Source organism: Anguilla rostrata, chromosome 15 (assembly GCF_018555375.3).
Source record: "Anguilla rostrata isolate EN2019 chromosome 15, ASM1855537v3, whole genome shotgun sequence".
NCBI classification, from domain to species: domain Eukaryota; kingdom Metazoa; phylum Chordata; class Actinopteri; order Anguilliformes; family Anguillidae; genus Anguilla; species Anguilla rostrata.
Window position 1 is genome coordinate 11,349,148 of NC_057947.1, and position 125,035 is coordinate 11,474,182.

General features: G+C 48.9%; 1 long non-coding RNA gene across 1 annotated transcript; it reads right to left on the reverse strand.

Annotated features, from left to right (window-relative positions):
* Positions 1-20,447: 20,447 nt before the first annotated feature.
* Positions 20,448-95,211, reverse strand: LOC135240393 (uncharacterized). Its single transcript, XR_010325671.1, has 3 exons — positions 95,066-95,211; positions 81,484-81,797; positions 20,448-21,033 (listed from the first exon to the last, which is right to left on the reverse strand). It is a non-coding gene; the product is annotated as an uncharacterized LOC135240393 (long non-coding RNA).
* Positions 95,212-125,035: the final 29,824 nt, after the last annotated feature.

Sequence of the window (125,035 nt, forward strand, 5' to 3'; positions counted from 1 at the left end):
GCCCTCTATCTGAGACTGCTATACCTGAACAGCCCACTATCTGAGACTGCTATACCTGTACAGCCCTCTATCTGAGACTGCTATACCTGTACAGCCCTCTATCTGAGACTGCTATACCTGCACAGCCCAATATCTGAGACTGCTATACCTGCACAGCCCTCTATCTGAGACTGCTATACCTGTACAGCCCTCTATCTGAGACTGCTATACCTGAACAGCCCTCTATCTGAGACTGCTATACCTGTACAGCCCACTATCTAAGACTGCTATACCTGTACAGCCCTCTATCTGAGACTGCTATACCTGCACAGCCCTCTATCTGAGACTGCTACACCTGCACAGCCCTCTATCTGAGACTGCTATACCTGCACAGCCCTCTATCTGAGACTGCTATACCTGTACAGCCCACTATCTGAGACTGCTATACCTGTACAGCCCACTATCTGAGACTGCTATACCTGTACAGCCCACTATCTGAGACTGCTATACCTGTACAGCCCTCTATCTGAGACTGCTATACCTGTACAGCCCTCTATCTGAGACTGCTATACCTGCACAGCCCTCTATCTGAGACTGCTATACCTGTACAGCCCTCTATCTGAGACTGCTATACCTGTACAGCCCACTATCTGAGACTGCTATACCTGTACAGCCCTCTATCTGAGACTGCTATACCTGCACAGCCCTTTATCTGAGACTGCTATACCTGTACAGCCCTCTATCTGAGACTGCTATACCTGCACAGCCCTCTATCTGAGACTGCTATACCTGTACAGCCCACTATCTGAGACTGCTATACCTGTACAGCCCTCTATCTGAGACTGCTATACCTGCACAGCCCTCTATCTGAAACAGCTATATCACCAGCACACCTGCAACCACAGTTCCGTAACACCACACACATCAGAACAGCTAGCGAAGTTCAGCTTTCTCCACCAAAAGCAGCAGTCAGAAAGAGACGTATGAAAAAGTAAAGCAAAAATTGAGGCTATTTCAGTCCCAATACTGCTGTCAGGGTATTAATGCTCTTTTCATCACATCCACAATGAAAAGGTAGTTAACGCTGAGGGAAAATAAAATAGGCGCTAATCTAGCGTGATGTCAGTCAGGAAGCAGCCGGAGCCTGCTGTCCAGGATGGGGGGGGGGGGGGGGCGGGACAGGGTGCCAGTATCCCACCCCCCCAGCGTCTGAGCACAGAACCCTTCCCTTAAACACGCACACACAAGCACATCAACCAAAACACGCACGCACGCACGCACACACACACAATCACATCATCACACACAAACACAGACACACGCACGCACACACACAATCACATCAACACAGACCCACGCATACACATGCACACACACAAAATCACATCAACTCAAACACGCACACACACACCCACGCACACACACACAATCGCATCAACACAGACACGCATACACATGCACACACACAAAATCACATCAACCCAAACACGCAAGCACACACACACACACACAAACAAAATCACATCAACACAGACACACACATATACACACACACACACACACACATATACACAATCACATCAATGCACACACACGCAAAGACCAAGCAGTGTCACACCAAAACAGTACACACATAAATACACACACACAGTAAAACAAACACATTCAACAGTTTTCTTGCTCTTGTTACTACAAGTTTTGTCATGAAAAGCATTAATCAGGGGGCTGGTCATAACTGGTCTGTATCTCTCTCTCTCTCTCTCTCTCTCTCTCTCCTTTTCTCTCTCTCTCTCTCTCCCTCCCTCCCTCTTTCTCTCTCTCTCTCTCTCTCTCTCACACACACACACACACCCATCCCTGAACAGAGACACAGCAGAGCGAAACGTCTTTGCTCAGGCGCACACACTTTAACTCCTGAATGATAAAGCTGAGCTACTGCTCACACACACACACACACACACACATCATGCACACACACACAAGAGAACAAGCACAGCCACACACACTCTCTCTCACACACACACAAGAGAACAAGCACAGTCACACACACTCTCACACACACACATGCACGCACATAAACACGCGCACACACACATGCTCTGCGGTAGTGTCTGACACAGCCCCTGCTATCAGTACAGCCCTCTCAATCACACCCACAGCATGGGCTGCAGTGCATCTCCAATACCCCACAACACGCAGAGGCTACGGCCAGCGCTAAGGCTAGCATCCCTAATACACCGCAACACCCAAGAGGCTACGGCTAGCGCTACAGCTAACCCCAAGGCTAGCATCCCCAATGCCCCCGAAATGCAGAGGCTACAGCTAGCGCGGCGGCTAGCATCCCCAACGCTCCCAACATGCCCAGGCTACCGCCGGGCGCTACGCGTCCTTCCCACCCGCAATCCCAGCGCCTCTCAGACAGGGGAAACGACGGCGAGCCCTACCCATCAGCCCCGGCTCCTGTGTGAGGAAACCGGCCGGCGTGGCGAGCTCCCGCTTCTCTCCGCTCCGCTCAGGGGGAAACGCTAATCCAGCGGCTGGCTGTGGCGTCCGCGTCGCGCTTCTCTCTCTCTCTCTCTTCCGCGCTCCCGCTCTCTGCCTCTCTCGGCTTTCTTCTCCCCGGCTCTGCCTCTAACTCTCCGGCTCCCTCGGCCCCCTCCCCGCCCCTCCCCTCCCCGGCCCGCCCCTCCCCCCTCCTCCCTTTCGGCTGGTGACATCAGAGCGCAGTCTCAGGCATGCAGAATGTTTATACACGCTGCTGCTCCGTTTCCTGGAACGCTGGTCACATTCACAGAAGGCCCGCTCTCCCTCCCTCTCTCTCTCTCTCTCTCCCTTCCTGTTTTATCACTCTCCCTCACTTTCCCTCTCTCCCTCCTTCTCTTCCAGCTGCTCTCTCACTCCTTCATTCTGTCTCTCTCACAGCTGCTCTCTCCCTCGTTTTCCCTCTCTCTGCTTCTCTCCCTCTCTTTTTATCGCTATCCCATGCCTTCTCTTTCTCTCTCATCTCATTAACACTACACTGCTGCCGTAACACAGCCCGTAACAGAGGGCCCCGGACCGTGGAGGCGGGATTTTAAAATAGCACAGCGCTTTATAAAAGATTTAAGGGATTATCAAGCCGGCCGAGCGGGAGCGTCGCTCCTAGCCGCCGCAATCGACTCAGCCCCGCCGTCGCCGAAGTCACCGCGGCGAAATAGAAAGAAATGTAAAAAAGAAAAAAAAAGAAACAGCGGCCGTTCACGCGGAGCACGGGCTCCGCTTCTCGTAAGACGCAGATCACGGAGCGGCTGATCGCTTTCTCCCGCCCTCCCTCGGTGTCCCCGAACCGCCGCGCGGGCGACGTAACCCCCCCGAGCGCTCAAATAAACGGGTGGATGAGTGTGCGTCGCCACCTCCCAATCCCGGCTCCACCGAATGTAGCCCCCATTGTGACGCGCGTTAGAGAAGGGCTCGTTTCTATGGGCAAAAATAGCGGCTTATTCACGGCCAAGGCGGAAGAATGAGTTCTGAGGCCCTTTTGTGCCTTTATAGTGAGAACCGCGGTGCCACACCGCAGTTCCCAGAATCCTCTCCGCCGAACTGGGTGACCGACCCGACGGGGGAGCCGTGACTCGACAAGCTGACGTCACGCTCGCTTCCTGTCCGCCAAGGCCTGGCGACCACGCGCGGACCCTCTGCTCCGGCTCCACGGCTGAACCATCGACCGATCGATTAATCGATCAGCCGGCTCGGCGGGCGCGTTCACGGAGACAGAGTCGGCGATTAGAGCTCGGGCGCTTGCTCGAGAGGCGCCGCCAATCAAACGAGCGTGAGGACGGGACGCCCCTCCCGGGGCATCACGGGCGGAAACGTAACCGCGGAGACGAACGGGATCCAATTCCAGTTACAATGCCCTGAGGTGGTGCCCCGGGCAGGGGTCTACCCGAACGTAGCCCAAAGGCAGTGAGATCAGCTCCGGGGCGAGCGCAGGAGCGCGGACTCCGTGCGAGAGCGTCCTCCTTCCCCCTGCAGCTGCCTGCACCGCGCACATCACCCGGGGAACCCACCAGCAGACGGGACCGGAGGGGGAACGGGGCGGTCGTGTTCCCCGCCGTGGAGAGGTGATTTATGGGCAGCGGGGACGACGCCGCCGGGCCCGGGAGAGAACGCGGCCGCTTATCTTCCCGCTAGCGCTGCATCACGGCGGGAGGACCAGCTGGCCCAGAAGGAAAAGCCGCTAATTCTTCTTCTTCACTTTCTGTTACATGTTGTGGTTATCGCCAATTAGTTACTGTCATGAAAAGATCTACAGCTCAGCGACGTGGGGCTGCGCAGCGATGGAGGGCTCTCCTAAAGCAGACGGATTTTGTCAGCGTTCAGCAGACGTATGTGTCTATAATTACATTATCGCACTACATCAACTGCATTAGCCGCAGTAATGGCTTCCTCGTGTTTCTAAAACATTGTTTGCTCGGCAGACACCTTTATCTGGGATGAATTAAATGCAGGAGCTGAGAAGTTTTAACGCTGCTCATTCAGGCAGCAGGGCATTGAGGGCAGAGACTGCAGATAATTCATTTGTCTAAGGAAACATAGGCAGTGCTCCACTGCGGATTCAAACTTGCGGCCACTGTGTTACAAGCACAGTCCTTAACCACGACCCCTGAACACCTCTTTATAAATCTCGAGTTCTGATCATACGAATCTGCAAATGTTTTCATACACTTCCAGTTTTAACATGTTGAGAAAATTGAAATTTCTCAGAAAAGAAAAGGTCTTCTCTCTGCTACCGTTTAGAGGCTACTCTGAGCAGCACGCTGCCCAGATAAACTTGCTTATCTCAGATCTCTGCTGACGAGCTTTGACGTCAGTGCTTACCTCCTTTGCAGTGATGCAACAGATAAGGAAAAAATACATCTCACTTGTCAAAGAAGCGAAACTAAATCGAATTGCTGAGTTTCGCACGTAGAACAAACAAACACTGGCGATGCCATTCTCATCCTCCTTCATCTTACTCATCTTGCATGTAAACGGTTGACGTGCAGCGAATACTACCTGTACCTTTTCTTAACTGCTTCCACTGCAGAATAGGTAAGTGCCTATGCAAGTGTGACCCTTTGTATGTTAGCATAGCTGAAAGTGCCTATGCAGGTGTGAAACCTAGCACGTTAGCATAGGTAAGTGCCTATGCAGGTGTGAAACCTAGCACGTTAGCATAGATGAGTGCCAATGCAGGTGTGACAATTAGCACGTTAGCTCACCTAAGTGCCAATGCAGGTGCGACAATTAGCATGTCATCATAGTTAAGTACCTGCAGAGGTGTGGCACACAGCATGTTAGCATGGGTAATTGCTTAAGTAGGTGTGACAATTAGCATGCTAGCATAGTACCTATGCGATACTCCCCACATGAAACAAACAGGAAATCATGTCCCCCTCAAACCAAAACCGATGATTCCACAACAAAATGGTTCCAGAAAAAGGAAAACAATAAACAAGTTTATTCTCTCCCTGGCAAGAGCAGTAGAAAACAACTTCCCCCCTCTTCTTTAAAGCTGAGAAGGACGAGGTGGGGAAGAAAAAAAAGGAAGAAGTTTGCTCCATTCACGGCGAGAGAACTCGCGGGCGTGAGGCACGCGCAGCAGACTCACAAAAGAGCCGTCAGAACTTTCAGAGCGCTGACAGGATGGGGGGGGGCGTGACACACGCAGAAAAATCTGAGCTACTCTACACTCTGGAGGGGTGGGATGGGTTTGGGGGGGGGGGCGGGGGGTTTGCAACAAACATCTGTCACGGTAGCCTCCTCCGCTACTGTAAATAATGCATTTCTTTAACGATCAGGTTTGGGTGGGTAAATGAGTCAGCCACGGACACAGAAGGAAGGATGAATTAATAATGGAGCGCTACGGGTGTAAACAAAGAGCCGGGGAAAATGACAACTCCACTACGGCGTACAGCGTGCTGATGGAGGGAGGGAGGGAGGGAGGGAGAGAGGGAGGAGGTGAGGGAGAGAGGGAGGGAGGGAGAGGGAGAGAGAGGAGGGAGGGAGAGGGAGAGAGAGAGAGAGAGAGGGAGGGAGAGAGGGGAAGAGAGAGAGAGAGGAGAGAGAGAGAGAAAGAGAGGGGGAGAGAGGGGAGGGATAGAAGGAGGGATAGAGAGTGAGAGGAGGGAGAGGGGGAGAGAGAGAGAGAGAGAGAGAGACTTTCCCATATTCCTGGCAGATCTTTATTTTTTATATAACATCCATCCCCCCAGGATATGGGGTGGGGTGGGGTGGGGTGGGGTAGACTCCAAACATGTAAATGATGCATTATTTATTATTGATTTATGTTATTTATGGAACCGCGGCACGACTCGCCCCACAATCCCCTCCGCCGCGGCTCCCAGCTCCGCGCTGCCATTTTAATAACGGTAAACCGCGGCGCGTTCGGGGAGGGAGAGGGGCCGAGGCGCGGGGGCTCGGGTCTGATTAACGCCACGCCCGGCCGGTTAAGAACATCGGCGTAACGAGGCCGCTCGCCGCCGAAGTTCATCACGCCACCTTTTCTGATTACCCCTGTGAATGATGACCTTCTCTTTCAGTGTTTTCTTTTTTTTTCTTTAACGATGGCTCTGTGGAGGAGCTCCGTGAAAGTGGCGGGGCTGGAAAGCGGCAGGCGTGCGAGGACAGGGCCCGGTTCACGAGGGGCAGATTAATTAGGCGGTCGCGGGCGCGGGGCGACAGCGGAACTCGGGGGTTCTCTTTTGTTTGTTTGTTTGTTTGTTTGGGGCTAATTGGAGCCGGGGCCCATTTCTCGAGCCGGGGACGGACGGACGGAGGCTCGCGTTTGAAAGCCGGCGACACAAACAAACGGCCCTTCCCTTCAAAGAACCGCAAAGAAGACAATCAAAAAAGAGAAAGAAAAAAAAGAGCCAAAACGTCGTCCCACAGCAAACGCTTCCGCCAGAGCGAGTGCGTCATCTCATCTCGCCCTCGCGAACGGCCCGACAGTGAAGGAAGAGGTGGCCTACATTCGGCGCGGAAACCAGGGGCGGGGAACGGCCCAAATTGAGCCCCGCCGCCTCGGGTTCCCCCTCACCGGACCACGGCCGGCACTCGCCGAGGAAGACGAGGGCGTCTCCGAGCCTCGGACCCTTTCCAGAACTGGAACTCTTTCATCTCTACTAATGCACGCGTGATCTGGACAGGCCTGGTCCACCAAGGCCACAGTAATGGCCCATTAGCCATTTAGCCCAGTGCATTGTGGGGGCTGTGGTTGGGGTCGGGGCCGGGGCCGCGGGAACGCTGACGCGGGGCTTTTTTTCGGGCTGCAGCGGGTTCCGGCTAGACGAGTCCTCCGTAATGGACGCCGGCCTTGCCCTTCACCGCCCCGCCTCTGGACCGGACAGGGCGCCCCGCCCCGCCCCGCACGTGGAGCATTCCCCACACAGACCCCATGAATAATGCACACACGGCAGGCACATAACTGCTCCTAGGGAGGGGGGAGTCTAAAATAGACTGGCCCAGCCGAAGAGGCGGAAGCGGTAAGTGTCGAGGGACGGCCCTGGAGGGCGGGAGCCCGGCCCGGTGAGCGGCGTCCCGCTCCGGAGCGCCGCTCGGTAAACCCGGCTTCGGGACGCTTTTCCCCGGGGCTGTGCCGCGGTTCGGTACAGGGACCCGTCCTTCCGCACGCGAACGCAGAGCTGCACACAGACCTTGGTCGTGACCCTGATTTGCTATTTCTTATTCTTTCTCTTTTTTTAACCCTTTGAAGAGCTGGTTTTTTGGAATGTTTCTGGAATGTTTTCAGTGTTCCGGAACTTTCACCTGCCAGCAGTGATTGTTACGTCAGCATTAGAATGTTCACTTAAGAACATTCCAATCTCGTGTTTGTGACATCACACCTTAAAGGGTTAAGGGGGTTAAAACCTCTCTGTGTAACTGCGTGCCTGCTGACTGAAGAATGCGGACGGTGTCCTCGTACTCCCGTTGGGAGGTAACCCCGCCTCTCTAAAACGCTCCGGGACGGATGGGGCGGGGCCAGACGCCGGCCGATCGCCCGGGCCCCGTGTGGCCCTGCTGGATGCCGGAGAGTCCCGCTTCCCCGGGACCTCGCCCATGCAAAATTGATAGCGCGAGAAAGCCCCCGCTTAGCAACAAACACGCCTTCGCTCTCAAAACAGCTCCCGCCCGAGCCAAACTAAGTAGGCTACAGCATTGCCCAGTGTGGCGGAAGACAAAAACAAGCCTTTTAAACCTCACAGACAGACAGAGCAGAAAATGCGACCGGGGCAGGTGTGGTTTTGCATACGCTGAGGTGCTCCTGCGCGTGTGATGGGTAGAGTTCTTTACACAGTGGGTATAACCCAGGAGTCTGGAACAAGCCTGAGACAAGCCTGGGGCGAGCCTGGGGCTAGTCTGCAACGAGCCTGAGATGAGTCTGGGATGAGTCTGGGATGAGTCTGGGATGAGTCTGGGATGAGTCTGGGACGAGTCTGGGACGAGTCTGGGATGAGCCTGGGATGAGTTTGGGATGAGTCTGGGATGAGTCTGGGATGAGTCTGGGATGAGTCTGGGACGAGCCTGAGGCGAGGTCGCGACAATCCTGAGACAAGCCAGTTAGCGCAGCCCGCTAGTTCATTATTCCCCGTCCCCTCAGCCTCCCTCTCCCCCCACAAATCAGGCCCTGTTTACGAGCCCTGGCGCACGCTCCGCCGTCGCTTCCTATTACGGGGCTATTCATAGGGCGCGGCGACGGGGGCGCGTGATTTAGGGCCCCTCATCCCTTCTGATTGGCCCGTTTCTGCTCGTTATTGCTCACAGAGGCGGCGTGGGAGCTGGAATCGAAGCCGCGTGCGTTCGTCAGGTCGCTCAGCGCGCCGCGGCGGGAGCACGCGCCGGGAGCATGCGGCGTTTTGGGAGGGGCCCGGAACTCGAAGATTCTCTCAGCGGGCGGCCCCCACTGCAGTTATAATAATAATAATAATAATAATAGCTTTGTTTGTATAGAACTTTTCAATACAGGTAACAAAGTGCTTCACAATAGTTACTCCCCGTATCCATGGAGCGAAATGCACAGGTACAATAACGCAACACAAGGTAACATCGTGAAATACGTCTGGAAATCTTGAAGGAACGCGAGGCAAGAACCACTGCAGAAACTCCTTTCTGAGCTGAAACCAGCCAGGGAAGGGGCATCAGGTCAGTTCTGAGGGAATAATTCATATATAAAGCAAAGAACCTGTCAATCGATCAATCAATCAGTCAAGGATGGGCTGTACGGATGAATGGCACATGATGATTGATCAGACTGAAATCTATCGGAGCTGGACCAGGCCCAGGGGAGAGGTGAGAGCCATAGAGATGTTCGAACCCGTGCTCTCTCCGACTCCCCCCCCCCCTCTCCACCCACCACGGCTGTGCCACAGATGGCGGGCGGCTGCCCCCACCGCGGAACACGCTGGCTTCCGGCATCAGCGAGGGGGGGGGGGGGGGGGCTGGCACCAGTGTGCCCCCCTGGGAAATCGGGGTTGCCCCTGGTAACCGGGCGATCCGTCCGGCCGATCGGGTCGCCACGGCAACCGGCGTCGCTAGCGAACGTCAGCCTCGCCCAAAGGTGTTTTTTTTTTTTATAAAGGCGAATCAAAACGCGCGCGAGTACAAATCCCACCGCCGTGTACGGCGAGCGGCGGTATGATATTACTCATCTCTTGATCCGCACGACTGTACGCTGGGATTAGTCGAGTCAAACAGATTAAATTACCTTTTCAGGCAGAGGGAGGGAGGAAGGGAGAGCGGGCGGGAGAGGTCTGGGGGGGGGGAGGGGCGGGGGATCTGACTCCCAGGAAGCCGAGCGCTGCCGGAGAGCGGCCCTGACGCGCGGCGAAGGCGTACGCAGCCGCGGAATCTCCAGACCGCCGTGGCTAGCGGGGGACCGGCGCTCACGCGGAGGAACTCGACCGTCGCGTTCTCGACCGGCGCCGTGGCCGTGTGCCGAACCTGCCGTACGTCCTGTTCCCCGCCCCCCCCGGGAGGGGCTGAGATCGCCTGATCTCCCCGGCGAGGGGAGGGGCCGGCGGGCGTACCTGCCCTTCAAACGCACCCGAAAAACAGATGGGCGCAGCGGCCCCACAGAACGCTCGGAGAGGGCTGGTGGTGCGGCGGCCAATCGCGCGGCGCGGTGTCGGCGGCCCTCGAAGAGCAGGGACGAGGCGGTGGGCGGGGTCATCGCAAGGTCGAGGCGGTGCCTGTGAGAGCCCGGCTCGGCGCCGTTAGCCTGCCTGCCTGACCGGGGCCCGGTCCAGGCCTCCCCGCCGCGCCCACCAGAGCCCGAGCAGCCGCCCGACGCCTCGCCCCTGTGCCACCTGGCACCCGGTCCTGGCACCGGCGCCAGTGCGAGGGCGCGGGCCAGCGCTCGTCCCGCACGGGTGAGGGGGCCCCGGCAGCCATCTGCGAGGCTGGCGGGCGGGAGGTTCGGAGACGGGGGCCGCTTCCAAAAAACGGCGCTCGGCTTGCGTCCCGCCAGTGTGAAAGCGCCGGACCGGCGGACCGGCTCCTCAATGGCTTCGGGGCGGCCCCCGCGGGACGGGACGCCGCGCGCGACCAGCGCTGACGCCCCGGCTGTTCCTCCCAGGAAAGTCCGGCGGGAAGGAACAGCCACAGGAACCAAAATAACACACACACAAAATATCAAGCCGTTCTTCCAGTAGGACTAAGCCCAGTCATGCCTCTCGTGATCAGCGCAGATGAAGAAACCCTGAGGGGACCTTCTGGGGACCTTCACTGTGTGGCCCCTCCAGCTCCCAGCAAAACGGTACAGACCCACACTTCCACCGTACACACACAACCTCCTTTTTCCATTTTGTTCCCAGGCGACCATGGCAACGTCTCCGAACGTGGCGGTCCAGCGGACGCGGACGCACCGCACCACGCCGCTGGGTCGCGGACGTAGATACCGCTCTCTCGCAGGGAGGAAAGGAGGGAGGGGGGAGAGAGCGAGAGACAGACAGAGAAACAGAGAGAGAGAGCGAGAGAGAGAGAGTGTTCTGACCTCCCTCTTGCGGGTAATTACACCTGAGAAGGTTGTCCTGACATAGCACAGAACTCACGCACAAATTAAGCACCAGGAGGGGCAAGGGGACCTTCACTGGACTTCTGCGCACAAGGGGGGGCGCAGACAGGGGAGCAAGTAGCAAGGCGGGGGGGGGGACTGGGGCAGCCTGACCCAAAAAACAAACCTTTGAATATTAATCAATATTTGGCTCCAATTTGTTATGACCATGTGACATGGGAAAGAGGCACCTTTCTTTCATTCAGTACACACACACACAAACACAAACATAGGCACGCACATACACACACACGCACACACACACACACACATACCTGTTTTCACCAGGCAGCCCAGGTAGGTTCTGGAATATTCCTGCTAAGCCCCACGTGAGCCTCAGCGGCCCAGGCCACAGTAACAGCCGCACGCAGCGCCGGCTGTGCGAATGACCACACCGCCCGCCCGCCCATTACCGAACGGGGTCGGGCCGGATCCCGTTTAACTGTGCTGCTGTGTCCTACAGTACATCATTTAACTGTGCTGCTGTGTCCTACAGCAAGCCTTTAACTGTGCTGCTGTGTCCTACAGCAAGCCTTTAACTGTGCTGCTGTGTCCTACAGTACAGCCTTTAACTGTGCTGCTGTGTCCTACAGCAAGCCTTTAACTGTGCTGCTGTGTCCTACAGCAAGCCTTTAACTGTGCTGCTGTGTCCTACAGTACATCATTTAACTGTGCTGCTGTGTCCTACAGTACATCATTTAACTGTGCTGCTGTGTCCTACAGCAAGCCTTTAACTGTGCTGCTGTGTCCTACAGTACATCATTTAACTGTGCTGCTGTGTCCTACAGCAAGCCTTTAACTGTGCTGCTGTGTCCTACAGTACATCATTTAACTGTGCTGCTGTGTCCTACAGCAAGCCTTTAACTGTGCTGCTGTGTCCTACAGTACAGCCTTTAACTGTGCTGCTGTGTCCTACAGTACATCATTTAACTGTGCTGCAGTGTCCTATAGTACAGCCTTTAACTGTCCTGCTGTGTCCCGTAGCACAGTCTTTAACTGTGCTGCTGTGTCCCCTACAGCAGCGCCTTTAACTGTGCTGCTGTGTCCTACAGCAAGCCTTTAACTGTGCTGCTGTGTCCTACAGCAAGCCTTTAACTGTGCTGCTGTGTCCTACAGTACAGCCTTTAACTGTGCTGCAGTGTCCTACAGTACATCATTTAACTGTGCTGCAGTGTCCTATGGTACAGCCTTTAACTGTGCTGCAGTGTCCTACAGTACATCATTTAACTGTGCTGTAGTGTCCTATAGTACAGCCTTTAACTGTCCTGCTGTGTCCCGTAGCACAGTCTTTAACTGTGCTGCTGTGTCCCCTACAGCAGAGCCTTTAACTGTGCTGCTGTGGCCCCTACAACAGTCAGCAGATTTTTCAGTTTTCATATCCATTTTTTGGAAAATATGATAAATAGATTTCAGTGCACTGTATTAAAATACATATTGCAGAATGTGAAAGAAACAACAACATATATATCTTTATATTGCAAAGTGCCTGAATATTTTTTTACACTTTCATGATATTAAATATGAAATATTATCTATTTTATGTGAATATACTCTGTGAGATGTGTTTTCCTGTAGACAGAGCTGAAATGGAGCTTGCAGTGGTGGGGGGGGGGGGGGCAGTTTGGCCCTCTTAGCGATGAGTATGAAAAGGAGTGGCTTGTAAACTGAAACCATGGCGACCCAGCCCTACCCCATGCCCCCCCACCCCCCCAGCCCCAGGGGGGGCACTCTGCTGGCGATCGATAGATCAGGAACACTGAGAACCGTTAGGCAACACACCACCGGCCTACCGCGACCCGGACTCTGGCCACACACCACCGGCCTACCCCGACCCGGACTCTGGCCACACACCACCGGGCCTACCCCTGGTGGAACTCCAGTCCTCACAAAGGGGGGTAAAATGGGGTCAAGGTGGAGGTGAGATGAGGTCTGGAGGGTGCGTACTGACCAATGCCTCCATCTCGCTCCATCTTATGCCAATGCTCAGCAAGGGACCAAGTCAAAGTAAAAGGGGGTCTTCAGTTAGACAGTGAATGAGGTAGAGAATTGTGATTAATTCCACCCAAATTAAGTGAAAGCACACAAAAAAGACTTAGATATTATGCTGCATCGAAAGTGCTCTAAATACGTGTCATTTCCTGCAGAAAACCCACTGGATAATAACTACGTATCTTGCATTTGTTTGCATTACGTTCATTTGTGTTTATTTACGGTCTGTGGGGTCATAGCAATTCAAGTACGCACCACAAGTAAACCATGATGACCCCAAGAATTACAGGAGGAAGATTTATGACATTTACAATTTAGTCATTTGGTAGATGCTTTTAGCCAAAGTGACTTAAAAAGTAGAATTTCATTTGGTAAGCAACACCAATAGGGACAGGCAAAGTTACAGTAATACACGTTTCACTGTAAAGGTGCAGTCTTCAAGACCTTTTAGATAAACGGAGAGATTTTTGTATGTTCCCACACATGCATTACATGTGTATCTCACATACATTAGAATAGTAAATGTCTCCAACAATCATTTTGATTTTTATATTCACATTTCCACTAATTGGGGCTTTTATTAAGATGAAAACCTTTCAGAGCACTTTCTAAATACTTTCTGAAGACTTTTGGCGTATGGTACAAGCTAATGAACTAAAGAACAACATGGATAACAAGAAGTGCATCTGCATTTCACTGCTTATAAACAAAAGCAACAACGAACAGAATCTTTTTCACATTTTCTGTGGCCTTTTAAGGTAAGTGAGATTTGAATATTAGAATTAGCACTACTTTTCGCAAATTTCTAGAATTAATTATTTAGAGGTTCTGAAAAATGTACGGGTTCCCCAGTGCTTGTATGCATACATATTCCGGTAGCGCACACATGAACTGTTTTAACACTCGTTAAGCTCGTTAAGCTGGTACTCCCTCGGGGATGCCTCAACTAAAAATAAAGTTGAGGCTTGAAAAATGAGGAGAGAGATAAGGTCTGTTAATTTTGGAGGTTTACATGAAGATTCAGGAGTGTAATTTTCAGACGCCCCCTTGGCCCCAACCACAACCTGCTCAACAAGCCGTCCCTAAATACCATCCCTTCACTTTCAGGTATACCGCCGATCATCTTGTGTCAGCTGTTTCTGACACCCCTCCTTTTTCACCCTCTCCATCTTTACCTTTCACATTCACCTTTGTTTTCTTCTTTCCATTCATCGCTCCTTTCCAAAGGTGGGTGGGGCCACAGACTGTCATCAGGTGCAAATCCAAGCCAAAGTTCAAACGCACATAAAATATCTCGAATGCATGTATGATAAGGTTCAATAAGTTACAATACATACAGGCATTCCACAGATGCAACTTAGACATATTTTGCAACTTTTCACATAGTGTCCTCTCATACACCAGGATACAAACTGAAGCAATTCAGGTGTAGCAGCCTACTGTCCTCAAGGATACAATGGCAGTGTCCTACCAGGGAATCAAACCTGCAACCTTTACAAGTCCAGTTTCCTAACCATTACATTATACTGCCAGAGCAATATAAGGCTTTACATCGTATGTTCTGTACGGGGGAAGTTTTCCACTAGATCACTTTTTAAGTGTAAAACCTTGTCAGCTTGTCATGACTGGACTGAGGTTGATCCTACAGGAAGTGGAAGTGTGGATTTGCTCAGACCAACTCCAGCTTTCTCCCTTTCCCTTTAATTTCCTCTATCCACTTCCTGTGGGTCAACGCTAAAGAGCGTCAGAGCGAGCTTGTCCAATCCCATCCGAAAAAGGCCAGTGTGGGTGCAGGTTTTTGTTTTAGCCCAGCACTAAGAGACCTGATTCCACTCATCAAGTTCTTGACTGACTATAATTTGTTAATCAGTTGAATCAGGTGTCATAGGGTTGGGGTAAAACAAAAATCTGGAACTAAGAACCTAAGATTGGACACCCTTGCTCTAGAGGAGAGGGTAATTTGGCCTCTGTGTCCCAATTCAGTATTCCTAAGAGCGACACTACTGACACTACTCGTTGGATAAGAACCAAAAGCATGTGATGTAATGTAATGTAATGTAATGTAATGTAAGGTAATGGCAAACGGCACTACATCAGCCTGACTCCAACTCAACTCATGGCCAGCAGGGACGCACGAAGGGTCACGCCCTCCCTAAAAATCAACTTCAACAGCACACGCCATCCTGCTGGTCACTAGACAGAGCAAGAGCAACAAAAGCGATCCACAGGTGACTGACAGGGAGGCTCCGTCCCCCCCCCCCCCGCCACCGGGTGGGCGCGAGGCGGAACCGAACCCTCCCACAGTCTCACCGCTCTGCAGGAAAGGGGCTACACGAGCCTTTCATCCCACCACAGAAATGCATTTTATCCAGGTGATGTGAAGGGAACTGTATGGCGGTGTGTATCTGTGGCAGGAGGGGGAGCTGGATAGAGAGAGACGGAGAGAGGGAGACAGGGAGAGAGAGACAGAGCGAGAGAGGGAGAGAGGGAGAGAGACCAGTAAGGCTCTCTGGTTGAAAGGCAGGCCTGGTGTGTAAAGTGATTTTCACACTTGGGTTTTGAAATGCTAATGTATGACTTACATTAGCATGGCACTCCCACTTCAGACACCCCCAGATCTTCCTTCACTTCTGCTCTCTCTCTCTCCCTCCCTCTCTCTCTCTCTCTCTCTCTCTCTCCCTCCCTCTCTCTCACTCTCCCCTCTCTCTCTCTCTCTCTAGCACTTAAGAGCTCATGCATTATTCAGCGCGTGGATAGAGAGAGCGAGGAGTGATGGAACGAGTTTGGCCGCAGAGTGTAGACACAGGGCCCTGCCCGTCTCTCAGCCCCGTCCCCCTGGCCGCGTGCACCGCCGCGCGAGAGCCAGAGGCCGCGTACGCGTTCCTCATCCCGCCCCCCCCCCCCCGAAAAGCGCTCCACGCGGCCAGCCACGCTCCTACCCTAGCGCGCCCGCTAACCGCCATCCGCTACACGTCGCTCAAAACTGCAACCGGCCTCAATCTGCTGCTGCTTAACATGCACACAAGCCAGAGAAACGGGCTCAGTCTGAGCGCCAGCAGCCACCAACATTCACTTCATGAAATGGCTGGGGCCAAGAACATGCAGAGAAAAGAAAACCTCTCTTCGGCAGAATGGAGAGGTGGTGTTCTGAACCTCAGTGCGGAAACAGATGGAAGCGCGCGCGGCTTTATGCCGGTCCAGGGTACGCCAGCGCGACGTGGGCGTTTTAAGAAGCAGCGGCCGCGAGTTTGTTTCAGCGCTCGATTCGTTTCCCGCCCTCGGACAAACCCTGGAAGGCGCCGGAGGAAACGAGGAGGAAGAGCGGCAGCAAGAGCTTAGCGTTAGCGTCTCACTGCGAGAGCTTAGCGCTAGCATCTCACTGAGAGAGCTTAGCGTTAGCGTCTCACTGAGAGAGCTTAGCACTAGCGTTAGCGTCTCACTGAGAGAGCTTAGCGTTAGCGTCTCACTGAGAGAGCTTAGCGCTAGCATCTCACTGCGAGAGCTTAGCACTAGCGTCTCACTGAGAGAGCTTAGCGTTAGCGTCTCACTGCGAGAGCTTAGCACTAGCGTCTCACTGCGAGAGCTTAGCGCTAGCATCTCACTGAGAGAGCTTAGCACTAGCGTCTCACTGAGAGAGCTTAGCGAACTCATGCGAACAATACCGCGAGAGCTTAGCCTAGGCTCACTGCAGAGAGCTTAGCGTTAGCGTCTCACTGCGAGAGCTTAGCACTAGCGTCTCACTGCGAGAGCTTAGCGCTAGCATCTCACTGAGAGAGCTTAGCACTAGCGTCTCACTGCAAGAGCTTAGCGTTAGCGTCTCACTGCAAGAGCTTAGCACTAGCATTAGCGTCTCACTGCGAGAGCTTAGCGTTAGCGTCTCACTGTGAGAGCTTAGCACTAGCTTTAGCGTCACACTGCGAGAGCTTAGCACTAGCATAGCGTCTCACTGAAAGAGCTTAGCACTAGCGTCTCACTGAAAGAGCTTAGCGCTAGCGTCTCACTGCGAGAGCTTAGCGTTAGCATCTCACTGTAAGAGCTTAGCACTAGCATCTCACTGTAAGAGCTTAGCACTAGCATCTCACTGTAAGAGCTTAGCACTAGCATCTCACTGTAAGAGCTTAGTGCTAGCATCTCACTGTGAGAGCTTAGCACTAGCTTTAGCGTCTCCAGCACGCCAGAGTTAGAGAGACCGGCGATGCGCACAGGAAAAAAAAAGAAAAACAAATGTTATCAGTGGTTCACCTCCGCCCGGGCGTGTGTGAGGGTCCTCGGGACGGTCCTGATTTATTTCGGCCAGGGGTAATGTGAGCACTCGCGTCGGTGCGCTGAAAGGACTGCAGAGAACAGTTAAGTGCTGAATATTACCGGTCGACATTAGAAACTCACGCACGCACCTGCACTTCCTGTACCGGCCAAGAGCGGCAGCGCTTGTAGTGAAGTATGTTTCGCTGACCCCCGCTCTTCACTAAAGTGTCTCTCTCTTCCTCCTGTTCCACGTGAGCACGTGTTTTCACGGGGGGGTTTGAGGAGGGGGGGGGGGGGCATGTGTTCATGTGTTCTGTGTTCCTGTGAAGGATGATCGAGCGCGTGCGTACGAGGAGGGAGCCCACGTCCCGCGTCTGCGCTATAGCGCCCTTCCAAAGTCTCCCACGGTCTCGGATCGGCCGCGAGCAGAGCTGGGGGGGGGGAACAGATGCGTCCAATCAGAGCGCGGATGCGCCGCCGCCACCCGCCCATCATAAATATCACATAAACTAGGCCAAGTATAGCTCATAACACAGGGTGACATCACCTTTAACAAGCACTCCGATGCGCTAAATTATGCACACGCCCAAATAATTCACGACCGGCAGGGCAGAGAGGCGAAGTTTGTTATTGACGGAAATCGCTGCGCAGATCTGACCGAAGCTTAGATTCAGAGCTTAGACCAGCTTGATATCCTTTTTTTGTACAAAAGTGAGCTATCAATGCATGTCCACACATGTATTCTCTTCAATGGACAGAGAGAGCTCTACTACTGCCCACTTTTAAGAGACAAATGAACAAATACAAATGTACACACACACACATACACACACACACACACACACACACACACCACACGCAGTAGTAGCAGTAACAGCACTCAAAGAACAACAGCCTATGTGAAAGGCAGACAGAGCTAGGCAGAGGTTAACAGGTGGGAGTCCCCACAAGGCTGGTCACTTGTTTTAGTCCCTACCAGGCTGGCCACTGTTCTAGTCCCCATAAGACTGGCCACCTCTAGTCCCTACGAGGCTGGCCACTGTTCTAGTACCCATAAGACTGGCCACTTCTAGTCCCTACGAGGCTGGCCACTGTTCTAGTCCCCATAAGACTGGCCACCTCTAGTCCCTACCAGGCTGGCCACTGTTCTAGTCCCCATAAGACTGGCCACTTCTAGTCCCTACCAGGCTGGCCACTGTTCTAGTCCCCATAAGACTGGCCACTTCTAGTCCCTACCAGGCTGGCCACTGTTCTAGTACCCAGAAGGCTGCATACTGTTCTCCATTCCTACTGAGAACCTGGAGGTGCCATGCTTCTGCCCGTGCCCATAACGTGCTTACGGCTCCAGCTGGCTGGCTGGCTTCCCATGTCACGGGCCATAACTAGGCACGCTCAAACCCTTCCCATCATGCACGGCTCGCGGGCTGAGCAGCTGAGGCTGATATCTTCTAATTGCACACTTAATACAGAATAATAAGCTGGGAGAGACTTCACATTGATTGCTGTTGTCTTCACAGCGGACAGTTCAGCCGCGAGGACGGGAACCGTAGCAGCGGGATCGCGACCGGCGGCAGACGCCGCGACCCAAGCGGGGCCCAGTGCATGCTGGGAGCACTCAAGTTTGTTTGCACTGTGCCATTGCACAGCAAAGGCAGGCTTGTTCCGGCACAGAGAAATCTTTGGCGGGTTCCAAGGCTAAATTTGTCAGCGCCAAAGCGGGAAAAAAGGGAAGACAACACTTAAAACTGCAGCTAGAAAAAAAGAGAGTAAAGCAGAGAGAGAGAGAGACAAACATGGCAGCACTCATGGGCTCTGTGGGCGAGACTATCGTATGTAAGGACGTTTGGCTTGTTGGTGTCGACGCCCACTAAGCAGAGCTGTGAAGGTGCATACCAGGAGAACACAAAATCAGAGCCAGACAAAAGCAGACAAAATCAGAGCCAGACAAAAGCAGACAAAATCCGGTCATGTTCGTTAATCAATGATGCCAGCACATGCAACATTAATCCATATCATTATGAAAGGTGTTATATCATTTTGAAATGTCATTTTCGTCAAACTAAACACGGACAGTTGAGTCTTTTTTTCTCAAAAACAGTTCGGTGACAGTTATGATTTAAAAGAGCATATCTGGCAGAAAATTTTAAGTAGAAAATAATATCGTGAAAAAAGCTGAGATTCTCCTCTTCGCAGTCATATAAAAACTATAAAAACTAAAATGTGTTTCTGGGTCAAAAACAACTCAAAATGAGCAAGTCATGCCATACTTCATCAAAAATTTTACCTGGGTGCCATTTTTAATCGGTGGGATGACAGACTAGTGCTGGGCGATATGGCCTAAAATTGATATCGCAAAACTTTTTTTTATTGAATGATGATTTCTCAATATTTGGTTATGCTAAAAAATGATCTCGGACCAGGTGAAGGGGGGGGTGGATATCTAAGTTAATTAACCCAGCGAGTACCCAAAGAGTCTTTCCATGCCATTAAAAAGCCAGAGTAAAGGTCATCCTCAAGCAGACCGCTCTAATTAAGCCCCCGGCGTGGCTACGCGTGGCGAATACTCCAGATCCGGGCCGAAGAGCGCGTTTCAGATCGATACTGACTCGCCACAAAGGAGGAAAACCAAAAAGCCTTTTGGCAGCGGGCTGAGCCCCCCGACGCGGAGCCAACCAGGCCGAAAGCAGCCGGCCGGGCCATCTGGCCCCGCGGTCGGGGAGCCTGTTCTCCGCGAGGGGGCGGCCCCTCCTCGATCGGGACGGCGGCGGCGCGCGGGACGGGCGGACACGGTCCCAGACACGCCAGGTGCTGCCGGCTGCGATCCGGTTCCTTTCAGCGAACGAGGCATGAAGGTCTGCTAGTTAAGCGGCCCGTTTCTAATTTTACGCGAGGCGAGGCGCGCCTGCCTGTCCTTGCGCGTCCCGGGCGAGCGGCGGGACCAGGGTGGGGGGGGTGGGGGGGGCGGTCACCCTGGCGGATTCGGCCGCAAGGTCGCCGAGCGGTCGGACCGTTTGGGGTCCCGTGCGCGAACAGCGCTCCTTTCCCTCCGAGCAGGAACAAAATGTGCCGGTACAACTCCAAGAGAAAGGCTCAGCTTGAGCTTCTAAACAGGCTCTCTAAACACACTTACAAACACACACACGCACACACACACGCACGCACACACACACGCACACACATGCACACACGCACGCACACACACCAGCTGTGACAGTACACCTGAACACACGGAAGGCTGGGCAGCTAGCAGGTTCCAGACGCAGGCGTACTCTAGGCAGCCCGTCCGAGCGGCTGCGCACTGTCACACAGAGCGATAATGGCGGTTAATTGTGACCTGATTAAGTGCTTCCACACTGTACACAATCATTATCCCCCTACAGACTCCCAAAGCAGACCGCTGCATCGCCGCTGATCCATCACTGTGGCTGCGGCTTCCCACAGCACCAGCGCAGCCCGGAGACGGAGACAGACCACAGACAGACAGACAGACTGACAGACAGGCACAAACACGGACAGAGACAAGAGAGACACACTGACGGACAGATGAAGGGGGGGGAGAAAGATAAGAGTTTGAGAGACCAGACCAGAGCAAGTGTTTGCGAGAGAGGGGAAGGGAGAAACAGAGAGGGAGAGAGAGAGAGGGAGTGAGGGAGAGAGAGAGGAGGAGGAAACTGGGCTCCTACCAGACGGAATGTGGTTGAGTCCAGATGGCTTCAGAAGCTCCAAGGGCTGGTCTGTACTGGGGAGTCCATCTGCGGGAGACACAGAGCACATGGGTTCAGATATGGTGCACAGCCTCGCTGTACCACACATCACTGTACCAAGCACACAGGAGCAGCATCACTGTACCACACATCACTGTACCAAGCACACAGGAGCAGCATCACTGTACCACACATCACTGTACCAAGCAGCAGCAACACTGTACCACACAGGAGTAGCCTCGCTGTACCACACAGGAGCAGCATCGCTGTACCACACAGGAGCAGCATCCAGGAGCAGCATCACTGTACCACATAGGAGCAGCATCACTGTACCACATAGGAGCAGCATCGCTGTACCACACAGGAGCAGCATCACTGTACAATACAGGAGCAGCATCGCTGTACCACACAGGAGCAGCATCACTGTACCACACAGGAGCAGCATCGCTGTACCAAACAGGAGCAGCATCACTGTACCACACAGGAGCAGCATCACTGTACCACACAGGAGCAGCATCACTGTACCACACAGGAGCAGCATCCAGGAGCAGCATCACTGTACCACATAGGAGCAGCATCACTGTACCACATAGGAGCAGCATCGCTGTACCACACAGGAGCAGCATCACTGTACAATACAGGAGCAGCATCACTGTACCACACAGGAGCAGCATCACTGTACCACAGGAGCAGCATCATTGTACCACACATCACTGTACCACACAGGAGCAGCATCACTGTACCACACAGGAGCAGCATCACTACCACACAGGAGCAGCATCACTGTACCACACAGGAGCAGCATCACTGTACCACACAGGAGCAGCATCGCTGTACCACACAGGAGCAGCATCCAGGAGCAGCATCACTGTACCACATAGGAGCAGCATCGCTGTACCACACAGGAGCAGCATCACTGTACAACACAGGAGCAGCATCACTGTACCACACAGGAGCAGCATCACTGTACCACACAGGAGCAGCATCATTGTACCACACATCACTGTACCACACAGGAGCAGCATCACTACCACACAGGAGCAGCATCACTGTACCACACAGGAGCAGCATCACTGTACCACACAGGAGCAGCATCACGTACCACACAGGAGCAGCATCATTGTACCACACATCACTGTACCACACAGGAGCAGCATCGCTGTACCACACAGGAGCAGCATCACTACAATACAGGAGCAGCATCACTGTACCAAGGAGCAGCATCACTGTACCACACAGGAGCAGCATCATTGTACCACACATCACTGTACCACACAGGAGCAGCATCACTGTACCACACAGGAGCAGCATCACTACCACACAGGAGCAGCATCACTGTACCACACAGGAGCAGCATCACTGTACCACACAGGAGCAGCATCACTGTACCACACAGGAGCAGCATCACTGTACCACACAGGAGCAGCATCACTGTACCACACAGGAGCAGCATCACTACCACACAGGAGCAGCATCACTGTACCACACAGGAGCAGCATCACTACCACACAGGAGCAGCATCACTGTACCACACAGGAGCAGCATCACTACCACACAGCAGCAGCATCGAGGTGCAGCATCACTGCCGAACGCAGAACATGGACATGGCGGAACGCTGTCCAGTAAAGCAGGAAGTGAAAAGGCTGATTTGAGCCGCACGGCTCAGAGCGCTATGCATTAGACTGGCGTGAAATTGAAATTGGGATGAGAGAGGAAGAGCGAGAGGAGAGAGAGAAACATCAGAGCATGAGGTAGAACAGTGCACACACAATACTAAAGCTAATGTTCCCTCTCTGTCCTTACAGCAGCAGTAAAGATGAGGTGCCTGGCAAAGGGCCTTTTGTAGCAGCTGAGCCCAGAGAGAAGATAAAAATACCCCACAGTGAGAGCAGGAGGGGGGGCATCACTCACATCAACACACACACACACAAACACACCTATATGCACACATGCACTCACACATACACACAAGCACAAACATGCACGCATGCACACACGTATATGCACACAAACGCGCGCCCACACACACATACACATGTACACACACACACACATGCATGCACACACACACATACACACCTACATGCACTCACACACACACACACACACACAAGCACAAACATGCACGCATGCACACACGTATATGCACACAAACGCGCGCACACACGCACACACACGCACACACACACACAAACGCGCACACACACGCACACACACACACACATGCACATGCACACGCACAAACACGAGCACTCAAATTGAAAAGAGATGCCCTCCCTACCAGTCTGCAGAATGTAAAGCTGAAGCGATCAGAAAAATAGCTCAGCGATTCTGTGCCACTGACAAAGGCACAGACAGTATTTATAGCCTGCTTTAGCAGAGACATTATTATTGCCAAGCGTGTCTTCAGCTTGTTCTTCTTCACACACTTCTCCCTATAAATAGAACAGCAAGGAGAAATGAGGAGAACAAGCTGTGAGCCAACCTGACCCAGCACTGAGGTGACAATCCATAAAACACCTGCCCCTACACAACAACCCAAACACCTATCCAACCTGCCCCTACAAAAGAACTCAATCACCTACCCAACCTGACCCTACAAAAGAACCCAAACACCTACCCAACCTGCCCCTACACAAGAACCTAAACACCTACCCAACCTGCCTCTACAAAAGAACCCAAACACCTATCCAACCTGCCTCTACATAAAAGCCAAACACCTAACCAACCTGACCATACAAAAGAACCCAAACACCTATCCAACCTGCCCCTACAAAAGAACTCAATCACCTATCCAACCTGACCCTACAAAAGAACCAAAACACCTACCCAACCTGACCCAACAAAAGAACCCAAACACCTAGCCAACCTGACCCAACAAAAGAACCCAAACACCTACCCAACCTGACCCAACAAAAGAACCAAAACACCTACCCAACCTGACCCAACAAAAGAACCCAAACACCTATCCAACCTGCCCCTACAAAAGAACCCAAACACCTATCCAACCTGCCTCTACATAAAAGCCAAACACCTACCCAACCTGCCTCTACAAAAGAACCCAAACACCTATCCAACCTGCCTCTACATAAAAGCCAAACACCTACCCAACCTGCCTCTACAAAAGAACCCAAACACCTATCCAACCTGACCTACAGAAAATCCCAAAAACAAGTGAATCTGAAGTGAGCGAACAGTAAATACGGAGCTTGCGTGTCTGAGGAAGTGATGCTTAGTGAACAGCTGCAACAGGCCCTTTCCGAAATCACGATGAAGCGCGTATCCAGACTTTCCATTTACTTATTTATCCAGGCGAACCTGTTTCCCGTTTCATTATTTTGTGCTCAATGTCGCTTCGCCTGGCTGGAAGATCTGAAAGAAGAAGAAAATAAAAAAGGATGCTGGCCACAGTCTCCCAAGAGAAAGGTGAAGGGAACAGATACGCATTGCAAAAAAAAACAAAAGGTTTCTGAAACCAATACTATAGCACCTGCAACCGCCAAAAAAATAAAAAATAAAAAATGGTGGGCAGGACCAGGCTCTCTGAACGTTTAAGTGCTAAATCAAATCCCGTTGTCACGATGTTCGTAGCGACCGCTCTCTCTCCAAAACAAAGTACGACTCCGCGCCTCCCGGCGGCTCGCCCCTAAAATGACGCCCGTGTTTTCGGCAGCCCGATGCGTTTTTGTGAATCGTCTGGCAGATTTCGGTGAGATCGCCCAAACGGTTCACTGTGAGCGCTGTGCCCTGGCAGCGAGGTCTTCCATTTTAATTTTAATCATAAAACCGCCGGAAGAACAGAAGCCGAGTGTCCGTCACCGCAAAGCCGCCGGTTCTCCTGGCTGCGAAGTTCCAGGACCCGTTTGGCACGCTACGGGGCGACCCGAAAAACAGCCGCATCGTACGCTTTTCACAGACAGGCAACACCGGTCAGGCAAACGGTACGGTTCACTTCCTGGAGATTTTTAAAAATATTATTTCCGCTTTAGCGCACTGGCTCGGACAGTTTTTGTGTACGGCGAAAGATATTTATATACCGTAACTAGAGAAGATATCAGTCGACCACGATCTATTACCTGACTACCTGTAGGCCTTGCGGTGGCCATTCGGGGGTTTGTGGTCTAAAGCTAGAAAATACTTTTTAAATAACTTCGCAGCAGCTTTTACAAAGCCAGTATGCCTCTCGAGGCTGCACGTATGTGCATTAACTGATTATTCTTCAAAAATGCAATACCACAATACTGTTTAATATTATTTTGCTACTATTTCCCATGGCAACCGGCAACCGCAGCGCTCAAAGAAAGAAAAAGCAGCGCAATATAAAAACTGATATTTATGTTCATAATTGCGCATAAAGGCTGTAAAATTAATGCGGTCATATGCGCAGTCTCTGGAAACATAACATCACTGTTCAAGCTGCTTCTGAGTTACTTGAAGACTTTAGACTACAAATCCCAGAATGCACCTATACCAGCCACAGCAAAGCCGGTAGGCTGTCAGAAACCTGTCTAAATATCTAAAGTGTCCTTCATCGCACACAAAAACCGTCCGGGCCAATCAATATTAATAGCTTCAATATAAAAGCCCCACAAAGTGAGCTTTTCGGCGCTAACACTGCGCTCGTTAAACGAACAGCTCCAGGTAGAACCTGCATGTAATTGTTTTCACACAGAGAGACATTTCACTGCTGTATGTGTGTTATGTGTCAGCTTTCATTTCCGTAAGGGGCCAGAGAGAACGTATTCGCTCCTAAATCAGCGGGCTGTCGGCCGGGACCTCGCCGACGCCCGGGAGCCGAGGGAACCCGGACGACCTCTCCACCCCACTCCAGACCTGACGCAGGGGTCAAAGGTTAAAGGTCAAAGCCCTGGTAGACGATAGCCGGCCCCTGTTCTGTTGGCCGACCCGACTCACCACAGACAGCCTGCCGGGAGTCCGCAGAGCACGACGGCCATTATTTAAAGATGGAGGGCGGGAAACAGCTAGCGCACGCTGACACGCGGGATGGCGCTCGAAAATGGAACCGGTTCTCTGGGCCGAGCCTGGCCTGGGGTACGGGGGGGGGGGGGTGCACTGGCTTTTTAAAGAGACAGTGGAGCGGACATAAGACGCACTCAAGATGCACCTCTTCTCTGTGTACCTCTCTCCTCTTCCCTAAACCCCCTCCCATAACTATTAAAAAAAAAAAAAAAAAAAAAAAAAATTTTTGGTTCAGACTATCTTGTTTCTCCTTAATGTATGCTATCATAGTAAAGGCTTTTTATCTGCATTTTGTTCAATGGACTTAAGTGGACTTGATCCTGAGTTTGGTTACACTGTTGTAAGTCGCTCTGGATAAGAGCGTCAGCTAAATGCCTATAATGTAATGTAATGTAATGTAACATAGCTCAAGAGGTAAGACCGATTGTCTGGCAGTCGGAGGGTTGCCGGTTCAAACCTGGGCATGTCGAAGTGTCCTTGAGCAAGACACCTAACCCCTAACCCCTAACTGCTCTGGCGAATGAGAGGCATCAATTGTAAAGCGCTTTGGATAAAAGCGCTATATAAATGCAGTCCATTTACCATTTACCATTTACGTACGAACGTGTGCATGCGTGTGTGCATGTGTGCAGAAAACACGGGGCTGTCTCCTCAGGGTCTGGAGGAGCTATTTTCAGAGCGGGCCGGCGCAGGGACCCAGACAGCCGGCGTGACTAACGCACGAGCGCGCGGGATCAAAGATTCACACGAACCCCCGCACGCTAACCCCCTCCGCCCAAAACCAAACAAGAAAAGAGAGACAGGAGGAAAGAACCCGAGAAAGAGAAACAGAAAGAGAAAGAGACAGAGCGAAAGAAAAGGGATCCGGCGCGTCTTCAGAAACGCTCGAGCAGCCGGGACGCGTTCGGCGATCTATTTTTGGAATCCTCCCCGGAGCAGACGGCCCTGACGGCTGCACCGTAATGGCATTTTAATTAGCCCGGAGAGCCAGAGGACGCTCCGCGCATCGCCAAGCAGCCCCGCACCGGCAGGGAAAACTAATAAGGACAAACACCGGAGAGGAGAGGAGAGAGAGAGAGGGAGAGAGAGAGAGACGGGAGAGAGAGAGAGAGGGAGAGGAGAGAGAGGAGAGAGAGAGAGAGAGGAGAGAGAGAGAGAGAGAGAGAGAGACGGGAGAGGAGAGAGGAGGAGAGAGAGAGAGAGAGAGAGAGACAGGAGAGGAACGAGAGAGAGACGGGAGAGGAGTAAGAGAGAGGGAGGGAGAGAGAGAGAGAGAGACGGGAGAGGAGTAAGAGAGAGGGAGAGAGAGAGGAGAGACGGGAGAGGAACGAGAGGGAGAGAGAGAGAGAGAGAGATGGGAGAGGAGCAAGAGAGAGGGAGAGAGAGAGAAGAGAAGGAGAGAGAGAGGGAGGGAGCGAGAGAGAGGAGAGAGAGAGGAGGAGGAGGAGAGAAGAGCAGAGGAGAGAGAGGAAAGAAAACATGAGGAGAGAAAAGACAGAATCTCTCTCAGGTTCCAGGAGCAGAGGTCTACATCAGACCGGGCCCCTCAAATCATTCATGAGCGTATGAAAAAACGCAGGAAGGAATAAACGGAGGATAGAAAGACGGCTGGGTGCCAGCCGCACGCCCCCCCGCTCCGGCAGGCGGAGGGACGGGAGCGGGCGCGGAGAGTGAAGGAGCACCGCCAAACTGCCACTTCCAGCGCATATGTCTCAGTTTCCCTCGGCAACGCACCCAGGAGGCCCCTGGGTGTGATTTATAGGAAGAGCGGATCAGCTCAGTGCGAGCGGCCTGCTGCCCGACTAACTGCAGCACAAACACCGACACATCTCACAGCAGCAGGCTAGCAGCTCACCGACGCTCTGCCCTGTCTGTGAGCTCTGCAGCACGTTAGCAGCACGCGAGCAACTCACCGACACGCTGCCCTGTCTGAGCTCTGCAGCACGTTAGCAGCACGCTAGCAACTCACCGACGCTCTGCCCTGTCTGTGAGCTCTGCAGCACGTTAGCAGCACGCTAGCAGCTCACCGACGCTCTGCCCTGTCTGTGAGCTCTGCAGCACGTTAGCAGCACGCTAGCAGCTCACCGACGCTCTGCCCTGTCTGAGCTCTGCAGCCCGTTAGCAGCACGCTAGCAGCTCACCGACGCTCTGCCCTGTCTGAGCTCTGCAGCCCGTTAGCAGCACGCGAGCAACTCACCGACGCTCTGCTCTGTCTGTGAGCTCTGCAGCACGTTAGCAGCACGCTAGCAACTCACCGACGCTCTGCCCTGTCTGTGAGCTCTGCAGCACGTTAGCAGCACGCGAGCAACTCACCGACGCTCTGCTCTGTCTGTGAGCTCTGCAGCACACTAGCAGCACGTTATCAACTGATCGACACTCTGTTCTGCCTGTGAGCTCAGCAGCATGCTAGCAGCTCACCGATGCACTGCAGCACGTTAGCAGCTCAGCAGCACGTTAACAGCACGCTAGCAGCTCAGCAGCACGTTAGCAGCACGCTAGCTGCTCACTGATGCTCTGCTCTGTCTGAGCTCTGCAGCACGTTAGCTGCACGCTAGCAGCTCATCAATGCTATGCCCTGTCTGAGCTCTGCAGTACATTAGCAGCCCACTGTGCTACAGCAATACCACTGCACTACACAATCATATATATACATAAATATATATAGATTGGGTGAGAGTTAAGAGAGTGAATGAGAGAGTACAGCCATTCACTTAGACAGCAGGCTGTACGGTACTCTGCTACTTAATCACAATAAAATGCGCGAGCAGCTTTTCTGAGTAAAGGAAACTCAGTGAGTTATACTGAGGTGAAAGTACATTTCCAAGCAAACCCCCCGCTGTTCGGGTTGTCAAAAGGTGACAACTTCACCACAAGTCTACAGTTTAAGTGTCCCATAAATTTACTAAAATCATTCTTTTCTGTAATATAAAAGGACTGCTAAAATACTTTAAAATATTTTTGTGGGCTTTCCTATAGTACTCCAGAATATCTTAACCTACCACAAATCACAGAATGCACTGCTCCTTCTGCCCTTCTCCCAGGGGATTTCACAGCCTTTAGAAATGATCCTTAAACAATGGAAGTAAAAATCTAGTCCATGCACTTAGTTAAGTCACAGATACATATCTAAGCCTAATTCTTCTCTTTGTAGTTTAAGCGGCTTGGAATTTACATTTATACCCATTTCAGAAGTGGACTATACTTGTAATGACAGACAGGAATGGTTTTGACCAGCCTGCAAGTGCATTCTGGGGATTGGAGGCTAAAGATAATGAAGTAAACAAACTACACCATTACGCTCAATCGATATTTCATTCACAAATTAATAACGTCAATGGTCAGTCACTTGTAGACACTTTGAAAGCTCAGGTGGTAGAAACTGGCTTGATAGTAACTCAGATAGCTACAGGTTAGCATTTGGGTCATCACAGTCCACACTGGAACATACCTGGCCTATTCCCCACATGTAGGACAGGTTTAACATGACCAGCAGAGTGCCCCATGTATAGGACAGGTTTAACATGACTGCTTGCAGTCCTATAAATGTGAACGAAGACTCGACAGATGAACAGATGAGGGAAGGATAGAGAAGAGAAGGCAGAATAAGGGGACGTGTGGTGCTAAAACATTACTGTCTGTCTTTCCTGACAGCGGTGCCACAGGGTTGCATGTTCCGCTTGGAGCTCTTTTGGAACTTGCCGGAAACTTATCCGCTATCGTTCAGTTTGTTGTTTTTTTTCCCCCTTACAGCAGCAGTTTAGGTTGTTCCCACCTTTTAGGGAGTCCCAGACTCACACAGCGACTGTTCCCTTGAATTCTGATGGGCCAAGAATCCACAGCGGTGCACGAACAGAAGCACTGAACGCAATCACGACCATTCCAGACCCTGGGCCTTCATAAAGCCTCACACCTTAAATGAGCTCCACAAGCGTCTCCCCAGACGTGCAGCCTCACCAGATTCAGGATGAGCATCGCTAATAAACCAATGGACAGTTGGTATGCCTGAGGAATCACAAGTTTGTGTAGGCCGGACCTCCAACTGCAGGCTGTGCCTGAAGACCGGAACGTTCTCTGGTGGTTCCTTGGTAAATGCTGCACAGACTCGTCACAGCTGTTGGGCTGTCAAGCTCCCTCACCAATGTTTTGCCCAGAAAGACGGTTGGTTCAAATTTGGGAGGTGAAGCGTCAAGGATCAAAGACAAGAGCTGAATTAACTCCGCCAGACTTTATGTATGGAGCTCACACCGAATGTAAGTTAAAGTATCCGTGTGAAATGTGCTCTATCAGAGACCGCTTCTCAGTGAAACGCAGGCTTCTGTTCTCAGAAGGCTAAAAATAGCCGCAGCCGAACCGCTCAATGGAGGCGAAGCAAAGCCCTGAAGAACGAGTTCGCTTTGAAGCGCGCGGTCTTATCAGCTCCTGGTCCACCGAGATACCGCACCTCCACTGTCCCCCTCCCCCTCCGCTTCCACAATCTACATACCCATATCTCTCTGCTACTCCCTCCCACTCCCCCCACCCCCCCACCCCCCGACTTCCTTGAGAAATGGACCTGAGAAGCTGCCTGGATTCAATCAGCATCTCTCAATCTTTACTTTGAGCGACGAACGTAAGCGAAGTGATTGATCCGCCAAATGATTTCACCAAACCGAGCTTGGAGGAGATGAAAAGTAACCGTAGCATTTAGAAAACTGCAATCTGATTGAAGGTCGACGTTCAGGCCGCAGGTTGGCAGGACCCACGCTCGAGCCGCACGGGATTGTGGGAGTTTGGCGGGCTCCCGCCCCGAGGGGAGGGGCACCGGTCGGCCGCGAGCGGACTCTGCGAGATTCGCGAAGAGATTTGCGATAGCGGGCGACCCGCCGTGCGTTCCACTCTGAAGCAGGACGGCCGATCGCACCTGCCGCCCCAAACCGCTCCGGCTCCTCACAGCCTGCGTTAATAAACGCGCGCTAAGCCAATCTCCCGTAAGCGAACGCGCGCGGCGTCGATGGGACACCGTGGCTCGGAGGACCGTTTAAAAACAAGCTGGCGTTAGCGTGACCTCAGACAGCAAGGGGGGAGATATAAAAGCACAAATTAAGGTCAGTATTTGGGAAACAGCTTACATGAGACAGTGGGCTAAAAATAGCGGACGGAGGCTGCTTAGCGGCAGCGCGGGTGGGTTCGAGGTCACCTTGGTGGGCTCTGGGAGGAGGTCGTCTTTTCGCACGAGCCGAGCCAGAACGCCCCACGCCTCCCCGGCCCCTCGCCGAGGCATCGGGACACAAGGACAGAGCGCCATTTCCGCTCACAGTCAGAGAAACACATTAGCGCTGGGCGGGACCGCGGTCCAGCCAAACCCGAACCGCCAGACGCTGCCCGGCGGTATCGAGCGTCCACTCGCGCGCGGCGGGATTTTAAAAAGGGATCACCGCGTTCCGCAATGAGAACAAACCCTCGAGGACCGGCGGACAGAGCGTAACGTTCAGTTTTGGGCTCGGCAGGTGCGGCGACGTGGAGGTTTGGGTGGAGCGTTAGCGAGCGCGGCGCCGAAAACTCGAGGCTCAAACAGACGTGCTCTCTGGATGGCCGCCCTCGCCACGGACGTGCCACGTGCCACACTGAGCCTGGCACTGGTGCCCGGTCTGCCGTTTGGCAGGAAGCAAGGGGGGGGCCACCTGCTAGCAGCCCCCGCGCCTGGCGACTCCAACTGAGCGCACACCCGGCACACAAGAGACCCCTCCCCCCGCCACCATCCCCCAACCCTAAAGCCACACCTAACCCTAACACCTCCCAAACTCCAGCCCCACCCCTTACAACACCTCCCTCCAACACCTGCTAATACAGAGGGTTCAACTGCATCTTACACCGGCTCAGTGTGTACAACACACACACACACACACACACACAGTCAGACCGTATCGCAGACACCTGAGCACCTGCAGTCTCACATTTTGTCCAATTTAGAGACTGTTCACCCTCTGCCCCTCGCACGCAAACAAACAGCCTGGAAACAGCTCCAGGAACAAACTGGAGAGCGCGGCGACGCCACTCAGCTCCCGAGCGCTCCGGGACTAAAGCACCCACTCTCAGCGCTCGCCAAGGGGCACGCGACCAATCAGCGGCCGGGGGCGGGGTGAAGGGCCAGGCTCCATTCTTCTGAAGCCATTTCAGCACCACTGTACTAAGGCCTCTCGCTTGTGTTCACACCACATTAGCAAACCACTCGACAGGCACTTAAGAGATACTGAGCTGAGGCGAGACCCCCCAGTGTAGAGCCACATGCTCCTTCACCCCCAGGCCAGCGCAAGTCACTCTGATAACCCATGTCGTCTGGAGGCACAGAAGGGATACGGGAAGCAGCAGGGGCTCACCACAGAAGGGTGAATAAGAGGAGGCTTGGGACAAGGAGGCAAGGGCACGCTGGCGGGGGCACCAAACAGAGCGGGGGCGGCCCCCAAAAAAACCATCACGACAGGGGCCTTCTTTCTCCAGGACCGGGCGGCCGTTTCAGCACAGTGATGTGTCTGCAATTTCCCAACATCGCCGACGAGGCCGCGTTCGCTATGTCACCCATCAAATCTGCGCTCTTACTGCGGAAAAAAGGCCCGGGCGGGGAGTCGGTGAACATCAGGACACAGGCGGAGAGTCACTGCTTGAGGGTGTGTATGAGAGAGAGAGAGAGAGAGGGAGAGAGAGAGAGAGAGAGAGAGAGAGGGAGAGGGAGAGGGAGGGGGGAGGGTTATTATTCCCGGTGGTCTGCGTTGTTATTTTTATATATTTTCACATTTATCATTATTATTACTACTATTTGAATATTATCATTATTTGACATCATTCACATGTATGCTTTGGCAATAATTACGTCTGTATTTCATGCCAATAAAGCAAGTTGAATTAGAATTAGAATCTGAGAGGGATAGAGGGAGAGGGAGAATGAAAGAGAGGGAGGGGGAGAGGGAGAGAAGGAGAGAGAGAGGGAAATGGTATGCTGATAGAGGTTTCAGGAGAGAGCCATTCCCAGCGTGGCAGAACGTTATGGCCCTTTCCCCTCTCTCTCTGAGAGACGGCCCTCTTGGGCGGGCGTCGCCGCTGTGTGACGGACGCGCTCAGACGCGGCGGCTCAGTCAGACTCCGCTGTCCTCCCGCGCCGTTACCGCCATCCCGCCAATTACCGCCGCGGCTAAGCCCAGGCGCCGGTACCTGAGAGAGGGCGGCCGGCGGAGGACGCTAGGACGGGTCGCCCGCCCGCGAGAGGCGCGCTCGGGGGCGGAGCTTCGGACGCGCGGGCGGCGGGTGAGCCCCAGCGAGCGGCGGGACGAGAGACGCGGCGGCGGCGGTTCACCGCGCGACAGGTCAGGTGCGCAACCTGCGCATGCTGTGACTGGAAGGAGCCTCCGGCCCACGGCTCTAATGCACCGCTGTGTGTGTGCGTGTGCGTGTGCGTGTGTGTGTGCGTGAGTGTGTGTGTGTGCGTGTGTGTATGTGTGTGTGTGCGTGTGTGTGTATGTGTGTGTGTGCAAGCGTGCGTGTGAGTGAGTGTGTGTGTGTGAGGGAGTGAGTGAGTGAGTGAGTGAGTGTGTGAGTGAGAGAGAGTGTGCATGTGTATGTCTGTGTGTGTGTGCACGTGAGGGTGTGTCTGTGTGTGTGTGTGTCTCTAATGTTCTGCGGTGTAGAGGAATGTGCTGAGTGTGTCAGAATGGACGGCCCCTACAGAGGGCAGAGAGAGAGAGAGAGAGAGAGAGACAGAAGGGACTATTGTGGTACCAACGGATTACATAACTGCTAGTTATCTGTTTTACTTACCTGAACATCTGTTACTGTTTTTTGGTATAGGATAAGATCATTAATAATTAATCACCTATGAATATGCCAAACTGCATGCTTTGCATACAGCACAACAACAAAGGCTGGCTGACCAATGAAACACCACTGCACTGAGAGAGAGGGGCAAGAGGGGGCAAGGCGGCACCTCCCAGCATGCACTGCTCCTCTGCCGAGGCCAGCCACACATAGAGGGCAGTAGATGGCAGTAACGGAGGGTACTGCAGAGACATTTCGCCTGGTTCTGTCTCGGACCCCCCAAAGCAGTCTTGTGCCGAAAGTGCGCCCCCCCCCATCTCAGTGCCACACCAGCACGAGACCGCCCTCACAAAGTCTCACAGTACATTCATCACAAGCAGGCGGCGCCGTAACTGTTTCAGCCAACCGCGAGCGCCCTGGGGGTCACGTGACACATAACATACATGGAAAGTTAGCCTCATAATGACACGCAAGTGCTTTAGCACTGCTACCGCTAACACTACAGCCAGCACTCTCAATGACAGCGCACTGAGGTCTGACAGAAAAACGTTAGCACTGCTACCGCTAACACTACAGCCAGCACTCTCAATGACAGCGCACTGAGGTCTGACAGAAAAACTTTAGCACTGCTACCGCTAACACTACAGCCAGCACTCTCAATGACAGCGCACTGAGGTCTGACAGAAAAACTTTAGCACTGCTACCGCTAACACTACAGCCAGCACTCTCAATGACAGCGCACTGAGGTCTGACAGAAAGACTTTAGCACTGCTACCGCTAACACTACAGCCAGCACTCTGAATGACAGCGCACTGAGGTCTGACAGAAAAACTTTAGCACCAATAGCGCTAACACTACAGCCAGCACTCTAATGACAGCCACTGAGGTCTGACAGAAAGACTTAGCCCCATAGCGCTAACACTACAGCCAGCACTCTCAATGACAGCACACTGAGGTCTGACAGAAAGACTTTAGCCCCAATAGCGCTAACACTACAGCCAGCACTCTCAATGACAGCGCACTGAGGTCTGACAGAAAAACTTTAGCACTGCTACCGCTAACACTACAGCAGGCACCGTGAACTGAAACACAGGGCAGTCTGACAGCAACACATCAGAGGTGGACGGCAAGGGAACGACTTTCCGTCACGAAAAAACACAGGAGGGAAAGGCTCCTGCGGGAGGAGTCTGGGCTGACAGTCCGCTGCCGATACATCTCCTTAAAGAGCAGCTCCATTAGGCTCAGAGGGGAGGAGTGGGGTGTGATGGAACAGGAACTCTGACACCACCTCAGTGCGTTTGGGTGATACCAGCTGGACCTGCTAATGCGATAGGCTATGGCTCGGAGGAGGGATACACGTTCATTTTGAAGGGGTGATAGTGAATCAGTTTGGAGGAGGGATACGTGCTCATTCTGAAGGGGTGATAAGTCATCAGGTTGGAGGAGGGATATATGCTAATTCTGAAGGGGTGATACGTACTCAGTTTGGAGGAGGGATACATGTTCATTCTGAAGGAGTGATAATTGATCAGTTTGGAGGAGGGATACATGTTCATTCTGAAGGGGTGATAAGTCATCAGGTTGGAGGAGGGATACGTGCTCATTCTGAAGGGGTGATACGTCATCAGGTTGGAGGAGGGATACGTGCTCATTCTGAAGGAGTGATCATTGATCAGATTGGAGGAGGGATACACGTTCATTTTGAAGGGGTGATAAGTACTCAGTTTGGAGGAGGGATACGTGCTCATTCTGAAGGAGTGATAAGTACTCAGTTTGGAGGAGGGATACATGTTCATTCTGAAGGAGTGATAAGTACTCAGTTTGGCGGAGGGATACATGCTCATTCTGAAGGAGTGATAATTGATCAGTTTGGAGGAGGGATACGTGCTCATTCTGAAGGAGTGATCATTGATCAGTTTGGCGGAGGGATACGTGCTCATTCTGAAGGGGTGATACGTACTCAGTTTGGAGGAGGGATACATGTTCATTCTGAAGGAGTGATAATTGATCAGTTTGGAGGAGGGATACGTGCTCATTCTGAAGGAGTGATAATTGATCAGTTTGGAGGAGGGATACATGTTCATTCTGAAGGAGTGATAATTGATCAGTTTGGAGGAGGGATACGTGCTCATTCTGAAGGAGTGATAAGTACTCAGTTAGGAGGAGGGATACGTGCTCATTCTGAAGGAGAGATAAGATGTGTGTTTGTAACGGTGATGCGTGTTGGCGGACGCAGCTCAGAGCACACGGTCTGTGTTCTCCTCACGTGTATTTACAGCGATGGCGATGCTTTTTTTGTCAGCTCCTCAGTTAAATTACCCTAAAGTGATTCATTTACGGTCTTCCGCAGCGCAAGCCGCGGCCTTGCCTTGACATTTCCCATAATCCCCTGATCCCAGCTGAGACGCAGAGCGGCGAGGCGGCGGCGTGTGGGCGGTGCGAGCGGACGGAGACGGCCCGGAGAGCGGACCCGGGCGCTTCGCGTGTGCCGAGGTGCGCGTTTCCGCGGCAGCGGCCCAGCTTTCGGCCCACCTGAACCGCGCACCTCGGCAACCGTCTGCCAATCACAGCCCACCTGAACCGCACACCTCGGCAACCGTCTGCCAATCACAGCCCACCTGAACCGCGCACCTCGGCAACCGTCTGCCAATCACAGCCCACCTGAACCACGCACCTCGGCAACCGTCCGCCAATCACAGCCCACCTGAACCACGCACCTCGGCAACCGTCTGCCAATCACAGCCCACCTGAACCGCGCACCTCGGCAACCGTCTGCCAATCACAGCCCACCTGAACCGCGCACCTCGGCAACCGTCCGCCAATCACAGCCCACCTGAACCACGCACCTCGGCAACCGTCCGCCAATCACAGCCCACCTGAACCACGCACCTCGGCAACCGTCTGCCATCACAGCCCTGAACGCGCACTGGCACGTGCATCATAGCACTACAGCCACCTCAACCGTTCCAATACAGCACCTGAACCTGCACACTTGCAACGTCTGCCAATCACAGCCACTGAACCGCGACCTCGCCGTTGCAACACAGCCCATGAACGCGCACTGCACCGCTGCATACGCCCATGAACGCGACCGGCAACGCTGCATCAGGCCACTGAACGCACGACCTCGGCAACGCTGCACAGCCACCTGAACCACGACCTCGGCAACCGTCTGCAATCCAGCCACCTGAACCGCACCTGGCAACCGTCTGCCAATCACAGCCCACCTGAACCACACACCGGCAACCGTCTGCCAATCACAGCCCACCTGAACCGCGCACCTCGGCAACCGTCTGCCAATCACAGCCCACCTGAACCGCACACCTCGGCAACCGTCTGCCAATCACAGCCCACCTGAACCGCACACCTCGGCAACCGTCTGCCAATCACAGCCCACCTGAACCACGCACCTCGGCAACCGTCTGCCAATCACAGCCCACTGAACCGCGCACCTCGGCAACCGTCTGCCAATCACAGCCAACCTGAACGCAACCTCGGCAAACGTCTGCCAATCACAGCCCACGACGCGCACCGGCAACGTCTGCCAATCACAGCCCACTGAACACGACACTTGGCAACCGTCTGCCAATCACAGCCCACCTGAACCACGCACTTCGGCAACCGTCTGCCAATCACAGCACAGTGGGCACACAAACCGACAAACCCCCTATTTCCAGCGGGAGAGAAAGAGAGAGAGAGAGAGGGAGGGGGAGAGGGGGAGAGAGAGAGAGAGAGAGAGAGAGAGAGAGCGAGAGCCGAGCTTGAGACAGTAGCATTAGCTTGTTAGCTTGTCAGCAGATAGTGGTGGAGATGTACCTTTTTAGCCCCAGTGTGCTACCTTCACATTATAATCAGCCTGTCAGTGTTGACACACTGATGTGAGATAAGTCTTCCAGGCGTGTGTTTTCATTTGCATTCAGTTTATCGATTGTTCAGTTACGTTCAGGCATTTAGCGGACACGCTTATCCAGAGCGACTCACGCAGACTCTTACTGGTCAGACAGTTCTGAGGAAAATTCCAGCTTGCCCATAACTGGGAGATCGAAGACTGACAAATTCATAGCAAACTTAGCAACGAACAGTGAGCACAAGCACAAACAGAAAGCGGAACAGAAACCATACGAAAAACCTTGTCAGGCGAAAACACCCTTTTATTAACCACTATTTACTTATATAAAATATAATTATTATGACTCATCATTATGGTCACAATAAGAAACAAGCCTTTATCTGACTCAACACGGTTTGATCAGCTCAATTCAGTGTACTTTAAAGGAAGATGTTTTCCCTTCTTTTACAGCAAGGCGACGTTGCTTGAAAAAGGTTCGCTTTGCCTCGTTTAAAAAAAATAAAATCCCACAGAAGAAGAACAATTATAAGCACAAAAATAACGATCGCAAAAATAAACAAGCAGCACGTTTCACAGCTGCTCTTTGTGAGAAAAGTGGTAAATTCTTGTAGAGGATGCCGTGCTCTTAAAAAGTCCTCGAGGTGCCATTGTTTGATGTCAGGTCGAACACACCCCACTCCCCCCTCCCCCCCCCTCTCCATTTCAAGTTTCCAATGGTGCCTGCAGCCACGCACTCTTTGAAACTTTGAAGCAATTTGTCAATTTCAAACCGAAAGTTATTTCTTCACAGCTCTGGAACGCATTTTTCAATCAACATGACAAGCCGAACACAGGAAAAGCCTCCCGGTCACGCTATTAGGTATTTATAATATTGTAATTATGATGAGCAGCTCAAATTGATCAGCTTCTAAGACGGGTGCAATTCCCTTCGTGGAGGGCCAGGCCAGTGGGAATGCAGGTTCTGGTTCCAAAAAATCATTCTGGTTTTAAATAGCTTCCGTACTCTGGTAATGTTTTACTCTGTTTCAGTCCACAGGAAAAGGTTCTGACCGTGGATACAAGTGTAGACTTTGGCAAGCTTTAGCGAGCGACGTCAACAAAGATTTCACCCCAAAAAACTATTGAGCTAATTAACATAATTAAGAGCTGACGTTAGTGTGAAACCATGAAAGACACCAGACTTACCAGACAGTGCCGATCTAAGATCTAAAAGCAACTTCCTGCAGACAGGACCACAGTTAGAAACTTTATTAACAATCGTAAAAGGCAATAGTTATGTTTGGCGGTATTGGCTCCGTTCTGGAAGCCCACTCCCCCCCCCGCCCATTCACACAAGCATGCATGGACAACGCAGCAGGAGGACACAGCCAAATGAGAAGAGGCCATTTAAACAGATCGTGCTGTTATGTGATTGGACAGTGACAGGCGAACTACACAGGCTGAGCCATCAGCTGGTCCACCTGGAGCTGGGCTTGACTCGTGTGGCCTGTGAGAACTAACGTGATGCTCAAATATATGTAATGTAAACAAAAATAACTATAAATAACTGTGTAACTTCTGGTCACTGCTTTATTTTTGTCATTTGTGTACATTGTTTGTAGTTCAAGCTCAGTTTAAAAAATCTGTTACCTTTATATCACATTACAGGCATTTAGCAGATGCTCTTCTCCACAGCAACATACACAACTTTTACACAGCTTTTACACTGCATCCATTTGTACAGCTGGATATATACTGAAGCAATGCAGGTTAAGCACCTTGCTCAAGGGTACAACAGCAGTGTCCTACCTGGGAATCGAACCTGCGACCTTTAGGTCACAAGACCAGCTCCTTACCCGTTACACTACGCTGCCGCCCCTTTAAAAATCAGGACAGAACTGCAGGTAGGAGAACTGCTCTGAGAGGAGCTGGCGGCCAAACGAGTCATTCACAGATCCGACTCACGGCTGTGGGAAGACACGCCTCCAGCTGTGACAAACAGGATGGATGAGTCACCGCGTGCTCTCACCCAATTCCCCTTAATGAGTACTCACACCCCCTCCCCGTTTCCTCACAAAGCGTACCCCCACCCCCCCCACTCCAAATCCACAATGACCAAATCACCGGGCCCCCGCAAACGCGTTCGCGCCGCGTGTTCGACCGCAGATCGTCGTCGGGGAAATCAAAGGCTCTTTTTTCTCCTCCGGCCGAAAATTACAGCCGTTTTTCCGAACGGGGTCGTCGCGTCCCAAATTGAAATTCAGCCACGCGTAAAATACCTCGACCGATCGATGCTGAGAATGCCAAGTCAATCACCTGCGTCAACGTAACGCACGGCGAGCACAGGCTGAATCGCGGCTCCGCTGCTTGTCTCCCTGTAATTGCTACACGGTTTAATTTCGCTGCACCTGGGAAATGGAAACGCCGGTCAAGAACCGCGTGGCACGTTCTACGGTGGGTCTTACCGGCTGCACCTCAGGACAATCGCTGGTGGCTAGCAGGCTATCGCTGGTGGCTAGCAGACTATCGCTGGTGGCTAGCCGACAATCGCTGGTGGCTAGCTGCCTGCTTCTAATGGAACCCGGGACGGCAAACGGCGCTAGTCAGTGGGAGCGGCAGTTCCACCGGTGCCCGGTGCGGGTACTGGAGGCATCCGATGGCAGGCCAAAGCCCATTTATTGGCATCCGACCCGCAGACTCCCCTCCTCTTAATCCTGCTCTCTCTGGCTGAGATAAGCCAGAGTCTTGCTGGTGCTCCACGGTCTCATCATCGCTCCAAAGAGCTTTTAGGCCCTCGGCTGGGTGACCGGCTCCCCCTCTGATCTTACAGGCATTTCAGAGAGACCCGACCCTCCATCTGCTCCCTAATCAAACCGCCCATTAAGAGCCGTGGAGCGCTTACCGGCGTCCTCCGGGTGATCAGCGTCCGAGCAGCCAACCGGACGGCCGCGCCCTCGCAGGCGCTAAACGGACGCGACCGCGGCCCGAGCCCGACCTCGCGGCCCCGCCCCAGTGTGAGCTCGCCGCACGTGCCGGCCCTCCGGTGGAAATCAGAGGAACTTTCGCACCGGGGCGCGGACGAAACGTCTGGGTTTAACCGCCATTAACGGTCTCGCGCGCTCCTCGATCGACCCGTGTTTTAAGGCACGGGTCCAGCGGGCGACCGGCAGGGTTCGAGACGGAAGAGTCCGGAAGCCTCTCTGGAGCGGCCGCGTGGCCAGCCGGGCGAGAGTGAGCGGGCGGCGGCTCGGCGTCTGGGGGCCTGCGAACCGTCTTTAACGCGCACGGCCGCCCCCGGGGTTCTTCGCGAGTGAGTAGTTCGCGCCCCGGACCGTCTAAGAATAGCCGCCGCGGTCAGCCGAGCGGGAGGAGGGAAATGTGGCGGAAGGGATGCGCCAGAACAGGTCGTTCTAGCGTGAAGCCCCGCCCCCCTCACCCACAACCCCTATCTGACAGGGGGCGGGGCCCAGGGAGGGCACAGCTCCTGGCACATTGGGTTCCTAAGGCGCTGGGCGGGGGGGGGGGCACGTGCCGTACCCTGCCGTGTTCAGTAAGACAGACGTACCCTGCTGTGTTCAGTACCTCCGGGCTGCTGTGGAGCTGCCTGCAGTAAAACTTCAAAGGAGTTCATTACAGAAGCGGCGAATCCCAGCGCTCTCCCCGTTTCCATTTTTAACACCGTACTCCCCGTACGCCCCCCCGCAGAGAGGCCCCCCAAGCGCCACGGTTAAAAATAACCCCCCCCATCCCATTTCTGCGCGCACCGGTGCACTCTGGGAAATGAGGCAGGGAGCCCGCGAAAGATTGCAGGTTCGCTCCAACGCGGGGTGCAAAATCTCCATGACGCAGCCGTCGGCTTAAAAAAGACAGAACACAGCAGCCCATCACCTGCTGTGAACTGCCCGCTGAGACGCTGTAATCTAGTGCAGGAAAAACCTGAAGGGAGGGTCCCTCCACACAAACTCCGCCTTAAGATCAATACTCAATTCTGATTGGGCTAAAGCAAACGTATGCAAATCAAGCAGCACTCCTTTTCACTTCAATACCATCATTCCACATAAATACTCAAAAACTCATCGGCTGCATAAACGAGAAGGGGAGTGAAGAAGGGGGCGTATATCAAAAGATGGTTCGTACCTATACACCAATTCAGTTTATTTACTGTTTTTAATAAAATACAATATATGAATATATAGGTCAATTTCAGATTTGCATAAGTGACTGAACACCAGAAGAAGGAACCACTGATGCTTTCATAAGAAAAGTTCAATGCAAAAGAGAGAACAGCACAGAAAGCCAACGGCGAGGAGGGCCTGTGTTTGTTACTGAAGGGAGAGAATGGGCCCCGGTGCATTATTAATGAAGACAACTCTCTCTCCGTTCGCTCTCAGCTCAGGACTACCTGGAATCGCGCGCGGGGGGGGGGGGTCTCCTCCGGCCGGCCGAGCGGGTAGGGCCGCGGCGTCGAGCCGTCCGCTAAATGAATAGCTGTTTTAAAACACGGCGGGGGGGGCGGGGGGGGGGGCGCCGTCAATGCCAGCGGCGGAGAGAAGAACCGAAGAGGACAAAGCAAAGAAGCGTGCCAGTTCAAATCCATCCGGCTGCTTGGGGGTACCGGACGGGTAACGGTGGGGGGGGGGGGGGGGCGTGACGCAGTGTGCTCGGAGCTCGGCCGAGGGGGGGGACTTGGAAGCATATTCACCCAGTTTCCTGGGAGGGAAAAAAAAAGCTTTCAAAAACCGTCCAAGTTGAAGCGTGTCACAATAAGCTGGCACATTCGAGTAATTAGCCAAGAATTCCTTACATGTGGGTCTCTCTGACGTCAACAATGTACCTTCCAGATTTCCCTCTTTTATGTACTTTTTTTTTTGCGTAACTGTCATGCAGTCATGCAAAACATTTTGGCAGTCTTCTGGCCGTGGTATTAACAACAGGGGCAGGGAGAGGGGGAGGGGGGAGGGGCCGGTTAGGTTAGGTCAGCACACTGACCTAAATTTGCCACCAATTATTAAGCGCATTTTACGCGTTCTGTTCCATTTAGCCAACAAGAGAAGCCCTGTTACGTGGCGGTAAGTGAGCGTGTAAGTGAGCGTGTCGGTGTTTCGGAGTTGGAGAAACTCCATGGCGGTCCGTGCCCCTTCTCTGTGACGTGTGTAGGCACGTCCTGACAGCAAGACAAGAAAACAAGCAGTGATTCCTCAATCTCTAAGGCCAGAATCTAGAGCCAACAGACAGAAACACAGCCTGAATCCCTAAGGCCAGAATCTAGAGCCTACACACAGAAACAGCCTGAATCTCTAAGGCCAGAATCTAGAGCATCTCATACAGAAACTCAGCCTGAATCCCTACGGCCAGAATCTAGAGCATCTCATACAGAAACTCAGCCTGAATCCCTAAGGCCAGAATCTGGAGCCTTTATACTGAAACAGCCTGAATCCCTACGGCCAGAATCTGGAGCCTTTATACTGAAACAGCCTGAATCCCTACGGCCAGAATCTAGAGCATTTCATACAGAAACACAGCCTGAATCTCTAAGGCCAGAATCTAGAGCCTTACAGAAACTTCTGGAGCCTTTATACAGAAACACAGCCTGAATCTCTAAGGCCAGAATCTAGAGCCTACACACAGAAACAGCCTGAATCTCTAAGGCCAGAATCTAGAGCCTACACACAGAAACAGCCTGAATCTCTAAGACCAGAATCTGGAGCCTTTATACAGAAACTCAGCCTGAATCCCTACGGCCAGATTCTGGAGCCTTTATACAGAAACTCAGCCTGAATCCCTACGGCCAGATTCTGGAGCCTTTATACAGAAACAGCCTGAATCCCTACGGCCAGATTCTGGAGCCTTTATACAGAAACTCAGCCTGAATCCCTACGGCCAGATTCTGGAGAAACACAGAAACACAGGCCTCAGAAGAGAGCATTCGTGTGCGATCCACGAGCTCTGTGATGTCTTCATTTCCACGCTCTTCGTTTAAGAAAGCAAAACGAGTACAAGCGCTGTACTGAAGTGAATTCACACAGCCAGTGAAGGAGTCCCCCATTCATCTCAGACCTCTGCGAACTCTCAGCTCATAGAAGAGTAAAATACAAGCGTCACCACAGACTCCTAATTAATCTCAGGGGTTTGGGCTTCTCTTTATAACGCTGCTCTTTTAAAAATATCTGTTTCTAATGTTGAAAGGTTTGTTTTATAATTATTATTATTATTATTATTGTTATCACAAGTATTAGCAGTATTAACAGCAGTAGTAATAAAGCAGCAGTAGCATAAAAGCCTTATAAAAGTAACAGTAGCAGTAGTTTAAGTGGACTGTATAATTACCCCTTTTATAGGATGCAAAGTTGAACATTTAAATGTTTATAAACTTAGAATAAGACTAAGGAATATCCCACAGTCATATCTATAATTCATATAGCTTTTTCTCAGATTCCCCACAGAACCTTCTGGAAGAGAGGAAAACTAGATGAATGAGGAATCAGCTGTACTTACTGTTCACCTGGGAAAGCAGACATCAAACAGGGGAGAGGTGAAGAGAAATAAAGAAAAGAGGTTATGTCTCCTGGTTTGGGGTATGTGGGTGTGCGTATGTGTGTGAGTGAGTGTGTGTCTGTGTGCGTGAGGGTGTGAGTTTGCATGTGGGTGCCACTGCGTGTGTGCGTGTGTGTGGGTGCGCGCGTGTGTGTGTGCGTGCGTGAGCGTGCACATGTGGGTATGTGTGCGTGCGGGTGTGTGTGTGAGTATGTGTGTGTGTGTGGGTGTGCGCATGCACACGTGAGAGTGTGTTCACGCACAAGAGTATGTGCAAGAGTGAGTGTGTGTGCTCCACCACAGCCTGTCTAACAGCAACTGGCATGATACTCCTTATCTTAGAGGAAGACAGAGGAAGAGAAGAAAGGAGGAGAGAGGAAGAGAAGAGAGGAGGAGAGGAAAAGAAGAGAGGAATTCCCCATGCAGCCGAACCTGCGTTTTCAGCACTCGCATTCACACCAGAGCCAGGCCGAGAGGAGCAGAGTCTGAGGATCTGAGGGTCTGCCTGAGGAGCAGAGTCTGAGGATCTGAGGGTCTGCCTGAGGAGCAGAGTCTGAGGGTCTGAGGTTCTGCCTGAGGAGCAGAGTCTGAGGATCTGAGGGTCTGCATGAGGAGCAGAGTCTGATGATCTGAGGTTCTGCCTGAGGAGCAGAGTCTGAGGATCTGAGGTTCTGCCTGAGGAGCAGAGTCTGAGGATCTGAGGTTCTGTCTGAGGATCTGAGGTTCTGCCTGAGGAGCAGAGTCTGAGGATCTGAGGTTCTGCCTGAGGAGCAGAGTCTGAGGATCTGAGGTTCTGCCTGAGGAGCAGAGTCTGAGGATCTGAGGTTCTGCCTGAGGAGCAGAGTCTGAGGATCTGAGGTTCTGCCTGAGGAGCAGAGTCTGAGGATCTGAGGTTCTGCCTGAGGAGCAGAGTCTGAGGATCTGAGGTTCTGTCTGAGGATCTGAGGTTCTGCCTGAGGAGCAGAGTCTGAGGATCTGAGGTTCTGCCTGAGGAGCAGAGTCTGAGGATCTGAGGTTCTGCCTGAGGAGCAGAGTCTGAGGATCTGAGGTTCTGCCTGAGGAGCAGAGTCTGAGGATCTGAGGTTCTGCCTGAGGAGCAGAGTCTGAGGATCTGAGGTTCTGCCTGAGGAGCAGAGTCTGAGGATCTGAGGTTCTGCCTGAGGAGCAGAGTCTGAGGATCTGAGGTTCTGCCTGAGGAGCAGAGTCTGAGGATCTGAGGTTCTGCCTGAGGAGCAGAGTCTGAGGATCTGAGGTTCTGCCTGAGGAGCAGAGTCTGAGGATCTGAGGTTCTGCCTGAGGAGCAGAGTCTGAGGATCTGAGGTTCTGCCTGAGGAGCAGAGTCTGAGGATCTGAGGTTCTGCCTGAGGAGCAGAGTCTGAGGATCTGAGGTTCTGCCTGAGGAGCAGAGCTGAGGATCTGAGTTCTGTCTGAGGATCTGAGGTTCTGCCTGAGGAGCAGAGTCTGAGGATCTGAGGTTCTGCCTGAGGAGCAGAGTCTGAGGATCTGAGGTTCTGCCTGAGGAGCAGAGTCTGAGGATCTGAGGTTCTGCCTGAGGAGCAGAGTCTGAGGATCTGAGGTTCTGCCTGAGGAGCAGAGTCTGAGGATCTGAGGGTTCTGCCTGAGGAGCAGAGTCTGAGGATCTGAGGTTCTGCCTGAGGAGCAGAGTCTGAGGATCTGAGGTTCTGCCTGAGGAGCAGAGTCTGAGGATCTGAGGTTCTGCCTGAGGGGCAGAGTCTGAGGATCTGAGGTTCTGCCTGAGGAGCAGAGTCTGAGGATCTGAGGTTCTGCCTGAGGAGCAGAGTCTGAGGATCTGAGGTTCTGCCTGAGGAGCAGAGTCTGAGGATCTGAGGTTCTGCCTGAGGAGCAGAGTCTGAGGATCTGAGGTTCTGCCTGAGGAGCAGAGTCTGAGGATCTGAGGTGTCTGGGATCTGAGGTTCTGCCTGAGGAGCAGAGTCTGAGGATCTGAGGTTCTGCCTGAGGAGCAGAGTCTGAGGATCAGGTTCTGCCGAGGAGCAGAGTCTGAGGATCTGAGGTTCTGCCTGAGGAGCAGAGTCTGAGGATCTGAGGTTCTGCCTGAGGAGCAGAGTCTGAGCATCTGAGGTTCTGCCTGAGGAGCAGAATTGGCGAGCCCGGGCTCCTGTCCCGCGCGGGTTTCCCGCCATCAGGGACGGGCGCTCCCGACTCGTCGCGGCGAGCCACCCCCCCCCGTTTCCTCCGCTCACTGCCAGCCGCTCGGGGGAAATCAACGTGGGTCACGACGGGGACGGCGAAAGCGATCAGCCGGATCGCTATGTGGCTTTCCCTTTGCCGCGCCACGCGGAGCGCTCCCCAAACGTGCGGCCCGCCCTCAGAACGACGCGCAGAGAGGCCGCCGCGTACCGCCGCGAGAGGCCCCGCCCATCCTGTCATAAAACACGGCCCGTTTCCTGCCCCGATCGCCCCGCGAAAAAAAAACAGCAAGGTTCATCTCATTTTCCGCTCGGAAACCTGCAAATGGCCGACCGTGCCCGAATTCCGCTGGCGAGGGTTTAGCTCGTTTTCTCACGCCGTGCGATTTTACCTTCGTGTCCCTGGCCCCCCCCCCCCCCCCAAAAAAAGCCCCTCCTTCCCCAACAAATTCCTCTCCCCGCTGCATTCAAATTGCAGTTAGCTGGCCTGTATTTACACATTTTTCTACATTGTTGCTTTCAGTTTTATTTTTGGCTGGACCACAACAGCGGGGCCAGCCCTACAAACGTGAATGTCTGTGAGTGACTGACTGACTGACTAACTGAGTGATGAAGTTACACCATTGGTCGGCCGGATCACGTGTGTCAGGTCCAGCCATATACTAGGTTTTAACCTGGTCTTGTTTCTAAATGAAAGCAGGACAAACACGCACGATGGAGATGCAAGGTGCCTTTTGGAGAACTGGCAGAACCCAGCACGGTGTTTGATGGCAGAAATGAGATGCAGGATAGAACACAGACCACTGGGACTGATGCTCTTCTCGTGGCTTCACATAGCAGCGGCCCTTCTGACACCGCCCAAAATTGTGCGTCACATCACATTCTGGGGGAGGGAGGGGGGGTGGTAGGAAGACCTGGAGAAACTTCCAGAAGCTCTTCTCACTGCATCATCTCAGTTGTTTTTTTTAAAATGGTTTTCCATTATTTCCCTGATAATAAAACAACAGTAGAAACACAGTAACCGACCTGCTAGCCTAAATAAGTCTCACTGTCCGAATCACTGAGAAAACACAAACAGAGGAAATACTTTTCTGGAACTTTCTAGAATATCACATTATCAGACATTCTGGCTCTGCAGTGCAACACAACCGACAACAAAGGCTTGGAACCTACAGTACGAGGTACAAGACTGCAAAGAAAAAAAAACGGTCTCAGCGTCGTAAAATAACAGGGTGATAACGTAGAAAATATCCCTTTATTAAACATCTGCTCTGCCTTGCATTGGAGAACGGCGAACGCGTACAGCTGGTCTGTGGGGAGAAGGCAGAATACAGTAATTGCAGTTCTGTCGTGGCTGCTTAAATGACACATGGGAAACGTATGCAATATTTCCTTCTTTGCAGAGATGTTTTAATTATACGTCAGATCTCTGAGGTGGAACTCTTCCGCGCCGGTTAAGAACTCCAACTAGCAATTAGGCTACGACTGCCTGACAAGTGCTATCGCTACAAGACCCGGCAAAGCGACCGACACAAAGGGGTCCCTGTGTGTTATTACGGGGGCAGGATCGTAACGTTAACCAAGTCTCAGTGTTTCCACTGAATTTCCTTACGCGGTTATTTATACTGTTGGAGCTAGGCAGCCTTACCATCCTATACGCATTTCATCGCTAACTACTAAAAAGAAATAGCCATACCACCCTGTACCCTTCTCATGGCTAACTGCTGAAGCTAAGCAGCCACACCACCCTGTACCCTTCTCATGGCTAACTGCTGAAGCTAAGCAGCCACACCACCCTGTACCCTTCTCATGGCTAACTGCTGAAGCTAAGCAGCCATACCACCCTGTACCCTTCTCATGGCTAACTGCTGAAGCTAGGCTGCCATACCACCAGATTCCTTCTCATGGCTACTCGTCACTGTAAAAGAGAACCAAGTCCACAGTTGACTTGTTTAAATAAGCCAGCTACATTTAAAAATTTTTTTTAATTCATTTCAATAAACAAAAAAAACATCCTTTACAAATGTTTTTGCATCACCCTTTTACAGATACTAAAATGAAGTTTAATGCCAGAAAGTAACAGCGGTGGTTAGGAGACGGTTTGGCAAAGGCCGAGTTTCAAATGCCAAGTTGGCCACTGCACTGTGCCCTCAAACAAGAGGCACTTAGCCTAAATTGCTTATGTAAATATCCAGTTGCATAAACAGATTTTTACATAAAACGCATAAGCTGTTATAAGTCTGTATAAAAGGAATGTGCTTAACTCACATTTATCAAGAAGGTACTGGAAGCTAGTAAGAGTGACAGTCAAAATTTAAAGGACGGAAATACACGCGCTTAAAATCGAACGCTTCCAGATTCATTCAATCTTATCAATCAATCTTTATTTATATTTTATCTAAAATCGAACGCTTCCAGATTCATCAGAACGCTTTGAGATTCATTCAGCGTTGACATAAGTCGCAGTTTGGGGAAACGCTGCATTCTTAAAGAAGCGCTTTGCAGTCGCACGAGCATTAATGCGAAGGAATCTGAAACGGCCAGGGGCACGGCGAAGCATCGGAAAGCAGTTGAGCATCTCTGCGCTCAGCTCTGTGAAAACAGCCTCGCCTGTGGCAGAGCAGAAGAGATCTAATCGCCGTCTTTCCACACGTCAGCCTGCAGAACAAAAGACTCACGATCGCTCCAGCCTGCCTCCTGCACGAGCTTCCTCCACCTAATTACGGTTAAAAACAGAGCGCTTCTCTGACTGAGCGCTTCTCTGACTGAGCGCTTCTCTGACTGAGCTCTTCACTGACTGAGCGCTTCTCTGACTGAGCTCACTGACTGAGCGCTTCTCTGACTGAGCGCTTCTCTGACTGAGCTCTTCTCTGACTGAGCGCTTCTCTGACTGAGCTCTTCTCTGACTGAGCTCTTCTCTGACTGAGCTCTTCTCTGACTGAGCGCTTCTCTGACTGAGCGCTTCTCTGACTGAGCGCTTCTCTGACTGAGCTCTTCTCTGACTGAGCGCTTCTCTGACTGAGCGCTTCTCTGACTGAGCTCACTGAAGCCACGCTAGGCTGGATCCACTCACCCAGGCTGACTGAGCTCACTGACTGAGCTCGCTGACTGAGCTCACTGACTGAGCTCACTGACTGAGCTTATTGACTGAGCTCACTGACTGAGCTCACTGACTGAGCTCACTGACTGAGCTCACTGACTGAGCTCACTGACTGAGCTAACTGACTGAGCTCACTGACTGAGCTCACTGACTGAGCTAACTGACTGAGCTTACTGACTGAGCTCACTGACTGAGCTAACTGACTGAGCTCACTGACTGAGCTAACTGACTGAGCTAACTGACTGAGCTCACTGACTGAGCTTACTGACTGAGCTCACTGACTGAGCTTATTGACTGAGCTTACGGACTGAGCTCAATGACTGAGCTTAGTGACTGAGCTCACTGACTGAGCTTACTGACTGAGCTCACTGACTGAGCTTATTGACTGAGCTCACTGACTGAGCTAACTGACTGAGCTCACTGACTGAGCTAACTGACTGAGCTTACTGACTGAGCTCACTGACTGAGCTTACTGACTGAGCTAACTGACTGAGCTAACTGACTGAGCTCACTGACTGAGCTAACTGACTGAGCTAACTGACTGAGCTTACTGACTGAGCTAACTGACTGAGCTCACTGACTGAGCTCACTGACTGAGCTCACTGACTGAGCTAACTGACTGAGCTCACTGACTGAGCTCACTGACTGAGCTTACTGACTGAGCTCACTGACTGAGCTTATTGACTGAGCTTACGGACTGAGCTCAATGACTGAGCTTAGTGACTGAGCTCACTGACTGAGCTCACTGACTGAGCTTACTGACTGAGCTCACTGACTGAGCTTATTGACTGAGCTCACTGACTGAGCTAACTGACTGAGCTCACTGACTGAGCTAACTGACTGAGCTTACTGACTGAGCTCACTGACTGAGCTTACTGACTGAGCTAACTGACTGAGCTCACTGACTGAGCTAACTGACTGAGCTTACTGACTGAGCTCACTGACTGAGCTAACTGACTGAGCTCACTGACTGAGCTCACTGACTGAGCTTATTGACTGAGCTAACTGACTGAGTTCACTGAAGCCACGCTGGGCTGGATCCACTTTCCCACGGCTGACCAGCCAGGCTGTGACCAGCTTACGGTCCAAGAGCCTAAATACCAAATCAGCTCACACTTCTGGGTCCTTTCAAGTCAGCCGGTCCTTGCGGTGCCAACACACACGCACGCACGTACGCACACACACACAGACATACTCACACATACACCTGCATGCACGCATGAACCCATACACTCACTCACTCACTCACTCACGCACACACAAACGCACACCCCCTGCAATGTTTCCACGGTGACCGGCTCTCAGAATGTGTAATGAAGTGTTCACCAGGAATGACGCCAGAATGCGATGAAATGACCAGCGGTTTCCCTGGGAAACGATCATCTGGGATGATGCGTCAGGCTGACCTCACTTTAATTATCACAGGATTATGACATCAGATTAACACATCGGCATCAGCCACTACGAGACGCAACATCACTCAAAAACGTCACAGCACTACAATACTCTTAACTTTTAACGTGCTCAAACCCCAACAACTTCCCTGTTAGCCTGGTTCCATGTGAGGGAGAGAGGGACTATACTGGGGTGTGTTGGGGGGGGGGCCTTGAATAAAAGAGCCAATCACGGCGTGTGTTTTCCATCCCCCAGCGAATGGCCGGCAGCACCGGGCTGACAGCTGCCGGGCAGCGTTGGCGGTTGTTTATCGCGCGGGTTCGAGTGGTGGGTGCATCTATAGCGACGGGGACACATGGAAGAGCAGCTGACAAATGGCGCGGTCCGGTTGCCGATCAACGAGGCTGGGGGGGGGGGTCTGGGGAGGCGGGGGCAAACAATCGGCGCACTTGTTCCCGCCGCACACGCATGCGTGAGGCTCGGCGCTCTATAAATAACCCCCCAGCAGAAATCTGGCTCCGCGCCCCCCTACCTCCCCCAATCCAACCGCCCCCATCCCGACCCCCCCCAGGACAGATCTTAACCTTTTCATCCCCCCCCCCCACCCTCCCACGGACACAAAAGGCCGCGCTTGAATGACAGGAGTGTTTTTTTCCGATGACGTGCGTTTCGGTCGGGAGGACCTCCGGGACGGGTCTAATTGGTGCGGAGGAGCGGGGGGGGGGGCTCGTGAGGTCCGGAACGGTCCGGGCCGGGACCGGGGGGGACACGCGAGGCGACGCTCCGGCGCGTTTGATGCCCGGTTCACACGGCGGGGTTTCGGGGGGGGCATGTGTGCGGGCCCCCGGCGTGCCAGGGGTGTTGGGAAGAGCGCGGAGGGTCGTTAAGGCCGACACTTCCCCTCTTTGTGGGGACCCGTCCCGGACGGGGAGGGGGGCACTAATTAAAACCGCTCCTCAGCCCCCCCCCGTCGACACGTTTGGGCTTCAAAGAGCTCCTCTCACAGCGGAAAAAAATGTTTGGCCAATCAGTGTGTGTGCGGCTGATTAGCTTTTTTGTGCGTGTGTGCGTTTTTCATTATGTTCAAACGTTAAATTAGAAAATTAGAACATTTGAATTGTGTGTGAGAGAAAGATTGTTCTTGTCAGTGCGTGTGTGTGCATGTGAGGAACGCAGCACACACCCCTGAGGACACGGGCCTCACGGTCAGAACCACCGACAGCTGTGATTGGACCACAGACCCACAACCATCCTCTGTGCCTGTCTCCACAGCGTCACACACACACACACAGACACAGACACACACACAAACACACACACACACAAACACACAGGGAGGAACGAGAGGAGAGCAGTCCTGCAGGAAACACGAGCCGGTCTGAGGAGGACTGCTCCTCAGCTCACAGGGAAGTCCTTACAGATCACACACAGCATTACATCTCAGCTCCCAGCATGCTTCACTCCACCTCCCAAATAATAATACAGCAAGAATTCTACTTCCTTACAGCTCACTGACATAACCCAAAAAGACTGGAACAGCACAGAAATATCCAGACACCCTGCTCCCTCACCCACTGAAATACCTATCTCCACATGAGTGCCCTGGCACCATTATATAGCTGTGAACCATGAAAACAGACAAATACGCCTTGTCTCTGACCTAAACCCCCAACATAACCGTAGATCAACCGGACGGTCGACTGCAACATAAACGACTATTCTTAACATCGAAAGAACTGTTTCCGTTCCGTTTGAAACATCCCAAAATTCCACGCCTTGTTAACGAGCAAATCAGCCTCCCGTCGCTAGCAAAAAGAGAAGAGGGGGGGAAAAACATGCGAGTGGACCATCTGGCCGCTCCATCGTAAGATCTTTGCTTCAGTTCCGGTTAGTTGCCATGGCGGTGGGCTCCCAATCGCAGTCAGCCAATGGCGTAGCCCATATGCCTTCGCTGACCGCGCCGGACTGAGTCATCCGTTTAACGTTCGAGCGCTGTTATTTATTTTTAAATAGCGGACAATGTGTTTAGCCGCACCGAACGATCCCTCACAGACGGGCAGAGGAGCAACAGAAGCACATCCACTGACTAACCAAATACAGAAACCAGGCCTGGCGTTTCCATCGCTCTCCTCTCTTTCTCTCTCTCTCTCCTCTTCTCTTACCCCTCTCCTCTTCCTCCCTCTCTCTCTCCCTGCTCCTCTTACCCTTCTGTCTCTGTCTCACTCCATCTCTCTCTCTCTCTCACCCCTCTCCTCGCCCTCCCTCTCTCCCTCCCTGCTCCTCTTACCCTTCTGTCTCTGTCTCACTCCATCTCTCTCTCTCGCTCTCCTCTTCTCTTACCCCTCTCCTCTTCCTCCCTCTCTCTCTCCCTGCTCTTCTTACCCTTCTGTCTCTGTCTCACTCGATCTCTCTCTCTCTCTCTCTCTCCTCTTCTCTTACCCCTCTCCTCTCCCCCCCTCTCTTTCTCTCCCCACTCCTCTTACCCTTTGCTATCTCTCTCTCTCTCTTTCTTTGTTTCTTTCTCTCTTGCCGTCTGTCCTCCCTCTCTCAACAGCAGGCACTGCTTAACGACATGACTTCAGCGGTCAAGAGGCAGACACGGGGCACAGACAGCTGTGACCTCAGAGACGCTTGACGAAGAGGACGGTCGCAGGCGAAGGCGACGCACGACGCCTCAGAACTACGACGCCGGCGCTCGGAGAACATTACATTACATTACAGGCATTTAGCAGACGCTCTTATCCAGAGCGACTTACACAACTTTTACATAGCACTTTATATTGTATCCATTTATACAGCTGAAGCATATATATACTGAAGCAATGCAGGTTAAGTACCTTGCTCAAGGGTACAACGGCAGTGTCCTTACCCGGGATTCGAACCTACGACCTTTCGGTTACAAGCGCAGTTCCTTACCCAATGTGCCACACTCCGTCCTTCCCGCGGCAGCTTCGGTGCGGCTAAAGAAGCCGCAGCCTCGCTCCTCAGGCCCGCTGCCTAACGTATCAAACTGAAAAAGTGACGCGCGATACTTTTTCAGAATGCCGCGCGTCTCTACGATCTGACGTCATGGACGGGACATCCGGCGAGAGGGCAGGAAACGTCCGTAAGTTCTGAAAGCAAAGCTAGCCGGGCTGATAAAGGACAACGCAGCCCTGACGTCTGCAGACGCGCTCGTCTTGTTCTGACGGATGCGGGAGATTAATATGGAGATTAACGTTTAGAATAATGCTGAGAATTTGGGTAATTGGGGGGGGGGGGTGTTTAGAGAGGGAAGAGGCCAGGCTGCACAGGCAGGCGATGACCTCCAGGTGACCCGCCGAACCGGCGCGTTAGCCGCAGGTGGACCCGTTGCGGGCCCCTGGGGGCCGTTCGAGCAGCGGCCCCCGGCCCCCGGCCCCTGCGCAGTGAAGAGGTCAGGGCGTGGGTAGGAGGGCCCTGCGTCGAGGCGGACTGGCCGAGAGGAAGAAACATTATTTGAGCTACTGAACTGCCCCCCCCACCGCTGCCCACCACCACTACCCCTCCTCCCCCTGGTCCAGCAGAGAGCCGGAGGCCGTGTCGGGGTTCAGCGACCCACGTGCCTAACGGGGAACAAGCCCACAAACTCAGACGCCACAGGCCACGGTCCTCCTCCTCCTCCTCCTCCCCCAACCCCCCTGTGAGCCCCCTGTCTTAAAGGAACGGTTCACCCAAAATAGCATTTTTACTATACGCAGACAATAATACTAACACCTACAGGAGGAGTGTGTAATGTCCCATTTCATACGGAGCTCTTCAAACCTCTAAAGGTTATCACTGATGACACAGTCAGGAAGTGCTCTGTTCCTCTTTAATACAGTAAAGTATGCAGCTAAATGCAAAAATATTGGGACATTGACACACTTCTGCTTGTTTTGGCTCTCTACTCCAGCACGTGGGATTTGACACAAAACAATGAATATGAGCTACAGTGCGCAGTCATGCTTATACCTGAGTGTATTTACTGGGAGATCACCCATATCGGGTTATGGGTGTAGGAATCACAGCCCTTTTTATACGTAGTCCTCCCATTCTTATGTACATTAATATTCACGCTCTCACCTGCTTGTCGTTATCTTTGCCATTATAACGTACATCACATAGGCTATATAGGTGTGCATCCACATCATTTACATCAACCAAGCAAGTTGGCATGTTCCAACCAACGAACCAGTGTTCTTCTCTTTGATGCTTCATGCACTGCACCTGAGCACACTGCAAAATCGTTGTCTTGCACTGAGCCAACATTTGTCCTTAGCTTTGACTTGGAAATGCAAATTCTACATTTACAAGTCAAAGTCTACATTAAACCTTTTCTTCTTTTTAATATACTGTTACTGAACTCACCAAACTGTGTTCATAAAGGAAAACAATTCTTGCTTTGACTTATTAGTTAAGTATGGACAAACGTTTATTGAAACCTGACACAGCCTTTAGAAAGTATGTTTTTTATGGAAATGAATATTGATTATCACTACCACAATAAACATAAGAAGCAACCCATGTATTTATCAAAACTGAGTGAATATTTCCTTTCCTTTTCCTTTTCAGTTAACACCATAGTTATACAGTCACATCAGACTGGTCAGCCTGTTACAACATTTACATTAATCAAGTCACTGTGAGGGGGTTCAGGAAAAACGGTTTTAGCAGGATTCATTCAACTGCTCTATCTTACTCGATCATGACTACCTGCTTTGCATTCTGAATCCACACTGTGGCATCCGGCCTACTTTCAGCAACAGAGCCAAACAGGGTCAAACAGGGCCAAACAGGGCCAAATGGCTAAACAGGGCCAAACAAGGTCAAACAGGGCCAAATGGCTAAACAGGGCCAAACAGGGTCAAACAGGGCCAAATGGCTTAACAGGGCCAAACAGGGTCAAACAGGGCCAAATGGCTAAACAGGGCCAAACAGCTAAACAGGGTCAAACAGGGCCAAACTGCTAAACAAGGTCAAACAGGGACAAATGGCTAAACAAGTCCAAACAGGGCCAAACAGGGCCAAATGGCTAAACAAGGTCAAACAGGGCCAAATGGCTAAACAACACTGAAGAAACCTCTTAATAGCTATCTATTCATCAGCTGTCGCACCAAATGTTATCACTAGTATTGGATCAATTCGTTGAGCTCCAGTCCGGCGCTAATGCTACATTTTAAATTGCGGTCTGACCAAAAGGAGCCATTTTCTGAGCTAAGGGAATTGATTTGCTCTTGAGTTAAGCTGGTTGACAAGATCAGCTGTTAAGGAGAAATTCCATGAGAAATATTATGAATGAGTTTCTCACTTCATTTATTTTGTTTAATGCTTATTCCCCTTTTCCTCCTCATTTTGGAATGCGCCATCACGTTCATCTTCGCCATCGATCCCGGAGCGCGCGGGCAGGCACACGTTCTCCTATAGACCGCGCACACGATGGCGGCCTGCTGCTTCCCATCTCACCACAGTCCGCGGTCCCGCTCGAACAGACACGAGTAGCGGGAAGACCTTTTCGAGTGCGGCTCAACGGGCAGACCGCGGGCACGCAGTCAACCAGCAGGGGTCGCTGGTGAGACGCTGTAATCCCAGCCAACCGAAACCCTTTCTCCCCTCCCTGGACTACGCTGCAGCCTACTGTGTGAACCGCCAACTGTGTGCACCGCCAACGTCCAGATTCCACACCAGACCCGTCCACGCACTCAAACAGGCCGCCTGGCTGCCCAGTAACTCACCGATTCTACTTCTGCCCAGCTGGCAACTGTCCACACGCATTCAAAACCTTCACAGGATTCAACGTAATGTCAGTTTGCTGAACAGACAAATATAGAAAATCAGCTCATTTAATTAAAGGCACAGCCAGCAAAACTAGATTCATATTCATGCAGACAGACATCAAGTTTCTTCTTTTGTTTACCATTAGCTTAATACCATCACCATTTACCATGAGCTTAGTACCATCACCATTTACCATGAGCTTAGTACCATCACCATTTACCATGAGCTTAGTACCATCACTATTTACCATGAGCTTAGTACCATCACCATTTACCATGAGCTTAATACCATCACCATTTACCATGAGCTTAGTACCATCACCATTTACCATGAGCTTAGTACCATCACCATTTACCATGAGCTTAATACCATCACCATTTACCATGAGCTTAATACCATCACCATTTACCATGAGCTTAGTACCATCACCATTTACCATGAGCTTAATACCATCACCATTTACCATGAGCTTAGTACCATCACCATTTACCATGAGCTTAGTACCATCACCATTTACCATGAGCTTAGTACCATCACCATTTACCATGAGCTTAGTACCATCACCATTTACCATGAGCTAGTCACATTCAAGCAAACTAGAGATAGGACATCATATTACATATGCTCTGTTCCAAATGAGGTACGGTAGTCAAATATTCTGTGTGAGTCAAGGGTATTTTGCATTCCTGTTCATTCAAGAGTAAAACACATTTGACAAACTGTTCTCTAATAAATCACAGTTCAAAGCTGTCACAGAACAGTCTGCTTGCTCATCAGAGCTTAAAATAATGAAGCGCAAAACAATTCTGATCAAAAATGACTTCTGGTAGCCTAAGCTAATTCTACATTAGCTCTAAAGTAGCCTGAGACAAATTTAACGGGAAAGTTCACTTCCTTTACATATACCAAAGTATAGAGCTGAATATTTACCAAAGCAACTCTAAGTACATAGCTCAAGGGTACAGCGGTAACACCCCAACTAGGAATCGAACCTACAGTCTGGGCACAGCAGGCTCAGTTACCTCACTGTCATGCCAAACTGCCGCCCCGATCCTAAAATTTCGGCGACGTTACACTAGCTGGTACAGGGCATTCAGAGGTATCTGGGTAAAAGCAGAGACAACGCACAAGCAGCTCGGCTCCTGAGGTTGTGTGTGTCTGCGGGTACATTACCTGGTTATTATTATTTTTTTAATTAGGTTATAATCTCATTTTATTTTACCGCATTTCCTGCGGCACACGAACCCTGAGACGGCCGAGCTCAAGGGAAGACGTACTGGCGCAGGGTAAAAAAGGGTATTTATGTTTTTAGAGGTGAATAAGCACTGTGAAATGCATGTGTTCATATGAACAGCCTGTAGAACTCCAGAAGGTTGCCGGGGGTTACAACAATGTGCACAGGTGACCAGGTTCGCTCTGTGCAAACACACCATTGGAGGACCAGGCAGAGTTAGTGAGTGACATCGTCCTTTAGCCCAATTCCTCTGAAGTATTTTTTTTTTTTAACTTTTGACCAAGTTGCTGATAGTCCTCTTTGACCGTGAGAATATGAGCCTTGTCCTGCGGTCCGTGACTCTAATTTTAAACAGGAGAGGCAGAAAGTGACACAGCAAAATGACAGTTACAGCCATCTTTGCTTATCTTGGCGCGGGAGAAACAACGGCGCGTATTGCATTGTGAAGTCGCGACGCTCGCGATTAAGAGCGTTCCCTCTTTCGCCTCAGGCCACAGGCGGCACGTGAAACTCCTGCGACGGACAAATCGCGGCCTTCTCAACAGGCGCCGCCGCAGGGGAAGCGCGCTGTAGCGCGTTCAGTATCAACCCGCAGGAAAAGCGCTGCACCATCGTTGGGGGGAAATAAATAAATAAATGAATGAATGAATGAATGAATGAATGAATGAATGAATGAATGAATGAATGAATAAAAACTAAGGAGAAGCAAAGCTTCGTTCTGGCACCGGCCGCGGCATTCGGGCGCCGTTTCCGCAGAAGAACGCAGCGGTCCTGCAGCTCGCTCCCTCTCCCCGCGCGCTCCGTGTTTTAAACTCCCGCAGGCTCGTCACGGGAGCGTTCCAAGCCGGGTGTTTAAAGCCGAACGAGGAGGAGCAGCGGGCCTAAACCCGGACGCCTCGGTAGAGCCAAACGGCTTTCGGTTAGCGCCAACGCTAACCCCTAACTCCTAATCCTAACCATAACCCACCCCAAACCCCAACTGCATTTTTCCCTTATCTAACACTAACACCCCTTACCCTAAAATAACCCTAACCCCCCCCCCCCCTCCCCAACCCCTCATTACAGAGAGCACTGAACTCTGGCACAGGATGTCTGTGGTTGCAGAAGCAGCCATATCATTGTCTGAACTCTGACCGTGAAAAGGACGATCAACCACACTTCTGCTAACAGCCACTTCCGCTAACTACTTTCAAGAGGCATGAGAAACCTAAGAATTCAATTAGCACTTGTCCTCAGCTCTGACAAATACCATGGATCCAAATCACATAGCTTTCTTCACTCAGGCAGCTTGCCCAGTAATTCTTTTTTTTTTTGATTGACAAGCAGGCCAAACTACGAGGACATGAATATAAAAATACTAGCAATTACTTTGAATTGACAGTTAAGGATAAACGTCAACTGAAGCCAGGCCGCAGGTTAACAGTATTATCACTAGGGCGAGGAGGCGTCACCTACAAACACGACACATAATCGCACATACCAAAAAAGAGAAACAGCAACGGGGGGGAAAAAAACCTCCCAAGTTCTCTTCCGGACGCACAGGGCACAGCCAGGGGAAGCGAGAAGTTCGGCTTTGGCCCGGTTCCGTGAGAGGAAGAGGGGAAGGCCGCCGCTCGCGGGGACAAAGACCCAGGGGGGGGGGCAGCCGAAAGCGTCACTAGCGGAGCGCGGAGAGGAGCGTGTTTACAGACGCCAGCCCGCTGCTCTCCGGCACGCACACGTAAAAATATCTGTGAGGAGCAGGAATCTGAGGACATGCTCGGGGGGGAGGGGGGGGGGGCACAGAGCGCCCTGTGTAAACACCCCCCCGGGGGGGTAATAAAAGACCATCAAGCTGTCAGTTCGGAATGAAAACGCGTTAGGAGAGGGAGGCGTCTGGGCAAGCGGCCCGCAGCTGTACCTACCCAACCCCCCTCACAACCCCCCTGCTTGGAGCGGGACAGTCCAGCAGTGACGCAGAGAGGATCTGCTGGGTTTAAGGTGGAACGAGAGGAACGTCTAGCCTGTCACACAGCTAACGCTCACAAACACACACACACACACACACACATGCGCGCGCACACACACACACACACACACACACACACACACACACATACACACATGCGCACACATACAAACACACACACACACACGCAAGCATGCACGTGCGCACACGCATACACACACGCGCACACACACGAGCACAGACGCACAAACACACACACACACGAGCAGGGAGCTGAATTTGGAGCACGTGGCCATGAACTGTGCATGAGTTCCCATGCAGTCACTCAGCTGAGAAACACTCTCACACTCTATAATCTGAGAACACATTCAGTACTGCCACAAATTATGGAAACATTGAATTTATAAACACATTTTGACTATTAATGCAATATTTTGCAACAGTTTCTCTTACTGGCATAATAAATGTAATAGGAAATCCATGTAATATCAACATAGAGCAAAATGTAAAAGTAATTAGCATTTGAGTGAAACAAGTAATAATCATTACACCTTCCTCTATGTATTAGTTTTATACCTACATAATTGAGCAGTCTAATTTATCTTACTGATTGAAATTTCAGAATCAGTTTGAACATGTATTTCTTCAGTATTTGTCTCCATAAAATCACAAGATCTACTCATTAAAAAAAAATACAAAAAAAAAACTAAAACAAAATACACCATAGTATATCAATGTCACCATCATACATACATACATACATACACGTTTGCCATAGTCAAACACACATTCTATAAACACACTCACGCTGCAGTCATAAAACAGCTTTCCAACCAACACCAGCGCATTGCAAATGTAACTTTCAAGAGGTGTTAGCAGAGAGCGCCGTTAGCCTAATGCAGCTCTGCATGTTCTGTAGAGCTGAAGGTGTTAGCGGAGAGCGCCGTTAGCCTAATGCTACTCTGCATGTTCTGTAGAGCAGGAGGTGTTAGCGGAGAGCGCCGTTAGCCTAATGCTACTCTGCATGTTCTGTAGAGCAGGAGGTGTTAGCGGAGCGAGCAGCGCTCTCTGTCTGAGCACTACATGCAGCTCTGCATGTTCTGTAGAGCTGAAGGTGTTAGCGGAGAGTGCTGTTAGCCTAATGCAGCTCTGCATGTTCTGTAGAGCTGGAGGGGTTAGCGGAGAGCGCCGTTAGCCTAATGCTACTCTGCATGTTCTGTAGAGCAGGAGGTGTTAGCGGAGAGCGCCGTTAGCCTAATGCTGCTCTGCATGTTCTGTAGAGCAGGAGGTGTTAGCGGAGAGCGCCGTTAGCCTAATGCAGCTCTGCATGTTCTGTAGAGCTGAAGGTGTTAGCGGAGAGTGATGTTAGCCTAATGCAGCTCTGCATGTTCTGTAGAGCTGAAGGTGTTAGCGGAGAGTGATGTTAGCCTAATGCAGCTCTGCATGTTCTGTAGAGCGGAGGGGTTAGCGGAGAGCGCCGTAGCCTAATGCGCTCTGCAGTTGTAGCTGAGGAGAGCCTGCATGTCTCATGTTCGGTGTTTGAGCGCTGCAGGTAGAGCGGTTCAGCGGAGAGCGACATGTTAGCCTAATGCTAGCTCTGCATGTTCTGTAGGCTGGAGGGGTTAGCAAGAGCGCGCGGGGTTAGCTATGTGCCCATGCAGCGTTCTGTAGAGCTGGAGGGGTTAGCAGAGAGCGCCGTTAGCCTAATGCAGCTCTGCACATTCTGTAGAGCTGGAGGGGTTAGCGGAGAGCGCCGTTAGCCTAATGTAGCTCGGCAGCCCTAGGACTCCAGCCAGCTGCTGCACATCCCAGCCGCAGCCACAGGAAACGGTGCTATCGCTGGGACAGCGCGGAATCCGGCCTACCGCTCCACCGTTTCCCTTGCCTTTGTTTTTTTCTCCCCCTTTAACTGTCTTCCCTTTTCACACAAAGGAAGGCCCGCCACCCGTCCCAAATAAAAGCCTGTACCTGCATCCTTCACCACGGCTCTGCTTTACTCGCATCCAAGGCGCATTTAAACAGTTCAGAAACCAACTACAGATGAAAACAAAAGTTAAAATAAAATAAACGAGAACAGCTCAAACCGCGCCGTACTGTTCCTCAGTTTGAGCACTCCCCTGAGAGAGGAGGGAGATTGCTTACAGAACACATTTTCTGGCTTTGACGAGCAGTTGGTCCCAAACGTGGCCTGTTTTTTGTTTTAATGCAGAATATAGGCTGAACGTGGGATTCCTGGTGAACGGGGGTGGGGGTGATTGGGGGGGGCTCGATAGGCCAGACACAGGCAGCGGGAGGATGGAGGAGCTCCAGAGAGATAACACCGCCGCGATTCGCCGGGCGCTCTTATCCGGGGCTGATAAATTAGCGGTATTCGTACAGCCCCCCCCCCACCCACCCCCTCGCCCGCACTATCAGGGCTGCAGATAAGCCCGGCGGCCCGTGGCAGGAGAGCTCGAGTACACGCCGTTCTCTCGCTGGGGGGGGGGGGGGGGCATGGGGGAACTGGGGCGGGGGGCGCGGCACTGCAGAGCTTCCAAAACCAGGACCGGCCGGCCTCTCGAGGACAGGGAGGAATGCTACAGAACTCCCAAAACACACACGCGCTCCGATTTACTCCACCTGACACAACCCGGCAAACAGAGAAAAACACCAGAGCCCGGGGATGCCTGCGTTCAGCTCTCCGCTCATCTCAGCAAGCCTGTCACTCACCAGGGTCACCTGCTTCACGTAAACAAGGCGGACCGAATACCCTTTCAGCACAATCAGAACCGCAGCACGGTGTTCTAACTTAACATCTAGATATAGCGGCTGGTGTTTAAACTTCTGCTTAACTCTTGATACTGGAGCTTGCCGTGTGTGTACAATGAGGTATGTGCTGGACAAAAACTCAGCAGAAGCTGTCATTGATAAGGCTATTTAATTGGCTCTTTTTAAATTAAGCATGGCTAAATCTGTAACTCTTCCCTTTCACAAGTCTAGCTGGCTAAAAGGGAGACTGCTAACCCAGAAGAGGTATGCAATAGCTCCCAGGTGGAAAAAGAGAGGAGTGAACTCTGACCCCAATCTCAGGTTCGTGAAAATCGTGTCGTTTCTCCTCCGCAATTAAGAACGTATAGAATATTTCGCGATACGGCATCAAAATAGCATAATTACCACTGAATGCCAGACTGGTACTTCCTGTGTGACAGGATGTGGGCTGTGAACCACAGTCCTGGTTATTATTTCTCTGCTTTAAAGGTGAAATATCACACCCTTTAAAAAGCCTCTACGCACGACCGCGGTCGTCCTGCCCCAGAACCGTGTCACCGATACCGCAGAGCAGCACGTGACGGGGAGGCCTGCGTGTGCGGGCTCTCAGCACTGCGTTTGGAAGTCTTCCGTCCTGGTGTAGCTCGCTTTTAGCAGTCGACGGGATTTCGTAAAAAAAGGGCGTCCATCTGCGAGGGAGGCGCGGCTGTTTGAGAAGGTCCCCGCGGTCGTCCCGATGCGGGCCCCCGTCAGGACGGGGAGTGGAACGGCAGGCCCCGCCCCCGTGACTCGCGCGTTTCGGGTTTCTGCCGAACAGACGGCAGAACCGCGCCAGCCGCCGTCTCCGCTGCTCCACACTCAGGCCCTTCAGGCGATGAAAGGGTTAACGAAGAAGCCAGCGCCGGCGCTAACGCTAACGTAACGGGGAATCAACCCCTTTCCCAGAGTTCAGTGTTTCCTGTGCGGTTCTAGTAGCACTACAGCGCTTATTCAGACACTGCATTCCCTGACTTGAGATGCATCATCATCTCCCGCTGCAGAGATGTGAACCAAAGGCACTAAACAAAATGGAGGATGATTTAAGCGTCAGATTTCTGCCAAAGGTAGGCAGCGATTTGGACAACGGCGCTGGCCAGAGACACGTTTAGCTGTGAGTCCGCTTGCAATGTTTTCTCCCCAGAGGGGTTTTTTTCAGGTGTAGTTTCCCCTTATCAGGGCACGGACAAACGGACAGGATTTGGGCAAGGACATACGGACAGGATTTGGGCACAGACAAACGGACAGGCCCGTGGAGGACGGTGGCAGCGGATGGGGCCATGCCAGTGGAATCTTGTTCTCTGCCCCGACAACTGGCCGACAACCGCTCCTGGAACAACACACAGCTGACCTGGGGGGGGGTCAGCCACTCAAACACCACCGCTCTGCTGGAGCCTGGCCCAATGCAGCTCCTTTCCTTCACTCCTGCCTCTCTCCTGCCTCTCTCCTCCCTCTCTCTTCCCTCCCTCTCCATACGCACTGAAAGTTCACTGTTGACGAGAGAAGACTATTTTGAATTCACTCTCAGTACAAGTCGCACAAAGCTTTTCTTCCACTTGCATCTCCTCAGAGCCCTTTCTGTCTCAGACTATTTCAGTCTCTCCTACCTGAGCACGGGTTTGACAGAAGGGGGCAGAGCTTCTGAGGAGGTGTGCACCAGCAGGTCCGAGGCGGTTTCAGGCGTCTCAGACGTCCGGCTGCAGACGTGACGACTTCAAAGCTCCTGGATACGGACCTCGGGAAGAACGCCTGCCTCAGAGGCCGCCTCTGGACTACATTACCCACGTTCACACTGAATAGTTTATGCTCTAGCTCCCAGGTTTACACCACAAAGCATTACTCACACTTTATTTACACAATGAGAGATTGGATTTGGCAGCAGAAAGAAGATATTGATTGAATTTCAGAGGAGAGAAAGGAGGGTGGGGGGGGGGGGGTCAAACTTCGCAAAGCAGAAAGAAAAGGGTGTCGTAAGTTTTTTTTTTTTTCCAGGGCATGAAACGGCGGGTTGGATGACTTCGCGGAGATGAAGCATTTCCCGATCCGATTTGCCTCGGGCTTGGGCGAGCCCCAGAGAGGGTTTTATTTAGGAACGGGATCGACTCCCGCCGTCCCTCGCCTTCGCCGCTCCCGCGGGACCGGCGCTCCGTGGACTCGTCGATCGAAATTTTCCTCCGCGGCGTGGTGTCAAAGACGAAAAAAATCAAATTTAAAAAAAGAGAAACAAACTCCTAACTGCGCCAAAGTTGGCCCGAACGCTCCCTTGTTCTAGCGGGGTGTTTTCAGGATTCTTCTCGCGGCTTACTCGCGGATTAGAGGCGGGAGAAGTTAGCGGGAGCCCGGGAGACCGTTAGCGCCGCTAGCGCTGCGGATTCGGGTTGCGTAACGGACGCTTTTCTGCCGCCGAAGTGCGGAGGATTACCGCTCGAAAGCCCGCCACCTTTTCCGCGCGGCTCCCTGTCCTCGTTCGCACCGGCTTCCCGGATTATCTCTCGCTCCGGAGACCGTCGTAACAAATCGAGTGTCCTCCGCCGCGTTTTCCGTTCGCTCGCGCGCGCTCATCACACCGAAACTTCTTTGTTTTCCGTATTCTCTTTTCTACGGCGTTTGCGTCTCCTCACGTGGGCCGGCGCAAATCGCGTTAAACGCCCGCCTCCCTGACGCCTCTGCCTCCGAACGCACGCCCGCGCGAGCTCCGCTTGCGGGTAACGGCGCGGCGATGCGGAAGGAGCCGTCTCGCAACGGCGGTAAACTGTGCCGCTGCAGTCAGAACCGCGACAGGACCGGTACTGACACCGGGCAGGGATGTCCTAATCCAAAACCTCTAAACCCGGCCCGTCAGCTCAATCAGACGATTCAGACCCAGTGAGGACTCGATCAGTCTGTCCAGTCAGACGATTCAGACCCAGTGAGGACTCGATCAGTCTGTTCAGTCAGACGATTCAGACCCAGTGAGGACTCGATCAGTCTGTTCAGTCAGACGATTCAGACCCAGTGAGGACTCGATCAGTCTGTTCAGTCAGACGATTCAGACCCAGTGAGGACTCGATCAGTCTGTTCAGTAAGACGATTCAGACCAGTGAGACTCGATCATCTTTCAGTCAGACGATTCAGACTCAGTGAGGACTCATCGCTGTTCAGTAAGACGATTGCAGACCAGTGAGGACTCGATCCATCTGTCCAGTCATACCATCAGACCCAGTGAGGCTCGATCAGTTCTGCTCAGTCGACGATTCAGACCAGTGAGGACTCGATCGGTCTGTTCAGTCAGACGCGATTCGCCCACGTGCGGACTCGATCAGTCTGTTCAGTCAGACGATTCAGACCCAGTGAGGACTCGATCAGTCTGTTCAGTCAGACGATTCAGACACAGTTTGAACTCGAGCATTTTGCTCAATCAGACGGTTCAGACTCAGTGAGGACTCATCCCTGGAAGTGCAAAGCAGGCTGGAGCAGAGCAGGGAGAGAGCTCAGACTCCACATCTGCCCCCAGCTCATTACCCACAATCCTCCTTATGGGGGGGGGGGGTTAATGAGCCGCTCGTTCCCGCTTCCTCTGCGTCTGGTCTGGGCTTCGGGGTTCCCAGACGCAGTGTGCAGTAACCCACCCCCCCCGGCCTCCCTCCGCGGGGCGCAGACGCCGTGATTAACGCCTTCTTTCCACGTGCGGCTGGAGGTCTGGTTGGCAGTGTGGTTTCCGGCCCATAGGCCTGTTTCCGCCACATACCAAACAGCCACAAGCCACACAGCACATACACCCCACTGCACATACACCACACTGCACATACACCCCACTGCACATACACCCCACTGCACATACACCCCACTGCACATACACCCCACTGCCAGTCTACCCCTCAGGGAAACAGAATATACTGGAAATACACTGCAAAAAAAAAAAAAACATTATCAAGATACTGCAACACATTTCACACTTACACTGCCAGATACGCAAATTACTCCCACTTACAATATTGGAACACATATATATTTATTTTTAATTCAAGGCTGTTAGATGGCGATTATATTAATTATATACGAGAAACAGGCATCATGTTTTCTGAAAAAGTGCGCATAATTAAAACAAACGGCAATAGATTCTGTGGAGGGTGACGAAGGGTACAGTGTTCCGGACGCCGTATCTCGGGCTACCCTGTTAACTGCCGCTGGAACGAAGTATTGAAAACATTTCAAAGCAGAGGGCGGACTGTTCGGTGATTAACGTTAAAAGCGTGTTAATTGAGAAGATTTGCACAGTGGCCGTTTATCGAGGCTTTGTTTAAACCTCTTCTCTTGTTCTCACACTGACGCCACTTACTGCTCCATTAAGTATATTTTTCAAAAATCTGTCAGACTGAGCATTTTGTGCACACACACACACACCTGTACTTAACCAAATTAAAAGTACATTGGCAAAGACATTTTGTGCCCTTATCCAAAAGAACTGAATGAGCCTAAAGCTGTTGTCTTGGCTGTTTTTTTTTTATTTTTAATTAAGGAAATTTAAGGAAAGTTAACTTTTTTATTTGTCAAAGTAGTTCTCTCCCTCCTTCCACTAAAAAACGAACAGCAGTTAGAAAGATGACACGAAATCCGACTGCGTTTGAAACGCTCGTGTTTAATTACCTCCCAGACCTTTCCGAGCAAGATTCCCCTTTTAATACCAAAACCGCGAAACCGTCCCGTGAGAGGACTAGCGTTTCTTAATCTTCTGAAGATTATGATTCACTTCGCAGTCACTGTTCTCCAAATTCGTCGGTTCGACCGAATCCCGCGATGCACGTTTTTTAAAATATCCTCCATTACATTACATGATATTACATTGCAGGCATTCGGCAGACGCTCTTATCCAGAGCGACGTACAACAAAGCGCATAGCCACAACCAGGAACAAGTGTGTTGAGAAGATTCCCAGGGCTCAAATGTACTCGGGGAATACAAAAATCAGCAGGGTCAGTGTACACATATGCATGTGCACCCCCAAACAGTAAATCAAACCCCCAAAGCCACGAGAAGATGCACCTGCGTTTTTTTTTTGGGGGGGGGGGGTCCCTGGTACTCTAGCTACCCTGGGACAGCCACTAAAGCAAGATTCGCCCTGAAACTCCAGGCAGCAGACCCAGGCAACGTTAAACTCGCACGACGACCAAGCTGACACAAAGGTCTGTCCACGCCGAACAGTCCGGCGGCGACGGACGTCCAGGCAGCTCGTTGCCACAGAAACACGAGAGACTCCGCGTCCACAAAGCAAAATCACCGGCCTTAAAATACCGCCATTAAAGGTTTTAGGGCTGAAGGGTTGAGCTGTTGAATTTCGTAGTATAAACACTACCTGAGGTAATTAGCCCATAACGGTAGCAGTAAAACCACTCTGTTGAAAGCATCGAACACCCAATAGAGCTGTTTTTTTCTTTCAATCTGGGGTATTAAATGAGCGTGATTTGACCATGAATATGTTCTAACAGCAGCAGTTTTAAACTTAAACTCATTTTTTTAATTTGGCTTTTTATTATCTTACGTGTTTTGCCCACTTTCTTTTACTGTTTAAGCGTTCCCCTTTTTAATACAACACTGCTTTTATTCCTTTATTTATTATCATTCATTTACTTTCATTCATTTGTAGCTTTCCTCAGCTGGTTCCTCAATTTTGGTTCTGAATGTCTGTGAAGCGCTCTTTTGGGATGCGTGTTTTCTACAAAAAGTCAGATAAAAATTTAATACTGCACGTTATTAGTATCAAATAAAGAAACATACAATGTATTCATCTCAGGCACCTAATCTTCGAGCGTGACAGTGCACAGTGGCAAAAATAATCATTTTTACTTCATGCTGTTTTTTCCCCCCCAATGTCTTTTTCTCTGATGTTTTTTTTCTTCTGACAATAATCAGATGACCTGTGCGTTGAAGATCAAGTTTGATTTGACAGGCGTGTTCCTGTACATTGTCTTCAGTTCTGTCTTCTCTCAATTTCCGGGTCTTTCCATAATCAGTCGTGTACCTCTGGCTCTGAAGTGGCTCTTGCTGCAGTACCTGAGAAGGTGATTGCGTCAGGGCTAATTGACACGCACACACCATCACCACGGACACGGACAGTTGGGTTAGCCAAATGGTTCACAGCCACAAAATCGCAATTGCGGAGCTGCACAGTCAAGATAACTTCCTCCTCTCTACTGACGCTGGCTGAAACTCAGTTGGGAGAAATTACCCCTAAAATGGCCGACGGGACCCCAAAATTTACTACACATCCCACACGTTCAGAAACAGAGCTTCAACCTGCACCTGATTTTTAACACTGCCTCTCCCTCTCTCTTACTCTCTCTCTGATCTTGGTGTAAAGGATTCTATATTTACTACAGAAGTGTTATTACCACGGTAACGGCCTTGACAGAATTCCTTTTAGAAGTGGATCAGATAAACTAACTGAATTATAGGGAAACACCACCACCTGCTTTCATGAACCTTCCATTCACTGTCTCTGGGCGTTTCTCAACCTTGGCCAATGCTATAAATTAGCCTCGTACCATTAGCCACATTGGGTATGTCCAGAGTTTCTAGAGCTCTCAGGTTGTTTAAAGTAGGAAGAGACGCGCAATAAAACACCTCCAGTCTAACAATGGTAAAACGGTAAGGGAACTGGGCCTACAACTCAGAGGTTACAGGTTCCAGTCCCAGGTGGGGCACAGCCGCTGTACCCGTCGAGCGACATGCTTAATCCGCATCGGTCCAGTTGCTCCGAACAGGACCATCTGCTCAACAGAAATAAATAAATATAACAACGCGCTCAACCAAAATGCCATTTCAAAAGAATTATCACATGTACTCTACTTGTGTTGATATTCGCAAATTCTATTATAAACGTCTAACCGGAGTGGAAAATGATATTTGTTCACGAGAGTACGCTCCGCCAAAAGGATTAGTCACGTAGGAAGATTCTGGTGCGTTTTCCTTTTTTTGCATCAGACGCCGGGTACGTGATACGGGCTAAGCTGCGCGCGCGGCCCAGAAGCTCCACATGAATTATTCACAACCATCTGCCGCTAAATTAGCGCCGAAAAGGACGAGGAATTCAGCGACCGCGGATCCCGAAAAGCAGTCCCAGCGCCTCGCCCGCCGCCCAGCGCCCTCCTCCAGACCGCCCCGAGTAACCATGGCGCTGGGGCGGCGCGCGGTTGCCGTGATGACAGCGGGGACAGGCGCTAACGCTAACGCGCGCGGGCCTGGTTCCCTGCCCCGTACAGAGCCCTGTCTCAGCCTGTCTGAAGCCCGGGCTCTACCTGCACAGGGCAAGCACAGACTGTCCGGGACACGTCTCCTCAAAGAGCTGTGATGTGGACACACACACACACACACACACACACACACACACACACACACACACACACACACACACACACACAGACACACACACACAGCACACACACACAAACGACACACACACACACACAGACACACAGACACACACACCACACACACACACACACACAGCTGCTCGCGCACACACACACACACACACACAAGCGCCACACACACACACACACACAGACACACACACACACACACACAACACGACACACACAGACACACACACACAGACACACGCTCGCTCGCGCACACACATAAGCACACACACACAGAGACACACACACACACGCACACACAGATACAAGCGCACACACACACACAGACAGCGCTCGCGCACACACACCAAGCAACACACGCACACAGACACTGCACACACGCGCACACACAGAGACAGACACAGACAAAGACACAAACACACAGACACACGCACATGCACAGACAGACAGACAGACACACACACACACAGCCACAGAATCAATCAACATTCAGCAGTTTATATTGCCAGGAATCAAAGGCAGAGACTGAAATACAAACACATTTCTGAATAGATTTTTTTAAAAAGAATATGATCAAAGCTTTTGAACTTCAAGTTTTCTGAAAAGAAAAAAAAATCTTTAAAAAAAAAAACATAAAAACGTAAGTGTTCCTGGGAGCAGATCAGACCAGGAAAAGTCACCCAAAAAATGCTGATTTTGACACGAGATTGGACTCAACAAAAAGAACCCTCAGATCTGTCAAGTGCAGCCAGTGGAGTCCCCTCTCAGCTCTGTGTGCATGTGTGTGTGTACGTGTGAGTGCACGCGTATGTGTGCGTGTGTGTGTACATGTGCATTTGTGCATGTGCGTGTGTGTTTTGTGCATGTGCATGAGTCTCTGTGTGTGTGTGTGTGTGTGTGTGTGTGTGTTTGAGAGAGTGCGTGCATGCACATGTGTGTGTGTACGTGTGCGTTTGTGCATGTGCATGAGTCTGTGTGTGTGTGTATGTGTGAGTGCGTGCGTGTACATGTGCGTGTGTGTGTACGTGTGCGTTTGAGCGTGTGTGTGTGTGTGTGTGTTTGAGTATGCCAGTTTACTCAGTGTGAGGTTCATGTGAAGTTATAGGTCTCATTCACAGATTAATTCAGAGATTCATTGAGAGATTCAGTGAGCCTTTCCTGCCAGGATGACTAGCACACCTGAGGCAGCTGAAATCACCTCACAGAGAGCTCATATGGGCTGCATATGGGTGCAGTTAGGCACATATTCTCACCAAGTCATTATCATTGGCCCTCGGAGACACTTTACACACACACAGAGCTGCTGGCCAATCAGAGCTCTGCCTGCAGGACTGAATCACTGCAGTGAGTCATGAGTCCTCTCACTGCCCACAATGACACACGGACCACACTGCTGTCCCACACACACAATACACACACACACATGCACATTATACTGCAATACCACACACAATACACACACACACACAGACGTTATACTGCAATACCATATACACAACACACACACAGACACACACTCTCTCACACACACACACACACTGCTGTCCTACTCATACACATTATACTGAAATACCACATATACAATACACACACACACACACTATACTGCAATACCACATACACAATACACACATACATTATACTGCAATACCACATACACATCACACACACACACACACTATACTTCAACTCTCATACTACATAAGCAATACATACCACACACATGCAATATTTACCACACAAGTCATATATACCAAATGTTACACATGCACACTTAAACTACACACACAGCACCAAACACATGCAGCACACACACACACCACACACACACAGCGCATGCACACACACACACACAGCGCGCACACGCACACGGAGCGCATGCACACACACACATACACACACACACAGCGCATCCACACACACACAGCGCACACAGAGCGCATGCACACACACACACACACACACACACACAGCGCACACACACACAGAGCACATGCACACACACACACACACACACACATGCACACACACACACACACAGAGCGCATCCACACACACACAGCGCACACAGAGCACATGCACACACACACACAGCGCACACACACAGCGCATGCACACACACACACAGCGCACACACACACACAGCATTGTACCAAACACACGCAGCACACACTTGTTACACATGACACTGGAGCCAAATGCTGAACCCATGTGTGCACCCCGTTCCACGTGCAGGAACAAGTTCAAGAGGATCTTTGTTCATGTAGTGGGAACGAGGAGTACTGGTCAACCCCCCCACCCCCCGAAAACTGGTCACACCCCCCCCCAAACTGTACAACTCAAACAATGAACAAATCATGCGTCATAATGAACCACTGACTGTATCCGAGTACCCAAGTGAAACAAAAGCGCCATTTAAATTTACTCACAGCACAAAAATCTCACAGCATTAAAACAGTCAATATCTTCAAGGGAAAGGAAATGGATTTTAGTATCCTAAAAACAAATGTCCCTCGAATAATTTACATTTTTATATAAATGCTGCACAGCACCAAACAGAATCTCCGGTATTTGCTTTGGTTTTTAAGAAAATGCACCATAAAAAACAGACGGTTCGATGTGCCGACAGGCCCGGAAATGGGAGAGGCGTTTGGCCCCCGGTGGGGGGGGGGGGGGGGGGTTCCAGGCCTGCTGCGTGGGGCCTGGTCTGTACCGCACCCCAATCCGGGGTGTGCCAGGCTGTGCTGCGTAGGGCCCGGTCTCTGCCACTCTGTGCCCAGGAAGGGGCACCCGCTGCCCTGCCAGGACTCTGTGGCCCGTGGACTCCGTGACTCAACGCTCGGGGCACGAGCTACGCATGAACCCACGGACACCAGCGGCCACAGTCAACCCAGCCCAGTCCAGGCCATGACCAGAGGTGGACTGCTGGGTTGACACTATGACCAGAGGTGGACTGCTGGGTTGACACTATGACCAGAGGTGGACCGTTGGGTTGACACTATGACCAGAGGTGGACTGCTGGGTTGACACTATGACCAGAGGTGGACTGCAGGGTTGACACTATGGCCAGAGGTGGACTGCAGGGTTGACACTATGACCAGAGGTGGACCGCTGGGTCGACACTATGACCAGAAGTGGACCGTTGAGTAGAGGCCATGACCAGAGGTGGCCACTGTAACCTGGCAACCCTTACAATCTGAAGCCAGGGCAAGGAGCCGGGACCCACCTCTCCTGCAGGCCCTCCCGGCGAAAAGCCGGTCGGCTCGACCGCCGCCCCATTAAAGCGGCAGCGTCTGCGGCCAGACGGCGGTTTCCGCTCGCTAACCCGCTAACCGCCCCGGGCCCCCTCCGTTTTTTAATGACAACCATTCGGGGCAATAAAGCCCGGCGTTCAGAGCAGCCTGACGTCATCCGCGGGGGCTGGAACAGGCCCCCCGTCTCAAACTGGGGCATTAAAAGGCCAACGACAAGGACCCCTGCTTCCGAACAAAGGGGGCTTTGGTGGCAGGGGGTCTAGAGCTGGGCGAGGGGTCTGGAGGAGGGACGCAGCCCCCTCCCACAGCTCCGGGGGTGGGGGGGGGGTGGGGTTTAATTTACTCTGCCCATTGCTTCAGTTCTGAAAGGAAGGATCCTATTGGCTGGCTCACGCTGCCCAGTGCTGGAGCTCTGAAAGGAAGGATCCTATTGGCTGGCTCACGCTGCCCAGTGCTGGAGCTCTGAAAGAAAGGATCCTATTGGCTAGCTCACACTGCCCAGTGCTGGAGCTCTGAAAGGAAGGATCCTATTGGCTGGCTCACGCTGCCCAGTGCTGGAGCTCTGAAAGAAAGGATCCTATTGGCTGGCTCACGCTGCCCAGTGCTGGAGCTCTGAAAGGAAGGATCCTATTGGCTGGCTCACGCTGCCCAGTGCTGGAGCTCTGAAAGAAAGGAGACGAGCTTCGGCGCTTCAGGTGAGGCGATAGCCATCTTTACAGCCCGGCGTTTCAGATAAGCCCCGTCGGCGGGGTCAAAGGGAGAGGAAACCGCAATACTACAGCGGCGAACGAGGTGCGGTTCAGACTGCCCACACGGCCTCGCTGGTTTTTTTTCTTTGTGTGTGTGTATGCGTGAGATAATGGTGTCCCGGGTTTCATTCATACTTTAACCTTGTTCCTGGAGAGACTGACCGTACCATTGGCCAACAGCGACGAGCGGCTTTCGCTGTGTGCAGCTGGGATATCAGATACGCCGGGGTTGTACAGTTGTGACTGAGAGAGCCGGATAGCACGATGGCTCTAATCCCAAAACAAGCCAGGTCGACACCTGCGTGCGCCTGTTTTACTTCCAGCCGTGATAGCCTTTTCTGGCTGGAAATATCCCAGCCGTTTCCCGAGCTTGAGTTCGCAAAAAAGGGGACTGTGTTGCACGCCAGATTTATTGATTTGTCGACTGACTGACTGACTCTCTGCTTGACTGACTGATTGATTGACTGATTGATCAACCGATCGACTGGACTGGCAAAATCACACCTACTGCAGAGAATGGGGTCAACTGGTTCCTGACCTCCAACATCCACCAGCGAGAAATCTTTTTTCTTTTTTTTAAATGTAAATGGCAATGAAGACAAAACGCACCACCTAAATTCGCTTTGGCAATTAGAGGATTAGCTGGATAAAAAAACCATAAAACAGAGGGGTCTCCAGAGGAGAATTTGGGAACCCTGCCCTATAACAAGAAAAGGAACTAGGCCTGCAAAAACTGTCTCCTACCAAGGCTCGGCGCATAAAGTAAATCACTGCCAAAGTAAGTCTTGCTGGGGGAAAAAAAAAGTGTTTGCTTGGCAAACACGCCAATGTAACATGAGCTAATTTCATTTAAAATGAATACAAGCGGGCGTAGATTGAATATGTAACCTGGATTCCTCAAACATATTTCATTTCCTCTGTGCAAACATCAGGAGATCCACCTCGCAACGGCACGGCGGGGGAAAATATGCTCTTTCCATGAAAAGATGTCATGATGCACGGCATTCTGTTTTTCTGCAGGAATGATGTTAGAATCGGAAAAGCTTATATCTGACGCTCAGCAAGCGTTTGCATACCTCTGGTGCTGTTATAACTTCACTGCAATCCAGAGCCCCTTGTTGAATCTGGGATAAGCGATTGGATTAAGGTGAGGTCGCAAGAAGGGTGGAGGGTTGATGAGTGTGTGTGGGTCCCTGTGAGTGTGTTAGGTTGATGAGTGTGTGTGGGTCCCTGTGAGTGTGTTAGGTTGATGAGTGTGTGTGGGTCCCTGTGAGTGTGTTAGGTTGATGAGTGTGTGTGGGTCCCTGTGAGTGTGTTAGGTTGATGAGTGTGTGTGGGTCCCTATGAGTGTGTTTGGTTAATGAGTGTGTGTGTGTGTGTGTGTGTCCCTATAAGTAGTATAAGGTTCATGGGTGCGTGTAGGCAATACACAAAAGACAGAAGTTATGTCACATTACCCTGAGGGACCTGAGAACTGATCATTCTCGGTGACGTTATATTTTTATTGTTACGTACCTTGTGATTGCTGGAGTTCGTGTCTGGTTTCCCTTTGAAAGGTGGCAACCATAGAAGTTTTTATGGTGACAATAACGGCGTCCCATCCCTATCTTAACATCCTTAGGCCATACCAGAGAGGACACACAGATATCCATTCATGTCCTGTATGTATCCATGACCAAGAGTTCCTCAACAAAAGCTCCGTATAGCCCCCCTCAGACAAACATGTACTTTAACCCCCACCTCACCCCCACGCCCCCCCAAATCTATCAGAACAGAGGAGAAAGCACATTTGCAATCTTTTTGAAACCACCTGAAAAGTCCTCCCACCTCTGAAACAGGGGTGGCGACATTCTCTCAGAGAGAGAGACACGGGTCGTGACATGAGGTCTCCTGGCAACAGGCATAGCGGTGGCACCTCCTGATCAAAACAAACATGGTGCCTCCTATTGATCTTTTATGAGAGCCATAGCGCCGTTCAAAGATTAACCTCAAAACCCAATTTAACACAAGTCCTGCCAAGGCCATCGACTTAATGACATGCATTACTAGCTCTGAAACAACTACGCTGCTTTTAAAGACATATGGCCGCCTGTTTTTGACTTCGACTACATGTAGCGAAACACTAAAATAAAGTCACGGCATTAAGTGTAAGGAAACCTTGATACTGATGTGAAGTTCTCCGTTTTTTATTCAGTTGAAACTAAACTGAAGAACAGCTCTGTAAAGTCAGAAAAGGTTTGCACATTTTTCACACACCATCGTTTTCCACAGGTGCTGACACCAAATTTACTTCCAGAAATAGCATCCTATATTTTCAGTCAATTTTCACATTTTGCAAAGCACGGCGCCTGCAGAATTATTTATCGACTATAAAAACAGCAAAAATTGATTTTCCAAAATGCTAATTTGGTGCAGAGAATTATTGGACAGTAGAAAGGTCCCCATTCTATTGTCGCTGACAAAAGCCCACGGGATCTTTTGTACTCTGTGGTTTTTTTTGAAGATGTCATCAATTTATTCTATCTTTTTTTTTTGTTGAGAAATGCTCCCAAAACATATAACACGGTTTGGCTTTTCAGAAAATATTCATGAAAGGAAAATGCTGAGACACCGTGATTTATCAAAGTTGATACTGTACCACTGCAGATACCAACCATAACAGTGATTAATAAATTATGTGAACGAAAGTGATAAATTATGGGCATAAGTATGAATCAGAAAATTTGGAAGTACTATGCTCGTCATGATTAATGAGGCCAATGTGCTCCTCCTTAATTGCTACATTTAGTCTTTTAGTCTGAAAGAGCCTGTCAGTTTGAGCTAGCCGTGGCTAATTCAGAGCCACTGTCAGTTTGAGCTAGCCGTGGCTAATTCAGAGCCACTGTCAGTTTGAGCTAGCCGTGGCTAATTCAGAGCCACTGTCAGTTTGAGCTAGCCGTGGCTAATTCAGAGCCACTGTCAGTTTGAGCTAGCCGTGGCTAATTCAGAGCCACTGTCAGTTTGAGCTAGCCATGGCTAATTCAGAGCCACTGTCAGTTTCAGCTAGCCACGGCTAATTCAGAGCCACTGTCAGCTTGAGCTAGCCGTGGCTAATTCAGAGCCACTGTCAGTTTGAGCTAGCCGTAGCTAATTAAGAGCCACTGTCATCTTTCTGACTCAAACGTTTTTTTCAGGCGTGAGACCTGTCTGCCCATTCAAGGTTTTGTTTTGCACAATCATGTGTAATCACCGGTGTTACACCGCCGAGATTACATTGATCTTTGACTTCCTTCTGAGTCATAAAACTCTGAAAAGCAGCACTCCTCAGAAGCAGCCAATGGGATCCTTTCTTTCAGAACTCCAGCACCGGGCAGTGTGAGCCAGCTAATGGGATCCTTTCTTTAAGAGCTCCAGCACTGGGCAGTGTGAGCCAGCCAATGGGATCCTTTCGTTCAGAGCTGGAGCCATGGGCAGAGTAAATTATATCAAAAGCTGCCTTTTTCTCAAATGGATAATGTATACATTTAAGAATATTATCATTTTATGTAATGTATCAAATATATCATAATAATGTATAATCAGAGTTCATTGTACACACTGATGATTGCTTTTGATTGATTCATGTGAACACCTTCGGTTCAGAACATATGATGATGCGGAGGTGTTGCTACAGTGATCTGGAGGGGTTCACACCGAGATGACCGTAAATACCAGGGGTGCTACCGTTTCCTCATTAATCATCCCCGATTACCGGCCCGCAGATTCTTAAACCCTCCGTAAAAAAATGTAATCAGAAAAATCTGAAATAAATACATGAATGAATAAATGAATAAATAAATAAATAAAAAACTGCTGTATGCATGTTTGATCACTCCTATATGGGGCGTATTCACATTTAGACCCCCCCACCCAAATTAATCTTAATGATTTCTATTTGCTATGCCTCTCTGCCTTGCAATGAAGGGTGATGCTATGGGGTATGGGGTCGGGGGCAGCGGCAGGTAAAGTTCAGGAGCTGGAGCTGGGCTCTTCAGGTGGTCGCTGGAAGCGGTATAGAAGCTGCTGATATCCCAGCCCAGCTCACCGGTTTTAATCTTTTTATTATTTACAGGCGAGAAATGCTACACAAGCACTTATAAACATGTCAGTGTTATGCGAGTAACCCAGCTAAAACACTGAAATGACATAGAAATGTGTCTTCATATTTTAACAATAGTTTAAGTAACTTCACCAGCTTTTAATTGTAAAAAATGTAAGTATTACTAGTATAACTTGACACTGAATTCAGCACAGATACCCAGGATGAGCCTGAGTTAAGACACATAGATGTGACGGGCAGAAATGTTTTGGAAGCGTTACAAAAGCATAGCCGCGCTGTTACCCAGATAATAACATTTGGCCGGTACGCCCGGCGGCGTTGCCAGGGAAACCAACGTCACCGTTTACGACCTTCTTCTCTGACGGGCAGATGGGCCGGCGTTCCCGTCTCGCTTAAGAGCGAAGAGTCTTCCTCGCGACAGAAGGCGGCCGACCCGGCGTGCTCCCGGGAGACGCGCGCCGCGACAATACAGATGTTCGGCCGTAATGGAACCCAGCGCCGCGGCAAAACAACAGACTTACGCGCCGCCGCGAGCGTTCGAACGCGCTCGCCCGCGAGAGCCGCCGCGGCGGGGGAGACGGCGGGCCGAAGGCGCCGCGACGCGGCGGTACAGAAAGCCGGCTCGTCGCCGCGGGGGGTTGCGGGTTCAAATCTCGCCGGGAGCAAAGGCGCTGTGCCCCTGAGCGAGGCGCACATCATGAATGGCCTGACTGAGAATCCTACTCCATGAATGAACGGACAAGTGAGAAATGAAATCCGAGCAAGTCGTAAGCACACAAAACCAACGCAGCCATTGCAACAAGTCTAGGCTACGGATCCAGGCGCTCGTGGGTCACCTCTGTCCCTCCCAGCCCCACGGCGACCGTCTCCAGACGGGCGGGGCACATTGTTGCTGCTGTTGTGGTTTGTGTCCCACTTAACAAAAGGGGGCTGTGTGCACTGTAAATAACTGCGGGGGTTATCAGTCAGCCCTCCTTCCCACCCCAAAACAGGCTCTCAGCAAAGTGTCCCACACCGGCCCCCTCCCCCATCCCACACGGCCAGATGGGCACCCCAGCCTCAGGAGTCCGCGCAAGTCTTTGAAGAAGCCGTAAAAGAGGAGAAGAAGAAAGAAGCAAACGAAGCAGACATGACTAATGATTGGGAGAGCGGTGAAGACCCGCCCCCTCCCCAAACACAGTTAGTCCATTGGTCAATGCCGAGAAATTATGAGGCTTTCTGGGGTGTTAACACTACCCACTGATTTAAAAACAGATGTTAAAAAAACAGTAGTTCCACAAATCATGGAAGAAAACTCAATTCTATGAACAAGCGATGAAAATCAACAATACCGTAACTCAATACCTGCAAGCCTGCTTTAACGGTGGGTAGTAAATGTTTATGTTTATTTCAGTTCCACAGAAAGCTTCCGACCTGCTTTGCATCTTCTCGAGAGGAGCGACACGCGTATTCCTGGGACTAATCGAAAATCTGCTCAGACAAATGCACCGCTTACAGACGTCATTCAAAAACGTGTCGAAAACAACCGTGGAGGTAGGGTGCTTTTCGGCCGAGGAGAATAAACAGCGATTATGTGACACGGGTCGTTGTCATCATTGTCACTCCCCGCCCCCCCGCCAGCTCTGTGAAGGGAGGGACCAGAGGTGAGCGTCGACCCCGGTCGCGAGTAGGCGAGCCGCTAACTGAATTAATCCCCAATCACTGCTCCGCCAAAACTGCAAACAATCACTCCGCCCGACTCATTAAGGCTTACCGGTTACCCAAACGGTCCTGCGCAGACGTCCACCAAAGAAGAAGAGTTTGGGCCGAAGGGGCATAGGTACGGAAGCTAGGTTTGGGGGGAGTGGGGGGACTCAGAGTTCAGTGACCTTCGCCCCTTTGCGAAGTCTTCCCTCAGGAAAGCCGTAAAACACCGGAGACGCTTGATGTGGGATGATGTACAGCCCTGGCCCAGGTGGCGCGCGCACGCACGCCGGGCACCCCTGGTTTCAGTTACGCCCTCTGGAACCTTTTTTTAAGCGGATTAACGACCCCGGAGGAACGGTGTTGTCATCGCACCCGGGAGGTTGCGACACTATCTGGAGGAGGAAAAGCCTCTTAGGCCGTCAGACGGCGACTGGACAGACCGCACGCTACTGACTTAGACTAATGGGCTAACGCTTACGTAACTAACTGGCTAACCGGCTAACACTTCAACAGTTTAACTCCTGCTGGACCAAACCCTCTCTATACCACTTAAACCTGTACAGGGAAACGGATTCCGTCCAGTAAGCTCGTTTGTATTCCGAGGCACTTTTCTTCCTGAAGTCTAACGATGACAACTCAAATCCGAGCGGCCCGTTCTGACTCCCCTAATGACACAGCCTTTTAATAAAAGCCAAGACCAGGCAAAGGAAAAGAAACGCAAGCAGTAATGAATATTAAGTGTCACTTTATGGGGCGATTTAAAATGCGTTTGTCAAGCCGTGCGGTTTCGCCACTTTGCGTGATGTGGAGTTGGTCCAGATTATAAATGCTCTTTCTGCTTCGGTATTCTGGCCCGGGAAATGAGACTGGCGACTGCGCAGTCAACTGAACCGCCGTCAGAGGACCGCTACACCCTGTCCTCAGCCGCTAACGCTGAGCCGAGATGCTAACGGGCTGTCCGCTAACGGGCTCTCCGCTAACAGTAAGAGATTAAAGTGAAGTTCCCTTTGAAGAATCCTGGATGTAAAAAATTAAGAGCGAGTCAGAAAGAAACCCTCTGGTCCTCAGGACCCTGGAGAGAATCTGCCTCTGGGGAGCGGCACAGAGGAGGAGGGAGGCGAGGCCTACAGGCTCAAACAGCCTGGAACTTGAGATTGCTCTCTCCAGCCACGCTGCCTCCACACATGGCGGCTGACTCAACGCAGCGAGACCGGGCGCTAGCAGCCAGACGGCCCGTAATAGCCCGGCGCATCGTAATGATAGCCGCCGACGAGGGCCCAAATTGTAGATTTGAGCGCCCGCCGCGATTGCGTCGATCGCCATTTACCCGCCGCCGCGCCGAGTTAAGCGCGGACGCCCCGTCGGCGGGGCAGGCGCAGAACCGCTCATTTCTCCGCAAAACCCGAACTTAAGAACAGGGGAAAATAACCGTTTGGAACAAAGAGGGACGGGGAGACTGGGGGAAAGCCGGGGCCCCGGGACTCGAGCGGCGTCGGAGGAAAGCGCTGCGCCGCCGAATCGGCCTCGACAGATCCGGTACCCTGCGGGAGCCCAGACCACCTGGGGCGGGAGGCTTTCTGAATGGTCAAGAATTTCAGGGCTGCTCCCCGGCTCGGTCGGGTGACATATCGATTCCGCGGCTCCGTGAAACCGTTTCCTTCTGCTACAGGAACGGCGTCGACCGCGTACCGCGCGGGCTACAAACCACCCGGGCCTTCGCGAGCGCCGCTACAGCGAGAACTTACGCCCGGCAGGTCCTACTGGCTCCAGCCTTTCAGGGAACAGAGGTCAGAGTGCGTTCGGTGAGTGGACGGCGCTGGAGCACGCAGGGGCGGGGCTTACCTGGGTGGTTGTGGGAGCTCATTGTTGTGGGGGTGTCGCTCAGCGGCCACTGCGGGGGTGCTGACGGGGTCCTGGTGGAGTGGGGGGGGGGGGGAGAGGAGGAACGGAGGACGAGAGTCCCGGTGGGTGAGGTCAGTCACGGGGGGGCGTGGCGCGCCTGTTCGGCGCGGCGTCCGAGCGTCGGGGGTGAGGGGGCCAGCGGGGAGGGGAGGGGGGGTCCAGTCTAGCGCGCTCGCGCCACGCTCGGCGGGCCGACGGCGTAATCCAGTCCCGCGCGCCTCTTCGTCCTCTTCCTCGCTTCGCTCGACGTCGACCTGCGGAGGCAAGGGCACACGGGCGGTGAGAGAGCTGCGGTGAGAGGACCCTTCACGCGCTCGGTCGTCCACGTATCTGCCTGCTCACGCCCCCCGCCACCTTCCCTTTGGTAAACTGGGGCGGGGGCGTCCAATGTGAGCATATGAGCTGCTGATAACATTACAGCCACCTTTATCTCAACAACCGTCTGTCAAACAATAACATTTCCTTTAAATGTAATACATGTGACAAGGGGAACTTTATGTACAGTGTCTAATAACAAAAGTTCCCCTAAACTGTTTCATATCATAAACGGGGAACTGTGAATGTGTCTAAATGAGAACGAACCCTGTAAATACTGACATTTCGGTAATGGGGGGTGGGGGGGAGGGGGTCTGTTCTTGTTTTCACATCAGAAGAGCCTCTCGGCAGTCACATTCGCGCCCCGACTGCGGCGTCGGGTACGAGAGCGGGAGGGGTGTTTCATTCGGCAACGTGGGCGGCGGCTCGGAGCTCTCGGCGCGTCTGAAGCGCGCCTCGGCCTCTCTCTGTCAGCTGGCTGCTGCTAGACGAGCCTCGCGGCGTCGCCATCAAAGACGCCGCTCGTGACAGGAAGCGGTATCGAGAGAGGCCCACCGCGCCGCGGAAACGCGCGACTGACGGGTAAACTACCGCCTTTTACCGCTACTGAGCGTACCGGCGCGGCACGTGACAGCTCGCTGACAGAACAGCACTGCAGGCCATACTGTGGGATGAGTGTAGTGACATAGTACTACACTACTTACACACCAACACTCACAGTACAGATTCTAACAATAGTACTACACTATTTATACCACAACATTCATGCTATATATATATAGGCTATATTATAATAATAATACTACACTATTTATATACAGATTCTAATAATAGTACTACACTATTTATACAACAACATTCATGCTATATACAGTATTATAATAATAATACTACACTATTTATACAACAATACTAATATTATATAGATTATAATAATACTGCTACACTATTTATACAACAACACTCATACTATATAGATTCAAAAAATAGTACTACAATATTTATACAATACTCATAGTACAGCCTAATAGAGCAGATACCAGACCACAGAACTCATGCATACACTAGAACACATCATTAGCGGATACCAGACCATAGAACTCATCCATACACTAGTACAATGCCTTAGCAAATACTGGAGACCACAGAGCCCATTCATACACTAGAACAATGTCTTAACAGGTACCAGAGTATAGAACCCTTCCATGCACTATAACCAAGCTGTACTCCAGGGAGAACAGAGCTCAGTACAACAGAGCACTATAAGAGCTACCAGACTGTGGGCTCCATCCATGCGCTGGAACAGCGCCTTAGCAAATACCAAACCATAGAGCCCAAGATGAGCACCCAGCTGTGGTCATTCTGACCCCGCCATGTTTTGCTTTTCTGGCAGAATGGTTGGGTGTGTTTGAGCGTGCCCAGATGGAAACGGTTTCGGGTAAAACGGCGTGGTGCTAACAGGCCCACTTCCTGTCTGCACCCCTTCCCTGCATCACCCACAGGAAGTCCAAGACTAATCCAGCAGGATGCTAAAAACCCAGATGTGCACTTTATTAGCGAGCGTGACGGAAGCACGCCCTCAAAAGCGCATACTGAGCAGTGTGCAGCGATGCACGCGCTGTGACATCGACACCCTCACTGCAGGTTAGGGCTCACCTTAACCGTGATCATTTAGGACACATTTTAAGCACATTATACAGATAAACAGCTCCTTATTCAGCCTTTAATGGGTAGCAGTGTAGCGTAATGGGTAAGGAGCTGGTCTTGTAACCTAAAGGTCCTGGGTAGGACACTGCCGTTGTACCCTTGAGTAAGGTACTCAACCTGCATCGCTTCAGTATATGACCCAGTTGTATAAACGGATACTATGTAAATGCCATGTAAGACTTGTGTAACTCACTCTGGACAAAAGCGTCTGCTAAATGCCTGTAATGCCCAATACTCATTCACTGGAAAAAAATCCATGTGTCGTAAACGTTCGCTCGTACAGAGTGTACCGAGAGGTTGCTACAATCATGCACACGCGCGCGACCGCCTTTTCGAGTCCGCAGGTGCACACGCGCTCTCATTTGCATCCCGCAATCGGAGAGGCATTGTTCGGCCTGGCGTGAGAAACGCCATTCGCTCACTTCAGCGAGATTCAGCGAGGTCACCAACAAAAGGCGAGCGGATCATCGTATCGCCGCAGAGTGCCAGATTTTTCACCAAAATGGCCGCGCGGGATGTTTCGCAACTCAAACTCATTGTCCTTCGACAGGCGATCGTTTTTCACGTTCACAAACACACTTTTGTCTTCAGCAATCAAATTACTCAGAATCAAACAATATTCACAAATATAATAACTTCTGTATTTACTTTCACCAAGTCTGGAACAGTTAGCCCAAGTAACTTAATGAAATCTCTAAAATATCTGGGAGGGGACGACGGAAATAAAAGCAGTGAGATGTGAAAGCCGTTGGAAAGAAGGGAGAGCGGCGATCTTGGCAGGCCCAGACTTTACCCACCGATAGAAAATAGCACTCAAGACTCCCCCACACGACTGAGACCCGAGAGCGCTGCGAGGAGAGAGACGCTTACGTAACGCTCTCCGGAGCGCTCCGCCGCGCCCCCGCGGCGTTTACCTCAAAACGCAAAGAGCGCCGCCAAAAAGCGCCCCGCGTTATCATCGCGGGCGTTCAGCAGACGCTCTTATCCGGAGCGACTTGCGCAACTTCTCACACCGCATCCATTTATACAGCTGGATGTATACTGAAGCAATGCAGGCTGAGCGCCTTGCTCAAGGGCACAGCCTGGGAATCGAACCTGCGACCTTTGGGTTGCGAGACCAGTTCTTTTACTCATTGTGCTACACTGCCGCCCCATCGTATGCCAAGTGTTATCACACGCCAACGATGATGTATAAATATACACAGATACACTTCCTCACAACAAAACTACAGAGACTCAGCAGCTCCTGCTCTCTGCTTCATAATAAAATAACCCAGTTCATGTATTTCATTGCCCGCATAAAACCTGTAAAGTTTCCTCATTTGGAAGCGGACAGCCATGGATGCGTGATACCGGCTTCATTTCCACGTCGTGCAGGCGTACTGCCGGCGGAGAGGAAGAGGAGGAGCAGGGCCGCTCTGGGGACAGAGCGCAGGGCCCGGGCGTCACTGTGGGCGGAGCTCGCGACGCGTCACGCGTGTCACACACTTCTAACGACCGAGGGCGCGGCAGAACACACGGACAGACACGCGGACACTGAGGAGAGACGTGTTCGCGCACAAGCGGACACAAACCTGTCAGCCAGTCCTGAAACAGGCTCGCCACTCCAAAATAAAAGGTCAGTTCTGTGTCCAAACACCTATGATGGGTAAACAATGATATGGTGGCCATGGCAACCATCTGCAAGCACGTTGCATACAGGGAGGCTAACCGATGGACACGTTCTGTTCAGTATCAATGAGAAGATATCACTGGGTCCACGCCTGTTCAGTTTATGAATCCAGCCTTGTGCCAGCCAGTAACTTCATTTAAAAAATAGACAAATATTAGTTAAAAGGTTATTATGATAAACCTATTTAAACTGTAGACTACCCAGTTAATCTTTCACATCAGCCTGTATGTTGGGTTCAGTATTGAAGCCACAAAAAAACACACGCGTTTGTGAATAAACAGTAAGAAAGCTTACAGTAATTTCCCCTAATTTCCTGGTATGCCCGCATAACTTCCTTGAATAATGAAAGCAAGCGGCCAAATTCAGGGCGTTCACTTCATTAGCATCTGTAGCTCAGATGCTAACTGTTCTTCCCTCCTCCCGCCAGTTTGACTGTCACTGTCAGCCTGGACAATGTCAGAAAGCAAAATGTCAATAATACAACAAAGAACCCAAGCTTTGGGCTCAGAGGAAAGTTGTGAGGTTTGAAGGGAACGGGGCTGGCTGACGCTCCCTTGGCCTTGTGAACTCGGCTTGCCTTGCCCCAAACTCTGTTCCGAACGCTTGCTCTCTGTAGGAGGGCTCCGGTCTCACTCCTGACCGCGGCTAGATCAGGCTCCCAGATCAGATCCGGAAAGGTCGCCGCACGCAACCTAAGCAGCCCTGTCTGCTCTCACAGCAGGAAGGGGGCCCACCAACGCTACGCCAGGAGCATGGTCCCACACGGTGCTGTGATTGGACAGCTGACAGAGGAGCACGGTTTTACATGGTTCTGTGATTGGACAGCTGACCCAGGAGCACGATCCCACACCGTGCTATGATTGGACAGCTAACCCCGGAGCACAGTTCCACACGGTGCTGTGATTAACGGAGGTGGAATGGGTGCAGAACTTAGCCTATCCTTTTTGGCACATGCTCCGTTCACGTCTTTCAAAAAAAACGCTAAGCTACCGATACCTATGGCGTATACACAGGGACGCTACGTCAATGCGCTGTGTCTCTTATGGTGAATTTCAATAAGAAACCTGAATCAAGAAAGGCCAACAGAACAGGCTTGGCCATAGCCTTCTCGAACAAAAGAGTTTATTACTTAAATAAGCAATGTACTTCCAGATGAAGCATACATTACTAGTTTTTTAAAATCAATAACATGAAAAGAAAGAAATCAGAGCTAGATGCCTTGCCATTCCCTGGAGAACAGCTAAAAGCAGGCTCAGTGGGAGTTTGCAGCATTAAGCATTATTGCACTATTGCTGAATTAATGCAATTTTCACATATGAAGTGCCAAAAACCCAATATCACTTTCAGCTAATGAAGTGTGCGTTTCTAACACAAAAACGTTATTTATTCTACAAATGGTGAATGAATTATCGACAAATCACAGGGTTTTAGTGGAAAATTTGGCGATGCTTTAAAACTATACCTACTCCATAAACTGACATGACATTGTCATAGGCAGCCATAACTGGTCACAAAAGCATATTGCAGCTTGCAATAGACAGCATTACACTAGCCTATGATGAGTAAAACTTGCTGGATACACTATGACAGTGCTATGGCACATGCCTGAGCAGTTATTAGCTGTTATGGCAGTGTTACACAAGCTTCACAGCCACAGCATGCAGTTCAAGTAAAGAGTCACCCAAAAATCTCAGGACAACAAGCTAATATGCCAATTTGACACTCTGCAGGTCAGACACTGGAGTCTAAACTTCTGCTGGGATGTCATTCTGGAGTTGCACCCTCAGCACAGGTGAAATTTCTGAATGACGGCATATGCAAGATATTCAGAAAAGACTTAATCAAAATATACACACACTTCTGAACTATCTACTACTACATCACAGCTGTGAACACTATCTAACATACTACCCACCACCTGTAGAACCCTATCTAACATACTGACCCCACAGCCTGTGAACCCTATCTAACATTACACACCAGCCTGTGAACCTATCTAACATCTACACCACCAGCGTAACCTATCTAACAACTTACACCCACAGCCGAAAGACACCCTAGACCTAACATACTACACCACCAGCGTGGTTAACCCTATCTAACAGTACTACACCACCAGCCTGTGAAACTATCTAAATACTACACCAAGCTTGAACTATCTAAAATACTACACCACCAGCTTCTGAACCCTATCTAACATACTACACCCCCAGCCTGTGAACCCTATCTAACATACTACACCACCAGCCTGTGAACCCTATCTAACATACTACACCACCAGCCTGTGAACCCTATCTAACATACTACACCACCAGTTTGTGAATCCCATCTAACATACTACACCACCAGCCTGTGAACCCTATCTAACGTACTACACCCCCAGCCTGTGAACCCTACCTAACATACTACACCACCAGCCTCTGAACCCTAACATATTACACCACCAGCCTGTGAACCCTATCTAACATACTACACCACCAGCCTGTGAACCCTATCTAACGTACTACACCCCCAGTCTGTGAACCCTACCTAACATACTACACCACCAGCCTCTGAACCCTAACATACTACACCACCAGTTTGTGAATCCTATCTAACATACTACACCACCAGTTTGTGAATCCTGGAATGAAAAATCATTATATTTTCATCTTTAAAAATGCATATTGCTCATTCACTATGTTAGGTACTGGTTAGACAGCTGTTAACTGACAGCTGTACAACCAAAGAACAAGATTTCATACACAGAAACAGCACGAACAACTTAAATTGCATACCCTTCAATTAACCGCATTTCAATTCCCCATCAACCGTAATTGATTTTTAAAAAAACACGCTTTGTTTTCGCTTAGCTCCCAGACCAAACATCGCTCCGCGTCAGCCAGCCGCAGATGAACCAGGAACTCCCCGTTCGGCGCTGGGTTAACCGGGTGAACACCGCACCCCCGTTTCAGCCCGGGTTCGAGCGGCAGGCGCGTACGCGTACGCCTCACGCTGACAGAGCAGACGCGGGCCCCGTCTCCTCGTGGAGCCGACGCGAGCTCCCCGTCGTTTTACGCTCATGAGTTTTCGCAGCCGAAGATAAGGCTCTTTCGCTCTATGATATAAAGGTGTAATTTTCACTCGCAACCCACAGAGACTGAAATGACGAGAGGATACGCTACTGGGAAGAGGCATTAATGAGCACGGGTACTTAAAAACGGGGTTTATTTACCAATTAACGCAGCACAAAGTGTATAAGGCTTTCATATACTGCATAGGCCTACAATGGCTAATTATATTTGCGAATTTATGGAGTCTAAACCCCATGTCATTAAGGTTAGAGCAAGTTGCTAATGCTGCAGTCTTCTCTAGGGTGACTTTACTAATGCCCGATTCAAGACAGAAAATCTCCACTAAGTCACAACTTGGTAATAGTTTTGTAATGTGACTTGTATTTCAAATGCGAAATATCTTGTTGCACTGTACGTTTCAGCCGTTTCTGGTGTTCCGTGCATTAACGATCACGGCACCGCCCAGACCCACAGCGCAACTCACTTCCGCAGACACATTTTAGCTGGCACCACCTGCGCATGCGTCCCACAAAACGTCCCTCAAAGGTCGTCCGTGAGTGAGTGAGTGGCCACAATTTGCCATGCATAGCCCACGGCGCCAGTTCCTGCGCGCCGTGGAAAAATGAGAACAAGCTAACTCACTAACTTATGAGAGGCAGCAATTCCACTCGACAGTTCTGTCCAGAACTCCAGAAACATACTGTTACAAGTTCCAGCATCCAGCAGCATGCCGGTCACCTCTGGCTCAAGGGTATGTTTCCCAGCCAATGAGCCTGTCCTACTGTAGGTCCTTCAAACATAAAGCATTTCATCAAGAGACGTTTCATCATAAACCAGTCAAATTTAATACATGTTTTTTGTAAGCTTAAAGTATAAAAGGTATCAAATATAAAATTAAATGTTTCTTTTTTTGCATAATGCACACTGCTGCACACCTGAAAATGGCGGTAAATGCTTGCATAAAATGTGATTTATTAACCAATCACAATGCTAGATTTTCATTCGAGCATTATCACTTGAAATGAGCACACTGTACGAAGTAATACTGTTGATGTTCTAAATTCTTGACTTGTCACAGCAAAATACAAGCAAGAAACATAAAACCATGCATTTCATAATTTCCTATATTTATGGGCCACAGGACAGCAAACTGTTGATTTACTGAATAGAAAGCACCTCATGATCATAAGTTACAAAGGCCATTTTACCTGATAAAACCTGCAATTTCTATCAAAAGAGTACTCTATTTGTGTAGAAACGCATTAATCAATCTTACAGCCTGGACAATGACTGTATCAAATAAGTCAATTGCTATGCAAGGTTTGAATACGTGCACAGAATGCCAGTTGGATGAGTATAAGACACAATGCATTCCTCTCCGTGACTCCCTCTTAGAGATGGTGCCTTTAAGTTCAGTCGAACAACCTGCTCCCTGCTATTCTAGCTATCTGCTATCTCCCTCCCGCAGTCAGACATTACAGAGCGATGCCAGATCTGTCCTGATCCACCAAAAACACTGTCACTCTTCCAAAAAAAATCTCTAATGCAGTTCAGCAGGAGACAGGAGGACCCATTAAAGGTTTTACCAGCCACTTAAAAATTTGAATACAAAAAGAAACATTTTTTTAATTGAAAATTGCAGTTAGTATCTATTTTGCAGCAATTATCTTCAGGAACTTCATCTGTTTAATAGCTGTACAAAGCCCAACAGATTTTTGTAAATCCATAATAGAGGACTGTAATTACACATTTGCATTCCATGTCTTTTTTTTATATTAAGTTAAACTAAATCTTTTCTCATTTCAAAAAGTAGTTCTTGCTTTGTTTGGCTTTTCTCTTATGTAATTTACTTCTGTATTACTGTAAATGCTACGATTACAGGAGTGTAATTACCCAAACACCATAGAGTAAAGGTTCCAGCCTTTAAAGATACAGGCCTAGCCTGCATTTTTAAATATTTATACACGGTAATAGCCTAACAAAGTAAGATTCAAAATAGGATTAGGCGTAGCCTACACATTCTTTTCTGTTGAAATTTCATAATACACATCAAAACAAAGGAAAAAACGTTTTTAAAATGACGTGTTGAGAAAGACAAACAGTTAGCAAACATGACTGTAGCATATCTGAATTACAGTAATCTCAGGAACACACCAGCTGACCCTCTCTTCTCATTGGCTATAAATAATTAATGCAGAATCTACTATTTCTGCAATGTGAACTCGTACAGTGCAATCCCAACACAAAGCACTGTGCCTAACCAACCACATTTTGCCCCCCCGTCCCCCCCGTCCCAAAAAAATAAAAAATCTGTGTGTTCCCGTGGGGGGTAGGGGATGTGGGTAGGGTCAGTAGGCGTCACAGAACTCATACAGTGACACCCCAGGCCAAATCTGCAGAAGTCGGTCATGGCACACATTTGGGGCGATTGTTTCTGGTGGAGACAGCTTGGCGTTTGGGGGGGCGGGGGTGCACCGCAGACCCCCATTGGTCTGCCACAGCGTTCATGCCTTTCATTGGAAGGCCTAGAGACACGGTTGTCTGAATCCATTGTGGCTGAAGGGCACTTGTAATCCTGGCAGGGGGTGGGGGGGGGTTGGGGGTTGACACTCGATCTGACGTAACTGGACGCTTTCTCTGTTGACACAATACCACACAGTGCTTGCTCACGTTCCCCGGGAAGGACGAGACGATCGCAGCCCCAAAAACTCAGACGGGCCAGGAATGAGAGGGCGGGAAGACCAGCGGACACTACGCTCTCATTGGCACCCCCCCCCCCCCAGCCCCGGCACCTCTGAGTCATAGGAGACACAGCAGATGTTCGTTAAACACCCAGCACTATCACGCCGTGCTCTTTCCTCAAATTAACTCTTATTCTCTCACTCCGACTCTAAATTAGCCAACATTACCACGCTCTTCAATGACCACCAAAACGACCCTCTTAACAATTAACTGCCTTCGCGCTCTCGGGGGTGGGGGGGGGGGGGGTTCTCCATGAGCCGCTGAGGAACGCTCGGCAGGGTGCACGCGGTTGCGTTCGGGACCGAAACAGCCTCGCCGCACGCTCCGCGCCGCCCGAAACTCCTCCCACAGGCAAACTCCACCCGGAGTTGGCTTCGGACCAAAGCAGTAGGATAATACCCAGAAGTGATTCGGCCACACACTGCCTGTACCGTAGGTTAGCTTTGTTAGCGCTTAGCCTCGTTGCCTGCATTGATACGGACTCTGTGTGGTCTGCCAACTGTTTCTTGGAGCGATATGAATGTGGTGATTTCTCGTGTAGATTCCGGAAACGTAAGGCCCCTCACAAGAGGGCCTCTGAAGTCGAGTTCCGTTCTTCCCGAAACCCGGGGACTGAATCCCTTGATAAGCCGCTTGTGAACAGATGACATGTTAACAAACCTATTTTTAGAATAAATTCATTACTGAGTGGAACCATTTACTCACAGCTAAATCTTTATTGTTTAACCGTCCTTTGAACAGCAAATTAATAAGCAACACGTGTGGATAAGTGTTAAGCCTTGCAATACTGTTGTAAAAGCAAGCCCAGCCTACCAATAGGCTTCAATGCAAGACCATTCTCCATCACCGGTAAATCCATCAGAAGAGACAGACAGAGGCTGAACGAGGATGTGAGATCACATTTTTCAGCCATACAAAATTCAGCACACAAAATTCAGGATATAGCCTAAGCATTTTTCTCTTAGTTTGTACGCCTGTAACACTGACTTAGAGTTTCTGTTTCTTTTTTTCTGCCTTTAGAAGACAATTGCTCACGTTATGGTGCAGGGTGTGGGTGTGTGTGTGTGTGTGTGCGTGTGTGCGTGTGTGCGTGTGCTTGTGCGCGTGCGCGTGTGTGTGCGTAAAGTCAACAGAGGCCCCGTTTCCTAGCACAACAGCCACGGCATTGCTCGCAGAACGTCAGCCGTCATTAGACTAACAATACAAACAAACGCTTTATAATTGAAATCCTGGGGAGGCTCTGCGGCAGCGGCGCCAAACGAATACGAATCGAGCCAAGTTCTGACCGAGCACCGCGGGGCCCCAAAGGCACGCTTACACGGGCGGGCGGCACACCAAGGTACCCCTGCGGCTCCAGAGCTCTCCGGACCCTCCGACAACACGAAGCAGCGTCGCAAAACTCACCGTGCCAGGCTCAGCCGCGAAGCGAACGCCGCTCTGAACACAGCGTTCTACGGAGCCGACCGATTCGTCCTCGCAAACAATCCGATCGAGAGGTCAATGTGAAAAACCGCGGCCGCGAAACAGTGTTCGTTTCTCCACGTCAGTCACGCGCTCGACGGCGTTCCTCGATGACCCGAGAGGGGGGCGTGCGAAGGCCGCCGCTCGGTCACGTGACCCGAAATCCCGCCGTTTACACCGCCTGGCCGGGGCCCAGAGCCGCGGCGCACCCGGGGACGCGACCGAGCGCAATCTGGCACCCGCCATAAATCAGCGCCGGCTTTTTAATTACGCGCCTGAAGGAGCCAGATTGATTAGCGCTAGCGTCAAACTGCTTTAAACTGTTATTCTAAACTTCGTAAAGCGCGCGGCCTGATAGGACCTTCTCTTTGGAGCGGCGGCGACCAGCCCTGTTCCTGGAGATCCGCCGTCCTGCAGGTGTTCGTTTCAGCTCTAATTTGGCACACCTGACTCTACTAATTAGCTCTCTATCTGATGAATGAGGTGTGCTTTGTTAGGGCTGGAATGAAAACCTGCGAGATGGTGGATCTCCAGGAACAGGGTTGGTTTGGTTACCACTGCTTTAGATCATTAACGTTAGGTTATGATTTCGGGCGAATGTTGGTGCCAGGCTTTGGAAGAAAAGCCTCGAGTGTACAAGTAACACGTTTTGGGTCCTTGGAGAGAACATGGAAGCCAGGTGTAAAGGTAATGGAGTAAAAGTATAGGGAGCTCTCTGGGTCCCCACAAAGCTACAATTTTTTGGCACTGATGGTTACTTACACCACCTGGAAAGCGAAGTAAACCCTTGCCACACACACAAACAAACACACACACACACACACACACACACGGCTACTGCACACACACATACACACAGACACAAAGACACAGACACACAAACAAACACACACACACACACACGCACACACATACACACACGGCTACTGCACACACACATACACACAGACACACACTTGCTTAAATACCACTGTGCTTAAAGGAATAGTTTACTTTGTGGAGTTTTTTTTTTCTTTTTGATATTATTTCAGTTTTAATGTAGGCAATTGGGGATCTGTGGTTTAAAGAAAGAAAATACAATGTAAGTAACTCCAATGTAGCCTCATGTAGATGTAGTGATTACCTCAATACCACAATTATGGTTTATCTTATTTTCTATTAAAATAATTCTCTATGTCACATGCAGCCTGAAATCCCAGCACTCAATGAAAGAAGAGGCTCGACTTCCTAAATTATCTGCATTGCGTGTGGAGAAGCAAATTTCTGCCCGTCAGAGCAGCCAAAAAAGTATCAACAAATCAACATGACTGAAAACAGTTTCACTACAACTGAAATATATTCAGAAATCCATGAAGTGAACTTTCCCTTTAATTAAAATGACTCTCTCCTAAAAATTAGAAAAGTCTGCAAAATAAAATGGGATAAATGATAACATGGGTAATTATGGATTTGGCGCTTTATAAAACAATTACAACTGACTTTTAAAATTCATATATAAGCAAAACGTGTGTCCTTTCTCTTAACTTCCAGCACAAAATACATTCATTTATGAACAATTTTCACACAAAAAAGAGATCATTCACATCATTGTGCTTATATTTTGCAAACTAACATTAAAGCAAAGGACTCTGAACTTAAAACTTCCCATTAGTGTGGGAGGAAATTATAAGAACAAGATTCCATCAGAACACCAATACATTTTTTTTAAATAGAAAGGTCAGTTCTGTTGTTTTCTTTTAATTCATAAAATGTCTTCTGCAATAATCAATTAGAAGACGGCAGACGATTGTATAGATTTCAAACTTACAACAATTGGCTCACAAAACACAACCTTTTTGCAAAAATGAATAAGATTATAAATTAAAACAGCACCGTTAATTACCTTCAAACAAATTAGCAAACTATAACTACTAGCTATCATAATCTTAATGTGGTATCATTTTTAATAAATACACACAAAAATGACGTTCATTCACAAATAAATGTTGAGGACCAGAAACCACGCCTATTTTAAACAACCACAGTTAATTGGTTATGATGTAACCCCACCCATTTTTTATTTTTTTTTAATTTAGAGTATGGATTGGTCACACAGCAGCTCAATCGGTTTTAATTAACAGTTACGCCATTGATATCCACTGGGAACTGAAATTGAATTCGAATTGGCCAAAGGACAGACCAATCACGCGTCAGCTACCTCGCGCTTGATACCCATAGGTAAATATACCTTGATTTAAAAAAGATATATAAGAAACATCCTGTGTACACCGAACCATATCTATGCACGGTATGTGAAAACGCCACCCATTTACCATAATACTCGAACGTTACCAAGCTGCTAAAGGAAGCTGGAACGGAAGCGATACAAAAAAAATCCCGAATCCGAGACCAAGTTAGCAAACCACGGTGCAGAACAGTGTGGCGATACTGCACAACTACCCATAGGCTCGTGTTGTTTTGATTTTCTGATCTCGCAATGAATGTAGCCAGCAAGCCCTATTTCTACATGCGGGTTTGCTAATAGGTAGGTTGCGTAAATAAACAAACACGAACAAGTTAAATATGTCCTTACCTAGATTCCGCGGGAGGCGGTCACTCCACCCCGAAAAACGCAATGTGTTTAATTTCCGTAGGAGAGTGCGCCAGCGAAAGAATCACTCACTGACAGATTCCGCCATACTGGATTTTGGTAAAGCGATCACGTGTCGCGCCCTGCACTTCCCCGGGAGGTGGAGTTTGCCGTCCTGAAGATTTAACTGGGCGTCGCTTTACGGCTGCAAACGCCAGGGACTGGGACCAGGATCAGCGGTCGGACGAACAAAAACTAAACAACTAAAATAATAGAGCAATTGAAATCGTTCATGTTTTGACGTAGATTTTGTGGTCAATTGTCATGATGTTAAATGTTACTCGCATGACAAACATACTCAAAGTAAAATATCTGCTTTTGTGGTACCCACGTTATCTTAAGATCTTTCTAGAAAGCTTTGGCGCTTATCTTTTTCACCTTGGTACACAAGGGCAGTTTGCAACCCCCCCTCCCTCCCATCTGAAGAAATACAGTACATTAGAAATACTTATCTAATGTAGCCTACACATGTGTAATAAAATATAACAACAGTAACAGTATCACAATCTTAATAATACTAAACACTGGTAAAAAAAAAAAAAGATGATAACAGATTCATAGTGAAGGTCAATAGTGCATTGAAATTGAAACCTTGCTTTTATGAATATCATAATGTCATTCACAAAGTAGACCAGCAGCTGAAGTAGGCAATACGATGTATCAACTAACTCCATGGCCAAAGGTGGGGCCAGGGTGGCTCACAGCCACCTAAATAGTATCCTAGCCCACCCATTTACCTTGACTGGACCACCACAACGGCCATCTATTTTACGCTGCTGATATCAGCTAAAACAAAGAGGGTCCTGGGTGTGACCCGTTGTCCTTTTCTTTTCCTGAGTCTTCCGGTAGCTGCTCTCCTTACTGTAAACAGAAGCCCGAGGTACGCAGGCTAACTACAGTCCCAAGGAAATGTCTGTCACTATGGAAATCGGCATAAACTCATCACTGATAATGATAGGTCTTCTGTCTCACAGACATGGTGCTGCTCCTTGTCATCAGGCGGTTCCCTTCTGTAATAATAATAATAATAATAATAATAATAATAACAACAACAACAACGAGACATGCATTATTGCAAAATGCACGCCACAACAAATTGGCCTGCCGTCTGGACAGACAGCAGCTTGTCGTCCACTTCCTGTTTGTCAGAGCGGTGAAAGCAGATTCCTCTGAGCGTGCCGTAATGCCCTGAATCTCCTCGGCCTTTTCCCCGCTGCGGCGCGCCCTGTGGTCCAGCGCTTGTAATATAGCAATTAGTTGTGGTGGGGAAAATGTCTAACTCTCTCCTATATGACAGCCATTATGTTTCCAGTAATTGTGGAGTCAGACCGTGGTACAGTGGAAGCACAACTGCTTCTTTTTTTACCGCTTCTTTCCCACATCCCACATCTCTTCTCATGGCGGTGCTTAGAAGCACCCTCGCCAATGCTGGGACCTGAGAAAGAGGGACATTTTGCAAATTAAGCTGTGGGGGGGGGGGGGGGGGGGTCTGGTGATTGCCTTCTACTGAAAACTACAAGAAAGGCACCGATGAGTATTAAACAGTGTATTTCACTGTTAAATCCTTGCATACATGCAAAAACTGATGTCTGATGCAATCGTGAATTTTTGAAAATTTCTCTATATCTGGATTTCGATTGTGCCATCATGGGGTTGGATTGGGCTGGGACTTCAGGGGTGGAGTCTTGATCCTACTGTTGGTGCCCATACCTAGTTTCCTGACTTTGAAACAGTTTGTGAGATTATTAGCATTTTTGTGAAAAGCCACGCCTACTGCAATTTCATTTGATCACCATTCAGCCATATTTTGACATAACCACAAGAACAATAATACCTGTACGAAGGTGAGTTGAGACAAATGCCAAATTTCATCCAAATTGTTCAATTTTTGTAGGAAGAGAGTCATTTTAAGTGGTTTCAGAAAATTTTAAAGGGTAGAAAATCCAATATGTTGGTCTTATGGTTTTTTGAGGTAAACGTGTTCTTTGTGAGGATTGTTTTCAAATCTCTAGGTCAAAGAGTGCCTCCAAGTGACCAATTGTCACCAAATTTGGTACTGCATTGTTGGGTGACACCTAGCAAAATGCCAAGATTCAAAAGACTCAGCCAAGCGGTTAAGGAAGAAAAGTAATATAGGAGAAAATGTAGTACAAAATGGTGGCCAATTCAAAATGGCACCAACCCATAAAGCACATATGTTCCACATATATGTTCCTAATGAGGCCTTGTCATTGTAGGAAGTTTGACAAAGGAACTGTGATTTTGTGGTGAATTTTTAAAAATATCTGGATCTCTGTAGCGCTACCGTGTAGTTAGATTTATAAGGCTGGAGTCTTGATCTAACTGTTAATGAACGTACCATGTTTCATAGATTTATGTCGTAAAGTTTTGGAATTGTTAGCATTTTTGTCATAAGCCACACCCACTGCAAATTTATTAGATCATTATAATAATAAATCTATTAAAATGTTAAAATTAGTGTATACTGATTTTACATGCAAAACAATATAAAATAAAATACACACACAGTATCAATAGTGAGCATAGAGTGTGATTTAAAATGGTAGCTAGTCATACTATTGCACTTTTTACATTACGTTTATTTGGCAGACACTGTTATCCAAAGCATTTATCCAATTCCTCACTTATTGGTTAAGAAATAACTTTACTTGAAAGCTGACTGCATAGTTAAGAAAACAAATGCTACTAGGACGTGTAGTTGAGCTAGTAGCTCTGTTACATGTAGTTCCGCTACTTTCCCAAATAATCTCACGTCAAGTATGGTCACCACAGGAAAGTATGGTCACCACAGGAAAGTATGGTCACCACAGGAAAGTATGGTCACCACAGGAAAGTATGGTCACCACAGGAAAGTATGGTCACCACAGGAAAGTATGGTCACCACAGAACTGTGATGGTCACACAGAACAGCAGCTCTGTTCATGTACATGTAACCATGGTGATGACACATGTAGTGTGTATAGAGTAGAATTCTTAAATCGAAGAGCCTATACGCTAACCAGACAGATTGTGATAACAAGAAAAAAGGGTAGGGTAGCCGACTCTCAAACCCATAGTCCGAGTCCTCCAGTTTGGCTGGAGATTTGACTGCCGGTCCCAGGCTGGGATTCAATTAACATCTGTTTAATGATAATGTTTACACCGTATTCAATAAACATTTATCAGCTTTGATTAACAATTAAGACCAAGAATTATGTTTTTGCTTCCAAACAGTTTGGTGAATTCAGCGAGCACACTCACTAAACTGTGTGTGATGAAAAAGTACAACATTTGTGTTTATATGGCAGTCAAAATTAAGGACAAATGCTAGTTTCATATAAATCCCAGTCTAGGGCTTGCCTACCTTTTCGGTTCTTGCTAATGCTAGAACACTTCCTACATAATAGCCTGTATCATCATAATAATATCTACTGGGAAATGAAAGGACAGGGTCTATTTTTATTTCACTGTTTATCTACTTCAAACATGGTTGTGCTGGCTACACATTTCATTAATGCATTATCTGTGTATTTATTTCCATGCTTGGAACATATTTCATATCTCCACAATTATTTGTGAAACAGACACTGTAAATGGAATTGACATTCATTTCAGCAGAAATGTGTGTGATGACATCATCAGGTGAAGATGCAGTACTTAATTAGGTGTATCAAAAACATTCATTCCCCTTCTCTGTTGATTTGCGCTAGTTTGCTAGCCGTGTTGAAATAAGAGCATTCAGCTACCGTGGGATTCAGCTTGCAGCAAAGGAGAGGCGCTGCAAGCTAGCTGGCCAGCAGCGCGCACGACCAAGTGTCTCTAATTAAGTCTGTCTGTTAAACAAATTATCCGAGTCCAACTACGATTGTGGCGAGCCATCTGCAGCCAGAATGTTCAAAGCGCAAGTGAATTATGGGATTGTATCCGCCTAACAATGGATTTCTGTTTGAAAAAAGAAACGGGCTTCTGTATCTGGACGGCGGGACGTGGAGCTCCCCCAGCGCACAAGCTGCCTCGAAGGCCTCCATTTCAGAAGCTCTCCCGCTGTTCCCGCCGCCAGATAACTGCTGTCTCACCGGGCTCCCAGCCCCCCCTCCGAAACTGCTTCTGTTCTGGTTGACTGTGCAAAAACACAGCACAATGCCCCCCACCCCCCCCACCCCCCAAGCTGTACGAGAGACCCCCAACTACACTTCACGATCCAGGGTCACGACCCCTAAACGGAACACGGAGCAGCGACTGGGTGTGCGTGTGTGTGTGTGTGTGTGTGTGTGTGTGGGGGAGGGGGGCAGGGGGGTGTTCACCACGGCCGCAACTCCTGTCTGTCACTATCGGCTCCTGTCTGTCAGGCGTTGCTAGACCCTGAGAATGGAATGTCATCGTGCTGATGTCACAAAGGCGCCGGCTGTGCTCGATCCGCCCAGATCATTACACGATCTGTCCTGAGATCCTTACATAAACAAACAAGTTAATCCTATGCGAGGAGAGCGCATTGCCTGGTTAACAGAGTGTGTGCGTGTGTGTGTGTGTGTGTGTGTGTGTGTGTAACTGAAGCACAAACGCACTGTGTAAGCTAAGCCCCTTTCGCAGCAGCGGTGGGGAAATATGTGTGGAAGCAGGCAGGCCTGTGCTCTGTGCTGCCTTGGCAGAGCTCGGTGGCGCAGGAAGGAGGGATTATCTAACTGCGAAGAGCCCCTGCTCTCCGCGACGAGGGAGCCAGCGTTAGCACAGTAAGCGCCGCCCGCCCGCGCGCCTAAAAAAAAGACGGTTTTCTACAACACCGCTTACTGCCTGCGGACGTTACTGCGGTGACGTCCGAACCTCGTACTCTTCCGAGAAAAAAAAAGCCTTCCCTCCCCGCTCCCCCTGCCGGCTGACCTGTTTGCCGGTCGCTATCCCAGCATCCTCCGTGCCGGGCGCGGGGGGGGGGCGCCGCAGTTCGGAATAAGCTCGCGAAACAGCAGACGGCTGTCGGTTGGCAGAGACGGAAAGGCTCCAGGTACGGTTGATTGGATCCGGACTTGCGTGGGGGGCACACTAGCGCCAATGCCCAAAGGAGACATTCCGGAGTTTAACAAAAGGGCGGTAAACGGTAAATACCAGAAGCAGTGATGGGAAGGAGAGAAAAATGGGGGGGGGGGAGGGGGGAGGGGGGAGGGGGGCGGCACATAAACTATGAATGAACTCGGAAACCAGCGTTCCCAGAGGCGTTATGCAACACGCGCGCGCGCCTGAGCTGTGCTAACGATCGGCTAAACTCGAATCTACCGACCCCACCAGGTAAGCTACGGGGACCGAGAGAGCGGCGTTCAGACGTCGCGAGTGAGGGTTTTAATCTTTGGCTGTGGCCCGTTTCGAGCAGCCTGGTGACAAGAGGGCTCCGACACCCCTGAACGATTTAAAACGATCGAAGCTTGCCGCAGCCCTTATCTGGTTGGCTGGCACTGGGGCGCGTGTGGCGCTGAGGGCATCAGTTCCGCGCGGGGGTCTAAGACTTATTTCCACACGCCATGGTAAACAGCTCTCGCGAGCGGGGGAGCTCTAACGGTTATCGCCCAGCGGAAGCGACAAATATCGAACCGTAAAAGGAACCGTTAAGTAGCTGCATTAGCGCTGCTCGCCTGTCGACGCACTTATTATCTGTCAAAAGCGCGACGACGACAGGAAACGTGCCTGATTAAAAAGCAAAATAAAAGCGTACGAGTGGCGTTCAGAAACACGTCTCATTAATTGCTGCCAGCTGGGGATTCATTTCTATGTTTTATTTTTGGGGGCGGGGGGGCTGGGTTGGGGTGGAGTGGGGGGTGGTTGGTCCTTGTTACCCATAAAACAAAACATTCTGCAGCACTCAGATAATGGAGGGGAAAAGAAAGGGAGAACCGGTGTTGGTGGAGCAGTTGGTCCTTTGTGATCGTTTGAGAGCAACAGCAGTCCGTGACAGCAGCGGGCTCAAACAGTGGAACAGGAGAGCGACGCATACAGCAGGACGTCCTGACCGGCAGCTCGGTCTGAAGGGGCCGCAGTCATCGAGGCTCGCCTCTCCCCCCTCTCCCCAAACCCCTCCCCAGTTTGCCTCTTCATTCCTTTTGGAAATATGTTTTGTTTGTTTCTTTTGCACTGCGTGTACTTCCTGTGAATGTCTTTTATTACTCCTCTTTACTTGAGCAGAAAACCCTGCTGAGATACGGAATCTCTTTCAGAAAGGAGGTCAGCACAACAAATACATTTAAAAATCCTACAATAACACCGATCAAGGGTACACAATTAAAAGCAATGGTTATACCAATATTTAATAAATCATCAGAAAATTATATTTGTGGTGTCAAAGATGAACATTAGTAGAGCAGGAAGTTAAACCAACCCTTTTTCCTGCCTTCTATTTGTTTTTATTTGTAGATCTTTGTCTCCATATTCTTGGTATGGCTGTTAGCAGTGCGTGGTGTATGGCGTGTGCTGCGTGGTGTGTGGTGTGCACTGTATGGTGTAGAAGTACGGTGTGTGGTGCATGATTTGTGGTGTGTGGTGTATGGTATGTGTAGTGTATGATGTGTGATGTGTGGTGTGTGCTGTCTGGTGTAGATGTATATTATATGGTGTGTGGTGTATGATGGATGGTGTGTGGTGTATGATTTATGGTGTGCTGTGTGTGGTGCATGGTATGTGTAGTATGTGGTGTGTGGTGTGTGCTGTATGGTGTAGATGTATATTATGTGGTGTGTGGTTTGTGGCTGCCTAGCCTATGGTTGGTATGATTTTTATCACTGTGCTGTACTGTAGGGATGCAGTGTCCTTTTACTCTTCAGTTGGTAACCTCCTTCAAAAAATACTTTAACATTTCCACACATTCCAGGCAATCTGCTAATATTCACAAGTTTCAGAAATCCACCAGCAATACGTGAACCACTGGGTTTTTGTTCAGTCTAATATTTTTTTAATTTGTGTTGAGTTTCTTAGGTTTCTGTTTCCTTGGTTCAGACTATACCTCAAACTGCCGTTCTGTCCTTTTCTCTGGAATGGTTTAGCTGCACTTCCTACAGCCACTTCCCCCCAAGAAGGTCAAATACAGACCATGACCCCGAACCTTTCGCAAATGCTTCCTCGCTGGTTTAGAAACCTTTTTGTTCCGTTTTCTTGTGAATTACTTGTTGAAAAAAAGGTATATTTCATAATCTTGTGCCTCAAATGATCTTATTTAAGTATCACAGCTAATTTTAAAAACAAACACTGTTTGTCAACCAAATTTGGTGAAGTATGAAGTTTTCTTTAATTACTGGTAGCCAGCACAGTGTGTACAGTGTGTTGACATTTTAAAATGCATTTTAAAATTTGATGTGTTTTTTTTTCATCATGTTCCAATGTCACAAACAAGAGAGATTTAAATGGGCCTTGAAATGAGTAAAATTATTATACAGAACAGGAAGTGGAAATAGACCTGTAGTCGAGACCTGCCCTTCTGTAACGCACTTTCACGGGAAAGCCTTCAATGCTTAAGTGAATAATCAGGAAGGAATTCAGCAGCGAGGTTTGTCTTTTGCACTTTTAGCTCTCTCCAGATCTCACTGAGCAGCACTAGCTGCTGTTGACACAGATCATACAGTACACACATAACTGCATCCACATAAGCTATAACGTAAAGTGCATTGGGCATGATCCAAAATTCTTGCATTTCACAACCGCTAATGAGACGTTTAAAAAACGCCAAACAGGAGATCTTTTAAACTAGAAACGGCGCCGTGTCTTTAAAGGGCTGAGGAAAAACAGGATGAGAACGTCCTCCTCTTATATCATAGTGCCCGTACGATCTGTTTACATTCCAAAAATGAGCCTGTCACTGTTTAAATTGCACAGAAGGCTTTTAAGGGCCCAACCGCCATTTCTCACTCTAATTAGCTAAAGGGAATCTTCCCAGCGGAGTCCAAGCACGCCCCGTCCCTTAACTAAGCCACGACATCACACCAGGAAGCGGAGGACGCCGCGTATTAATAAGGCCACGAGGAAACTACGCCGCAGCGCATCTCACGTCTCTGCATGAAAACACTAACAAATGAACTTCTGTTATCGGCCATTTGAGTTCAAAAGGACCACAAGAGAAGAAAACGCGATGAAAGACTGCGATTGGAAATGTTACGTTTATCCCCGGTCAACCGCGAAACTGGCAGGCAGACCGAATATTCCTTTAATGAAAGCATAACCGCACGATCCCGAGGTGCGTTAATCTCCCCCTAAAAGCACAACTGCTGGGTCCTTGGGTGCATTTAAAATCATTTAAAAACAAACAAACGGAACAGCGCAGTTACGAATAAAAAGAGAAAGAAACGCAGAGACCAATAATAACTGCGGCGTGCATTACGATTCAGTCAGGACCGAACTGTTCACAGCAGCCGTTAAAATTGTTTATGTGAATCGTTATAATGAGAAACTGGCGACTCCTTTATGAGAATAAACAATCCTTTGAAAAACATTGACAATCGTTGGATATTGGATAATATTTAACGGCAAAGTAATAGAGTGTGGTGCTAATGAGAGTCCTCCTGAATGTTTAATGGGGAGCTACACAGGGGTATTGGACCTCTGCCATCGCTGGATGAATGCAGTCCCATGTGACCACTGAATTAGCCTTTGCTTTTGGAGGAGTCATGTTCTGTTTGAAGACGGGGGGGCGGGGGGTGGGGGGGGAGGGCGGGAGGTCTGATGATTAGGAAGGCCAGGGCGGCTGCGAGTGGCGCTGTACCAGCGTTCTCGGGGGTCGTCCGTCTGACAGCGAGACGAGACGGAGCCCTCGCGCCCCCGCCCCCGCCCGCGGTCGGCCTCCGCTCAGCGGGGGCTGGGCTCCTTACCGCCGCTCGGTCGAGCTCCCCTAAACAGGCCGCCGGTGAAACCCGCGCCTTTTCGGAACCCAGCGTTCACAAAACCCGCGCCGTGGAGTAAAAACGAACCCTCCCTCTCCCTTTTTCCCCATTTTTATGACGTGAAACGCGAACCTTTCATCTGGTCTTCTTTTCGGAGCCCCTCTCCCTCCCCGCCTTTCGGAGGGGAGCTGTCGGCGGTTCCCGGCAGGGCCTCGCCGGCTGCGTACTTCACCGCGTGCCCCGAGGCTCCTCCCGCCGTTTATGTTCTTCCACACGTCTGACGCTCAAAGCCGCGGCGTCACCCACAGGTTCTCGGTTATGTAAGAGGCCAATTAACTGAGAGCCCCTCTTAGGACACAAACACGGCAGCTTTCACATCAGGATGCGCCGCGGCCATCTCCCATCCCGTGTGAAAGGCCCAGCCTTTCTGATGAACATGAGTGAAAGCGCACCATTGCCGTGTGGAGAGTTCTGTCGGCAATTTCATTTGCATTACTTTACTGCCATGTAACAGATGCCATTACCCAGCTCAGCTTACACTTGTGCATTTTTACACGGCATCCAGCTGTACAGCTGTACACGCTGAAGTAATTCAAGTGCCTCCTAGAGGGTACAATGGTGTCCTACCTGGGAATAAAACCCACGACCTTCTGGTTACAAGCCAACGTACTGACTTACATGATCCCCTTTTTCCTCATGGGAGAGCAGGCTACGCTGAGAGCTCTCTCTAGTGCTTCTTCCCCTGTCCCAGATGACAGGCTGTTCTTGCCTACAGGTGGGACTCATCACGGCTGGTTAGGGTTAGACTCATCACGGCTGGTTAGGGTCAGACTCATCACGTCTGGTTAGGGTCAGACTCATCACAGCTGGTTAGGGTCAGACTCATCACCGCTGGTTAGGGACAGACTCATCATGGCTGGTTAGGGACAGACTCATCACGTCTGGTTAGGGTCAGACTCATCACAGCTGGTTAGGGATAGACTCATCACGGCTGGTTAGGGTCAGACTCATCACGGCTGGTTAGGGTCAGACTCATCACGTCTGGTTAGGGACAGACTCATCACGGCTGGATGGGGTTAGACTCATCATGGCTGGTTAGGGACAGACTCATCACGGCTGGTTAGGGTCAGACTCATCACGGCTGGTTAGGGTCAGACTCATCACGTCTGGTTAGGGACAGACTCATCACGGCTGGATGGGGTTAGACTCATCATGGCTGGTTAGGGACAGACTCATCACGGCTGGTTAGGGTCAGACTCATCACGGCTGGTTAGGGATAGACTCATCCCGGCTGGTTAGGGACAGACTCATCCCGGCTGGTTAGGGACAGACTCATCATGGCTGGTTAGGGACAGACTCATCACGTCTGGTTAGGGTCAGACTCATCACGGCTGGTTAGGGTCAGACTCATCACGGCTGGTTAGGGTCAGACTCATCACGGCTGGTTAGGGACAGACTCATCACGGCTGGTTAGGGACAGACTCATCACGGCTGGTTAGGGACAGACTCATCACGGCTGGTTAGGGTCAGACTCATCACGGCTGGTTAGGGACAGACTCATCACGGCTGGTTAGGGACAGACTCAGTATGGCTGGTTAGGGACAGACTCATCCCGGCTGGTTAGGGTCAGACTCATCACGGCTGGTTAGGGATAGACTCATCACGGCTGGTTAGGGACAGACTCATCACGGCTGGTTAGGGTCAGACTCAGTATGGCTGGTTAGGGTCAGACTCATCACGTCTGGTTAGGGTCAGACTCATCACGGCTGGATAGGGTTTGGGCATCAATCCCACTTCATTCTGAGTACGAGGTTTGGGCATTGATCCCACTCCATTCTGAGTACGAGGTCTGGGCATCGATCCCACTCCATTCTGAGTGTGAGGTCTGGGCATCGATCCTACTCCATTCTGAGTACGAGGTCTGGGCATCGATCCCACTCCATTCTGAGTACGAGGTCTGGGCATCGATCCCACTCCATTCTGAGTACGAGGTCTGGGCATCGATCCCACTCCATTCTGAGTACGAGGTTTGTGCATTGATCCCACTCCATTCTGAGTAGGCTGCCTGGGAATCGATCCTACTCCATTCTGAGTACGCTACCTGGGAATCGATCCCACTTCATTTTGATTATGCTACCTGGGTACTGATCCGGCTCCATTCAGAGAATGTGTCCCAGCCATCACAGTCTTGCTTGTTTCATTTCCTTGACAATGCCCTGGCCCTCGGTTGGGGGGAACTGGCTGGACCCCACTGCACCTGAACACTCACACAGTGCAACATCCAATTAAACCCTTCTTTGAACCAGTAATCAGCTCTGGATGAAAGCGTCAGTTCTACTGAATAATTTATATATTGAGAAATGCTAGAATGACCTAGAAACCAATGGATTCTTTTACCATGGAAAAATTCTCTCCATGTAAGATTGGCAGTATGTAACTAGGAAGTGGCAATGTAGCCCAAAGGCTGAGGTCCTCCACGTATTGAAGGGCTTGCAGGTTCAATTCTAAGGTGGAAGGAACTGCCAGTTGTAGCCTTGAGAAAGGTACTTCACCTTAACCTAATATGGCTTCAACAAATGTCCAGCTATGTAAATGGACTGCATAACCTGAGTGTATCACTCTGGATAAGCAATCTCTAAAAGCAATTTAGTCCAACCTTGTGCAAATTCATTCATTTGGGTCACTTAAAAACAAGGTGTTCATTAAAAACAAGAATTAAGTAGAATGAAAAAGTTTCATACAGCAAAAACAAGTGTCTCCAATGAAAAATAAATGATAGATTTAGTATCTTAATAACCTTTAGTGATACCCCATATTTTCATATTTCTACATTCATTTTTTTTTGCTGGGTTTTTTTGGAAAATGACATCAAAGGGCTGCTGGGTCTGGTCAAAATATGTCACTAATTGGTAATGATTCTCATTAATGTTAATGTGCTTTGGGATACGAAACCTATAACTTTTTGGACATTTAATTTTTACCGAGCCTCGGCTTTCAGGCTTTTTATTTTATGGGGGAGCAGTCAACCTATTGTCTTCCTGTCTTGAGATATTTATTTATTTTATTTTATTTTATTTTATTTGCTTTTTCTGAAAGATTCTGACTCACACATACACAGCTGTCACCAGCCGGGCACACAATCACAACAAGGACAGGTGTGAGACTCAAAGACAGACACAGACACGCACAGCTTACACAGCGAACCATACAGGAACACCATCAGCCACAAGAAAATAAAGCTGAAGGGGAAATTTATATGGAAAAATAACATTAAAATTTTGTAATAAAATCATGATCTAATAGCCAGAAATAGCTGATCAACTACATACAGACAGACAGATATACAGGCAGATAGATAGATAGATATGTGTCAGGCAGGCAGGCAGGCAGATAGATAGATAGATAGATAGACAGACAGACAGACAGACAGACAGACAGACAGACAGACAGATTGATAGATAGACTGGCTTCTCCATATGTATGCACTACATAATCATAACTACATAATCATAAGGGAGTGTCATATCGTCCAGTACAATTGGAATTAGGGTGTGTGTAAATGTAGATAATCTAATTGATCCTCCATCAGGAATTTTCTTGCTGCTTAAATTCTCAGTGTATGTTTCGTTGGAAATTATTATTCTTCTGTATTCCTGCAGGCATATGAAAGTAAAACAATATCCCCAACATGATATTGTTGTTACAATAATAGGCATACCATAGATCTTTACAGTGAAATAAAAAAAAATTTTACGTTTGAATGAAGTTCAGTGACCCAGATGCAGTGCCATTGTCTTTCAGGAGACAAGTTAACGTTGTGCAACAAGTGCATTTGTAAACCAGAGCTAATGCAATTTAAACGGGGAAAATTGAGGATGCCACAGCAGAAATGATGTATACTATTAAGGAGAAGTCTGAAACATTACTAACCTACCCGCGCTGGTACACGAGAGCATCCCCCTTTCTTGTACCGCTCAGATCTAATAATGTCTCTTTTCCATTATCTTATTTGATTTTAGATTTCAGACACCCGCAGGACAAAACACACACACATACACACACGCACAGAATGTTCTAGCGAGCCCAACTAACCTGATTATAGTCTGGCTTTGTTCTGCCATGAAAGGCGACCTGATTCTGCCCACATGCAGCCGGTGTGACTGTGGGGAGTGAGAGATCTCCCCGTGACTGTGGGGAGTGAGAGATCTCCCCGTGACTTTGGGGAGGGAGAGATCTCCCCGTGACTGTGGGGAGTGAGAGATCTCCCCGTGACTTTGGGGAGTGAGAGATCTCCCCGTGACTTTGGGGAGGGAGAGATCTCCCCGTGACTGTGGGGAGTGAGAGATCTCCCCGTGACTTTGGGGAGTGAGAGATCTCCCCGTGACTGTGGGGAGTGAGAGATCTCCCTGTGACTTTGGGGAGGGCGAGATCTCCCCGTGACTGTGGGGAGTGAGAGATCTCCCCGTGACTTTGGGGAGAGAGAGATCTCCCCGTGACTGTGGGGAGTGCAGATCTCCCCGTGACTGTGGGGAGTGAGAGATCTCCCCGTGACTTTGGGGAGGGAGAGATCTCCCCGTGACTGTGGGGAGTGAGAGATCTCCCCGTGACTTTGGGGAGAGAGAGATCTCCCCGTGACTGTGGGGAGTGCAGATCTCCCTGTGACTTTGGGGAGGGAGAGATCTCCCCGTGACTGTGGGGAGTGCAGATCTCCCCATCCACAGCTTCGTTAAAGCTAGACTAGATATGGACTGTGCTGAAGGGCCTAAGCTCCACTTCGCCTGAAACCCTTATCTATTTTCAGGGTTGTTGAAGCGTATGCCTCCTTCCAGAGCTTCTGGACGTTCGCGGCAGACTGAGAGCACCTTGCCGCAGTGCAGCCTGGGACTCTTTCATTCGTTCGCGCCGTTTAACACCAGCAAATGAAGAACTCCCAAACTGGCTCGTTCGGAGCCACCAACGCGAGCGGCTGGCACTCATTTTCTCCGGGCGTCCACCGGACCGGCCGTTTCCCTCCGTCTCACGGCATCCCGGACTCGCCCGCGGAGCGCGCCCGTCGCGCGGCTGCAGCGCCACACCCCGCCGCGTCTTGGCGCCAGCGAATCCGGCCGTGTATTTTAAGCTTAGCCGTAATCCGCACGTCTTAATGCAATTATCACCGCGGTCGGACGGGGAATTATTGACTTTTTCTGACGAGCGCCAGGCTAGCGCCGAAACACCGCGCCGCCCGCGCAGAGACGCCCGTCCGCTCGTCATTCCGCGGAGGCCCTGCGCGGCGCGCGCTAGCGTAGCGGTGGCGTTAGCCTCCTCCTCCGCGGCGCTCGTATGAAGACGTAACCGTCTGCGCGAGGGCGGGCGGGGCGGGGGGGGCTGGCGCGAGGCCCTCGCTCCGCAGCGCTAGGCGCCTTAATTGGATAAGAGGAAGAGGAAGGAGATTAATGGAATCCGTCCCAGCCCGTGACCGATCCCCTTAAACGCAACGCGGTGGCGGATGCTCAGGAGCGCCGGCTCTGCTTCCGAGACCGTCCTTCCCAAAAAAGAAAAAAAAGATAGAAGCGACGGGGCCCTGTTGGCACCCCGCGTTTGAGACGTCTCTCCTCCTTTCTCTCTCTGCCAGCCTGTCTCTCTCCCGTTTCCTCTTAATCAAACTCAATTGGATTTCCCTTCCCCTTTCGTTTCCGGCGTCAGTCAGAATTAGCCGAGCCCATAATCATGCCCATTGGTCAGAGAGGAAAGACGAGGCGCAATAAAGACGGGAACAAAAGGAACGAGAAACAATCCCGGCGGAAAGAAAGAGCTCCAAGTCCAGAGGCGCTGCGGGAGTTACGACGAATGCGAGGATCCAAAAATGGAAACACCTGTCGCCGGATGCCAGGCTGGCGGCCAATACAACAAACACGGAAAAAGTTATCTTCCCGAGACCCAAACTTCCACTCTTCTAATGGACCCTTTGGGCCGGGATGGGCAAAGTACGGTTCCAGAATAAATGAGCCTGTAAGCTCCAATTAAAATGGTGGAGGCGTAAGTGGAACGGAGCTATGAGCCAAAACAGAAGGCGAGGCAAATAGTCAGGCTGAATCAGGATCCGATCGGAGGACATCAGGTAGAATCAGAATTACACTACATGAGCCGAAAGCACGGAGACACCCGACATCCAACATATCACTCAAATCTATGGGCATCGGTATGCAGGTCCAACCTTTGCTGCTATAACAACCTCCACTCTTCTGGGGAGGCTTTATACATGTTGGAGCACTGCTGCAGGGAATGCCAGAAGCGCTTTAGTGAAGTCAGGCACTGATTGGGCGAATAGGCCTGGCTCGCGGTTGGCTTTCCAATTCATCCCAAAGGTGTTGGAAGGGGCAGAGGTCAGGGCTCTGTGCAGGCCGGTCAAGTTCTTCCACACCATCCTCTCAAAACCATTTCTATACGGACCTCGCTGTGTGCCTGGGGGCACTGTCATGCTGAAACAGGAAAGGGCCTTCCGCAAACTGTTGGAGAAGCACAGAATTGTCTAGAATGTGATTGTATGCTGTAGCATTAAAATTTACCTTCAATGGAAATAAGGGGCCTAGCCCAAACCATGAAAAACAGTCCCAGACCAAAGAGTGTGCAGATACTTTTGGTCATATAGTGTAGGTTGAATCAGAATAAGTCTGGGGCAAATTCAGGTAGAATCAGAATGGGGTTGAAACAGAATCAAGTTAAATAAGAATTTTATTGAAATAGAATCGGGTTGAATCAGAATCAGGTTAAATCGACATAGCTCAGGAGCGGTTGTCTGGCAGTCGGAGGGTTGCCGGTTCGATCCCCGCCCTGGGCGTGTCGAAGTGTCCCTGAGCAAAATACCTAACCCCTAACTGCTCTGGTGAATGAGAGGCATCAACTGTAAAGTGCTTTGAATAAAAGCGCTGTATAAATGCAGTCCATTTACCAAATCAGAATCAGACTGAATCAGAATCAGGTAGAAACTGAACTGAGGTAGAATCAGAATCAGATTGAATCATAATGAGGGACTCAAACTCTTTCCTAGCCACGCAATAGCATTACTATTACCATCGCATTCTGATTGCGCCATGATAACAGCTGTGAGCTATGGGGTTTCAGTGATTTTTACTGTGGCTGCACACGGGCCAGTCTTACTCATTGTTAACGGTTAATGGGGGGTATGCATGGGTGTGTGTGCATGTTAATGTTCCAGCAAAATACGTAAAACATTTGTTTGAACATTCCAAAGGAGGCGTTATCACAGGAGGCGATTTGAATCCCAGCCCCGTATGAACAGAGCAAGCATCCCCCCCAAGCTCACTACTGAGCAGCCACGAGCTGATGCTGATGCTGATGGTTAACGCTGACCTGCTGCGTATTGGCCACGCGCATTCGCACTGTGCACTGAACAGAGCATTCCTGACATGTTCCTGGAGATGGACATTTTAAAGAACGCTAACGGGCACCCACTCAAAACTTTGGCATACTCATCACGCCGCCCCGGGATGCTGAATACGCGAGACCCTGCTAATCTGTGACCGGCGAGCGGCGTGCTCCGGCACCACAGGGATAGGTTTTTGTGAGAGTTGCAGCTTAAGCGACGTACCTTTCCCTCAGCACAGCAGAAGCCGTTTGGGACTGCGGTATCCATAGTAACCGGGGATTATCACGTCTTACATAACCACGTCTATGCATTTAAACTCTCCAGATGAACTACAGCGCTTCGGTTGTGTAACTGCTGTTGGCTGCATCTTGGAGACACTTTGTTGTAAGGAAATGTGGGTTTTGTATGCAAATGAATGCAAGCGATGGTCTGTATAAATCTTTTTTTTTCGGTTTTGGCTGTTTGTGTCACTTTGCCCAAAATCTGTTTTTGTCCATGGTGAAGTGTGTGTAATTCAGTTAGTTCACACCATACCCTTAACCCAAAATCTAACACTATACCCAATATTTAACAAAAAAAAACTTGAAAAACCAAACCTACAACGATTCTCACGGCTTTCCGTTCATTAAGCATACACGTTACATAAAACACATAGCTAGCAGTTACACAACACTTACTTATGGAATTGCAATGCAATTGCACAACTACACAAGATATGTAGATGTACTACACATTTTTATACCACAAGGGATCGTAGCAATTATGTGATATCCGAAAGAAATGATAGGTGGGACGTGCTGATTGACCCGTAGGGGCATGCGGCTGCATATTTACCAGAACGCCTCTCTCTGGGAGGCACTCCCAGTGTACTCTGCCACGGGTAATAGCTTCAGACTGCGGTCTCTTGGCCACACTAAATTACAAGAAACAAAGTGCTATTAATGTGACTGTTGGTTTGAACCGGCTCTTGCTTTGCCTTTTGTGTGTACCTGGACCTCTTCCAGAACATGCCATCTGTTAGCCTTTGTTAATTATACAGCGCTGCTCCGCGTATAATCCTCAGCACCGTTCAGGCCGTGGAATGCAGCGTCTTCTTTAAGGGATTGCCGTTACTTCAGCAAAAACAAAGAGCTTCTGTCAGCCGCGTGAGTCGGCGAGAGCAAACGTAGCCCACACATGAGAAAGATGGAAGATAAGAAGGAACACATTAGAGTACGCTCCCCGGAGACCGTGTACAACTCAGTTTGCGTGTTAGATACCTGCGCCGCGAATCCGGGATCTTTTCCAGGAGTTATCTGACTGATTCACATGTCATCCATTCTGCGCCTTAAGTATGCAACCCATGTGAAAATGATTTCTTCGAAATCAACGCCCCCACGGACGCGCGCGCTCAGACACAATTACTACCCCGCACGCCCACGCATCTCCCCGGCGCTCTGCTCTTTCCTCCCACTCTGCTTCCCACTCGCTCTTCCTGTTTTTGCTTCTTTTATCCTCCGCCGTTGCCGAACGCTGGATGCTACCGCGGAGGGGCTGCGAGGCCGAAGCACGCAGCTCCCGGACCCGTCCGTCCAGTCGGAGTCACGGTGCGCTTGAGCTGCAAGCTGGCGTCGAACGATATAATTACGCCTGCTTGGAAAAGTAAGAGGCAGGGACGCAGCCACACAAGCAGGCCATCATCTCCCACGATGGGCCAAATTGAAGGATTTTATTATACACTGATACTGAAAAAAAATTGTTAAATTACAGCGTTAACAATCTTCGCAGAAAGCACACGCAGGCATCACTCAGAAAAGAAATATTAGCACTCAGTGCGTTGGTCCCTGCGGGGACGGACGTTTGAAATTACAGGCTTTATTCAAGACCAGTTGAAAGACCGCTAAAATGCAATTCTCCATTACAGATTAAGTTAGAACATTAGCATCCTGTCCATTATGAAAAATGAATAATATGGGCAGCATTTCTGGCACCCTTGACCTGTGGTGTAACCTTGTATAGAAAATATTCAAAGTGACTCACTTTTAAGCTTCAGTAATCAAATTACCCTGAAATCCAATAAGAGACAAGGGCTTAATTTTACAGTCACTGGCCCCACAGAAAAACAGCTTTTGAAAAAAAGTTTGTCCTTCCCTTGCCAAAATGACATCACACCATTAGCGAATGTCAAACAACACCAAGCCATTTACTACTGCCCTGCATTTTAGCATGGTCAGATCATTTAAGGGAATCAAAAAGAACTGCCTGTAGGATTTTAACAGTCACTGAGAAATAATAGATCATATTCTACTTTTTACTGACCCCTGGATCAGAACAGTGACTATTTGCATACATGATAGTACACAGGGGAGCTCGTAACTTTGTCAGTCATCCATTAACAGTTTATAGCAGAAGTTATTTCCCACTGGAGAATGTAGCACAGGTACTTTGGTAATTATGTTCAGTAATTACACATAGAGAGCGAGAGGCGCAGGTACACACATTTAACATAATTTGAAAAGAGATTTATCCAAATCTCTCGTTGAGTGCCTGTTGTGTCACGCTTTTCTTTTTTTCATTTCCCCGCCATGACAATGAGAAAGTGCTTCCAGTCCTTCCATTTCAAAACCAGTTTTCACATTTCAATCTTATCGCATTCGCCAAAGATGATGAGAAGGAGTTTCCTTTGAGCGGCTGAAGTTTAGTTCTGAGGTTTGGAGACTTGTTCCATGCAGAATTTATGGAACAGAAAATGTGAGAGTAAAAACTAATGCAGTGTGACTGTAAAGCCGATGGCTTTAGAGCACATCTTTGTCTGTTCGCTACTGTGTTTGTGTAGCAGGCAGCTCACTGCTATGTTTGTGTAGCAGGCAGCACACTGTCGTGTTTGTGTAACAGGTAACATACTATTTCTAGTATGTTACCTGTTACGCCCCAAACCTTCACCACTTCTCTCAAGGATCATTGTAAAGATATTTCACACAAACGTCTACGTGCATGCATATAAAAGTTATTACAGGGAACACAACAGTAGCGTGAGAGGACTTCCTTTAATTCCCAAGTAGGCTTCTTTGCCATGTGTAGTCAAAATCACCGACTGCTGAGACATTTAAAACACGCTAAGATAATCATTCACGACTAAGAGTCTCTGTTGGGCGTACACGGTGTGGGATCATTCCACCAAAATTCTCTCACAAATCTGCCATTATAGTACATGCTTGTCAATGACTCCTAGAATCCCAGAAACACAATGCATCCCAGGTGTTCACAGTTAGTGCCAGCACATCAAAAGGAAAGACTGAGGAATGGAGACCACCTCGATGCCTGCAGCACTTACTGATTTCTGCGAACATCTGATTATCATTCGATTATCACACAACTATTTACGCTGGCTACAAATCCATGGCAAATTATCGCTCACACCTGGGAAATAATTGGCTCCAATTGGACCAATTTACTGCTCTACTTCCAAACATTACCAAGCAGGTGTTCAATTAGCTGCACTTATGGAAGGAAAGGGATGGTGACTGAAGTCTGCACATAGCTGGCTGCCTGGCATGTTTTGTGACACATGCATTCAAATGGAGATATGATATAAAGAAATAAAGAGTGTGTTTATCAATATTAGGCAGACCTTTAGCCCTCCACACAGAGGTAACAGAGCAGCGTGCTGATCTGGGCTCGTATTCATAAAGCATGTGAGAGTAGGAGCACTAATCTGAGCTTGTATTCATAAAGCATGTGAGAGTAGGAGCACTAATCTGGGCTCATATTCATAAAGCATTTGAGAGTAGGAGCACCAGTCTGTAGCCTACCTGTATTCATAAAGTATATGGGAGCAGGAACACTCATCTGGGCTCGTATTCATAAAGCATGTGAGAGCAGGAGTGCCAATCTGCCCTTTTTTCATAAAGCATGTGAGAACAGGAGTGCCAATCTGCCCTTTTTTCATAAAGCATGTGAGAACAGGAGTGCCAATCTGCCCTTTTTTCATAAAGCATGTGAGAACAGGAGTGCCAATCTGCCCTTTTTTCATAAAGCATGTGGGAGTAGGAGCGCTGATCTAGAAACAGGCTCCCCCTGCCCACGTCCTAACCTCATTCCTTGTGTAGTCCTCACGCAGTAAGTCAAACCTGATCCAAGATCAGCACTCCTGCTCTGACATGCTTTATGAAAACAGCAGACACTTCTATCCAAAGCCATGTACTAGATATTAATGCAAGCATTTTTCAGTATGTGTAGTCCCCTGCGATAAAACAGACAGTGATTGCATTTTTAGCCCAATGCCCTACCAACTGAGCCATTGGACTGCTGTTTCATCACACCCTGGAGATTGCCACTGCATCTTCAGACTACCCCACCTCATCAGCAGAGTAGGGGCATGCTAAGACCCACAGCATTGCATCTTAATGATTCCATTCAAAATAAATAAAAGAACCCCTTTCTCCCTTTAATTTGTAGGTCTGTAGGCATGCACCCTGACAGTGGCTGTTCTTTGACTGCAAATTTGCCTGCTGCCCCTGCTAAGGTTTTGAGCAGTCAGGATTCAGGATTATTATTATTTTTATTTAACCTTTATTTAACCAGAAAGAGCCGATTGAGATCAAAATCTCTTTTACAAGGGGACCTGAGATAAAACACAAAGTTACCAAGTTACACAAGACAAAGAACAAAAAAGTTACAAAGATCAAATGGAGAAAGATACAGCAGTGTAACAGTAATTAAAAGCAGAGCAGAGGTTTAAAACAGAAGAAATTATAGTATTCATGATATTTACCTTGTTTTCCATCCATTTTAAATGGGTTTTCAGGTGTTTTCAATGGTACCAATGGCTTCAAATTAGAGTTTAGGGCTCAAATTAGGGTTCAGCTAGGGTTAGGGTTAGGAAAACGGTAAGTCTGAGGGTTGAGGCAAGTTTACGGTTGTGTTCAGCAGCTTGAAGAAAGGTTGGGACATGAGTTTTATTGATTTTGAATGAACCAAAAAAATGTCTAGTAGCATCTGTACCCATGACCATACAAAATGTCTAATACATGCATGTTTTTCTTAGGGAGAACATTTTTCTTTTTTAAATGACCTCATACATATGATTTTGCATTTAAATTATAGTATTCATGATATTTACCTTGTTTTCCATCCATTTTAAATGGGTTTTCAGGTGTTTTCAATGGTACCAATGGCTTCAAATTAGAGTTTAGGGCTCAAATTAGGGTTCAGCTAGGGTTAGGGTTAGGAAAACGGTAAGTCTGAGGGTTGAGGCAAGTTTACGGTTGTGTTCAGCAGCTTGAAGAAAGGTTGGGACATGAGTTTTATTGATTTTGAATGAACCAAAAAATGTCTAGTAGCATGTGTACCCATGACCATACAAAATGTCTAATACATGCATGTTTTTCTTAGGGAGAACATTTTTCTTTTTTAAATGACCTCATACATATGATTTTTGCATTTAAATTATAGTATTCATGATATTTACCTTGTTTTCCATCCATTTTAAATGGGTTTTCAGGTGTTTTCAATGGTACCAATGGCTTCAAATTAGAGTTAAGGGCTCAAATTAGGGTTCAGCTAGGGTTAGGGTTAGGAAAACGGTAAGTCTGAGGGTTGAGGCAAGTTTACGGTTGTGTTCAGCAGCTTGAAGAAAGGTTGGGACATGAGTTTTATTGATTTTGAATGAACCAAAAAAAATGTCCAGTAGCATGTGTACCCCTGACCATACAAAATGTCTAATACATGCATGTTTTTCTTAGGGAGAACATTTTTCTTTTTTAAATGACCTCATACATATGATTTTGCATTTAAATTATAGTATTCATGATATTTACCTTGTTTTCCATCCATTTTAAATGGGTTTTCAGGTGTTTTCAATGGTACCAATGGCTTCAAATTAGAGTTTAGGGCTCAAATTAGGGTTCAGCTAGGGTTAGGGTTAGGAAAACGGTAAGTCTGAGGGTTGAGGCAAGTTTACGGTTGTGTTCAGCAGCTTGAAGAAAGGTTGGGACATGAGTTTTATTGATTTTGAATGAAGAAAAAAAAATGTCTAGTAGCATGTGTACCCATGACCATACAAAATGTCTAATACATGCATGTTTTTCTTAGGGAGAACATTTTTTTTTTTTAAATGACCTCATACATATGATTTTGCATTTAAATTATAGTATTCATGATATTTACCTTGTTTTCCATCCATTTTAAATGGGTTTTCAGGTGTTTTCAATGGTACCAATGGCTTCAAATTAGAGTTTAGGGCTCAAATTAGGGTTCAGCTAGGGTTAGGGTTAGGAAAACGGTAAGTCTGAGGGTTGAGGCAAGTTTACGGTTGTGTTCAGCAGCTTGAAGAAAGGTTGGGACATGAGTGTGTTATTGATTTTGAATGATACAAAAAAATTGTCTAGTAGCATGTGTACCCATGACCATACAAAATGTCTAATACATGCATGTTTTTCTTAGGGAGAACATTTTTTTTTTTAAATGACCTCATACATATGATTTGCATTTAAATTATAGTATTCATGATATTACCTTGTTTTCCATCCATTTTAAATGGGTTTTCAGGTGTTTTCAATGGTACCAATGGCTTCAAATTAGAGTTAAGGGCTCAAATTAGGGTTCAGCTAGGGTTAGGGTTAGGAAAACGGTAAGTCTGAGGGTTGAGGCAAGTTCACGGTTGTGTTCAGCAGCTTGAAGAAAGGTTGGGACATGAGTTTTATTGATTTTGAAAGAAGCAAAAAAAATTGTCTTGTAGCATGTGTACCCATGACCATACAAAATGTCTAATACATGCAGGTTTATCTTAGGGAGAACATTTTGCTTTTTTTAATGACCTCATACACATGATTTTGCATTTAAATTATAGTATTCATGATATTTACCTTGTTTTCCATCCATTTTAAATGGGTTTTCAGGTGTTTTCAATGGTACCAATGGCTTCAAATTAGAGTTTAGGGCTCAAATTAGGGTTCAGCTAGGGTTAGGGTTAGGAAAACGGTAAGTCTGAGGGTTGAGGCAAGTTTACGGTTGTGTTCAGCAGCTTGAAGAAAGGTTGGGACATGAGTTTTATTGATTTTGAATGAAGCAAAAAAAATGTCTAGTAGCATGTGTACCCATGACCATACAAAATGTCTAATACATGCATGTTTTTCTTAGGGAGAACATTTTTCTTTTTTAAATGACCTCATACATAGATTTGCATTTAAATTATAGTATTCATGATATTTACCTTGTTTTCCATCCATTTTAATGGGTTTTCAGGTGTTTCAATGGTACCAATGGCTTCAAATTAGAGTTAGGGCTCAAATTAGGGTTCAGCTAGGGTTAGGGTTAGGAAAACGGTAAGTCTGAGGGTTGAGGCAAGTTTACGGGTGTTCAGCAGCTTGAAGAAAGGTTGGGACATGAGTTTTATTGATTTTGAATGAAGCAAAAAAAATGTCTAGTAGCATGTGTACCCATGACCATACAAAATGTCTAATACATGCATGTTTTTCTTAGGGAGAACATTTTTCTTTTTTAAATGACCTCATACATATGATTTTGCATTTAAATTATAGTATTCATGATATTTACCTTGTTTTCCATCCATTTTAAATGGGTTTCAGGTGTTTTCAATGGTACCAATGGCTTCAAATTAGAGTTTAGGGCTCAAATTAGGGTTCAGCTAGGGTTAGGGTTAGGAAAACGGTAAGTCTGAGGGTTGAGGCAAGTTTACGGTTGTGTTCAGCAGCTTGAAGAAAGGTTGGGACATGAGTTTTATTGATTTTGAATGAAGCAAAAAAAATGTCTAGTAGCATGTGTACCCATGACCATACAAAATGTCTAATACATGCATGTTTTTCTTAGGGAGAACATTTTTCTTTTTTATGACTCAGTCTATTTGCATTTAATATTTTCTGATATTTACATGTTCACATGATTTATGGTTTAAGTGTTTTCAATGGTACAATGTTAATTAGGTTAGGCTCAAATTAGGTGTTGGTGGGTTGAAGTAATCTGAGGGTTGAGGCAAGTTTCAGTTGGTTCAGCAAATTGAAGTAAGGTGGGACTGAGTTTAATTGATTTGAATAGCTAAAAAATGTCTAGTGCATGTGTACCATGGCCATAAAATTCAATACATGCATGTTTTTCTTAGGAGACATTTTCTTTTTTAATGACCTCATACATATGATTTTGCATTAATTAATATTCAGATATTTACATTGTTTCATCCATTTTAAATGGTTTCAGGTTTTTCATGTACAATGCTTCAATTAGAGTTTAGGGCCAAATTGGTTAACTAGGTTGTTGTAGGGAGAAACGGTAATTGTTAGGGTTAGCAATTTCGGTTGTGTTAGTCAGCTTGAAGAAGTTGGGACATGATTTCATTTGATTTTGATTGAACCAAAAAATGTCTAAGCATGGTACCATAGTACCTACAAATGTCTAATACATGCATGTTTTTCTAGGAGAAATTCTTTAATGCCTAGTGAGCATTAAATTGTTCAGATTTACTTGTTCCCCATTTAATGGGTTTTCAGTTTTATGACCAACAAATTAGGTTAGGCCATTGGTTAGCTCAGGTTAGGTTAGACAAGTTTCTGGGTGAGAACTTTTCTTTTTTAGACCTAAAGTATGATTTTTGATTTAAATGACCAAAAAATGTCAGTGTTTCCATCCATTAAAGGTTTTCAGTGTTTTCAATGGAGAAATTTTCTTTTAATGACTTATAGTGTAATTTAGTTAGTAGTTAGGTTAGAATCGTACTTTTAAAGGTTCAAGTTTTCAATGGTCAATGGCTTCAATAGGTTAGGGCAAATAGGTTTGTTGGTTAGAAAACAAAGTTGAGTTGAGTAATAGGGTCACATGAAAAGTAGGACTAGTTTTATTATGATGAACAATTCTTACATGTACCATACATACAAATTCATTAAATCATGTTTTCTGAAATTTTTCTTTTAGTCTTCATTTATTAAATAGGTATTCAGTTTTACTGTTCCATCCTTTAAAGGTTTGGGTTTCAATTAGATTGCTTCGGGTTAGAGTAAAGGTAATTAGGGTTAGCAGTTTAGGTTGGTAAGCTGGAAGGTTGGACATGAGTTTTGATTGAACAAAAAATGTTATGAGTACCAGACAACAAAATTTATATTGTTTTAGGGAAACATTTTCTTTAAAACTCACATATTTGCATTTAATTATAGTTCAGATATTACTGTTCCATCATTTTAAATGGGTTTTCAGGTTTTCATGGTCCAATGGCTTCAAATTAGAGTTAGGGCTCAATTAGGGTTCAGCTAGGGTTAGGTTAGGAAAACGTAGTCTGAGGGTTAGCAAGTTACGGTTGTGTTCACAGCTGAGAAAGGTTGACATGAGTTTTATTGATTTGAATGAACAAAAAATGTAGTGCATTTGTCCTGACCATACAATGTTAATACAGCTGTTTTCTGGGAGAACTTTTTCTTTTTTAAAGACCTATACATTGATTGCATTTAATATAGTATTCATGATTACCTGTTTTGCACCATTTAAAGGGTTTAGGTGTTTTCAAATTAAATGGCTGACATAAAGTTATAAGGGTTTATTGGGTTAATTTTGGTTAGGGTTGATAAAATTTTATTATTAGTTGAATTTTACGTTTTTCCGCTTAATGTAAAGGTTTTGAATGGTATATTGTTTTAATGAATCTAAAAATTAGGGTCGTGTATCAGGTGAAAAATGAGTTAAGGTTCGTTCTTGGTGTAACTTGAGAGGTTGGGACATGATTTTATGATTTTAATAACAAATTTAGTACGTTTTACCCATGACTACAATTTAAATGTTTCTAGGGTACATTTTCTTTTAATACAACATTTTTGCTTTATTTAGTTCTGATATTTACTTGTTTTTCACATTTAAATGGGTTTTAGGTGTTAGTTCGATGTGTTCAAATTGAGAAGTTGGAATTAGTTATGATTGATAAGAAAAGAAATCGGGTTGATGTAGTACGTGTGTAGCATAAAAGTTGGGCATGAGTTTTATTGATTTTGAATGAATCTTTATATAAATGACTATAATTTTGCATTTAAATTCTAATAATATGTTTCTTGAACTTTTTTCACTTTTAAATGGTCTACATTGTTTCATTACTATGTATAATTTCTTGTTTCCACTTAAGGTTTCAGGTAGTATGGAAATGGTTCAATTGATGTTTGAGCTCAAATTAGGGTTTTCTGGCTAGCTTGAAAAAGTTAAGTCATGAGGTTGTTGAGTTGTTTGTTACAAGCTTGAAAAAGTTGTGATGTTTTACTTTTTATAAAAATATTATAGTGCATGTTTCTTGCAAAATTTAATCATGTTTTTTATTAGGAAATTTTATTGTTAAATACCATCATATTTTGCATTTTTTAGTTTTTATTTACTTTTTACAGGTTTAAACTGGTTTTCAGGTGTTTATGGTACCAATGGCTTCAAATTTGAAGCTAAATTAGGGTACCATTGAAACACCTAGAGCAGTTATGGTGGTTCAGGAAACTGAAATCAAATTTAATGCAAAATCATATGTATAGGTCATTAAAAAGAAAAATGTTCTCCCTAAGAAAACATGCATGTATTAGACATTTGTATGTCAGGGTACACATGCTTAGAATTTTTTTGGTTCATTCAAAATCAATAAAACTCATGTCCCAACTTGTTCAAGCTGGAACACAACCGAAACTTGCCTCAACCCTAAACTTACCGTTTTCTTAACCCTAACCTAGCTGAACCTAAATTGAGCCCTAACTCTAATTTGAAGTCATTGGTACATTGAAAACACCTGAAAACCCATTTAAAATGGATGGAAAACAAGGTAAATATCTGAATACTATAATTAAAATGCTAAATCAGATTAGAGGTCATTTAAAAAAGAAAATGTTCCTCCTTTAAGAAAACATGCAGTATTAGACATTTGTAGGTCATGGGTACACAGCTTAGACATTTTTTGGTTATTCAAAATCAATAAAACTCATGCCCAACCTGTTCTTCAAGCTGCTGAACCAACCGTAAACTTGCTAACTCAGACTACGTTTTCTAACCCTAACCCATCTGAACCTATTTACACTAACTCAAATTTGAAGCATTGGTCCATTGAAAACACCTGAAACCATTTAAATGGATGAAAAGTAATATCATACTATATTTGAAAATCCATATTATATCATAAAAAAAAAATTTGTCATGGGTAACATCTATAGAATTTGGTTTTCAAATGCATAACCATGTCCAACTTCTTAAGGCTCAAATCAACTAACTGCCTCAACCTCAGCTTAGCGTTACATAACCGTAACCTGCTGAAGCCTAATTTGAGTTTTCCTAACGCAATGAAGCTTGACATGAACCAAAATTTAATGGAACAATAAGATATAATTAGCAAAATCTATGAGAGTCATTTAAAAAGAAAATGTTCTCCTAAGAAAAACATGCATGTATTAGACATTTTGTATGGTCATGGTACACTACAGAACATTTTTGTTCAATAATAAACTATGCCATTATTTCTTCAAGTGAGAACAAACCTAACTTCTCACCCTCAGCTTCTTTCTACCCTAACCTAGCTAACCTAATTGGCCCTAACCTAATTGAAGCATTGTCCATTAAACCTGAAACCCATTAAAATGATGGAAACAAGGTATATCATGAATACTAAATTAAATGCAAATCTATGTATGAGTTCTTTAAAAAAGAAATGTTCTCCCTAAGAAAACATGCATGTATTAGACATTTTGTATGGTCATGGGTACACATGCTACTAGACATTTTTTGGTTCATTCAAATCAATAAACTCGTCCCACCTTTCTTCAGCTGCTACACAACCGTAACTTGCCTCAACCTCAGATTACCGTTTTCCTAACCCTAACCCTAGCTGAACCCTAATTTGAGCCCTAAACTCTAATTTGAAGCCATTGGTACCATTGAAAACACCTGAAAACCATTTAAAATGGATGGAAAACAGGTAAATATCATGAATACTATAATTTAAATGCAAAATCATATGTATGAGGTCATTTAAAAAAGAAAAATGTTCTCCCTAAGAAAACATGCATGTATTAGACATTTTGTATGGTCATGGGTACACATGCTACTAGACATTTTTTTGGTTCATTCAAATCAATAAAACTCATGTCCCAACCTTTCTTCAAGTGCTGAACACAACCGTAAACTTGCCTCAACCTCAGACTTACCGTTTTCCTAACCTAACCCTAGCTGAACCCTAATTTGAGCCCTAAACTCTAATTTGAAGCCATTGGTACCATTGAAAACACCTGAAACCCATTTAAAATGGATGGAAACAAGGTAAATATCATGAATACTATAATTTAAATCAAAATCTATGTATGAGGTCATTTAAAAAGAAAATGTTCTCCTAAGAAAACATGCATGTATTAGACATTTTGTATGGTCATGGGTAACATGCTACTAGACATTTTTTGATTAAAATCAATAAAACTTGTCCCAACCTTTTTAATGTACACAAGTAATGCCTCAACTGATTACCTTTCCTAACCCTAACCCTAGTGACCTAATTGAGCCTAAAAATTTGAGCCATGGCATTGAAAACCCTGAACCTTAAATGGATGGAACATAATATCATGTCTAATTTAATGCAATCAAGTTGATCATTTAAAAAGAAAATGTTCTCCTAAAAACATGCATGTATTAGACATTTTATGGTCATGGGTAACTGCTACAACATTTTTTTGTATTCAAATCAATAAACTCATGTCCAACCTTTCTTCAGCTGCTAACACAACCGTAACTTGCCTCAACCCTCAGACTTACCGTTTTCTAACCTAACCTAGCTGAACCTAATTTGAGCCTAAACTCTAATTTGAAGCCATGGTACATTGAAAACACCTGAAACCCATTTAAATGGATGGAAAACAAGGTAAATACATGAATACTATAATTTAAATGCAAAATCATATGTATGAGGTCATTTAAAAAGAAAAATGTTCTCCTAAGAAAAACATGCATGTATTAGACATTTTGTATGGTCATGGGTAACATGCTACTAGACATTTTTTTGGTTCATTCAAAATCAATAAACTCATGTCCCAACCTTTCTTCAAGCTGCTGAACACAACCGTAACTTGCCTCAACCTCAGACTTACCGTTTTCCTAACCTAACCTAGCTGAACCCTAATTTGAGCCCTAAACTCTAATTTGAAGCCATTGGTACCATTGAAAACACCTGAAAACCCATTTAAATGGATGGAAAACAAGGTAAATATCATGAATACTATAATAAATGCAAAATCATATGTATGAGGTCATTTAAAAAGAAAATGTTCTCCCTAAGAAAACATGCATGTATTAGACATTTTGTATGGTCATGGGTAACATGCTACTAGACATTTTTTTTGGTTATTCAAATCAATAAACTCATGTCCCAACCTTCTTCAAGCTGCTGAACACAACGTAAACTTGCCTCAACCTCAGACTTACCGTTTTCCTAACCCTAACCCTAGCTGAACCTAATTTGAGCCCTAAACTCTAATTTGAAGCATTGGTACCATTGAAAACACCTGAACCCATTAATGGATGAAAACAAGGAAATATCATGAATACTATAATTAAATGCAAAATCATTGTAGAGTCATTAAAAGAAAAATGTTCTCCTAGAAAAACATGCATGTATTAGACATTTTGTATGGTCATGGGTACACATGCTACTAGACATTTTTTTGTTATTCAAAATCAATAAACTCATGTCCCAACCTTCTTCAACTGCTAACA